General features: G+C 42.6%; 3 protein-coding genes across 5 annotated transcripts in view; 2 read left to right on the top strand and 1 right to left on the bottom strand.

Moving 5' to 3' along the window:
* The first annotated feature begins 9,741 nt into the window (after positions 1-9,741).
* Positions 9,742-55,795, top strand: LOC112120568 (non-specific lipid-transfer protein). Of its 3 annotated transcripts, XM_026651713.1 has the most exons (17): positions 9,753-9,786; positions 9,924-10,062; positions 10,670-10,727; positions 11,716-11,787; positions 14,296-14,427; positions 16,253-16,317; positions 18,495-18,621; positions 19,615-19,678; positions 19,954-20,040; positions 20,643-20,793; positions 22,061-22,208; positions 27,895-28,002; positions 40,677-40,830; positions 44,096-44,189; positions 48,664-48,793; positions 51,477-51,556; positions 54,909-55,795. In XM_026651713.1, exons 2-17 carry the CDS (start codon positions 10,021-10,023, stop codon positions 55,002-55,004), a joined length of 1,608 nt encoding a protein of 535 aa, XP_026507498.1. In that variant the 5' UTR covers positions 9,753-9,786; positions 9,924-10,020; the 3' UTR covers positions 55,005-55,795. The 3 variants fall into 3 exon arrangements, with proteins under 3 accessions (XP_026507500.1, XP_026507498.1, XP_026507499.1); XM_026651715.1 differs by lacking the exon at positions 9,924-10,062 and having other exon boundaries at positions 9,742-9,786; XM_026651714.1 differs by lacking the exon at positions 9,753-9,786 and having other exon boundaries at positions 9,849-10,062; positions 44,099-44,189.
* An 8,436-nt stretch (positions 55,796-64,231) lies between these two features.
* LOC112120567 (podocan) lies at positions 64,232-100,724 on the top strand. Its single transcript, XM_029911582.1, is given in 12 exon segments — positions 64,232-64,266; positions 64,268-64,335; positions 70,542-70,804; positions 73,437-73,530; positions 75,089-75,153; positions 81,894-82,003; positions 84,963-85,119; positions 87,267-87,382; positions 89,220-89,877; positions 92,495-92,643; positions 98,177-98,370; positions 100,208-100,724. Coding segments are annotated over 11 exon segments (1,881 nt in total). The 3' UTR covers positions 98,343-98,370; positions 100,208-100,724.
* A 17,772-nt stretch (positions 100,725-118,496) lies between these two features.
* Positions 118,497-130,625, bottom strand: part of LOC112120554 (excitatory amino acid transporter 5) — a 97,848-nt gene continuing 85,719 nt past the window's right edge. The window contains exons 8-11 of the mRNA XM_024219677.2: positions 130,406-130,600; positions 125,254-125,388; positions 121,883-121,982; positions 118,497-118,884 (exon numbers count right to left, since the gene is read on the bottom strand). Coding sequence (XP_024075445.2) covers positions 118,648-118,884; positions 121,883-121,982; positions 125,254-125,388; positions 130,406-130,600 — 667 coding nt within the window. The 3' untranslated portion in view covers positions 118,497-118,647. The remainder of the gene's footprint in view (positions 118,885-121,882; positions 121,983-125,253; positions 125,389-130,405; positions 130,601-130,625) is intronic.

The raw sequence follows: 130,625 nt of genomic DNA, 5'->3' as shown, positions 1-130,625 counted from the left end.
GGACGAATGGTAACCCTAGTGTGTGTGTGGTATTGTTGTTGCATATATAAAACAAAGCCCCGAACATCCGGACGGTCCGATAATCTGGGCACAGGATGTTTCCCTTCCCCCATCCCTGAATGCTCTGAGGGGATGAGATTTGGGGCCAGCTCCCTGTTGCAGCAAACGGCTTCGACTCCTCTCATGCTTTAACCTCACGCCTGTCTCCCAGAATGGTTTTAGGCATGACTCTTCTGCCCCCTGCCTCCAAACTGTCCTGGTTAATAGTTGTCCCTCCTCCCCCAAAGTTGGAGCCAAGCACATTCCTCTCTTTTTGAGTTAGGGGAGCATGTAAGAGAGGAATGCATTTTTCTGGATTTGGCAAAATCCAAAGACTTTCTTTGGGGAGCCGATCACTGAAATGGCTCCACTTGCCCTTGTTAGAGATCCATTCACAAGTGGCTAGTCCTCAGGAATAGACCATCCAATGCATTTTTGGAAGAAGTGCTTTAAAACTTGTTAGTTTGCATGTTTAGTAAAATATATAATCTTTTCCAATTAAGCTACTGCTTGTGGCACTGTAGAGATGTGGAACTTCATAGTGCACCAGTGAAATATTTTCTGTATCTACTGTAATTGAATGTAAAACCTAATTGCAGACCTCCATTGTTCCAGAGGTTTGGACTTTTGTCTACACTTAAACCTCTACAGCGGCACCACTGTAACACTTCAGTGTAGACCAGGGATCGGCAACCTTTGGCATGCGGCTCACCAGGGTAAGCACCCTGGCGGGCCGGGCTGGTTTGTTTACCTGCCACGTCCGCAGGTTCGGCCGATCGCGGCTCCCACTGGCCGTGGTTCACTGCTCCAGGCCAATGGGGGCGGCGGAAAGCGGCGTGGGCCGAGGGATGGGCTGGCCGTTGCTTCCCACAGCCCCCATTGGCCTGGAGCAGCGAACTGCGGCCAGTGGGAGCCGCATTTGGCCGAACCTGCAGACGTGGCAGGTAAACCGGCCCGGCCCGCCAGGGTGCTTACGTGCTTTGGCGTGCCAAAGGTTGCTGATCCCTGGTGTAGACACTACCCATGAGTGGAGGTAATTTGCCAAGGGTGATGGGGAGGGGCTGGGGAAGGCAATGGCGGGGCTAGGGGTAATGGGGAGGGGTGCCGGATGAGGCAGTGGCGGTGCCAGGGTGCCATTTTCCCTAAGGCTAAGCCTGGCAGGGCCAGCCTTAAAGGTGAGTGCTGTGGGCGACCTCCCAGAGTGCCATAGTCAGGGGGGCTCTGTGGTCAAGAGGTGTTGCTGGAGGATGCCTTGGCAGTCACCAGGACGTTGACCGTCTCACCCCTGACAGGCGTAGCTATGCTGATGTAAGTTCCCATTGTATACCACCACTGGATTCCATGTGTTCTAAGCCTCCCCAGTCTGACTGGAGCCCAAGCACTGCCTTGGGGCCCCTGGGTACACTCATGAGAGTGAAGATCTGGCACCTCCTCCTGAGAGCTTAGACCACACAGCTCCTTGCCCAGTCCCTGGAACCAGTGCCCTTTATCCTCCTGCTGTAGCATTTGGCGATGCCTGGGAGGGGCAAGAAGGGTCACATTCCCCTCCCCAGACGCCTGGGGGGGGGCCACATTCAGCAGGGAACTGCAGCGGTGAAAGGAGCAGAACGTGGGGCCGCTGGTGGTCCCACGCCAGCAGCTCCTCCGGCGTGGCTGTACCCCCCCCAGCCCTTCCATACAGCTGCATCTCCTGTCTGGGGTCTGTACAGCCCTGCTGGAGGACAGGACTGGGCTGGGGGCGGTACAGCTGCGCCGGAGGAGATGCTGGTGTGAGGCTGCCCGGTAGCCCCACGTTCTCCTTTCGCTGCTGCTGCAGTTCCCGGCAGCAGGAGGACAGAGCCTTCTCCCCCTTCCCCGTGGGATAGGGAGGGGACAGGGAAAGCGTGCCCCCCCCCCCAGGCTGGGGGCAGGGTGGAGTCGTGGGGGGGTCATGTTCCACCCCCCTTTAGCTGGTGCCCCCCTTTGTGTCCCTCCCATGAGTCGCCCAGCCCTTCACCTCAGTTTTCCCCTTTTTTTCCTAAATAAACCAAATGAGTATTTTACAAGTTCAATAGCAACATCCCTCCTTAGGATCCGGTTTATTAACTTTTAAAGTTCAAAAAGAAACACAAAAGTCTTCCCTTCATCTTTAAGCTGGGCAGAACCCCTAAACTCCCCTAGTATCTCAGGGTCTCCATCCCTTCCTAGGTGTAGGATGATCATACATCCCGTTTTGGCTGGGACAGTCCCTTTTTTAAGCCCTGGTCTGGACAGCCTTTTTGGCAAAACTGGGCATTTGTCCCGTTTGCTCTTGCCAGTTGCAAATTGCTCTGAAAGACTCGCAGCCTTAATTATGACACTGGCAGACGAGGTGCCAGCTCATGCCAAGACCTCAGGCCTCACTGAACACTTACAAATGCATAGCTAGAAACTAATCTTGCTTACCTGTGTGTTAGCATTATCAAAATAAATGTCAGATGTTGAATTGTTAAGCATGTGTTCAGTGTTTTTAAAATGCTTGTAGGATGTTGCATGTATTGTTCTCACTCAGCTATACCCCATGTTATAAATTGATAGCAAGCATTTGCATTGTAAAGTAAACCTCTGTGGCTGTGTATATCATCAAACAGGGAAAAAGCCTCGTGTAATTCAAATGATGGTTTCCCCCCCCCCCCCAGCAGCAGCATCGGCGTCCCCCCCCGCCGCCCCCCTGGAGGAGCAGCATCGGTGGGACCCTGGGGCCCCCTCCCCCCCCCCGGGGCCCCGCCCTTTGGGGGCGATCCCCCCCCCCCCCCCCCAGCAGCTAAGATTTAGTTAGTGGTATTTTTAGTAAAAGTCATGGACAGGCCATGGGCCGTGACTTTTTGTTTATTGCCCGTGACCTGTCCATGACTTTTACTAAAAATACCCATGACTAAATCATAGCCTTAGTCATAATTTCATTGTGTGATCCCTGGTTCTTGTTTTATTTGAAAGGGTAAATAACAGTTCTCAATTTACTTTCTCCACACCATCCATGATTTTACAGACTGCTATTATATCCCCCCTCAGTCATCTCTGATCTAAAATGAACAGTCCCAGTCTTTTTAATCTTTCCTCATATGGAAATTGTGCCAAACCCCGAACCATTTTTGTTGCCCTTCTCTGTAGATTTTCCATTTCAAATACTGTATATCTCTTTGAGATGGGGCGACCAGAACCACATGCAGTATTCAAGGTGTAGGTGTGCCATGGATTTATATAGTGGCATTATATTTTCTGTCTTATTTTCTATTCTTTTCCTAATGGTTCCTAAACTTCTGTTAGCTTTTTGACTGCCGTTGCATACAGAACAGATGTTTTCAGGGAACTATCCACAATGACACAAGATCTCTTTCTTGAGAGGTTCTAAATTAGCTGTTACCAATCATTTTGTATGTAGAATTGGGATTATTTTTCCAATATGCATTAATTTGCATTTAACACTGAATTTCATCTGCCATTTTGTTGCCCAATCACCCAGTTTTATGAGATCCCTTAACTCTTCACAGTTTGCTTAGGTCTTAATTATCTTGAGTAGTTTTGTATCATCTGCAAATTTTGCCACTTCACCGTTTGCCCCCCTTTCCAGATCATTTATGAATATGTTGAACACCATCGTCCCAGTACAAATCCTTGGGGGAGCCCGCTATTTACCACTTTCCATTGACCATTTATTTCTACCCTTTGTTTTTACTTTTGCTTAAGAGCCTTTGATGAGGGATCTTATCAAAGACTTTCTGAAAGTCCAAGTACACTTTCATCCATTGGATCACCCTTGTCCACATATTTGTTGACACCCTCCAAGAATTCTAGTAGGTCGGTGAAGCATGATTTCCCTTTACAAAAGCCATGTTTGCTCAACCCCAACATAGTTTCAACCAATTTGCCTGGTACTAAAGTTAGGTTTACTGGTCTGTAATTGCAGGATTGCCTCTGGAGCATTTTTTTTTTAAATCAGCATCACATTAGCTGTCATCTGGTACAGAAGCTGAATTAAAAGACATACCAATTAGTAGTTCTGCAATTTCATATTTGAGTTCCTTCAGAACTTCTCGGTGAATATCATCTGGTCCTAGTGACTTATTTCTGTTTAATTTATCAATTTGTTCAAAAACCTCCTCTATTGACGCCTCAGTCTGGGACAGTTCGTCAGATCTGTTACCTAAAAAGAATGGCTCAGGTGTGGGAATCTCCCTCACGTGAAGACCAATGCAAAGAATTCATCTACCTTCTCTGCATGGCCTTGTCTTCTTTTAGCACCTCCATTGTCCAGTGGCCACACTGATTGTTTGGCAGTCTTCCTGCTCCTGATACTTAAACGTTTGCTGTTAGTTTTTGTGTCTTTTGCTAGTTGCTCTTCAAATTCTTTTTTGGCCTGCCTAATTATACTTTAACACATGATTGCCAGAGTTTATGCTCCTTTCTATTTTCCTCAGTAGGATGTGACTTCCAATTTTTAAAGGATACCTATTTTCCCCAATCACCTTTTTTACTCTACTGTTTAGCCATGGTATTGTTTTGTTCCTCTTACTTTTTTTTTTTATTTGGAGTACACATTTAGTTTGAGCCTGTATTATGGTGTTTTTAAATACTCTCCATACCATTTGCAAGCATTTCACTCTTGTGACTGTTCCTTTTAATTTCCATGTAACTAGCTTCCTCATTTTTGTGTAGTTCCCCTTTTTGAAGTTAAATGCTACTATGATCGGTTACTTTGGTATTTCCCCCCAACAAAGATGTTTAAATTTAATTACATTATGGTCCCTACTATAGCAGTTCAGCTATATTCACCTCTTCGGCTAGATTCTGTGTTCCACTCGGGACTAAGTCAGGAATTGCCTCTCCCCTTGTAAGTTCTAGAATTAGCTGCTCCAAGAAAGTCATTAACGGTGTCTAGACATTTTATCTCTGTATTCTGTCCTGAGGTGACATGTACCCAGCCAATATAGGGATAGCTGAAATCCCCATTATTGGGTTTTTGTTTTTGTAGCCTCTCTAATCTCCATGAGCTTTTCACAGTCACAGTCGCCATCCTGGTCACATGTTTAGTAGTCTATTCCTACTGCTATACTCTGATTATTCAAGCAGGGAATTTCTATCCATAGAGATTCTACAATAAAGTTTGATTTCTTTCATACACAGTACTACTCCCCCACTAGTGACCTACTCTGTGATTCCCATATATTTTGTTAAATCCTGTTCATTAAACGCAAATGAGCTATTGTGTGAGATCAAGGATCAAAGACTTTAAGTGCATTCATTTATTAAGTGCGTCTTTGGTGTGAGGTCTAGAATACCAGTTGATCTGGGGTAAGTGAGTGGTCTCTTGGGACTGGAAGCAATCTGAATATTTTGTGATTTTTTTGGGGGGGATGGGTGGGGGGGTGTAAGTGACCATTTATCACAAAGTCTAGCTTGCCTGGGTGGCACGACAGACTGGAGAGGCTAAGAGGACTGTCTGTGATTCCATGGTAAGACTGTTATAGTGATCCAGAAGTTCACATTTGTTACTGGATTGGCGGAGTCTAATTATAGAACATACCGCCTGCTTGGGATGTCTGCCCTGTTTTTGACACTCAGTCATGAGCCATTCCATACAGCATAACAGAAATTAATAGGTAGCAGGTATAAAACAAACAGAAGGAAGTACTTCTTTCCACACAGTCAACCGATGGAACTTGTTGCCAGAGGATGTTGTGAAGGCCAAAAGTATAATTGGTCTAAAAAAAGAACTGGAAAAGTTCATGGAGGATAGCTCCATCAGTGGCTATTAGCCAAGATGGTTAGGGTTGCAACCCCATGCTCTGGGTGTCCCTAAACCTCTCACTGCCAGAAGCAGGGACTGGTCAATTGGATGGTTTGCTTGATAATTGCCCTGTTCTGTGCATTTCTTCTGAAGCATCTGGCACCGGCCACTGTCGAAAGACAGGATACTGGGCTAGGTGGACCATTGGTCTGACCCAGTAGAGCCATTCTTATAATAAATAACTTCATAATATCAACTAGAATTCATAAGTCATACATAGGTTCTCCAAAGCATCTAAGGGGCCTTTATTCCCCCCCCCCTCCCCCACCCAGGCCCTCTGCCCCAACGTATCACTTATTTCAACAACCATTCTTGAAACGTAGTTTTAGGAGAGTGGTGGACTCTTTACTGTCTATCTAATCCCTTTCTTGTTCAATGCACATAGATGAATTCTTATTTGTTAACCATTATTTCTGTTAAACTAATTCAAGAACATATGTTTTAAATATGTAGCGTAAATGCATAATTTATGGCTAGCTCTTCAGCATTAGCCAAGTTTGCAGTCTGTTGAGAAGTCCTGCATGAGGACAGTTTGGCAGTGGAAGACAATACACCTCTACCCCGATATAAAGCGACCCAATATAACACAAATTCGGATATAACGCGGTAAAGCAGCGCTCGGGGGGGGCCGGACTGCACGCTCCAGCGGATGAAAGCAAGTTCGATATAACATGGTTTCATCTATAACGTGGTAAGATTTTTTGGCTCCCGAGGACAGCGTTATATTGGGGTAGAGGTGTGTTAAATGTTGGATGCTTAATATTAAGATTTCAAATACCTCAATAAATTTAATTCCAGTGCACCTTATAGGCATAGGTGCCAACTTTCTCCAGCGCCGGTGGGTGCCCGTGCCCCCACCCCTGGCCCCGCCCTGACTCCACCCCATCCCTACCCCATCTCCAAAGTCCCCTCCCTAACTCCACCCCTCCCTGCCCCTATTAGATCCCTTCCCCAAATCCCCGCCCTGGCCCCGCCTCTTCCCCCAGCGCGCCGCATTCCCCCTCCCTCCCTGCCCCACGAATCAGCTGTTTCGTGGTGCAAGCGCTGGGAGGGAGGGGCGGGAAGCAGGATGCGGAGGTGAGCTGGAGCGGGGGGGCGGAGCTACGGGGAGCTGCCTGTGGGTGCTGAGCACCCACCAATTTTTTTCCGTGGGTGCTCCAGCCCCAGAGCACCCACGGAGTCAGCACCTATGCTTATAAGTATCTTTTACTGTATTTAATCATTCAGCTGCTAGTTCACTGTATATTTCTTATTTATAATAAACTTGCCCTGGTGGAGAAGGACTTATTTCCAACAGCAGTAAGACATTTTTATGCTTTTAGTAAAATGAACATATGTTTCAGTTGCTAATTTGAACTGATGTGGAGATTGTAATAAGGCATTTTATAAATAAAAAATAAACTCAAAGTCTAGGTAGAGAACTTAGAAAAATAAAGGATAATATGTCTTTTGTTTAAAAAAAAGAAAAAGAAAAAAAGCCTGAGAAGAGAAAGGGGCCTTGTGCTATGCCTTAAAAATCACCAGACTTGGGCTTCGTTAGAATAGTGGGGAAAGCAAATTCTAGAGTTGAAGGTCTTCTGCTGAGAATACCCTATTGCTGTCTCCTTAAATCTTTGACTCTAGAGGGTATCTGCTTGAGGAGAGAGAAGGAAGAAATGACGTATGACAGTTGGTCTGTCACATAGCCAGGACCCAAGTCATACAGGATTTGGTAGATCAAAATCATTATCTTCTTGACAATTTGGCTGTATTTCTAATAAAATTGTCTTAAGTCAGGTAAATACTATGTGAGCATATTCTTTGCACAGCTTTACTAGTTTTGACATAAATATCCTCTTCTAGTTTTTATCCTCTTTTAAGCAGACTGTTAATCATGTTGAGTGGGCCAAAGAATATAGTTTTTGGACTGCAGTGAGAGCAAGATGAGGCCCCATGTGGTGTGCTCAAACAAAGGACTAGGAAAAGTTGTGTAGCTTGTCAGAAACCATGCCTAAAAGTCTCATTAGCTTTTTGTTTCGGACCCTTTCAGTATCATATAGTTGCACACTATTTGGCCTCATGGGAATATTTCTGTTGTCAATCTTTAACATGTTTGGCCAGTAGATAAACATTTAATGTACCTATTATGACCATTTTCATAGATCATTTGTCATTAATTTGTCAAAAAATATAATAATGTCTTTGACTTAGTATAGGTCTGTATGTATCTACATTGAACTACACACTTCATTTTGTTTTGTGAGCATCATCTTGGTTGTAAGACTAAACTGTGCCCTGTTCTCTTTTTGCCCCCATCTTTGGCTGACATTCTGAGAGGCCTTGACAAAGGGTGAACAGTGCAGAGTAATCAAGGGACCTTAACTCTGGCAGTACAGTAGATATGGTAAAGAGGATGGCTGAGCTGCAAGAAAACAGTGCTCCTCAGTTGTCTGGTAGGTGGTGTTGAAGCAATGGGAAACCCTTAGCAGAAAAGAAGGAATAAAGACAAAAACTGTTAGAAGTTGCTCACTAAGCTAAGGGGAAGCCTTTTGATGCTGGACCTGAACAGCTCAAGGGAACTTGGTGCAGGCGTCAGAGATCCATGATCAGGAAGAGAAGATTGAATCAGAGGAATAGGGTCCAGGAAAGTGGATCTAGGACCCCTGAAGATACTGACCAAAATCCAACAAATGCTTAGGAATGATGGTGATTCCAGGGGATTGTCCACACTACAGAGCCTTTGCTGGCATGGCTATGCAGGCAGAGATCCCTAGTGGAGACATAACATATGCCGGCAAAACAAATTCTGCCAGCATAGCTACGCCACCACCTAGACGACATTACCTATACTGAATAAATTACTCTTTCATCAGCATAGTTGCATCTACATCAAGGGTTTTGCTGCCATAGCTGTGTCAGCAAGGGGGTGTGATTTTTTTTTTCACACTCCTAGCTGATATAGCTATGCTGGCAAAACTTTGTCATGTAGACCAAGCCTGAGAGAGGGAATTGCATACAGGTGTTCATTTTTGCCTAGACCTGTGTCTCTCATGTGATTTGTCTATGAGTAAAGTATGATTTGTTTAGAAATTCCTCTGCAGAATCTGTGTTACGTGCTTTAACTGTCACATGGTCTTGGAGCTTATGACAGCTGGACTACAGAGTCCCTTTCCTTAGAAGTGGTACCAGATAGTCTGTGCCCAAGAAGTATACCTGAGAGGCCAAAGCTAGACACTGTGGCTGAATTCTGCCCACACACGGAGTTGCTTAAAAGCACGTGGATTCAGTATGTAGATCCAAACACAACTTCATGGTGAGCATCTGGAAGAGAGAGTTTAGCCAAGACTGTGACAACCTCAATTAAAACATCAATAGGGTCTGAGAAATTGCTAATATAGTAGTGTAGGTAGAGAAAGATCTTTTGAATAAGGGATGTTATTAAACACAGAACACTCTAAAGTACAAGATTGTACATGGATCCATTCCCTTTCACTGAATCTTTCTGGCCTTCACTACAAGGGTATTGGTATATGTTGTTAAAAAGAGGTTTTGGAAAATAGAGATAATGAATGTGAAGGGCTGGGATTGGGGCTATAAAGGTGAGCATATGCAGATGTAGAATCACATTTTCATATTGATAATAGTGAACACAGATATTTTAAAAAACATTGGGAAGGGGATAATGGATTTCACTTTTTTTTTAAGCAATTATGTTTCAGTTAATGATCTAAACATGGAAATAAAATCTTTTGTTGACATATTTTATCACTATTTATTAAACATTTGTATGTAGCACATTCATGTTTGTCTCTTTATATAGAGAGAATAAAAGTACAGTCCCTGTTGCAAGAATGAAGGCTAGACATGACTTGACACCTAGGTTATGATGCATAGTGAGATGACATCAGGTATGGGAAGGGAGGCTTACACAAAATAACACTGAACTTGCTTGCTTTTGTAAGGTACATATATATTTGCACGTAGCCATAAAATTGTGTAAAAGGACAAAACCTTTGTCAAAACTTAGTGATGGTTATAAGTACTGTATTAATCAGTAAGAATGAAATTCATTCCGTCTGCGCCTCTCTCCTATTCACAGATCTGTCTTAACACAGAACCAAGAACGCCCTGGCCAGTCTCTCCTTTCTGGCCAGTTCAGGGCCAGCACAGAGCACAGCCTTGGTTCTCGGGAGGAGATGAGCCTCGCCTGCATAGTCTCTGTTCATGCTATACCAGGGGTGTGCAAACTTTTCCAGTCACGCCTCCCCTGCCTTACCATTAATGGAATCTGTCTGCGCCTCCCCCTCCCATTAATGCAGAGCCAAGTCTTCCTCAGCAGAGGAGCTTGGCCCGAAGGCAGAGCTGGGGGAGGAACTGGGGATTGGGCGGAGCTGGTCTGGGGGCGGAGAGGGAATGAGGGCAGAGCTGGGCTAGAAGCATGGTGCTCCCTCCCTGTCCTCCATGGGGGCTGGCCCAGGCCTGGAGGCAGAGCAGGACTGGGGGCTGAATGGGGCTGGGAGAGGAGCGAGACTGGGGGCGAAGCGTGGCTGGAAGTGTGGTGCTTCCTCCCTGTCCCTTCCCCATGGGGGCTGGCTTGGGCCTCACTGCATGCCCCCCCAAAAGTTCCTCTACAGCCCCATAGGGGTATGCCCCACAGTTTGGGGAACACTGTGCTATACACTGTGTAGTTTCTGTGGAACAATGACTTTGCATGAGCCCTCTGCAAGAGGGATTTCACCCCGGGTGTTCAGATATCAAAACATAATTTACTCATATGACACTTGAATGTAGCAATTTGAGCAAAATATCTATATTAAGTTGAAATCTTGTTTTTCTTCCTGCCAGTTTGAAAAGCCTGGTGTGCGGGAAGATTGGGATTACCCTGACATGGCTAAGGAGGCAGGTAATTAATGGCCAAGATGATTTTTCGTTTTAACATTTTTTTTCTGAATTGTATTATGAGAAAGGGTAAAATATACAAGAACAGGGAAGCAACCAATGAACATTCAAGACAGCAAATTTAAAACCGATGAAAAGAAATACTTTTTTACATAGCGCATAATTGACCTGTGGAACTCGCTGCCACACAGAATCAGAGCCAAGAACATAGGATTCAAAAATTAATTAGGTATTTAAATAAACAATATCCTATGTAGTTGCACTAGCTAAAATTAATGTACATAAGTGATATCAACTTTCATGCATAGGCATACCAGCTGATCACTTAACAGCCAGGAGGAAGAAGCTTCTGTTGTTAAAACTATGTACTAACGAAATTTTAACTATGTGGCCCGAGAAAATGTTGGGCATACATCACAGGGCTCAAATATTTATTATATTCCAGCATTATCATCTTATCTTTAGACCTTATGCAGCCATTTTGACACTTTCATTGAAATAATTACGTATTAGACAAGATTTTCTTGTCTTAAATATACTAGTCTTCTACAGATTCCTGATATAACAATGAGTCGGTTAAGATACATTGTTTCCTCTTTCAAACACAGTGGGCCTTTAAGTTTGTTTCTGTAGTGCATGCGTAATACTATTTTTGTATATTGTTTACATAGATGCATACTATAATGTGCCTTTTTATTCAGAGGGATGAAGAATTTAAATTTTTGCAGAAATCAGAGCTACATTCAATAAAAAATGAATTAGACTTCTATGGTAGAGGATGAAAAGCTAAGTTTTGTATGTTCCTCTAGACTGCAGAAATCTGTAAGAGTATTTAAGTCTGTCCCGTGAGAATAAATAATAGATTTGCCCTTGATTTAATTTCTTTAATTGCCTCTCTCTAACTTTTGTTTGGATCATTTTCTCAAAAAATATTTTATTCACTTTTTTAAAAGTTTTGACTGCTGGATTTAAAAAAAAAAACCTCTCTCTAGGTCAGAAGGCTTTAGCTGATGCAGGTGTTCCTTACTCAGCAGTGGAGCAGGCATGTGTGGGCTACGTTTACGGTAAGTTATGTTACCTGTTTAGGGTGTGAGTTTGCAAACACCCACTTACTTAACTTTATGCATATGAGGAGTCTCATCAGTGAGAATGAAATTTGTCCATTCCTGTACAAAACCTAACATCCACTCCTCCTTCCCCATTCCTGGATCTGCCTTAACACAGAGCCATGCTTAAAACTATGCACCTGTATAAGTCTTTGCAAGATTAGGGCCTCAGATTTTTCATGAACACAGATTCAAGCCTTAGTGACCTGTAGAGTGTCCAGTTATTTTAATCATTGGTAGGTATAGATTTCAAGGCAACGTGGTACACGTGCGAATATCCTAAGTAGCTCCCATTACAGGATCAGGCCCCTACAGTGTTACCTTTTGTGTTTGATCATCTCCGGCACCTTATGTGAGTTGTACACAGTCTATACATTCTTATAATTGTTATGGTAATGTCATTCATTGCAGTAGTTTAAATGACTGTATAGTTTTGCCAGCTGGTGCCACCTCTGGAGCTTGAGAAGTTATGCTAACCTTGCCTGCAAAGCTAGAACATCACCTTTTTAGAGATCAAGTCGTTGTCTCAGGAGGCATTTCTGTTGTTCTTTCTTCCTTATCTTTTCTGTATTTTTTTCTTCACAGTACTTAGATACATTTATAAATGTTCTTTTTTGCAGAGCACGTTTGGCCAAAATCCTGAGCTAGTTATAGAAAAAAGATTAATTATTATTTGGGCAAAGTCAGTCCTCTTTCAAGTAAATTATGGAAAGGAAATGGTATAAGAGGGAAGTTCAACAGGAAGGTTAAAATTCTGAGAATTCTTTTCTTAAATCACCCAATTTTGAGTAGACAGCACAACAGACAATGATGTAACTATGTAATTAAACTACTTCTAGCAGTAACACTACCACTAAGAAGCCAGACAACATGGCAAAGCTCTCTTTAAAACAAATTAGGCCAAGAAGAGTGAATGTCAAAATACAGTCTTTCAGGGTCATTTCAAAGAGAAGGATACAGGTCAGTGAAGAGCATTTCTGTGACTTTTTTTATAGTCCTGTAAATAAGTGGCATTTTATTGATGAAATAAAGAAGAAATAAAACTAAGGTGATTAAGTTTCTTTGAGGATTTATGTTATATTTTTGTAATCATTAGAAAGTAGCCAAGAACTTTCTTAAAACGAGTAGTTAAAGATTAAATAGAAATATTGCTCAACCTCCTACGTTGAAAAATTATTAATCATATAAATTAACAAAGAATTTTGCTACAAATGCTTAGAAATCAAGTACCGCATATACTCGTTCATAAGCCAAATATTTTTGGTAAAAAAGTGACGCATCAAAGAGCGGGGGTCGGCTTATAAATGGGTCTACACAAAATTTGATGATTTTAAACTCTCTGGAATCATTTAATTAAGTATTTAATACATTGTCATTTTGATTACCTGGAGCGTTCACAGGCACGCAGCTCCCATTGGCTGGGAACGGCAAACTGCGGACTGGGAGCTGAGGGGCTCCGTGCCTGTGAATGCTCCAGGTAAACCAAACGCCCAGGCCCGCTAGCGGCTTACCGTAACGGGCCAGGAGCCAAAGTTTTCCAACCCCTGAAATATAGTCAACTTATGAAAGGGTCATAGAGTTTTTGCTATTTTTACCTAACCATCTTGGGGGGTTGGCTTATAAACAAATGGGCTAATGAATGAGTATAGACAGTAGTTTGAGTAGTTTGTTTTGCCATTTAAGAGCAAAATGGGCATTTTGGGGTCAAGTGAATATTCACACATTTACAGCTGGAATTGAAGAAAAGGAAATATACTCCCTAGATAATCACTTTTCAGAATTTTAACCAGCCAGGAAAAGGCAAAGGTAAGCTTGAATCTGAGGAGTTAATTTCTTAGGGTGAAGGAGAGAACTGTATTTATTGTCTAGAAAGACATTTGGTAATAAATACTGCCATATTGGTATGTGCCTAAACACGTAATAGGCAAGCACATGGTCCGTCTAGCTTATTTTAATAGCAACTAATTTCAAATTTCATTTTATTTTAATACAATACTCTTGCCAGAAAATTCAATCTGGCACACCACTTTAACCACCTGTCTTCCAGTAAATGTGTTTGTGATTGACCAGATACGAGCAGAAGAAAATCTGCTGGGATATTTAGGGAAATGGAGTCCATGCCCTTTGAACACAGCTCAGGTTGACTCTTAACCCCTCGTGATGCTTCGTATGTGTCTGGGAAACTAATTCCCCTAGTGTCATGAGTGTATGTATCTGGAACAGGTATTATATTGTAGACTGTTATTTGTACAACCTGGCAATAGTGACTGGACCGCTTTATAACAAGGTTAAGTGCTATCTTAGCTTACCTGTTGCTATCGGTTGAGTTGGAAAATTGTGCTCTTCAAAGATTTTAGAAGTGTCTTTTCAAGAATCAAAGTATAGCATTACCCTTATGTTGTTAGAATTTTTGCTACTATATGACTACTCTCCACTTTCTTTTAAATGTTTCATCTTTGTCTAAAGGTGACTCAACATGTGGTCAACGGGCTATCTACCACAGTTTGGGATTAACTGGCATTCCTATCATTAATGTTAACAACAACTGTTCCACTGGATCCACTGCTTTGTTCATGGCCCGGCAAGTGATCCAGGGAGGTAAGCTATGTTTGTTTAGAATTAATTAGCAGTGATGTAATATATGTGTGTGTGTGTGTGTGTGTGTGTGTGTGTGTGTATATATATATATATATATATATATATATATATATATATAATTCATTAATTTTGTGAATCGCACTCTGAAACAAATGGGGATGAAAGGGAATAGTATGTTCTCCAAATTTCATAAATTACATTTATTCAGTTTCCATAAGCAGAGCTACATAAATTCTCTGCCTGCCTCCTCAGACTGGGAAGGGTGATGGGTATCATCTATTGATCAATTTTGTCATGCTCTGTGTGTGTGATCCCTCCATATGGAGTAGATTGCAGGATAGTAGCCTAATACAGTAAGCAACATTGGTTTAAGTAATCTAAAATTGTTTATGAATGTACTTTCATTTTTAAAAGTAAAACTTAATGGAAGTGCCAGCATTCAATTTTTTGTTATTCTGCATTTTCTTTACAAAATATTGACAATTTCTGTTGGAATTATTATTTGAAATTATTAATATAGGAGGCCACCGGATACTAATTTAACCATAAATTCCTTTATTAAATCCAGAGGCCAAATGGTATTTTATACAATTGTTCTAAACATGCCTAACAGCCTAAAGATAAGCAGTCACTACACCCATTACAGGAACAAAGTATTCATAAGCATGTGAGCAGTATACTTACAAATAGGCCAGACCCAGCGCACATCATCTCATCCTGGCGTGCTTTAGCATGATCAGTTAAGGTCTAACAAAGAATCTTCAGATTCCTGGCTCTTTTTATATCCTTCAGTTATCTTACTAGCTTTAGCAAAACACAGTTTGAAGCAGTTTATCCTTGCTGCTTTCCTCCCTCCAAGGCCTTTCTTTCTTATCTTCTCCCCCTGCCTTGCTTACCAGCAGAACAGTGAGAAGGTGTGTGCTTGTTTCTTTTAAGACAGTTTTTCTTTGTCTATTGCAGCTCTTTATTTTATTAGTTATCTTTTGAACTATACTTCCTTCCCACACTACAAGTAATAAGTAATACTGCACTGAAAATTCTCTTAGTTAAAAGGTGATCTTGGGAAGGAAAGCGCCTTTTTTGGTGTATAATGACTTTTTTTTTTTTTTTCTGCTTGTGTTTTATGCTTGAAATATCAGGTTTTGATTTTCAGTTTTACTGGAAGGACTTTTTGGAGAACTGAAACTAGTGGGATTATGGCATCATGAGAGATTGAAACCTTGAACCACTGAGAGCAGAAGGGAGTTCTAGTCAGACTGTTTAAATTTTGTTTGGTTTTGTATTGTGTTAACTTTAAATAACTCAAACTCTTGACTAACACTTTAGGGAAAAACTCTTTGTGAAAGATTCTATATCTACTCCTTTTCAACTGAAGGGTGAGGGAGTTTACACTCTATTTCTCTAGTTCTTCAGGGAGTTTTATAGCACACAAAAAAAGGGGAGAGGAGGACACATGATATTTGTGTTATTTCTATATTTAAAAATATTAACCGTGATTTCCTCTAAACAATTGTATTTCAGTTTTGTGGCTGAGGTGAGAACACCTGGCAATGCTAAGAAATTGATCTTTCAGAATTAAAATAATTATATGGTTTGAAATAAAGAAATCTGATCTTCTAAGGTACATTTCCTATTTGACATCAATAATTTGTGTAACCTCAATACCATTTTCATTCAAACTTGGCTCAAATTCAGAAGTGAAGAAAAAGAAGGAAAATGTACCAATTTTTGTATTTTTTTTTTTTTTTTTTGGAAATTTCATATTTATCGTACATGATCTTTAGACGTTTAGTCATATTTCAAATAACGAAAGCTTTATTTTAAGGTTTGGCAAATTGTGCTTTGGCTCTTGGCTTTGAGAAGATGGAAAGGGGGTCCCTTGAAGCTAAAGTAAGTGTCTTTAAAATATTTGCACTTTTTTTGAATGTAATCCAGGAGTACAAATGTTTAAAATGTATAAAAGACTTCCAAATCCCCATGTACACATCAATTTGTTTAAGATATCATCAGACAGATTGCTTACGGTAAATTATCTACATTTCCATCAAAACAGTTAAGGTACCTTTCACAACCATTTATTGGGAAATATAAATGTACAATGTGCAAATCTTGTATCCACAGATAAGAGATTAATTTCCCAGTAAATTTATCACTATCGGAAGACTAATGTTCAATAGTTCCTAACACCTGCGGTATGTGACCTAGATGAGTGGCTCTCAACCTTTCCAGACTACTGTACCCTTTTCAGGAGTCTGATTTGTCTTGCGTACCCTCAAGTTTCACCTCACTTAAAAACTACTTGCTTACAAAATCAGACATAAAAATACGAAAGTGCCACAGCACACTATTACTGAAAAATTGCTTACTTTCTCATTTTTACCATGTAATTATAAAATAAGTCAATTGGAATATACCATATATACTCGTTCATAAGCCAAATTTTTTTAGTAAAAAAGGGAAGCACCAGAGACGGGGGTCGGCTTATGAACGGGTATAGAGAGGGAGAGGTGGGACACAGCCCCTCCCCCCAACAGAGGGAGCAAGGAGAGGCAGCACAGCCAGCAGAGCCAGAAGGGAAGAGGCGGGGCCAGAGTCTCTCCGCTTCTGGCCACGCTGCTCTCCCCCCAGCCTCCGAAGCAGCTGTAGCTCCGGGGCTGGCAGGCTGCTGCCGTGCCGCTTGGCCCCGACCCCCAGAGCAGGCTGTGGCCACGCCGCCCGGCCTGCCAGAGCACGCTGCAGATGTGCCGCCCGGCCCAGCCCGCTGGAACATGCTGCAGCCATGTCGCCTGGTCCGGCCCGCCCGAGCATCTCCAGCCAGGCCAGAGACATCCTCCCCTGGCCCTCCCCAGATAAGGTGGGATGGGATGGGGAGAGTGTGGGGGTTCCGGGCTAGGGGTAGGGTCATGTAGGGGGTGGTCACAAGGGTTGCTCCTCTGACTCCCAGCTTCTCCCCCCGAAAAAATTTCCCCATCAGTTGCTGTCCCGGCCTGTCGGGGTAAGCAGCTGGCGTGCCGGGACACTTTGTTTACTTAGGTTTACCTCTGTGCCTGCGGACGCTCAAGGTAAACAAACCATCTCGGCCCACCAGCGGCTTATCCTGATGGCCCGGGAGCCAAAGTTTGCTGAACCCTGAATTATAGGGTCAGCTTATGAACGGGTTATAAAACTTTTTCCATTCTTACTTCTCCAACTTGTGGGGAGAGGGGGGGGTCGGCTTATAAACGAACTGGCTTATGATCGAGTATATACGGTAAATCTTGTACTTGCATTTCAGTGTATAGTATATAGAGCAGTGTAAACAAGGGATTGTCTGTATGAAATTTTAGTTTGTACTGACTTCACTAGTGCTTTTTAAGTAGCCTGTTGTAAAACTAGGAAAATATCTAGATGAGGTGATCTATCCCCTGGAAGACCTCAGCATACCACCAGGGTTACACATACCCCTGATTAAGAACCACTGACCTAAACCAGTGTTTCTCAATGACCTATCTGTGGACTGGCGCCAGTCCCTGAGATCTCTCTGATACAGTTTAGGAAGGCAGCAAGCTGTTCCCTGGTATCAAAAAGGTTGAGAAACACCGACCTAGTCTATATTAAAAACAAAATTGAGGGGAGGTGCAGAAAATTACAAATGGTAATACTGAGGTACAGAGTGGTTAAAGTGATTTTCCTAAAATTGCACTGCAAGTTGGGGGTGGGGGTGGCGGGGAGGAGGAGAAAGAGAAGCCAAGTCTTCTGACTCCTAGTCCCATGCTGAATCCAATAGACCCAAAATGCCCTCTGGGCTTTTTTTAAGGGCTTCAATAGATCCTTTTCTCTCCCCACCTCCCATAATGCAGTTGCTGACTGTCTTCTGCTTCTCTGTCCTTTCTACCAAGTAGGCAAGTTATTGAAATTTCAAAATATCCTACCTAGGCAGAGTGCTGTCCACCTGAGCTGTTAAAAGAGATATTCTCTTTTTCTCAAAGTCCATTATATTTTTGCAGGAATACTGTAGTTTATAAAGGAAATGGATAATTCACCTTAAACTTGCCAGTTGCTTAATTTACAACTATTTTTATTTTTAGTTCCCAGACAGGACAAATCCAATAGATAAACATATGGAAGTGATGATAAACAAATATGGCTTGTCTGCAGCTCCAGGAGCACCACAGTTGTTTGGAAATGCTGGAAAAGAACATATGGAAAAATATGGTACTGTTCAAACTTGTGAGGAAAAATCCTATTGCAGAATAAAGTATTAAAAGAAAAGTGAAAAATTTGTTTGGGTGCTTAGTTATAAACCGTTATTTCATGACTTCCTTTTCACCAGGTACAGTAACTTGCCATACCCAACATCCACAACTAATAGTGTTTGGGAAATGGGAATCTTGATCAAGGGATATTTTTAGAAAAGTAGATTCATGAGGCAGAGTTAAGCTTGTGGTGTATACTCTATGCTGTACAGTAGTTGTGGTAGTAGTAAGGTTTGTGCCTGTATAGGGTATGTACTGTAAGGAGGCTTAACTTTTAATTTATTTGCTTTTGTGGTTTTGTGCTTGGTATGGATGTGTTTAGCAACATTAACAGTTTTATGACTACTTTTGTGTATTAGTCATATCTCAATTTACATTCTCAGAGTACCACCGTTGCAATTCCTTCAGCTCTCACCAACCAAAGGAATAGCAGTGCCGTAATGGCTTCCAAAACTTAGTCTCTTATTTGGCAGCACATATTCCTGCCAGACGAACTATTGGACATCTCGTATTTAAAATTTATTTCAGATGATTTATGGAAATAATTTAGAAGACAAAAGTTTCAGTGTAATTAAATTGCTGTGAAGTGGACAAATAGTAATATATGAACATATCTCTGTTCAAATTTGGCTAAAATTGATAGCTGTTAGCCTCTTTTGTATTTTCTGTGTGTCTGATAATGACAGTACAGTGCATTAGATATCTAAATTGGACATTTTATCAGCTGGAATTCAGCCAGTTTTAAATAATCTCTCATCTAGTAATTGAAACATTTACTGACCCAAACCCAGCTGTATTGCAAAGAATCCTTAATATAATGGATCTGTTATAACAGAGATTTTAGAGCTAGTGCCATAAGAATTTGAACTGAATACAGCATTCCTATCACTTGTTAATAAGTCTGTGAGAAAATATTACAGCCTCTCAGTATAACTTGACTTTTTTCTTTCAGGGACAAAACAAGAACACTTTGCAAAAATTGCATGGAAGAATCATAGCCATTCAACTAACAACCCGTGAGTGCAATATTGTACTTTGGTAATGAAAATATAGCAAGAAAACCAAATTTGAAAGAAATCATGTATTGCACAACAGTAAAACTCAAAAAAGTATAAAATAGACAAGACACTTTCCATTATATACAATGAGAACAATACTCCAATATAAATTCTCTATTCATTGCCTTACGCTTTGTAAAATTACAGTATGAAAGCAATACAGTGGGTGTAGCTATGATTAATATGTCTTCTTCCTGAGATTATGCTAAAATAAGATGTGTGTTTTTTCCTAGGTTTTCCCAGTTCCAAAAGAAGTACAGTTTAGATGAAGTGTTGCAGTCTCGCAAAATTTATGATTTTTTGACTCTTTTACAGTGCTGGTAAGAACAGGACTTTGATACTGTGTAGAAATAAATGCTGAAGCACTTTATATTAAAAAATATTTTAATTTGCCACTGGATTATAAGCTGTAGACTTTTTTCAAATGCTGTACCATCTATCTTCAGAGTATTAGATGCATTTTATAAATTAAAATTTAAATAAATAAAACAAAGTTCAGCCCATTTTGCTCTAACTTTAACTAGATAATTCTTATACTATAACTCACTAGACAAAAGTATACCTCATTTTCCCGTTTTCAAACAGTGCATTTCTGCTGCTGTTTAACAAGGTTTTTTCTTCACTGCTGCCTTTTCTGTCCACCAATGAAAGAAATTTTCCAAAGTCAGCACCATTTCTAATAGAAATTTGAGCAATATCCTCTTTTAATTGAAGAAAGCTGTTTCAATAAAAGATTTTGCTAGAAGAGTTCAGCCAACTTTTTGATGGAAAGGTCAAGGTGATGTCAGCAAACCACTTTGGAATAGTTTATGGATCTAATTTGGTTACATATCAATGACTACTGCCACGAATAGCACTCTTTTTCTGGAAAACCATTGTTAATTGTGTGCAATGAGTAAATCATTCTTTTACGTTCAATTAGCCCAACATCTGATGGAGCTGCAGCTGTGGTTTTAGCTAATGAGGAGTTTGTGAGAAAACATGGATTGGAGTCAAAAGCAGTGGAAATTGTGGCCCAAGAGATGGTCACTGATCTTGCAAGTACATTTGAGGAGAATAGTTGTATTAAGGCGGTAGGTTTAAATTTTTCTTTTCCCCTGCTCCCCACTTCTTATGCACATTGATTCTAATACTACTACAGATGTTTCCATGATAAAAATATCCAGATAGCACATGCATTGTACTTCACTATGAAGTAAAAATAAACTATATACTGTACACTTCAAAAAAAATCTTCTAGGATAAAAGATACATCCGTGGAGTAATGCTAAGAAAACAATTTTGATTTGTACGTATATAGGTATTAAGCGTAGGATTGTAAAAAGTTTAGTGTTACGCTGCACTTTTCAAATTGTTTAGAACATCAAATTAAGGAGAGAACCTAAAAATTGTGAGACAGATGCAGCAATCATTGAATAATCTGTTTGTGACTTGAACCCATGTATCTAGTTTTCCTTCTCTTCTACAGAAGGGTTATGAACCTGAAAACCACGTAACCATCAATGTGTGGTGGTTGTCATTCATAGGTATAATTGCTAGTTTGCTTAACTTAAACCCAAAAGTAGGCCTAAACTGCAAAGTTTGGATGCAGAGCCAAGTTTTCTCAAAAGTTAGGGGTTATTTGCATCTATAGTTCTAGTATGAGTCAGTCTATTGTAATTAAGGACCAAATTCTGTCCTTTGTTGCATAGGTTAATGGAGCTGTGACAGTTTTCACCATCTGGGAATCTACCACATAATATTCAACCTCACTGATGTCAGTGGGGTTGCACAGGGGTAATTGAGGGCCAAATTTGGCCCAGTAGGTGCAAATCAAATTAATGCATTCCAGAAAGTCTGATTTAAAAAATATTGAATATTAGCATTAAAGTCAAAGATTTGGCTGAAGATATTGAAGATTAGCATTAAAGGCTGGCAGCAGAGGTACAGATTACTAGCTAAATAGAGATTTGAGGCTAAACTTTCAACTGACATAAGCATTTGCAATTCTTCTGACATCTATGGAATTGCCCCCAATTATACCAGCAGCATATCTTGCCCTTAATGACTAAATAATTTTGGCTGAGTATATTTTTACATGTAGGGAGAAGGAGTGGAGGAAGAACACAGAGGAGCCATCACTTAGACTGTTCCTACAATAAAGTTTAGAATCTCAGATTTCTTGCTGCAAAATTATGCCACATAATGGAAATCTAAGACTGCAGTACGAGGCACATTAATATTAGAATAGATTACCGTCACTTATAGGCCAGCTCACTTATAGCACATGTTCCGGTCACAACTAGCAGATGAGCATAGTCTAAAGTCTTGAACTGTGTAACTCACAATTTGTTGTTGTAGGTTGGCTATGATATGAGTAAAGAAGCTGCGAAAAGATGTTTTTCCAAAGCAGGTCTGAAACCTACAGATGTGGATGTGATTGAACTCCATGATTGTTTCTCATCTAATGAGCTCATTACTTATGAAGCTTTAGGACTTTGTCGGGAAGGTAATAACATTAATGAAGAATTTTAGTTTATTAAAATGAACAACATTAAACATGTCTTGTAACTTTGGTGTTTGTAACAAATGTTATTACTGCTTCATTGCATGAATCTGTCCTGTATGGTAAGAGCATTATTCTGTAACTTCATAAGAGTGAAGAAAAGCAAAATATTAATAAGTCATAAATAAACATATTGTAAAAACTGTAATTGGACAAATGACTCCATGTGGTAGTCTAAATGAATATCAAAAGGCAAATTAATGCATCACAGATACATGGTGCAAAAAATCATGTGGTTAGCAAGTTGCAGGGGGAGAGTTCTCTTAAAAGGAAGGGTGTGTGTGCGGGGGGGAGTTGACTCACTTTCCTCCCTCTTATTTGTGTCTCTGCTTCAGGTCCCCCTCTTTTCAGCTGCTCAAGCTCTTGTTCCCTGTTCCTAGACTTGTATTCATTTATCCTAGATTTTGCTCTGCTTCCTTCCAGCTACTGCTGTGGCCAGTTGATCTTGCTACTTCTCAACCTTCTTAACACCATTGGTGCTTCCCTGCTGCTTCCAGTGGCAGTTAGGTTGCTATGACCTAATTTTCTGGCTAGTGTGAGTAAACACAGGTTTTTTTTCAATTTTTCTTTCACACTTAATTCCCAGATGCACTTAGTCAACATTTATAGTTTTAAAAAATCCACCAACACTTAAGAAAGGTATATTGAATTGGAAAATTTGGGGGCTAAAAAAATTAGAAATCTCCTAAAAGGTGTCTCCTATTCTAATATCTTAGTTTTCCATAAGTTTGCTGACTATGCATTAACATTTTGTATTTAAGGTAAGACCTTAAATTTTAATGTTGTAGTGTTTTTTTTTACTTAAGGGGTTTGAACAAGAAGCATCAAATATAGATTTAAACCAATCATACTGCAAAGTTATGTGGCTTTATTTGAAATTTAAAGATAGTTTTGCTGATCAATTGTTTCAGAAGTATTCACAGAGAATAAAGGAGGGACTCAGTCTCAGATATGATTTTTTTTTTTCTTGATTCCAAATACAATACATCCAGAAGCCTTTGAATAGGTCCCACACAAAGGCTCTTAAGCAAAGTAAGCAATCACAGCAGAAACAGGGGGAAGGTCCTCTCATTGGGTCAAAAACTGGTTAAAAGACAGGAAACAAAGGGTAGGAATAAATGGTCAGTTTTCACAGTGGAGAGGGGTAAATAGCAGTCTCCCTAAAGATCTATATTGTAACTAGTGCTGTTCAACATATTCATAAGTGATCTGTAAAAAGGGGTAAACAGTGAGGTGACAGTTTGCAGATGATACAAAACGACTCAAGATAGTTAAGTCCAAAGCAGACTGCGAAGAGTTACAAAGGGATCTCACTAAACTGGGTGACTAGGCAACAAAATGGCAGATGAAATTCAGTGTTGATAAATGCAAAGTAATAAACATCAGAAAACATAATTCAAACTATACATACAAAATGTTGGGTTCTAAATTAGCTGTTTACGTTCAAGAAAGAGATCTTGGAGTCCACAATGATAGTTCTCTGAAAACATCGGCTCAATGTGCAGCTGCAATCAAAAAAGCTAACAGGAAGAAAAATTAGGAAAAAATAAAAAAATAAGAATGAAATTATCAAAATGCCACTATATATATCCGTGATACGCCCACACCTTGAATGCTATGTGCAGTTCTGGTCACCCCATCTCAAAAAAGATATATTAGAATTGGAAAATTTACAGAAAAGGGCAACAAAAATGATTAGGGGTATAGCACAGCTTTCATATGAGGAGAGATTAAGAAGACTGGGATTGCTCATTTTAGAAAAGAGACAACTAAGGGGGATATACAATCATGAATCATGTGGAGAAAGTGAATAGGGAAGTGATATTTACCCCTTTACATGACACAAGTGTGACGCTGGCAGACCAGGTGCCAGCTCATGCCAAGGCCCCTATTCCTCACTGAACACCTACAAATGCATAGTTTGAAACCAGTCTTGTTTACCTGTGTGTTAGCATTATCAAAATAGATATTAGATTTATAACAATGTGCTTAGTGTTTAGACTTTATGGAATGCTTATAGGATGCTGCATGTATATCAGTATCCCATGTCATAAAGTGATGTTACAGCGCAAACATTTAAACTATAAAAATGTTTGACTGTAAATTCCCCACAGTCACGGGAGAAGCATTGCCTAGTGTGAAATATTAGTTTACCCCAAAAAGTATCATCTCCTGCCCATCAGGAAGAACTAGTGCATTCAAATGAACCATTGTTGAACAAAGACTTTGTTGATTGCTCCCCCTAGTCACCTATATGCAGGAGTGCTCGTCCCATCAGCTTGGATTCTGGGGTGAGTGTGGATAAAAATCTCTGACAAGGAGAAACTGTCTCTTTATGCTGTTTGAACTCTGAGGGGAAAAGATTCCTAGACATAAGCAAGAGATTTCCCAAGCTTCTTGGCTTGGGTTAGCCCCAAAGGACATAAAAACTTGCCTATTATAGAAGCTTCTATTACCTTTTGAATTTAAGATTGTACCACATTTGTGTGTGTATGCTTACCTGCTTTAATCTTGTAAATAACTATAATTTCTTTTCTTAGTCAATAAATCTTTAGTTAGTTTATTATAGGATTGGCTACAGGTGTTGTCCTTGGTTTGAGATCTGAGTACAATTTACCTAGGGTAAGTGACTGGTCCTTTGGGACTGGGTGTAACCTGAATATTATTGTGATTTTTTTTGGTATGAAGTGACCATCTATCACATAGTCCAGCTTGCCTGGGTGGCAAGATGAACTGGAATGCCCAAGGGGACTGCCAGTGATTCCATGGTAAGATTGTTATAGTGCTTTAGGAGTTCACACTTATTACTGGGTTGGTGAAATCTAATTATAGAACATACAGCTAGTTTGGGGTTTCTGCTCTGCTTTTGACAGTCTGTTCTGAGTTTGGCACTCAGTCTTGAGCCACTCCAGACAGCATGACAACAACAATCAGGGGTCACCCAATGAAATTAATAGGCAACAGCTTTAAAACAAGTGTAAGGAAGTACTTCTTCATGCAACGCACAGTCAACCTGTGGAACTCATTGCCATAGGATGTTGTGAAGGCCAAAAATATAACTGTGTTTTAAAAAAAGAATAAGATAAGTTTACGGAGGATATGTCCATCACAGACTATTAGCTAAGATAGTCAGGATCACAACTCCATGCTCTGGATGTTCCTAAACCTCTGATTGCCAGAAGCTGTGACTGGACAATAGGGGATGGATCATTCGATGATTGTTCTGTTCATTCTCTCTGAAGTAGCTGGCATTGGCCACTGTCGGAAGACAGGATACTGGGATTGATGGACTGTTGGTCTGCCCCAGTATAGCTTTTCTAATGTTCTAATGTTCAAAATATATTGAAGTATTACATTTCAGATTTTAAAAAGTTCAGCTTTTAAACTTATTATTGATTTTTTCAAAAATTGAATTAAAAAGTTGAGAACATCCTCTGTGAATCATTTTCTGAAAAATAGCATGATTTTACTTAAACACCACTAGGTGGTGTATAGTCTTATTTATGAACAGGCAAGCTGAGATTGAGGATTCAACAGAAATGCCTGCAAGACTAGACTCAAGATTTTTAACTGAACGAAGCTTTAAAAAGATCTCTTCCTCTGTCCTTTTCTTCTTACTATCCCTTCCCTTTCTCTGACCTGTTCCTCTATACCACATTATTATTTGCTGGGTCTCTGTGGCACCAGGAGCAGCAAAAATGGTTGCAGTCATTTTCTATTTATTTAGATATGTACACTCAATAGTAAAAAGAAGCACCCACTCTTTGTTCTACATGTGTCATGGTGCACCTAGAAAATGCAATACACTGCTCCTGTTACTCCCATTTGGTCAATTATTAACTTATAACTCAGTAGCATATTTTATATGGCATTTTTTCCTTGTGTTCTAATCAATTTCACTCTTCAGTCAATGTCATGAGAATGTTTTTTTAACTTCTTATACCCTGAGAGCTCTTCAGTGGGAAAATTGCTCAATCCAAATGCACAAGATTATTTGTTCACCCCTATGAATCAAAATCTGGTACTTCATGTGGTTTGTGTTGTTTGAATACTGAAACTGTTAAGTAAGAATGTATGTATTTAAAAGTATTGAGTCTGCAGCATGCCAACAACTGCCATTAATATTACTGCTTTTAGAGTTGTAGCCATATTGGTCCCAGGATATGAGAGATACAGTGGAGGAGGTAGTATCTTTTATTGGATCAACTTCTATTGGTGACAGAGACAAGCTGTTGAGCTACGCAGACCTCTTCTTCAGGTCGTGTTCTTGAAAGCTTCTCTCTTCACTCTTGGGGGAATTTTGTGCCAAAAAATGAAAAATTCTGCTCGCAGTATTCAAATTCTGCAAATTTTATTTGTCAAAATAACACTGTATAATCACACCAGTTTCAATTATTTTGGTAATTTATTTCAAAATATCTGTCAGCAAGTATGTCTGTAACAATACAGACACACACAAAAATTCCCCCAGGAGCAGAGATTTAAAGAAACCGCTATGACAACTCAGTTCCTGCTTCTCTGACCCCTCCGCCACAGAGCCCAGCCAGGGGGCCAGAGACTCACCCCCCCCCTTCCCCTCAAAGTCCAGCCATGGGCCCCCCAACCCAGACACTCACACCCCCTTTCTCCCAGAGCCCAGCTATGCCCCCTCCCCAGCTAGGGTTGCCAATTTTGGTTGGATATATTCCTGGAGGTTTCATCACATGACATAATATTTAATTGAAGATTAATCTTTAATTCTTGGAGACTCCAGGACAATCCTGGAGGGTTGGTAACCCTACCCCCAGCCCATACACTCATACCTCCCTCCCCTCCAGAGCCCAGCCGTGGGGCCCTCCCTGGCTCAGACACTCATACCCCCTTTCCCCCAGAGCCCATCTGCGGGGCCCCCCCAGCCCGGACACCCCCCACAGAGGCCAGCTGCGCCCCCTGGCCCAGACACTCTCAGATCCTACCCTTCTAGAACCCAAGGATCCAGAAGCAGAAACAGCCTGATGTTGGGTCCCAGGCTTACAGTTTCCTGCATGCCACCTCTTTTCTTCCAGGCGTCCTGGGAACTGCAGCTGCTGGGAACCGTCCAGTTCCCTCCCCCTCTCTCTGGCCTTGTTTTCTATTTAGGAGCTGGACTCTGCTGGGTCCAGCAGCCCTAGTGGCGGCCAACATCTCTGCAGCCCATTTCTATGGGGGGAAAAAGGAAATTCTGCGTGCCCAACATTAATTTCTGCAAAATTCTGCATTGCGCAGTGGTGCAGAATTCCCCCAGGAGCATTTCTTTCACTAACAGAAATTGGTCCAATAAAAGATATTCCCTCACCCACCTTGTGTCTCATTAATATTACTGCAAGTTGTGATTTCCTGTGAAAAACATAACAGTATTTGTAATGACTAACTGCTCCTTTTCAGGTACATTTGCTCTTTTCATTATAATTTTACCAATTATTAATTTAATTATTGTATAAACTGAAAAGCTTATATAGTGTTCTAAAATATATATTTAGTGGGCAATGGAAGCAAATGACTCAAAACATATGCAATAATATCCAGAAGTAACAGTAAGGTTTAAAAATGTACCATAAGGTGACTTTTTTTTTTTACAGTTATTTTCCCCTTTTCAATTACTATTTTATAGGAAGAGCTGGGGAGCTGATTGATAGAGGAGACAATACTTATGGTGGAAAATGGGTGATAAACCCCAGTGGTGGTTTGATTTCTAAAGGACACCCATTGGGTGCCACAGGTAAGGCACATACAGAATTTATATTTCTAATGATTTTGAGGTCTGCATGTGGAAACTGACAGTTTCTCCATCAGGTTCTGAAGGTATCGGTGATTATGAATGGTGAAATAATTGTGCAGAAGGAGTGCTGGGGTCTGAGAATATAATGTGTCTGTCTAATGACTTCCAATATGTAAGAAGTTATTTTGCTATTGGTTGTTTTTTTCACTTACAAAGGTCAAAATACTCTCTTGACTTTATGCAGTTTACTCTTAATGTTTGCCACCTTTGAGCTATGAATATGAATTTTGTATTTGTCATATACATTTCATTGGTTAACTAAATGAATAGTTCAAATAATAGAGGATGATATGTGACATAACTTTTGCTTAATTAGTGATTTTTTTTAAAAGGACTGGGCTAGAATTTTTTTCTTAATTAAAATAAAATCCATTTTCACTTGACTTAAAATGTCTAAGTAGCTAGATGTACAGAGGTATTTTGCACAGACCTAATTAATCTGTCCGGAGAGAGCAAACATGTTCAAGAGAAAGTTCATATTGTTGACAAAGCATACGGAGTTAAGATATAATTTTTTTTCTTTCGAGACTTGAGTACTTACTAATTTTTCTTTAAGTTTCAATAGACTATACTAAGAATACATTTTTGTACTTTGCAGAGAGTACTTGAATATACAGTTTACACTGAGATATAAACATATATTTTTCTGTTTTAGAGACTACTCCAATCAAAATCAAGCTATTAGTTTTAAAATGTTGTAGTTTTATTTTATATACAAAGTCTGTCTCCAGCTGCCTATTCAGAGAAAGGGATTCAAAGTAGTTGAGGTGAATATTATCTTCTGCATTATATAATGTGTCCGCTGAAGACTTTTATGTTTATGCAGTAATTTAAAGCTGAACCTTCAACCAACTTTCTCATGCATTCCTTTGAAACTTCCAGTTTTGTACTTCAGCAGTCTTTCTCAGAAGCTAAATACCTGTGGTTTTAGAAGTGCCATTTTAGCAAGACATATCCCAACTTCTTTTTTCAATAATAATTTTAGTTTAAGACCATCTGTAATTTCTCTCTGGATTGCCACAATTTAATGGGTTTCATTAGATGTTTTCCATATGTATATAGGAAAGTATACTGCATTTAACATAAAAAAATGTGATTATAGCGTACCCATGTGTTTACCATAATATACGTTTATTCATAAATGCTGCAACACTTCTTTGAAGAGCTATTCAGTTATAATCTAAATGTAAGATGCTTAAAATGTAAATCTTAAACCAGTTTCTGTGGTGTTATATGATGAAGGGTCAGGCTGGCATTGAACTTTGTACTTAGCTTTTTACTGATTGTGAACTTTGTAAACTTCATTTTTCTTTTGACCTGCATATATTTGGATCTATTTGGGACAATCCGTACCTTAAACACCAGCTAACACTTCATGGAGTACTTGAAGTATTGTTTCAATTCAATTGAAAAAGAATTATGATTTCTTCTTCGAGTGCTTGCTCATATCCATTCCAGTTAGGTGTGCGCGCGCCGCGTGCACGATCGTCGGAAGATTTTTGCCCTAGCAACCCCGGTGGGTCGGCTGTGGAGCCCCCTGGAGTGGCGCCGTTATGGCGCTGGATATATACCCCAGCCGACCCAGCGCCCCCTCAGTTCCTTCTTACCGCCCCTGACGGTCGTTGGAACTGTGGAGCGCGGCTTAGCTGATCTCCACTCTCCCTAGCTTTCTCATTTTCATTAGTGTAGATAGTTGTATATAGTTGTTATAGTTCTTTAGATAGTTAATTGTTAGTTTTTTGTTTAGTTGTAAATAGTTAGCGGGGGTTTAGGGGGTTGTCTCCCCCCTTTTCCCCCCGGCGCACAGCCGGGCTCATGCCCAAGGCTCCTGGCTTTAAGCCGTGCGCGTCCTGCGGGAAGCACATGCCAACAAGCGACCCGCATAGCTCCTGCTTGAAGTGCCTTGGGGAGGCCCATCCCGCAGATAAGTGCCCTATCTGCAAGGCCTTCAAGCCGAGGACGAGGAAGGAGCGAGATTTCAGGCTCCGACAGCTCCTGATGGAGGCGGCTCTGAGTCCGGACCCTCCTTCGGTGCGCAGCGTCCCGGCACCGAGCACTTTGATGCACAGCACCCCGGCACCGAGCGCCTCCGTGCGCAGCGCCCCGGCGGCTCCGACCGGTGCGACGGATAAACCACGGCACCGACCGACGTCGGCACCGCGCCCGCCTCAGGGGCCTCGGCGCCGATCGCTGTCTCCGGGCCACAAGAAGGTCCGCAAGACCCAGGACAAGGCTGCGCCGAAGACGCCGGCTCCCTCGGTGCCGGGGGTAGAGCCGCGTCCGCCGTTGGACCGCCCACAACAGGCGGCCCCACCGTTGACTCCGGCACCGAGGCCGTCGAGTCCGGTGCGGACTGTTTCCCCACCTAGGCTGGTGGTGGAACCTTGTCTCCCGTCCACCCCGGAGACATTTGCAACGGCACGGGACCTGATTGCCTTCACCGAACCGGGGCCGTCACACCTCCTGGCACCGGCTGCTCCGCGACAGCTGCAGTCCAGGGGCAAGCCTGCCCTGCTGCGCCCGCCGTCTCCAGCTCCAGACTTGCGGCACCGTTCGAGGTCCAGGAGCACGTCCCGACGCCGCTCGGAGTCCCGGCGCCGAATGTCACCTCGGCACCGGTCGTACTCGCGGCACCGATCACCTTCACGACGCCGTTCCAGATCCCGGCACCGTCGTGACGACCGGCACCGCTCGGGCGCAAGGCGGAGCTCCCGGCACCGGTATGAGCGCCGCTCAGGCTCGAGAGGCCGCTCCCGGTACCGGGCCTCCTCGAGATCTTCGTCCCGCTCCAGATCGGGCTCTCGGCACCGAAGAGACTACCGGCACCGATCCCGATCTAGATCTCTGCACCGTTCCCCGGCACCGGGCAGGGACAGATCGCCCTACGACCGGCACCGATCGGCACCGTACCATCCGGTGCCGGTGTCAGTGCGCTCGGCACCGCCGTGGCCATCGAGGTCGGCGTCCCATTCCTCGGAGGCGTAGGCCACCCACCTGCAGGAGACAGCGGAGGACCCTACGCAAGCTCCTGCGCATTGGTCCTTCTGGACGCCGTGGGCCTACCATCAGGCGCAAGGCGCCCCTCCTTCTGCGTCCCGCTCGGCACGCTCCGAGCCCAGGGTCCCGGAGGCCACCATCTCCCGCCCCCCACCAGGTGGTATGGAGGCGCCGGTGCCCACTCCGGTGGAGGCCCTGGTCCCAGGGGCTGCTGACGTTCACCTTCAGGAACAACTGGAGCAGGAACCACCCTTGGACCCCTTGCCACCTGGGGGATCTTCCTCCTCCTCCCCCGATGAGGCGGTAGCGGGCACATCCGCCATGGGTCCGCCTCCTATTGACCTGCGAGCGCACCAGGACCTCTTGCGAAGGGTGGCGCGCAATATGGACCTCCAAATGGAGGAGATCGTGGAGGTTCACGACCCCATTGTAAATATCCTGTCAGCGGACGCTCCCTCTCGCGTGGCGTTACCGTTGATCCCGACCATTCAAGCCAATGCCACCACCATCTGGCAAACCCCGGCCTCGATTCCACCCACGGCCAGAGGAGTGGAGCGGAAGTACTTTGTCCCCTCCAAAGACCATGAATATCTGTATACCCATCCTCAGCCGTGCTCACTGGTGGTATCATCGGTGAATGCACGGGAGCGCCATGGCCAGCAGGCCGCTGCGCCCAAGTCGAAGGACGCTAAGCGCTTCGACTTGTTCGGACGCAAGGTCTACTCTGCGGGGGGGCTCCAACTCCGAGCGGCCAACCAGCAGGCGCTCCTGAGCCGCTACTCCTTCAACTCCTGGTCCTCGATGGGGAAATTCAAGGAGCTGGTTCCCCAGGAATCGAGGGAGGAGTTTGGGGCTTTGGTAGAGGAGGGTATGCGGGTGGCGCGCACCTCCTTACAAGCCTCGCTTGATATTGCGGACTCGGCAGCTAGGACCCTGGCTTCGGGGATAGCCATGCGGCGACTCTCCTGGCTCCAGGTGTCTGGCTTGCCACCAGAGCTGCAGCAGACGCTACAAGATCTGCCGTTTGAGGGCCACGGACTCTTTTCAGAGAAGACTGACGCGAGGCTCCAAAACCTCAAGGACTCGCGGACAATGATGCGCTCCCTGGGGATGCATGTCCCGGGGCCTCAGCGCAGACCCTTCCGGCCGCCGCCACAGAGATTTTACCCTCCCCCGCCTCGTCCTAGACAGGACTTTGCCAGGCGGCGGGGTCGAGGGGGCAGGCGGAGGTCGACCGGCCCTCAACCTGGTCAAAACCAGGGACAGCCTAGGCCACCTTCAGGGCCTAGGCAAAACTTTTGAAGGTGCGGTCGAGGACGGCACCTCGGCCTGTATCCAGGATCCGACTCCCCCCTTCCGGGATCGCCTCTCCCGCTTCCACCGTGCTTGGTCCCTTATAACCTCGGACCGCTGGGTCCTTCGCACGGTGGAGAGGGGATACGCCCTCCAATTTTCCTCGCCCTCCCACTCCCCCTCCCCGTCCCTCTTCAGGGACCCCTCTCACGAGCAACTCCTTACACAGGAGGTTTTTGGGCTCCTTGCTTTGGGGGCCATAGAGGAGGTTCCATCGGAGCTAAGGGGCAGGGGGTTTTACTCCCGCTACTTCCTGATCCCCAAGTCAAAAGGGGGTCTACGGCCCATCTTAGACTTGCGCGGACTCAACAAATTCATAGTAAAGTTGAAGTTCCGCATGGTTTCATTGGGGACCATCATCCCTTCACTGGATCCTGGAGACTGGTTCGCCGCCCTCGACATGAAGGACGCTTATTTTCACATAGCGATCTATCCGCCTCACAGGCGCTTCCTGCGATTTGTAGTAGGCGCAATGCACTACCAATTTGCAGTCCTTCCCTTCGGCTTGTCTTCGGCTCCCAGAGTGTTCACAAAGTGTCTGGCAGTCGTCGCGGCCTTCCTTCGTCGACAAGGGATACAGCTGTTCCCGTACTTGGACGACTGGCTGGTACGCGGCCGCACCAGGGACCAAGTGCAGGCTCATGTCCGCATGGTGACACACACTTTCCACGAGTTGGGCATTCTACTCAACAGAGAAAAGTCCACCCTGGTACCAACTCAGAGGATAGAGTTTATCGGAGCAGTCCTGGACTCCAGACGCGCCCAAGCTATCCTCCCCGACAGCCGCTTTCAGACCATCCTAAGCGTCATTCAAGGACTCAGGACTTTTCCAATCACCACCTTAAGAACTTGCCTTGCCCTATTGGGCCACATGGCCTCGTGCACGTACGTGACCAGGCACGCCAGGCTACGACTTCGCCCACTGCAGGCTTGGCTGTCATCGGTCTACCGTCCTCATCGAGATGACCTGAATATGGTGGTCACGGTTCCGGCCTCGGTCCGGGCCTCCCTCACCTGGTGGACGGATCGTACGGTGGTCTGTGCAGGGGTACCCTTTCACGACCCACAACCCTCCCTCCACCTAGTCACGGATGCTTCATCTCTAGGTTGGGGCGCTCACCTCGGAGAGCACCATACCCAGGGCCTCTGGTCCGTGGCCCAACTAGCCCTCCACATCAACGTCAGAGAGCTGATGGCGGTGCGCCTAGCTTGCCAAGCGTTCCTCAACTTCCTACAGGGCCGTTGCGTGTTGGTTCTCACCGACAACACCACGGCAATGTTCTACATCAACAAGCAAGGCGGAGCCCACTCATCTCTCCTATGTCAAGAGGCCATTCGCCTGTGGGACTTCTGCATCGCCCACTCGATACATCTTACGGCATCCTTCCTTCCTGGAGTCCAGAATACGCTGGCGGACCGTCTCAGCAGGTCCTTCCAGACACACGAGTGGTCAATTCGCCCGGACGTCATCTATTCCGTCTTCCAGAGGTGGGGATTTCCCCAGGTCGACCTCTTCGCATCTCGGGCCAACAGGAAGTGCCAGGTATTCTGCTCCCTGCACGGACGAGCCCCGGGCTCTCGGTCAGACGCCTTCCTTCTAACATGGAAGGACCACCTGTTCTACGCCTTCCCTCCATTTCCGCTGGTCCACAGGGTACTGCTCAAGATCCGCAGGGATCATGCACGGGTGATTCTAGTCGCCCCCGCCTGGCCGAGGCAACACTGGTACTCCACACTGCTGGATCTTTCAGTACGAACGCCGATCACGCTTCCCTTGAGTCCGGATCTCATCTCTCAGGACCACGGCCGGTTGTGTCACCCCGACCTACAGTCCCTCCACCTCACGGCGTGGATGCTCCATGGTTGAGTCGGACAGAGCGGCAGTGCTCGCAGGCCGTCCAGCAGGTTCTGCTGGGAAGTCGAAAGCCCTCTACGCGAACCACTTATCTATCCAAGTGGAAGCGGTTCTCCTGTTGGTGTGAGCAACGAGCTACTTCTCCCTTGCAGGCACCTATCCCCTGCATACTGGAATACCTCCTGTCCTTAAGACAGCAAGGCTTGGCGACATCCTCAATCAAGGTTCACCTCGCCGCTATTTCCGCTTTCCACCCAGGAGAACTCACGTCCTCGGTCTTCTCTAACCCGATGGTAGTTAGATTCCTCAAGGGCTTAGACCGGCTGTACCCACAGCAACGACAGCCGGTTCCGACGTGGGACTCAACCTCGTGCTCTCCAGGCTCACAGGGCCTCCGTTTGAACCATTGGCGACCTGCTCACTCCTGTACTTATCCTGGAAGACAGCCTTCCTCGTGGCCATCACCTCAGCACGACGCGTCTTGGAACTCAGGGCGCTGACATCCGAGCCCCCTTACACGGTGTTCCACAAGGATAAGGTGCAGCTTCGCCCTCACCCTGCCTTTCTTCCAAAAGTGGTCTCACCTTTTCACGTTAATCAGGACATATTCCTTCCAGTCTTCCATCCGAAGCCGCACGCTACTCGTCAAGACCAGCGTTTGCATTCCTTAGACGTTCGCAGGGCCCTGGCTTTCTATATCGACCGTACAAAGCCATTTAGGAAGACAACGCAACTCTTCGTTGCAGTGGCCGACCGGATGAAAGGATCACCGGTCTCTTCACAGTGCCTGTCCTCTTGGATTACGTCCTGCATTCGTGCTTGCTACGACCTGGCCGGTGTACCAAAGCCACACCTCATTGCTCATTCCACGAGGGCCCAGGCCTCCTCGACTGCCTTCCTGGCTCAAGTACCGATCCAGGACATTTGTAGAGCTGCAGTGTGGTCATCGGTCCACACATTTGCTACTCACTATGCGCTGGTGCAACAATCCAGAGACGATGCTGCTTTCGGGTCAGCGGTTCTACACACAGCAATGTGTCACTCCGACCCCGCCTCCTAGGTGGGGGCTTGGGAGTCACCTAACTGGAATGGATATGAGCAAGCACTCGAAGAAGAAGAAAAGACGGTTACTCACCGTTGTAACTGTTGTTCTTCGAGATGTGTTGCTCATATCCATTCCAAACCCGCCCCCCTTCCCCACTGTCGGAGTAGCCGGCAAGAAGGAACTGAGGGGGCGCTGGGTCGGCTGGGGTATATATCCAGCGCCATAACGGCGCCACTCCAGGGGGCTCCACAGCCGACTCACCGGGGTTGCTAGGGCAAAAATCTTCTGACGATCGTGCACGCGGCGCGCGCACACCTAACTGGAATGGATATGAGCAACACATCTCGAAGAACAACAGTTACAACAGTGAGTAACCGTCTTTTTTATAAGCAAATCATCCACCACCACTGTTAAAAGTGTGGAGAACCCATCAGATTTTTGATAGAGCCTTGAAATCCTATATTGGGTAATTTTGCTTCTCACTGAGCCAGTTGGTCATTTCTGGGAAAAAACTCTAAAGGCTTTTTAGAAATTATGTGTGTATTCTCTGCTGATTTGCTATTTAATATAGTATGTTTTAACTTTCAGCAATATTGTTAACTGAGAACTTTTCTAATACTGATTTTGGATGTGCCAGCTTAGATGATTAGGTGTTATGTTTTTCTTCGAGCGATGATCCCTATGTGGATTCCAAACATGGGTATGCATACGCCGGAGTCAGAACGGTTCATGGTAGTATCCGTTGACCTGCACGTGCGTCGTGCATTGACCGCGTGGCGTGTCTGAGGCTTTAAGAGGCTATGCGGGTTGATGCTGCTCCAGTTTCTTCTTACCGCTGGATGGCCAGAGTCAGAACCCCTCTTCCTCGTTGCTCTTAGCTTACCAAGAGAGATGTTCTTTGATCGTTGTCTGTAGATAGTTTTTACTAGTTGTATATGGTTGTCCATTTGTTAGCTAGGTTTTCTTTGTTGGACTTCTCCCCTTGCGGGGCTCCTCCCCAACCCAGGGACTATGCCCCGGCAAGCCAGTTTTAAATACTGTGCTTCATGCCCACGGTCCTTTTCTGTGAGTGACGAGCACCAACATTGTCTGTACTGCTTGGGCGAAGCTCACGTTGCCGCCCGCTGCTTCATTTGCCACCCTTTCCCGGATTGGCCTCAAGAGGCCAGAGAACTTTGCCTTTGCAAGTTCTGTATGGAGGAGGTAATGTGACCATGTGCACAACCGGATCCAGGACCAACAGATCCATCAGAGTGGCGCTTCATACAGGTGGTGAGCTCCTCCCTGGGCCTTTCCCAGCCGGCTCCAGAGGCACTACCACTACTGCCCAAGACCCACCATGCTCATAAGAGGCACAGCTATGGACATAAGGGCGGCTCCCCGACGGGGACTGTCTCTAAACACATCATTGCTTCCCTGAGCTGTGCCAGGTCAGGTGAGAAGTCACACATCAACTCGGATGCTCCAGCGACAAAAAATCCCACTCAGAGCATAAGTCCAAGCACCGCGCTCCATCGGCCCTGCCACTGGCCGCAGTGACTGGCCTGCTGCCGTCACTTCCGGCTCCGTCCACTCCACTGGGATGTCTGGACTTGCATGCCCAGTCTTACATACACTGGGGCGCTTGTCTCCTCTCATGCCAACAGCTGAATTGATGTTGCCATATGCCAGCTCCCGTCCACACTCAGGCATATTGTTGCTCCCAGAATACCGGCTCCCACGGATGAGCCCTTCTCCTTCAGCATCCTGCTCTGCTCTTGGACCATCTGGCTTCATCTCATCCCACACTGATGGTTCCGACGACTCTGCCTCTACTGGATCTGTCTTTGGCCTCGGAGTGGTCCTCCAAGCCGGACTCTGCCTTCTTGCCTGCCCAGTCATACAGCCTGGACCCCTGGCGCCACCCATATCAACCAATGTACGCCCCACTGGTCAACCCATGGTTCCATTACTTGCAAGCACTGCTGATGCCAGGCAACCCCTGTGCCTGACCCTACTGAGCTGCTTGGGACCCCGACAGCAATCGTGGGGGGACAACCATGCCTTCATCACCGGCTGTCCCCAATGCACACCGTCCCTCCCTCTGTCTATGAGAAGCCCCAGGACTTTCCGGCACCGGCAGCACCATTGGACCCTCTTCACGGTGGGGTGTTCACACTACCAATTCCAGGTCCTTCTCTTTGGGATTGCACTGCCCCCCTCGTCTTTACGAAGGTTTTCGCCATCGTGGCGGCCTACATGTGTCGCCTGGGTCACTCCATGTTTTCCTACCTGGACGATTGGCTCCTCGTGGCTCCATCCCAGGCCTGCCTCCTTATCACTGTCCGCACCCTTCATATCCTCCTAGACGCCTTGGGGATTTGCATCAATGAGGAGAAATCGGTCCTTACCCCTACCTGCATGTTCATTTTCATAGGGGCTCGTCTGGACTCTGTCGCGGCCCACACCTTTTTTCCCCCTTGGACTGCTTCACCGCCCTCACTGTTCTCATCTCGCAGCTCCACCGTTGTCCATGCACACGAGTCCGTCAGTGCCCCCTCTCTCTTGGACCAAATGGCTGCCTGCACCTCTGTCACGCTACATGCCTGCCTCCATATGCATTGCCTCCAGCTGTGGCTCCACTGCATCTATGATCCTCAGTCAGACAGCCTAGGCAAACTGATCTTGCTTCCTCCCTCTGTCCTCACCTCGCTCATGTGGTGTTGCAACCTGTCCACAGTCTTATCCAGCATCCCTTTCATTCCCCCACAGCCCATACCACTCTCACCACAGATGCCTTGCTCGTTGGCTGGGGTGCTCATCTGGACAGCCACGTGGCTCAGGGCCTCTGGTCCCCCAGGGAGGCGCAGATGCACATCAACATCCTGGAGCTCTGTGCCGTCTGCCTCACCTGCCGAGTTTTCCTGCCCTTCCTCCGCTCATGGCATGTTCAGCTGTTAAGAACATAAGAACAGCCATACTGGGTCAGACCAAAGATCCATCTAGCCCAGTATCCTGTCTTCCAACAATGGCCAATGCCATGTGTCCCAGAGGGAATGAACAGAACAGGGTAATCATCAAGTGGTCCATCCCCTGTCACCCATTTCCAGCTCTTGGCAAACAGAGGCTAGGGACACCATCCCTGCCCATCCTGGCTAATAGCCATTGATGGACCTATCCTCCATGAATTTATCTAGTTCTTTTTTGAACCCTGTTATAGTCTTGGCCTTCACAACATCCTCTGGCAAGGAGTTCCACAGGTTGACTGTGCATTGTGTGAAAAAATACTTTCTTTTCTTTGTTTTAAACCTACTGCCTATTATCCAGATCCAAATACATCATGGCCCTGTATGCCAGCATACTTTCCTGTAAAAACAAAGCACTACTTGAGCAGTATGGCTTTTTTTTTTTTTTTACTTTAAAAAAATACAACCCCTAACTTGTTCAGGAGTCTTTGTGATCAGTTTTTTATTTCTGTAAGAAATACTTAACAAATGGTTTTGAATTCAGCTTGTTACTGCCAGCCTTTGAAGTATTTCATTATTACTATTATTTATTTATTTATTCCTACAGCAGAATTGAAAGAAGTACTTCTTTCCTCTAATTCCTAAAAGTGTCAAGAATGTTCTGCTAATGCAGTCTTTTGACAGACTTTTAGCAGAAGGATTTATAGTACTGCCATCAAGGTGTGAAAAATAGAACTACTTAAAAATTCGTTATATGGTTTTCAGAACTTAGTCTCTTTTTAAAGACTAAACACTGTCACGCAGCTGTTTTTGTAATAAAGCCTTCATTAAAGAATTGGAATTTTCTTGAAGGGACCCTCACGTTGGTAGGCCAGAATTTGACATTCTGAGTAATGACTTCATCTGGAAGGTATTACCATAAAATGGTTAAAGAATAAGGAAACTAATCTTCCATACAGTGGACATTTGAAGGGGATGAAAGTGAAAAATGCATCACTTTGAGTCACAAACTCATATGTTTATAGAGTATGCGTGCACAGATGTAAATGCTATGTATTTTTCTTTTTCCTAAAACTGTGAAAATATTAGTTTTCTAAAACCAAAGATTGCTTAAGAGAGACAGCCTGAAGCCCAAAGTCAGGTATAAGAGTACTAAAATATGCCAGTATTGCAGCTCCAAAGTCAGGATAAAGCTAACTCTGCGGGGTGTTTATTTCACTGGAGAAATTGCACAATTTCTGTCCTGTCTTTCAAGGAAGATGAAAGTACAGACAAATACAGTGATTGTGGGCTTTTTAAAATAAACTTAGGCAAATTAGTCAAAAAATTTAGGTACCCCGACGTATCAACAAATAGGGCTCAATCCAAGGCCCATTGAAATCAATGGAAGAATTCCCACTGATTTTAATGGACCTTCGATCCAAGGCCATATTCTGCTTCACTGTTTTACTTCTATAGTTAGTTTTTTTAATTGCTGAAAAGATCTTTACAAATTTCAATAGGGAGGCAAAAATTATTAAATATTTTTAAAGGAATTAAAAAAAAAGTTCATGCCTATAGAACAATTGAAAGGAGGGTGCTTTATCAAAAAAATTAAAGTTGACGGTGTTCTTTAAGCTAAAACTTTCCAGAAGCACCACTCTCTGAGTATTGGTCAATTTTTAGTCTTGCCCAGGTTCATAGTGTCCTTCTTGTTTGCTTGTTCTTTTTAAAACTACAGTCAGAATTATCAAATGGTAAGTTTTGTATTGTGCAGAAATAATTCTCTATTAAGTGTTATATCAATGATAAGAAATGTTTGTCTAAGCAATCTTATTACAGTATTACATTTTGACGTGTACTAAAACTTCATGAAACAAATATTTTCAAAATAGATTGAAACACTGTCATATTATCCCATATTTTAGCTATATAAGAGCTAAATAATATTATTACCTAAGTCATGGTCAGTATTGGATTTGACATAAAAGAAAACAGCATTTTTAAGATTGTTCATTTTTAAATCAGTATAACTTTCTAGCCCTAAGCACTCCTAGTTTTTGTATTCCTTTCAGTTGATGTATGCAGTGTAGTTGTAGCTGTGTCGGTCCCAGGATATTATTAATATCTTTTATGGACCAGCTTCTGTTGGTGAGAGAGACAAGCTTTCGAGCCACACAGACCTGAAAAAGAGCTCTGTGTGGCTCGAAAACTTCTCTCCAACAGAAGTTGGTCCAATAAAAGATATTACCTCACCATTTAAGCTTCTGTTTTTTTTTTTTAAAAAAAAGCTTTTTTCTTAGGATTTTGGCAACTGGAGTTCTTTACATTTCAGTTTGCTGAAGAGGTAGCATGATATAAAACATTATTGTATTTGTTGCTTGCTCTTTCAATAGTTGGAATGTTTTAAGATCTGCCTTCTCTGTGTTTGATTTTTTAGGTCTGGCTCAGTGTGCTGAACTCTGCTGGCAGCTAAGAGGGGAAGCTGGGAAGAGACAAGTTCCTGGTGCAAAGGTTGCTCTGCAACATAACATAGGCCTTGGTGGTGCTGTAGTTGTAACATTATACAGAATGGGTTTTCCTGAAGCTGTAAGGTGAGCTTTTATCTATTTGTGTTTATATAAATGTCATCAGAGAAGAGGTAGCATAGTTCTTTACTTTGGAAGACAGAGATTTTCTGTTTGAGTGCAGCATAAAGTAGGATGTAATGTTTAAATAGTGTGGTAGATCCAGTTTGGTAGTGCTGAAATGAAAATGTGCATATAATTGGCTTATTTTGCACATGCAATACAGTTTTCTCAGTACCCTACTAAATAGACTGCTTGGATTATGTTTGTTCCCTCACAGCAGGGAAAAATGCAGTTCCTGAATGCACAACTCTTTCTCAATGCTTATGTGCAGCTATTTTTCCTGCAGTCTATTTCAACTTTTTTAGTGGTTTTGGTGTTGGTCATGATGGCTTCTTCCCCCCCCTCCCCCCCCCAATTGTGTTCTAATAAGTATCTGTCTCCATGTCCAAAATTCTAAATAAATTTAAGGAAAAGGGATATGAAAAACTAGCACTGATACTTTGATATGATTCTTGTAAAACTGCAGACATTTTAAGACTGCAATTAAATTGCCATAAAGCGGCATGAAAGCTACAACCTTCATACCTTTAGTACTTCAAAATGCTCCAGTTTGAATGCACAGGTCACTGACCGTTCCTAGATAGTGTAGTCAGTAGTCATAGATTCCTTTATTTGTTTAGATGTACAAATAATAGTTATTTTGGATAAGAAATACGAAATAAAACAGTAGCTTCATGCCTTTTCTGTTCAAGAGCAGTTATTTTTTGTAGTAGAAAAATCTTAGTTTCACAGAGAACATGTGAGTGGGATTTTGTTTTTTAAACTAGCAAGCGCCTGATATTTTTCTTTGGGGTTCTTATTTAATGGAGTTTTGCCATTGTCTTCAGTGGGGTCAGGATTTCCAGTCCTACTAGCAACAGAGATGCCTGTTTCAAAATCTGTGCAGTGTAAGGTTTGTTACTACTTATTGGAAATTTGTTTACTATTGGGAAGGGTTTAATAATCCCTATCACAGATTTTGATAGTGATGTGAATATTTGATGGCTTTGGTGATGACAACAGATGTGGAATATTTGCATAGGAATTGGGGTTGGTGTTTCTGCTTGTACAAATATTTTTGCAATAATATTTGTTTAAAAAGAGTATTGTAGGCATAAACCCCCCCTAGTTTAGGAACAAGTGTATGTATACGTGTTCTTACAGCAGAACGATAATTGGGATTATAGGCGTATGAGGGAGTTTCCATACAAAGAGAGATTATAGGATATAGAATTTCATAATTCAGACAGGCAAAAGTAAGAGAAGATACGCTACAGATATATAAATGAATGAAAGGTATATGGAAGTCCATTTGAGTTTTCATATTTTTCTGGTCCCATAGTAAAAGGATAAGGGGGTGGTAAACATTAAACAGGTAATTAATCTGAGGAACTCTGTCATGGGATTATCTAGGCCAAGAATTTGGTAAGATTAAAAATGGTAAATCTATATGAATAAAAATATCTTCTATAGTAGCTGTAAGGGTCATCAGGTTTTCATTGGTGAACTATCAGGTGTGGTCATAGAGAAATTCCCTTGTTGTATAATATGCATATTTAAGTGGCATTGCAGAAGTTTTATACCTTCCTGTGGCTCATCCAGTTTTGGTCAGGGTTGTAGAATGCCATACCATTGTAAATGCATAATTGGTCCATTCCTGTAAAGCAATTCCAAACTGTTTTTATTTTCAAAACTTTATATATGTTGTAGTTTTAAATTATTAATATGAACAGGAGTTGTACCAAAATATGCCAGTCCATAAAAATAAAAGGATTTGGGAACCATCGTGAATAGTTCAGTCTTTCCTTTATATAGCTTGTACCTTTAATTTTGAGACTCTGGGAATAGGTAATCAGCAGACAATGGTCTTCTGCTCAGGGTGTAGCTTCAAAAGACTGGATTTTTGCATAATCAGAGATGGGGAATTTGCGTTCAGGTTCCTATAGAGATTTCCCAGGCAAACTGCTTGACTGTTTGTCCCAAAGGTCCATTTTTGTCTGGCCCACTTTCAATATAGCCCTTTGAAGTTCATAACTCTTTCCAGGTTTCACATCACCTCTCCCCCCTAAAGAGGTTACATACAATCCTGGCCCACAATAATACATAACCTTTGCATTTAATATAATGGACTCCAAAGATACTTAAACTTAATTCAGTTAGGGCCATTTCCTGCAATATACGTGAAAAAAACTATCTGCCACAATTATTTACTTTCTTGCGCCCCCTTTTTTTGGTCTTTCTAAATTGTAAGCTCTTTGGAGCAAGGACAGTCTTTGCATTGTCTCTACATTGCTAGCATATCCTGAGTTACTGACAATAGTGCTCTCCTTTGTGTGGGAGGAAAGGTTTTGCATACTCAGCTGATTGTGTTCCTCCTAAATAACTGCAATTAGAAATTATTACTACAACCCATTTATTTGACTTTTCTTTGACATAGTTATCATCTTACAAAAATTTGGTTGGGGGAACTGCTCGTGAGATTTTTTTTCTTTTTTCCTGAAGATAACTTTCAAAGTATAGAAATTAAAATCTAGACAGCTATCAATTGCTGCCTTCTTATTAATGTTGTTTTTCCAAAAGGCTTTGCCTGTAAAAGACCTCTAATAGAAGAATTGTACTAGACATATGTCAGATGTTGGCATTAAAAAAGTTAGGCTCCTCTGTTCACATCATTTAGCTATGCAATTGTAGTGTGATATGTTAACATTGGGTAACAAAGGGAAAGCTATTGCATTTCATGGTCATAAAGATCTTAATAAATTTTATTTCATGCTGGTGCAATCTTGGTTTAAGTCATCAGAGCTAGATGTACTGTATTCAGTTGCTCTAGTAATTAAAAGTTACTCTGGGTATACATCCAGGTAAATGAGAGCAGAACTTGGTGCCTTTATATGTAGCTCTAAATGAGATGGATTTGTATGTAATAGAGGGTTATTTGTTAGGTTCTTCACATGATTCTAAGGTCTTGTGTTTACTGCAGAGTTAACTTGCATTATAGCTTGAATCCCATCTCTTCCCCCCCCCCCCCCCCCCCCCCACTTCGCTGGCTGGCCTGTCCGGGTATAGGCTACAGCTTGAGTTTGCATAACTCATCAGCTGCTAACATAATCACTCTGTGCAGTTTGACTGTTACTTTGTAGTGTGGCTGCTCTCATTTGAGCCAGGCTAACTTGAATGTAGATAACTTGAGTTTTCTTTGCAGTGACAGACAGCCTAAGTGATTTAAATGAGTGGTTTCCTTTCATTTCAGCAGCCAGCGCATCCAGGCTATTCCCACCAGAGCAACTGTTGATGGATTTAAGGCCCATCTTGTTTTCAAAGAGATTGAAAAGAAACTTGAAGAGGTAAATCCCTTTATTTCTTTTTTTAAAGTCTTTATAATGGGAGACTTAACTTTTTATTTGTTATGCTTTGGCTTCAGAGATAAGGTTCATCATCTAGCTTTAATTCACACCTCAAGTGCCTCACTGCATGCAAAGACTTGAAAAATGTACTTGTCCAGAGAGAGATCTGTTCAGTGTAAGGAGCATCAACTTTTGCAGAATCCATGCATGTTTTTAAAATGAAAGATGTGACCCCTTCTTAAGTCTACTAAGAGGATCACTATGTGTGTTCAGGGAGAAAATTGGTTGTTGCTGTTGACAGTTGGGTGTCTGTGTGTGAATGATTTGCCACTCCACACTTTGGAGCGGGAAGCACTGTGTAGATGGTAACTGTGACAGATATTGCAATCCTATGCAGTATTTTTGGGGACCATTGTACTAAATTTATGGATGAATTATGTATGATTGTGTTCTGCTCTCTGGAGGTGGGTTATCACAGTTCTTCCTGGAACTAAAAACTGTGGGAGGTAATAACCTGGGATATGTAAACAACTCCAAAGCACCACCTTCTGGGGTGTTTGCATATACTTGTTCAAACTGGGTTTTCCAGAGACTCTTTTGGTATAAAAAGCTGAACTGATACAGATCCTTCTTACTGATCCAGCAAATGGACAGGACCTTCTCTCCAAGGGGGCACCAACCCTTGTGGAAAGGTTGGAAAGACTGTCTTATTAGGGCCCCATCAGACTGATGGGTGACTTCTGGTAAGGTTTTAGCATTCGTGTAGGAACTCTTATTGTTTTTTACATGTTTTTTTTTTAATGCTTTTTTGGTCCTATTGTTTGCTGAGAAAGTTCTGTGTGGTCACTGGTAAAAACCCTGTCATTGTTTTCAGAGAGAAAGCACAGCCCAGGTGCTGGCCTTTAGACAGATGGCTTTCTGGGGATATTACAGTGTGACACAGGGCCGGGCAGCCTTAAAACCCCCATGCGTAAGAGTGGGACAAGAGTTCCTGCCCAGAGACAGGTGATGGCTAGAGATCTGAGACCTCACTGGGCAGTATTCCTGGAGTGGACCACAGAGAGGGAATGCAGATGCACTTATCCCAAACTGACAATAACCACACGGATAAAGGGCTCTGTGTGCTGGGTGGGAAGCTCACCAATACTGATTTGGGTGGAGTGAGTGTGGGGAGCTTCTGCCACCTCTACAGAGGATTTTGGGGCTGAGAGAGGCTGCTGTTACTATGCCTGCAAAATTTCAACCCATCCTCCCTCCACCTCTGACAGGTTGCTGGGAGAGGAGCTACTCATTATAGGCTCGATCCTACAAGGTGATGAGCACACTGGCCCAGTCTATCAAAGCACTTGAGCATGTGCTTAACTTTAAGCGTATAAGTAGTCCAGTTCTCTTCATTAGTAATATAAAGTTTGAAACTGATGTGATTTGTTGTGAATTTGCTAGGCTATGCTTCTGGTACACAGAAGGTGAAGTGAGTTACAAAAACACTTTGATTACTCTAGAATATCAAACTGATCTTTGTTCTTAAAACAATTTGCTCCCAGTTGCGGGCAGGTGCTAGTAGTTCACTGGGTTCTTCTAATATGACCTCTCCATTACTGGAGGTTTGCAACTTTGGTAGCCCATTCTGTATGGTCCTCTGCTAATCTCTTTGTGGGTGAATCGTCTTTGTGATCCGCCCAAGATACCACATCATCCATCTAAATTCTTCTTTTTCTGCCTCACGTTCTTCTGTCATCAACTTTCCCTTCCAGTGCCTGTAAACATGCATCGCACTCTCAACCACTTAAAATGTGGCCTGAAATAAAAACTTTCTTGTCAGAAAATCTAACTTTTGCTGAGTGCCAATCATTTCCAGTATTTTTAGTTAGTTATGTGGTTTATATATGATATTTTCTGAATTCTTCTGTAACACCATAATTTGAAGGATTGAATCTTTGTTATTAAGAATTTTTGTTATTAATTCTTTGACTGTCCATGATTCACAGTTGTGATTTAACACAGACCAAATACAAGTTTTTATGAGTTGGAATTTAATCTTCAGATTCATGTCCCTTCTCATCAGATGTTTATTCTTCCAGAATGTCTTTTGCTCTAGCTGTACTGGTGCTGACTTCAGTATCCAATCTTCCATCTTCTGTAATGATGCTTCCTAAGTAGCAATAATTTCTCACTTTCTGTATAGTTGTGCTGTTCACTGGAATCTTGCATGTTTTCCTAGGATCCTTGATACGCCCATAATTTTTGTCTTGTCCATATTGAACTCTGGGCCATATTCTTTGCCATATTTATATATAATCTTCACTAACTTCATCAGACCGTCTTCTGAATCAGCCAACAATACTGTCATCTGCTTAGCGAATGTTATTCACCCATTTTCCATTCATGTTAAAACCTTCTATTTCTTCAATTAATTTAATCAAATACTTGCCATGAATGTTGTATAATGTCACTGACTTTATTCAACCTTGTCTCACATCTTTCTTAACCTCTATTAGGTTTTCCATTTTCATCTCCCAATATAATTGCCTTCTAATGCCATTCATTACTCGGAGTTTGTACCCATCAGTCCCTACAGATCTTACTATATTGAGAAATTTGTAGTGGTTCCCTCAAAGGCTTTTTAGAAGTCAATGAAACACAAGTATGCTGTTTCCCCATTTCTATTGATCTTTCTAAGATGAGCTTCATATTCATAATGCTGTTTATGGTGCCCTATTCATGTTTGATTCCATATTGTTGTTCACTTTCTTCCTTATCAATCTTTCCTTGTATTTGGTCTTGAACAACTCACAAAAGTGTCTTAGAGGCATGCGATACTAGTCTGATTGCTTTATAGTATTTACAATCCATAGTGGTGTTCTTTTTTGGGATTTTGATACACAGTGAAGTTGTAAAGTCATTCATACTCTTCATTACCTATGCCAGGGCTTTCAACCCTTCATCCCCTATGTTTTTTTTAACAATTCAGCTGGTATTTCATCACATCCTAGTGCTTTTCCATTCAGAAGCGTTTTTATTGCTGCCATGATTTCGTCATCAGTTGTTGGTGGGCTTCCCTGATTGATCTCTAGTTGAGGTTTTTCAGGCCTGTCATCATAGTTCCTTGATATATTTTTGCCATAACTCATTCTTGTCCTTTAGATATTGAGATATTGTCCAGTTTTGTCCTTTAGGGTCGTATCGATCACTTTTGTTTAATTAAAGTCTCTTATGTTTTTGATATATCTCACTTTGTTCTCCTTATCCACTTGTTCAATTTCTTTGTATTTCTCTTTCAAACTTTGCTAATCTGTTGCATTTATGTGTTACTTTATTTAGTCTTTGATTTTCCTCCTTTTCTGTTGTTGATCTTTGTGTATTGTGCTCACCTAGTTACTGTTAATAATTTTCAGCTTTTATTTGGTGTTTGCTGCTTTCTATCTTGATATAATGAAAGAATGGTAATGTCGTGGAAAAACGACCACGCGTTGTGTTTGGATCAGAACAAGCCTGAGGTTTCCTTTATTGAATACAAGCATGCAGGGGGTGACAGCTATCGGAGCTGCCCCCCTGATTCAAGGAACACACAAGCTTTTAAAGCTTAAAATCGCAAACAAATTACACATACTTTCGTCTTAATTACCTTATTTGGAATACAGGTCAAAAGCAAAAAGAATAATCATATTCCCTTATTCGGCCTTTCCTGTTGTTGTTATTCACAGTCTGGTTCTTTTGCGGTTTGACTTTAACAGTACTATTGCGGTTATATATTTCTTAAGCTTGGCTATTGCAAATTGTTCTGTTTGGGGACTTTTCCATTCCACCTCTTCATGCCCCTTATACACAGAAAGCCATTGTTCCATTTTGGGGACTTTCCATTCGGCCCTGAAAAAACGGAAACATGCTCGGCCAATACTTTAGGCCTACTAGCTTGACCAGAGTTTTAAGGCCCCCTTTAGATTTTCCTCCACAGTAACATGGCCTTTTTCCAAGCTTAAAGCAAAAATTATAATAGGGCAAGCCTATAATTTCCAAGCAAGTATTAATATTTACCTGTTTTTATAATATATTTGATCTTTGCTTTTAAACTTATATTTGTAAATGGCAGTTATTTGAGACCTTGGAATTATTTGTTCTTTTTGTTTTTAGTAGACTTTTATCAGTATGTTGGGAGGTGGTAACTCCGAAAAATGGGGAATGATTACATTAATTAAAGCAATTATATATTACCATTGGTCTCAAAATTAACAGATATTCAACTTCCAAAGAGTATGTATTTATGTACAATATCTATAGTATATAAATTCAGGTTTGCGTGTGTTAAATTAAGCTTAGCAGAATGAATTGAATAGAGCTTTAATAAGTTGAAAGATTCATCTATTGCTACTTGGTGTAAACATCTGTTAAAACAAATTATTTTAATTGTGCCAAAGCTGATGGAATGAAGTGATTCACTTGTCCATCAAATGTAACTTATGCATAATCATTACAGGAAGGAGAACATTTTGTCAAGAAAATTGGTGGTATCTTTGCCTTCAAAGTAAAAGATGGTCCTGATGGTAAAGAAGCAACCTGGATAGTAGATGTGAAAAATGGTAAAGGCTCTGTAGATATTAATTCAGGTCAGTGCTGTTATCTCTACAGTATGTCTTTTGGTATAACCCATATTGTCAGAATGAAAGGGAACCATCAGGTCCTTGAAGGTTACATACAAAATATGAACTTCTTTAGTTAAACAAGAACTACATTATTTTTAATATCCCCACCTCATCATTGACAAATGAAGTTAAATTTTAATCCTCATTGTTTGGATATGGCTAAGATTAAGTGCTGTTCCTCTTCTTCTCCTTCTGTCCTCATGTTTCCTATGACACTTTTTTAAGACTTCCCAGTTAGATAAGCAGCATTTGAGGAGATTATAACATACATGACTCTTGGAAGGACCAATGCCAGAATAAACAAAACTGGGTAGCTACTACACCAATGGATATCCTAGAAATGCCTGAATGGACAGATAGAAGATTGTTCTTGAAATTTGGGGGGCAGGCTTAATTGCAGCTGCAAATTGGAGCATGCCTGGCCCATGTCCAGAATTGCTGCACCCACTGATTACAAGATAAATCAACATTGGCTGCATGGGTAAGGGTACAAAACTTGGTGGGGGAAATTATATATAATGGTATTACAGAAAGAGTGGAAGTATTTGACATTCTCCTCTCCACTGCTGTGGAGTAAAAATATCTCAAACTTGTTCACTGAATGTACTTCAGAGAATTGGATGGTTCATGTCTTTTTTGTAATTTTGTCCTTGGACATAAATCTGCAGCTGAGTTAACAGAATTTAAATAAGGTATTGTTAGTTTAAGGAGAAGATGTTTTCAGTCGTTATTCTTTCTGTTATGAATGCATTAAAGAACAATGCTATATATAGATACTGGCCTATCTTTTGTCATAATTAAAATCCACTCAAAGTCAGTGAAAACTCGTTGTGGTTACAGATACAGATGAAATAGATGATAACATTTTCAACTGGTTTATGGTTAAGGTGATCTTGAAATCTCCTGGGGTTGCACTAACTCAGCAGCTGTGGCTGTGAGCTTTTTGTTAAGAAATGTACAAAGGAAAACAGAACACGCACGCCTCCTCTTGAAAAGCTCTGGGCAGGAAATGCCTCAACTTGGAGTTTGTGTAGGAACTGCCTCAGGAGAAAATAAACATCTAATCCAAGTTAAAGTTTTTATTTCTGCTTAGAAATTAAGTTCACAATACAAATCAAAAGGGTGAAAAATATGAATCTAACTCCTGGAGTTAACTTTTAACTAATCACATAAGGATCTGTTTCTCAGTGAATGGGGAATTAAATAATGTTTCCCAAACCTAATACGAAATAATACTTCTTAGTTTTCAGGACCTTTCACAAATATTAAAATCCCCTATGTAGTTCCAAGAGCAGAACAGGAAGTGACATTTCCCTTCCCTGCAAATGAGCATCAAGCTGGTTCTGGGGGGACTATGTAGAGTAGATAATGTCATGCCCATTGAAGGTGAAGTTCTGTGCTGCATTTCTAAAGGTACATCTACACTGTGATAAAAGACCCGTGGCACTGCCGCTGCTGGCTCAGGTCAGCTGACTTGGGCTTGAGCTGCAGGGCTATAAAATTGCTATGTTGATACTCTGGCTAGAGCGTGGGCTCTGGATCCTCCTCCCTCGCAGCATTTCAAAGTCTGGCTCCAGCCAGAACCCAAACGTCTATACTGCAATTTTATAGTCCCACAGCCCATGCCCTGTGAGTCCGAGTCAGCTGACCTGAGCCAGCTGCAGGTCTTTGATTCCAATGTAGACATACCCTCAGAGGTATAAACACAAAACTCGCAAACCAGGAGAAGGGGAGGCCTTAAGAGGCTCCTGATCCTAGGCAGCTCTGGGGGCTGTGGTGGCCCCTAGGATCACTGTTGCACTGCATGCTGGACCCTACATCTGATGTTTCCCTCTCACATTTGGCACACCCCCTGTAGTTGGGCATGTGAAGAGGTCCTCATAAGACAGTTTTATAGTTGTTTTTCTGTAGTGCCAGCAATAGGGAAATCCCAACCAGCCAGGACTTCTAGAGGCCATTTATGTCTGATCCTTTCCCCAGCATAAACGGGCTAAAGTATGGTTGAGGATCTCTCCCTCATCTCAGTTGAGATTAACAATTGTGATGGATTATTGCTGTGGACTCGAATCCTTTTGGAACTGGATTGTGATCACAGACTCACTTTACAGGACCCAAACAGTCCTCAGATATTAGCAACTTCCAGTTGCCAGTGACCTGGGTTTGATTTGTACTAGCAGTCTAGAGAGAGATTTTAAATCTTATTGCTATACTCCAGCCCACCTAATCCCAGTGCCCTTTATTATTAATGGGCTTATTTTTGTAGCAAATGCTTTAATACTTAGATTTAAATACTGTCTGACTATATAGGCTATATTGTAAAGCCCTGTCTGGAACTCCTGCTGATCCTTCTGTAACAGGGTTTCTCAATCAAGTTCCCTCTGACACCCTACAAATATTTGTTAGTGATTATGCAGTACCTATGCTGCTATACCTGCTAATGAGGCTCACTCATATTTTATCCCTTCCTTCCAACTTCTGCTGAGCTCTGTTAATAAGCAGCATGTGACCCTATAGACCATGACTTCTTTTAATATCATTCCACTACTCTACATTCGCAGGAGCTTTAATGTGACTCATGCCTGAGAGTGCTCTGTCTCTCTCAACTGGAAGCTAAACAGTCAAACTCTGTGTCTGTTATGTGTTACAGATAAGAAAGCAGACTGTATAATTACAATGGCTGATTCTGACTTGTTGGCTTTAATGACGGGCAAAATAAATCCACAGACAGTAAGTAAAATGAAGATTAAATGAAAAGATGAACATCTAGAATTGTTTTTATTTTACATAGGCTATGAAGCAACACCTTTATTTTTTTCTGGATTGTTTTGGCTAAGTGATCAATACTTTTTTATGCAATAATATTTTTTGAACATCTATTAGCTCTAAAGGATAGCAAATATAGGTTTTTACACTAATGTACTTCCAGTGTACTTGGCAGAATGTTTACCTGGCAATCAGTAAGTGCAATGAATAAATTTCCTGTTTGGAATTGCTTCATTATTCAGCCTTATGATGACAAGGCTACATGCTGAAGAAATGAATAGCAGAAAGTACACTAGTCACAGAACACCTAAGTACTGAACAGTCTAAAACAAGGCAGTTACTGTGCCACAATTCTAAGATTCTGTAGGTGCTTTAGTCATATATTGCTTCTAAAAATGTTACTCTCATTCTTGAAACTGTTTATTAAATTCCTGCTGTTTTGTAACTGCACTACTGGGACATTTAGAAAATTATGAAAGTGCCACTCACAGTTCCATAGTTAAGGGTGAATTGAGCATTTTTGCACTTAAACCAGAGATTCAACCAGTTTGTTGTGTACAAAGAATACAGCATATCCTCACCAAAATCACAGCATTCACTCTTTGAATACAGACTACAATTTTGTGAGACTTTACAAGCAAATATATTAATTAGTTTACAAGCAAATTTTATTACTTTAAAATGAGTCCTTTGAGTAATTTAGCACCTGATGTTGGACCTTATCTTTGTCCTGAATAATCTTAATAATGGAATAACACAGATGTTTTACACTTTTCTGATATTTAAAAACTCACTGAAATCTTGTGCAGGCTATTTTTGAAGACAATTTTAGGATTAATGGTCATTTTTCCCCCTGTTCTTCATAAGTGGTAGTTTCTCCTTTAGCATGGAGATGAAGAATTTTGTTCTTCTGCATAGAATTTTACATAGAACTGGTCTCTTTCAAAATGGCTGTCATCTCCCATTATTTTCAATAGGATGGAAGACATTGGCTGTTCTCAGATGGTCATTTTTATAAGGGATTGTTTCCCATAGTGTTCCTCTCTGCCTTCTGATAGTATAGGGGGCTTCACTTATTGGAAACAAGTGGTAGCAGTGGTCAGTTTGACTGAGGGTGGCAGCTAATGCTCTGTCCCATTGAAAACCATGGGAGAGGATGGCCATTGAGAAAGAGGGTGATTCTTGAGTCTCTCCGATTTTTATTAATCAGCCTCTGTGACAGATAAACTTTCATTTTTGAAATAAAGGCAAAAAAGACCATTAATCCTAAATAATTGTTTTGAAAAGCTACACATTATACTGGATGTACTCACCAGATAGGCCAGGAGGGGAAATTTGAGGTCTGAAGGTTGCAGGAGAAGAGGAGGGGGAAATTAGTATCTGTATGCAGGGGATTGTGGGGTGCACAAAGGAGGGAGAAACTGGTGTTGTGTACAGGGAGATAGAGGCAGGCACAAGCAGCAGGGAGAATTTGGGCAAGAAGAGAGAGAAAGAAACAGAGGTACACGCTGTGGCTGTTTTGTGCTGCTCTGGTGATGCAAAGCAGCTGTAAAAAAAACAAACCAACCCTCTCCCCCCCCCCCCAAAAAAAAAACCAGTTGAATTGGGCAGTATGCTCTTGCTGATTTGCTGTGCTTCAGCGTGGCATAAAGCCATCAGAACATACTGATGAATCTGGCCTAAAAGTTTAAATTTATTTTTAATTTTAAGTTGATACTTTATATTTTCAAATCATCAGAAATATCTCAGGGTAACGTTCTCTTTGGGATTCTTGCTTGTGGTTCATATATAACGCTTTTTGTCTGGGAGTTCCCTTGAGTTTTATTATTAAAATTACTCAAGGAATTCCCAGACTAACAGTGTGATAAAATGGAGTTAAGGTTGAATTTACCCACCACTAATTTAGGGTAAAATACATTATAGGGATTTTCTAATTATCCCAAATAACAAATGTTGCAAACCCAGGAATTCAGATTTAACCTTAAACTTAAATATCCAAATATGTGAAAGTACAGAAATCCAAACAACCTTAACTGTCCTGTACTGATACAATATGGGGGTGAGAGAAAAAAATCTCTTTACAAATCTGTTTAATCTGATCAGGCACCACATAACCCTAAAGTGCCTTTATCAGAATCATATAGTTACTGTGTTGTGTCACTACAGAAAAGTTAATGTTGTTTGGGGACAGTAGTGCCAATAATGCTCAATCTGGGAAGGCTTTTCAGCTGATGTTAAGCATGTTCCACTGTGAGCTCCAGTGTGTAGCCTATGAATCACTTATGAGGAGGCTTCATGGCATACAGAAAGGATGCAGTCTGAAATGAAAAAAAGTAGTAGTTAGCCATCCCATTCAATTTGGGAATGTCTGGCATTCCTCATCACCAGCCCCCTCCAACATATATGATGATGGCTTAATGAAATTTATGAAAATTAACTTCTCTCTTTGCACTGTATACTTGCTATGCAAAGCTGAGAATATCACAAACAAACAACAACCCCAAAACGTTTTTTGTCAAGCTTGGTAAGATATTTAGATAGAATATTGAAATCCTAATTTTTCCAAATACACTTTTGTTTTCCAATATTTCTATGTAATTTGTCTGAAGTAACCATTAACTCTGTTTTGTGGTCTGTCACTGAAATTTCAGGGGTTCTGACATGCTTTTGTGGAGTCCAAGTCCTTCCTTATGTAGGAAAAGAGACTTCTGACATTTAATATACTTAACTGCTTAGATACCACAATTACGTAGCACTATATATAAACTTCAGGAAGTTCCATCAGGCCCTGATCCTGAAAAGATTTACATATGCGCTTAACTTTACGTATGTGAATCATCTCATTGATTTTATTGGGACTGCTCACATGCATAAATTTCTCCAGGATTGGGACCTAATTCTCAAAAGCCCATATTCTAGATATTCTGTTCATTCTTCACAGACAGTTGGGGTTGGCGATTTCCATTATAATCACATTTTGGATTCAGTATTTAAAAGGTACAAAATGTAATGCAGCATTTTCACATGGGGAATTGTTATATGCCTGCTTCTCTACAATTTTTTCCCCTTTCCTTGATTCTTTAACTGAGTCTACATGTAAGTGCCGCAGAGGTGATTGTGTTTAGTCTATAAAGAAATTACAGCCCATGCTACAAAGTCTTTATATATTCTGTATTGCCATACTGTTTAAAACCTCTGAATATTAAGGATAAACTTTGGATGAAGTGGTGCACTAAGGACAAGACATTGTCACCTGAAAGGATTAGAAGCATCAAAACCAAAGGACAAAATAATATTCTTCATTTCCTCTTTGCAGGCTTTCTTTCAAGGTAAATTGAAGATTTCTGGGAACATGGGCATGGCTATGAAGCTTCAGAGCCTACAGCTTCAGCCAGGCAAAGCTAAACTTTGAATTCATTTGACTGCACTTCACACACAAGACTTGATATCTATATTTGTCAAAATCCAGAGTGGAACTAGACATTGAAAGTAACAGTAGTACGGGTTTTTCTAAATTTGGGTAATCAAATCCATCTTTCCTAAACTTAATAGAACGTTAATAGAGATTTAAGTACTGTCTTGCTGAACTCCATATATCTGTCTAGTGCAAAGTGAATGTAGTAATTGTGACTTTAGACTAAACTGAGGCATTCATGGTTATAAACAGTATAATGCAAGGAATTATATAAACAAAATTTGGTGTTAACCAGCCTGAATTTTTTTTTAAAAGCCTTACGTATTTTTAATGAGAGAGGTCACTTTGCTGTCATTGAACTTAAATCTAACAAATTGGTTCTTTAATTTAAAATTATTTTATGAGAGGAATCTCTACAGCCACATAACTCTTTTTAAACTCTTAGGAATCTGCTTTTAAAATATTTTCCATACTACTGCTTTGGAAATTAAAAAAAAAACCTCTAGAAGTAAATAAAAACATTCAAAATTAGTGGTCAGACCAAGATTTGCTTTGAGATTCACAGCATTAATTGTAACACCTCATCACCTTGAAATAAGATTGAGAGGAAAATCAGATAGCATCTGCTTTGGTTAAATACTTATTGATAAAATGTTCCTAGAGCTGATAATTCTTTTAAGTTCTTACCGAATACTGTAAAAAATTCTTATTCCTTTTTATTCGGTTTTGGAGAAATAATGTATTCTGGTCAAATGTTTAATAGAAAATTAAATATGCTTTTCCTATTCTGTGTGGCTTTTTTGTCAGATTTTATTATACAAATTGATTTTCATGATGCATACTGGGAGGACTATTGGGGCCAGTTTTTCTATGGACCACCACCAAGTGGGTGACAGAGTAGTCTGTTATCTACTGCAGGATTCATTGTAGAGAACCCAGTGTCTGGGGAAGAATATCTCACATAATGTTCTGATTTTATATATTTGTTGGCTAAACTAAACAAGCAAAAAGCATAAAATACATATAAACAAATCAAAGCCCTGGCTGGGGTGATTTAGTTGGGGTTGGTCCTGCTTTGACTACCAGGGGGTTGGACTAGATGACCTCCTGAGGTCTCTTCCAACCCTAATCTTCTATGATTCTATGAAATTAAAATAAAATGAATTAACATCAAATCTTTGAATTAATCTAAGTATCCGTTTGATTAAATCATACCAAATAAACCTAAAATTCTTAAAAAGCTTTACCTAATCACTTGGAAGACAGTCTTAGCTATCAGCCCCAAAATAATAGGACATTGTCAATTTCAATGCCAACTGATATATTTGTCATAGCAACAGGAAGGGTCAAATCACTCCCAGGTTGAAATTTTCTGATGCCCAATGTGGCATTCCCTGCCCAAATGACAGATGATTAGGCAACAGTCTTTCCCATCTCCTCTAAAACAGTTACAAAAATTTAGATGAAAATAAGTTTCAGGATTTAAGCATATGACCCTGAAACCCTGAAATATGTGCGATCCTTTAGATAGCAATGCTAACCTGGGGCAGTTTTAGGTGTTTGAGGAAATATTCTATGGATTCTATCCACATGCCCACTACCAGCCATCTTCTGGAGTTTAAAAAAAAAAAAAACCCAAACCCCAAGTACAAGCATGTTAAGATAGAGGTATCCCTATACTAGTAAAAAATGGGAAAAGAATACAAAACCAAAAAGGCTGATATTCAGGGTGGTTTTCATTCAGCTTCATGAGGCTGGTATGTGGTTGAAAAGATTAGCTGGTGGGTTTGTTAGCTCAGCTATTAAATGTCAACAGAGTTGCTGACTGGCTAGAGGTCACTTGGTTGTAGCTGCTGTATCTCAGACATTGCTGTCTGCCTGCCCCCTTTGGTCAGTCATTGTGGCAGCATATGGCAAGAGGCCAGCAGCGATCGCCAGAAGCAGTGGTTTCTTCTTTACTTTCATTTTTTTGAAGATTGTGGTCTGACTGGTTCTTACCCTTTGGAGCTACTCAAGAAATTCTTGGCAAATCCAAATGAGCGACTTCCCTTCAGAAAACACTGCCATTATCCAATGGGGTTTGGATAGATCTCCTTTATGCAAACAAATAACCGCCCAATGCTACTAATTTCAAGCACAGAAAGTTTATAGATCAAAAACATACCCATGAACCTGCTGACTGGGTATTTTGACACATTTGACAGTCATGGGCCCATCTGCAGACGATATCTCAACCATCCTAAAACAATCCTTACTTGAAAATAATCCAAACTAGCAAAAACTGGAACTGAAGTCAGAGAAAGCAATCTCTTGCATTTAATCATGCACTTATTCTTAAGACTAAGTGACTGTTCCTGTTCTACAAAACTTCCCTTTTACATTTTGGTACTCAGCAGATGAACTCTGAACAGCATTTTTGACACACAGTTTCAGTGAAAGATTAGATTTGAACTCTTTCAGAGCAAAAAGTCTTTTAAAATTTCAATTTGGTACTCCAGTTTTCAAGGCCTCTATCTGCCGCATAATGTTTGCTCCTGATATATAGGAACTGCAGACGAAGTATTTACTGAACCCTTTAGAATGATAAAGGAAATGGATTTAATTGGTATACGCACAAGATACAGAACATTGTAATAATGACACATTCTAATTGTACCTAAATTAAAATAATGCAGGCTATATTGTTGCATAAACATAAACAGAACTCCACTCTGGAATCCTCGGAGCGTTCAGCTCAAAACTGAAGCCACAATATGATCCAGTGAAACAAAATCACAACATTGGGGATCTTGCCAGTTTCTTCCATTGGTATATTCATTGTCATGTTATAATAGTACCTTACATCACCACTGTACTTCTGAATACATTAAGAAAAGAGAGTTACGTTTTACGGTATGCTCAATCTAATGGTTTCTGAAACAGCAATTAAAATGGTTTGGTCCTGGCTATGCTTGCAGTTAACCTTGGTTTCCAGAGCTGGTTCAGCTGCCCCTTTCACCAGTGGGTCAACTTCCTAGTGTAAACAAGGTAGGTAATGAACTGATATAGATCACAGCAATTGTTAACAATCAAGGATTGGGACAGAAACACTCACTTGCAAATGGAGATGATGTAAATAGCATAATATGGATATAAAAGGAAAGCCTGCTTGTCATGCAGAGTTTGGTTCACTTTTATCAAGTATGCTGGAAAGGGATGCAGGGGAAGAAATGTTTGCCACCGAGTTGAAGAGCATCCAGATCTAAGACCTGAATTTGCAGAGAAATCCTAGGTTTTACACAAGGCCCTGGTCTTTCAGTTGGAATGTTGATTTTTCTCCAGCGCTTCAGAACAGCAGCCAAAGGGCAGAAATACCTTGGAATTGTCACACTACTGTCTCAATCCTTCTGCTGTTCTCCCTCCTCATCTCCTTGTCATAACTTGTATTAAAGGAGGAAAATCCTTCACTCTTTCTCCACTACTATACTACTGGATGTAATGCATATAAGATACACATTTCCTTAATGTCTCTTTTATTGGGCTTCTTCTAAAAGCCCTCAGGCTTGGAGAAATTAAGTAGCCCAAGATGTGCTCTTAGCAGCACATCATATGCCAGCACCACTGTACAGTCATAGTTAAGGCTGTGTTCAGTTTTGCAGTTAAAATGGAAGTTCAAGCTTGTTTGGTGGGAAAAACAGTGCATCTGCCCCAAACTTTCGGCATATAATCTCTTGAGTATAGCTTGAATTTTCTGAACAATTTCAAGAAAATCGTTTAACTTCTTCCCCAAATACGAATGAGTGTTTTTCCAGAATAGAGAGTAGGAGTGAATGCTGGGGGAAGTTTGGCTCTCAATGTTGGTGGTGGTCTTGGGAAGGCGATATTGACGAGTTGGCATCCTAACAGGGGCAGAGTTAAAGTTGTGCAGTGTTGGCATTGTTATAAAGGTCATTCTGGTAGTGAGATGTGTGTCTTTGGGTTGAGGAATGAAAGATATATTGTGTTGGATGATTTAACTTTGTTTTCTTGGTTTTGTGTTAGGTGTGTTGTGTATAGAGAAACCTTAACTCTCACAACAGTGTTTTTGTGTACTGTATTAGAAACAGGCAAACACCATCAGGATTCCCCCGTTGTGCAATGTTCTTACCTTTTATAGCCACAACAATCTGATCACATGGGATGTTTACCCCCATCTTATCCTAATAGAAAACAATCTGTTCAAGTGTTAGTGAGAGGTGAAAACCAGTAAGTTCCCTGCTTATGCGTGGTAGAATGAAATTCCTTCATGACCCCAAATTTGGTGGTGATTTAAACTCTGCTCGTGCCCAAGAATCACTTGCTTCATACACTGGTGATGGGGAATGGGGGCAAGTCCTTCTTTGATGTAACCTAAACTTGGTTTGCATGTGTCTTTCATTTCCAGACTGTCCATGTGTTTCTCATATGTTGCATAAAATAAATAGATCATTACCGAAGCCTTTGTCACCTCTCTAAGAACCTATACATGCAAGAAGATTCCCTGTTTGCCTCCATAACCTTGTCTTCTCCAAACAACGTAGGCTTAAGCTCTTCACCATCTCATAACTAAGATCCTCCAGGCCTTTTGATCATCTGTTTTCCTGATCTCCAGAATGTGTGTATCTCTACATTGACAGAGTGCTCCAAACTGGATGAAGTGGTGGAACTCTGGCAAGCTGCTATTTCAAGTACCTTATCATCTTTTTGTGTTAGCCTGATTCCTTTCCCCCATCTCTCTGATCCTCCCTTGCAGGCAGTGAAGTATTGCACTGGAAATGTTTGACTACTAGCTTCTTCTATATAGTGAAAATAACTTTTGGTATAAAGGGCCTTAAAAAAAACCCAACACTTCTCCTTCAGGCTTAGTAGTTTCAGGTTCCCAGCTTATATGAGCAGAAATTTCAGCTTCAGCAATTAAACCTTATAAAGTTTCCCCTTTGTTTGTGGGCGTCCATGAATAATCTTTTTCTTTTTGAAATATGTCAGTATTTTTATCAACTGAAATTAAGTTGTTGATCATTTAACACTGGTAAAGAAACACTGTCAGAGTTGGCAGACCTAATCTTTTCATCTTTATATCTGTTTGCAAAGTCCATGTAATTTTTATATATGAATTTTTGTATTAAAAATGTGCAAAACACATGTTTCAGTACATGTAGAAAATCAAATCCATGTCTCCAAGGCTGAGCTGATGAGCAGAGCTGTGTCTAACTCAGCAGATTTGGCTTGCAGGAATTTGTTACTATTTCACTCTTGGTTCAGAGCTCCTGATTTTTTTGTTTTGTTTTCTGTCTCCTTGAATTTTGGATTTGAACCTAGCTGTTTTGCCCGATTTGAAGACAAAGCTAAGCACCATGGAGTTCTGATAGATCCACCTAAAACCATAGGCCTAACTGCTCAAAAGTGATTAGTGATTTTGGGTGCCCAACTTGAGACACTTAAAGGGGAGATGATTTTCAGAGTGTAGGAGCTCAACACTTTCTGAAAATTAGGCCACTTTAAGGTGTCTCAATTTGGGCACTTAAAATCACTAATCATCTTTGAAATGTAGGCCATACATTCGGTGCAGGACCACAAACTCTTGATAATGCCTCTCCCAAATCAGGCACATTTGCTAGAGCACTCTCCATAGCTGAATGAGTGTGCATGAACAACAGGTCTGGGATATTTAGGGAAAGAGGTTTTGGCTTCAAGTTTCTACAGTTTTATAAGTTGTCAGGCAGGGCTGGCCCTATGATTAGCATGGCCACATGGGAAGGATGGCATGCAGGTCCATTTTGAGGTGGGGACAGGATTGGACAGATGGATGGATCGTATTTTGTTATACTAATGGGAGTATGTGCTCATTTTTATAGGGAAGATGGAAGGGTTTGGTGAATCGTGGAGGGAGGTCAGGTTGCGTGCCACTAGTGGAGAGTATGGATGAAGAGGCTTAGTCAGTTAGCAGGAGGAGGAGGAAGGAAGGTTTATGGCAACTGGGTATGTGTGTGTTGAAGCCAACCATCCACTCTTTGGGGCCGTGTCAGGCTGTGGTTCTCAACCAGGGGTACACATACCTCTGGGGGTATGCAGAAGTCTTCCGGGGGGGGTACATCAACTCATCTAGAGATTTGCTTAGTTTTAGAACAGGCTATATAAAATGCATTAGCAAAGTCAGTACAAACTAAAATTTCATACTGACGACTTGTTTATACTGCTCTATATACTATACACTGAAATGTAAGTACAATATTTATATTCCAATTGATTTATTTTATAATTGTATGGTAAAAATGAGAAAGTAAGCAATTTTTCAGTAATAGTGCGCCATGACACTTTTGTGTTTTTACATCTGATTTTATAAGCAAGTAGTCTTTAAGTGAGGTGAAAGATAAATCAGACTCCTGAAAAGGATACAGTAGTCTGGAAAGGTAGAGAGCCACTAGTGTAAGGCATATTGCAGACTGCTGGGAGGAAAAGTTCTTGGTGGCAAATAATCAACACAAGCATGAGGCTGTGTGTGACCATCCTCTTGACACATACCCACTTCATAGCTGATCATTTTAGATTGTAAACTTCCTGGAGCAGGGACTTTCTCTCCTCTGATTTATATGGTGCCGAGCTGATATCAGCTCACAATAAATGGAGACTAATAATGCCCAGGACTAGACTGGCAGATAAAAGGCAGGGGAAAAAATCTCTTTAATTATGAAAAATCAATACTTGAGGGAAGCAAACCACATGTAGAGGACAAATGCTGAAGAGCAACTCAGTGTGGTATGGAACCAGTTCTTAGAGTACTTAAAACAAAAACCAGGTGCACCACTTGCAGGAGTGACACCATGGACCATATTGTGCTGTATATTTTTAAGCAGAATTTCCCACCAACTTCAACACGTAGTTCTGCTTAAAAACAGATGACCAAATATGGCCCTTTAAGTGGGGTCACAAACCCGGAGGTGGTGGTTATTTTTATATAGGTACAGAAATATCAATGCTACATCAAATTAATCCGGATTTGTAAGATACATAATAGAGCAAAGTACAAAATACACTTTGTATCAACTGTATATGGTCAGTTAAAAGCCATACACAGTTTTATTGTTAGGAAACATGAAAAAATGTATGTCCTCCAAGAAAATTAGGGGTCTGAACTAAAGTCACTAAAATCAGTGGAAAGAGGCTAGTGGGTTTAGGACTAGGCCGTATAGTTTATATCTTGGATTTCAATACCTGCCTCAGTACTGAATCACATTGGATACCAACGTTTTCAATCTTTAAGAGAGTATATATGGCAATTTACCTGAAAGATGCTTTTTATAAAAGGTTTGTCTTGGCGTCTCTTCAGGAGTATCAATGTTTCTGTAACAAGCCCAGGTTGACAAGGACGGACGCAAAGGATAAGAGAAAGCAAAGGTAAGCAACTGTTTGCAACGTTTTAGACTCTATTAAAAGTAAACTTAATCTAACTAATCCCTCTATGACTCGCTCCTTCCATGCTGCCCACGAGTGAGTCAATAATCCCATGATATATAATCACTTGTAACTGAACGATCAGAATGTGCACCTCTGAAATGAGCTGCCAGGTTATCCCATTGCTCGTACCCTTTGTTGTCCTCACCCCAACCATCTCTTCCCTGATGTACTCATCATGTCAGTCTACATTTATATTGCCCTTCTCCTAAAGAGTTTACAGCCGGTGAGATTATGTGCTGAGCCTCTAACAGGTACAGGCCAGGGGGAGGAGGGCTATGATGGCTTTAAAGCCACCTTTGTGCCTTCCTGATCCAGGGCTGCTCCGGGGATTGGAGAGGCCCTGGCCTAAATTACACAGCCCTGAGGGCCTGCCTAAATTATGGCAGCCTCCTAGGGTGGCCCTATGCACCATAGCCTTGGCAGTCTGGGTTCTCCACAGTACTGTGTGCTGCAGCTTGGCCCAATGTGAACTCTGTGCCAGAGCTTCCAATAGGGTCCTTCACAGCACCTGTGCCGGGAGAGGCCTCCTCTGGCTGGAACAGGGGCTTTTAGGGCCCCTTTTCGCTGCTCATGCCCTTTTAGCCTGGCCAGTGCAGAGGTGGAGATCTCACACCATGTATCTCTCACGTGCTAGGCACTTTGCAGAAACACTTTTGGGTTCTGTAAATATATGGAGTACAGCAACTGTCACTTTAAATAGCTAGACGTCCTGTCAAAACCAGACTGCTTAAGGACCTATTTCTGCAGATCCCAGTGACCTGCAGAAGGGATTGTATCACAATTTAAATTTTGGTACTTAAGCTTTTCAAGCTAAAAATATTCCTTCTTGCAGGTGTTAACTGCTAATGTTATCAACTGGGTATGGCACTCTTAGAGGTGGGGCATTACACTAAATGAGTTTGGCTGGAAATATTTTCTGCATGTTTTCCTTAGGCTTAGATTGTGAGCTCGTTGGGGGCAGGCACAGCTTCCTTTATATGTCTGCATAGGGGATCTGATCTAACTGATGGCTACGATCACATACTAAGGGTTACATAAGTATACTGGAGTCATGCCCTTCAGTTTGGATTAATAGTCACTGTAGCAAACTCAGACTTGGCATGATTAAAGGGCTGGTTTGGGAGGGGTTTGTCTAGCAGATTCTCATAATGGAAATGCAAAGGGACCGGGGGCTGAGCACATAGGAAAGAGGCCAGATGGAGTGTGCTAGAAGAGGATAAGCAAGTGCAGAAAGCAACAGTTTGGGAGTATCTTGAATCATGATTAATTTAAAACGAAGCACAAGCCTCGGGAAAAATACCATTCCCAAGAGGGAGCAAGTCCTGTCCCCTCTCACTTAATGTCTTTTTTTCTAAAATGATTAATGAGTTGGGCTGCCCTGGGCCTCCTGCTTCTCCTCTCTTCATAATCTGATTTTCAGAGGCACATGTTACTCTGAGCGAAACAGCACCAGACCCCTCCATAATTGTCTTCTGCTCCCTGAAAACAGATTGCTGCTTTGGGTTGCCTTTGTTGTGTGTGGTCCAGGGGTGGGGGGGTCACACAATGGGGACTATGGCGGAGAGGAGGGTGGGAAGTGCAGAATAAATCCTAAATCTCTGAATCATTTTAAAACACAGCAGCCAAAAAATTTTTTTTTTTTTTTAAATAAAAACACACACTTCCCACACTGACTTTTGGGAACCTGCTCATGGTCTGGGTTGGATCAGTTCCAGTTGATTATACAAGCCTGGAAGAAGAGGGGACAAAACAACTGAATTGGTGTTAACTAAATGTTCAGCTGGAGTCTGAAAGGAAGAATCTTTTTCTGGAGCACAGCAAGGACCAGGAAGGCCTTTTTCCGAGCAGGGAGATCTTGCCTGCAGATTTCTTACAGGTACAGTACAGGGCACAGCAGGCCATTCATGCAACAGAGTGTTTTCTTTACAGTATGCCACCTCTTACTGGAATAACCCACTCCTAGTGTCAAAAACCCATCACATTGCCTGGAAATGCTACTGCACTCAGAGCTAATTATGTGATAAAGAGCCGCTCATCTTCCTCCTGCAAAGTGGAGAGTGAACAGGAAATGCAATGATCCTGCCCAAAACAGATTGTTGGGGGGAGGGGGAGGAGGTGAGTGAAATGCTGGGGTGTGGGGAGTGGAGTGGAGGGGAGGAAGATGGACTGGGGTAGAAGGAAGGATTTTTGGTTTGTCTCAGATTCTGGAACTCTATCCTGAGGTTTCTGGGATTTTGCAGGCTTTCTCTAGTCCCTGAAGATCTGCTGATGGGGTGAAAACCAAGGAGAGCTAGAGAGGAAAAGATGGGGCTGGATGAAATTAACAAATTCTTCCCAACAGCAGGGTGGGTGGGAGATCCAGAATTTGGCATGCTCCGTAAATAAATAAATCAATAAATACATTTGCACTGACAATGCAAATCTCATGCAGTGAAATGTTAAGCATGTACAGCCTCTGCTTCCCTTCCATCAGTTCTTTAAATTGCTCCTCTTTTTGGCATCTCTTGCTGGTCTCGCAAAGTGTGCTGACGAGAGACTGGAGGTTGTTCCTTGCCCAAGTCTTTATGTTCAGACTACAGCTGCTTCCCCCCTTATCTCTGCTCACATTTTCCCATATGGTAAGTTTGGAAAATTCCTCTCCGATTTCACTGCAAAGGACAGGAAATTCTCTTTGGGAGACGGTTGCCTATTTCTCGCTCTAGTTTTGCTGCTCACATCTGGAAAGGATCTGACTTGGGAAAGGGAAAATATCTTTCTGAGCTCTGTGTGTGTAACTGACATGGCATGAACTAAGGGGAGTCTTTGGGGGCAAGAGAAACGCTTTTCTCCCTTCCGTTGATCTCTGTCAACAACGGTGAGTTGTTTTAGCACTTTCTTTTGTTACAGTCTGGTACACTGAGAGCATTGAACAAGCCTGCCTTGTAGCTACAGCCTTTAGAAAAGACATGTAATGAAAATAACAAATACACACGACCTGCTGATCTTAAAAACCAATGAAGATCATGTTTTTTAAAATTGAGACTGTCTTGTAAGGCTGAACGTGGAGAGCTGTAGACATGATGGTAAAATATAGAGAACAGGCTTATGCTGTTTGTTCAGATCATCTTCCTTACTGTACAGTGTATACTGACTCTGCAACTTCCCTTGCTGCTTGAGACTGATTGCTGAAGCACTGGGCTGCTGGTACTGCAGTGGATGATGGTAGCTGCAATGTGATGGAGTAATTTTTGGTTCTATATGGGACAGTGTGCAATGAAATCAGAAGGTGCAGCCACAACCCCGAAGAAACCCTGTACTGACTTCCAATACAATTGCAATTTTGTTCTGAGGCACAGGGCCTGATCCCAAGTTCACTGAGGTCTTTCCATTGACTTCACTGGGCTTTGGATCAGGCCCTTAGTAAACGAATGGGTTTTGGATTATGCTCTTAGTGATCTTAACAGAGTTAGTCTCTTCAAGCTTTCTTTGAACTAAGAGAAATCAAAATCCATGCCCATATTTACTTTCTGAACTCTGGAAGCAAGCAGATGTTCCTTATCCAAAGTGTCACTCTGTGGCACCATAGCAACTATCACTTCAAAGGCATTGTAGCAGAAAAGGACATATTGATGACAGCAGTGGGAGACTTCCTCTCACCTATTAGAACATGATGTCAGATTTTACACTCATCTCGCTTTAGTCAACCGCTGTCTATGTAAAAGTGTCAAAAAGCACTCGTTTTAGTCCAAAAACGGTCAGCTCAACTATAGCCCGGTTGTAAGTTGGTTCTACTACATTGACTTCAATGTAGTTACACCAGGGCTGCCTCTGGTTGATGTTTAAAATATTTTAATTAGTCCTTTTTGTCATCAACTATAAGAACAAATCAATATAGGATTTAAAAAACCCAGAAATTGTAGTTTTCTAGCTTTTCAATACATTCAAAAGACATCAGTCAAGATTCGGGAACAAAGATGGATTGCAGTAAGCCAATTAGCTGTGTCAGGTTTCTGAGGTCAGGTCTGGTACTAAATACTCTAGAGTTCTACCTGCCGCACTGCGCTACATTTTGATCTCACAAGTGGACATCTAGAGTAACTCCATTCAAATCCACGAATTTACTTGCCAGTTATATTGGTGTAAATCTCAACAGAAAGCTGGCCCAGTTACATCTGGAGTGTCTAAAGTTTTGTAAAAACAAAGACCTACCCGGGAATTAAACACCTGGGGCTGGCCTGTGTGTGTGTTGCTTCATGCTTGGGCTACGGGGCTGTAAAATTCTGACGTAGACACATAGGCTCTGGCTGGAGCTCAGAGTCTAGGGCCCTGTAAGGGAGGAGGTGCCCAGAGCTCAGGCTCCAGCCTGAGCCCAAAGGCCTACGCTTCAATTCCACAGCCCCAGAACTTGAGCCCCACAAGCTCAAGTCAGCTGAACTGGGGCCAGCCGCAGAGCTGCAGGTGTTTCATTGCAGTGTAGATAGATCTTTAGACAGCTGACCCGGGCCAGCCACGGGTGTTTAATTGCAACAGAGACAAACCCAATGCGTCTGAGGGCCAGATTCTCACTTGCTTGAAAACAGCTGGTTCTCCCAGTTCACACCATCTGAAAACCTGGCTCTGAGAGATTCTTGTTTCTGAACTCAAAAGAGAAGCATTGATTGTCAGAGCTGAATGGAGTAATTATGTCGTATTAAGGGCAACAACCCATCATGTTTGGATCTTGAAGGAGCAGTATCCAGACGAGCTAGCTGTCCCAGAAAGGCTGTTCCATGACCTCTCCTGTTTGGAACTGGGTGGAGCATGCAGTAGACCCTAGATCACATTGTCTCCAATGCTGAATCCTCTGCAGGATTAAAAAAAGAAGAAAGGATAAAATAAAAGCCACTACCAGCTCTTACGGCAAATCATCATCTATGAAACCTGAGAGGTGCTAAGAATGAAACAGAGGGAGCTGGGCCTGGGCCAGCTGGCTGATTCGGCAGATATTTAACTTCTGTTTAGATTATTCTAACCTGCAGCCAGAAAGATAGCGGTTGAATAATAGCCAAGGCTCTAAGGTTCAGATAAATGTTGCTGTCCAAAATCAATAGACGGTCCAGACCATATTTTACTGCAGTAGCTCAAGATTTCATTACTGTTCAATGCATATAAAACAGACCTAGTGGAGGCCCATCCTGACAGCATGAGTCACTATTTTCCAGCACACCTTGTTTACATTAACCAGGGTAGTGTGTAATGATGGGAATTTATTTCCATATGCAAAACTCTGTGGAACATTATGATCAACAGTTGCATAAGAAGAACATTGCATAACCTCATACATAAATCACTCCAAGCACCTGGCGTTTCTCAGTTTGAGAAAAGGAATAACTTACTTCAGTAGCCAGGGCTAGTTCAGCTGAGGCTGCTATGCCTGCAGCCACAGGGGGCCTGGGGTCTCCATTCTTGAGACAAGTTGAAACAATAATGCAGTGGTTCTCAAACTGTAGTGGGTATGGCACTGCCCAGTCACATGGTCTTTATTCCTCTCCTTGTTTCCAGCTCCTAAATTGCTTTAAAAGAAACTGAAAATACATAAAGGGAGAGTAAGAATGGGCTAGTGGTTAGGGTGCTAGTCTGGGGCTGGGGAGCTCAAGGCTCAAGTCCCAGCTTTGCCACAAACTTCTGTGTAACCTTGTGCAAGTCTCTCTGTGCCTTAATTCCCCCTATGGGGATAATACCAGGGCTCTAGCTCATTGGGGCACTGTAAGGATAAAAAGAATAAAGACCGTGAGGTACTCAGATACTATGGTTATGTGGGTCATACAGAGAAAATGATGGGGTCTAAATTAGTGTTACCACTCAAGAAAGAGATCTTGGAGTCGTGGATAGTTGTCTGAAAACGTCCACTCAATGTGCAGCGGCAGTCAAAAAAGCTAACAGAATGCTGGGAATCATTAAGAAAGGGATAGATAAGAAGACAGAAAATATCATATTGCCTCTATATAAATCCATTGTACGCCCACATCTTGAATACTGTGTGCAGATGTGGTCTCCCCATCTCAAAAAAGATATATTGGAATTGGAAAAGGTTCAGTAGAGGGCCACAAAACTGATTAGGGGCATGGAACAGCTTCCGTATGAGGAGAGATTAATAAGATTTGGACTCTTCAGCTTGGAAAAGACAACTAAGGGGGGGATATGATAGAGGTCTATAAAATCATGACTGGTGTGGAGAAAGTAAATAAGGAAGTGTTATTTACTCCTTCTCATAACACAAGAACCAGGGGTCACCAAGTGAAATTAATAGGCAGCAGGTTTAAAACAAACAAAAGGAAGTACTTCTTCACACAACGCACAGTCAACCTGTGGAACTCTGCCAGAGGATGCTGTGAAGGCCAAGACTATAACAGGGTTAAACAAAGAACTAGATAAATTCATGGAGGATACGTCCATCAATGGCTATTAGCCAGGATGGGCACGGATGGTGTCCCTAGCCTCTGTTTGCCAGAATTTGGGAATGGGCAACAGGGGATGGATCACTTGATGATTACCTGTTCTGTTCATTCTCTCTGGGGCACCTGGCATTGGCCACTGTCGGAAGACAGGATACTGGGCTAGATGGATCTTTGGTCTGACCCAGTATGTACCTTAGCTGGACAGATGAAATGCTTTCCTAATGTTCCATATGACAACTAGTACAATCATCACAGGGATAATATGTGATCACCAATAGGAGGGGACAGTGGGTCAGTATCTCTGAAGAGTTCTCTGTTGAATCACCAGCGCCACTGCTCTGTAAGTGAGATTGCTGTGCTACGCGTAAATAGTTAATGAAGTCCAGCAGGTGGGGCTCAAGAATATGTAGCATACTTCTGAGTTCTGCAGGACCAATAAAATGCCGTGTTGTGCACTGCATAGGGCTTCCTCTTTAGATGGAGCTCTTAATAACCACCCTCTGCGCCCCTGGTCCTTTAGCCTCTTTTATACACTTACTGCAGAATTCCTACTTTACCCAGATACTTCTGTGTGCTTAAAAGGGCAGATCTGCTAGGCTCTGTGGCAAACCATTATGAGGGACAAATTAAACGTGAACTGTCGTAATGCCATCTAGCAATAATCCAGACAGGTGGAGGGTTTCCACAGCTGGGTTGGCTAATTGAAATATGCTGCAGTCTTGCCAATCTCAGTTTCCACTGGGCCTGGAGTCAGTCCGGTAATGATGTGAGAAACTCGAGTCCATTCCTGAATTTTAGCTTTGCCTGGAGGGGGGAACCTCCTTCGGATTGGCTGCTTTCCTTGCTTCGCTGGCTCCTGGGGAAGGGCAGCCAATCCAGGGCAGATGCAGGCTGAGTTCTCTCTACCTCTCTTCCTTGCAACCTGACACCCTTCTCAATAGGAGAGTGGGGGAGAAAGGAAGCAGAAAGAGCTCAGGGCTGCTCTGCTCCCTCCCTCTCTTCCTGTGAGCAAAGGGACGGCTCCTCCCCTCCCCTTCCCTCCCAGGCTGGGAAGGGACAATGGAGGGTAAAAAACTCCTGGAGCTGTTCCCAGCCCTAGCCTGGCAAGGGGAAGAGGGAATCCTGCTGCAGGTCCTTGCCAGGCCTGGGTGAGGGAGGTGAAAGAGTCCAGGAGCTGCAGAAGGGGCAGAAGTGAAGCTGGAGGGGCAGTGCTGATGGGGAGTTGAGGGGGCAGAATTAGTTGCTGGGCAGGGGGACAGGCCGATGTTGGGGTGAGAGCTCCTGCAATGGGAGCCCAAATCACTTGAACCAATTTAGGAGTGAAAAGAAAAGAGAAAAGCACAATATAAACTTTATAAAAAAAAAAAATCTCATGATTTTTTGCCAATCGCTTTATTGTTGGGAGGCTGACTCAGGATTTTTGACTCTGTGGGGTTGACAACACTGATGCTGAGAAGTTAGTTTGGTTGCCCGCACAGCAATTAGACCCATACTGCTATTTGGTGTGATTTTTACTGTTTAAATCGCCTGCTACGTGGCAGTCAACCCCACATGATTAGGTCCTTTACCTTCCACTTGCAGTTTGTGTTGGGCTTTAAAACAGAAATAGTACTTAGCCTGCAAAAATACTAACTCCCAACTTACCGTGATGTTTGTTTGGTTTCAGTGGAAATGCTTCCAAGCAGCAGATCCCTGCTGGTGCTGTGGCTTTTGGTATTTAGCTACAAAATGATCCATGGTCACAATGATGAAGACAATGAGTTTCTGGAAAATTCATCCGAATTACTGAATCCAGACCCTAATTTCCTGGCTCCAGACTGCCCTAGAGACTGCACCTGCACCCAGGAAGGAGTTGTGGATTGTGGAGGGATCGATCTGAAAGAATTTCCCATAGATTTACCAGAGTCAACAAACCACCTTTCCTTGCAGGTAAAATAAAACACAACAGGATTGTTCACCAAAACAGCAGGCCTGATTCAGCGCTGTCCCATGGCTCCTTTGAATAGCACCAGTGCAGGGGGCCTATCCACCTGACTCAGAGCTGGGGTGTGCTGGGACTGGCTGAGGGTAGAGAAGATGGGTGGCAGGACATCCCTACCCTCAGTTGTTTCTCACTGCCATAAAGCCCAGGTGGTCTAAGACAGTGGGGAGCACAAGGTAGAGCAGCCCTGATGGCTAGTCTGGGGCCACCTGGTGCCCTGGCTGCCCACCGACTAGCCCCCAGAAGATTCCCTACCCCTAGCTCCAAAGGCTGCTTGCATCTCTGGCTCTGATTTTCCCTCGCTCTCCTTTCTGTTTCTTCTTTCACCCTCCTGGCTCAGAGGTCAGCGATCTGATCAGCAGAAAGATTCTGTGCCTGACAAATATTAATTACATTGAACTTTATATTCCTTTATTTTAAAATGTTTTTTTCCTCTCAGACGGGTATGGGAGAACTTTAACTCTGGTATTAGTCCTCCCTGAGATCTGGTTGTGTAAGGGAAGCAAATGATCAGAGTTGAGACCTTCCTTGTGGCTCAGAGGTGAATTTTTCCTCAAATAAGAGCCTTCAGTGTATAACCTTTCTTAATTCTGCTCTCCCTTTGGAAAACCTGGGCTTAATTCTTCCCTGGTGTAACTGCAGCAGCTGCCAGGAAGTTTCCTGGTATCACTTATTAATTGAAATATCCTAATCAGGATCCACTGGCCCAGATGCATTCCTCTATCCCCAGTGCCAAACATCCCCCAGACTCCCATCTATACAGAAACATGGGAAGTTAAATGGTCATAATGAGCAAAATCACCCAAACAAGAAGAACTTACAAGGGCTGAAAAGAGCCATCTTGCAACCTCATTGGGAATCCTCAGGGAGGAAATTCCATAGATGAGGCCCTTGCACTCAGCTGGTGCTGACCTCATCCAGGCCAAGTTCAGCAAGATGATCCTGGTGGGTTGTTTTTAAATAGAAGGCTGTAGGCATAAGTTCACTTCCCTAAATGGTTATGTTTATTGAGGCTGAGTGGTGGTTGTTCAGGGCAAGCATGTGTGTGTGTGAGGATATATGTTCTAAACTTCTTAGGCCTTGTCTACATGGGAAAGTGTTACCAACATAACCCTCTGTGTGGACTCTCATTCTGGAGGGTGGCCTTTTTTTTTTTAGTTTATCTTAAACCTCTTCCCAAGTGACACAAACTAAATGTAATAAAGGCCCTCGAGCTGATGTTAGTGCTCTCCTGGGGGATTATACTACTGTAACTATACTGGTTTAAATTAATGCCTTAAGTTATACAAGTCTAATTTTCCCATGTAGACAGGTCCTTAGAAGAATCAACTAACAATGTGCTGTCAGTAGCTTCATTTGCAAAGCAGGGTTCTTTGTAGAAGTTTAGTAAGTTTCAATTTAATTAAAGGCATATTTTCCCTCCCTTTGATCTATTGTCTGAGGCCTCTGGTAGAGCAGGGCAGTTGTGTTCAAGACAAGATAATTAATGTTGGTGTTTATCAAGTCTCACTGAAAGTCCTTAAAATTAAGCCATTCCAGTTCCTTGCTTGCTATTCTTTTTTACTGGAGTACGTGAGCCAGATTGTGCTCTTAATTAAAACAGTGTGAATCCCAAATAACTCCACAGTCAATGCAGTGACTTGCAGATTGCCACTTGAATAGAATGTGTCCTGTGGTCCCTAATTAGTGTCTTTTTGGTATTTATCACATTTGATAAATTGATAGAGTGCACAGTTTTGCAATGGAAAATTCAGAGTTGTCAATCAATGCACAGCTGTAGTCAGAAAAGTTGTAATGTAAAATGACACCTTATTTCTCAACAGATCTGCTCCAGGTGTGTTTCAGTTAGAGCTATTTTACTGTCAAAACAAAAGTTTAACTCCTGTTAGCCCACTAGATGGGAGACTGGACAGGATTCCATGCTGTAAGCTCTTTGGCGAAGAGGCTGTAATTTTCTGTATATAGCTCTTAGCCCCTGACCTGGTTGAAGCCTCTAGATGCTACCATAATATACATGTTTAATACTAATATGAACACTATTCAGCCTTGTGCACTATCAAAGAATTGTTAACTAAAGTCTGATGGCAGATTCTTTATTAGCGGTGGCATGTCTGAAATAGAACCCAGCTTGACTTTCAGATCTCATGATGAGTTTGCAGTTAGAAAAAAATCTTTCATTCTACCAATCACGTTTGATTTAATAAAATAAAATCACTGACAGAAAATAAACCTGGGACCCCACTATACCAGTCTTATATAGTCCTTTTTCAAAGTAAAGCTGTGCTTTAATTACCTGCCAGCTGTACAGAGGGTTTGCCTCTGGCTGAGGACATTATAGGCTTTACTAGAACCTGTTCCTCATAAAATACAGGACCTGGATATTTTTAGGGATAATCCCAAGCTGCAGAACTTGGCTTTGCAAGATTTCAAACTCTGCTAACTTTGAGTTTGTCAGATTTGGGATCTGAGTTTGGGGCCAGGGGTCTATTTTTGACATTCAGATCCAAACTTTCCAAAAGTTCAGAGCTAGGGTCCTTCTCTGATTACTTAGCTGATGATTCCTATTCTCCCTTTCCTTAGAATAACCAGATAGAAGAAATCTTTCCAGAAGAGCTTGCACGTCTTTACAGACTAGAAACGCTCAATTTACAGAACAACAGGCTCACTTCGAAAGGTAAGCTGGAAAAGCCAAGCATCAGAGTATCGAGAGCCACTGACAAGCTCTGCAACATGAGTTTATGCAACAAGCCAGTCAGTGGTCACAGATGGAAGGCGTGAGGAATGGTATGTGTGCTCAAATGTTAAATGATTAGAATGGTTGGCTAATCAGCGTCACTCCTTTGGCCAGCACAGAAGACGCGGAGGCACTTCATCATCTGAAAAATAATGCTCAGTGCATAAAAATGCAGTCCTCCTTGTACCAAATGAAGAGACATGGCAGCTATATTGCGTACTGTGGCATAGCGCACGCTTGTCCAGGAAACTCCCTCCAGTCCCTCTAGAGCACATCAGAGCAATCCAAATTGGATCCAGAAATATCTGCATGCTGAACAAATTCCCTATGACAGAGCCTGCATCTTAATTCACTCCTTCAGTTCAATTCAGTTAATTTGATGTCTAAATTACTCAAAACCTTTGGAACCAAACCATAAGCATTAAAAATAACACCACTCCCACCCTTTCTGTCAACCCACTTTGATTGCTTCAGGCAAGTTTTGCTGGATACATCAAGCACTTGCTATGGGGGGAGGGATAGCTCAGTGGTTTAAGCATTGGCCTGCTATACCCAGGGTTGTGAGTTCAATCCTTGAGGGGGCCATTTAGGGATGGGGCAAAAATCTGTCTGGGGCTTGGTCCTGCTTTGAGCAGGGGGTTGGCCTAGATGACCTCCTGAGGTCCCTCCCAACCCTGCTTTCTATGATTCTATAGAACATTGCTATTTAATTAATAAGGAAAAGGCCAGATTCTGAAAGAGGAAGAAAATAGAGGCTGGGGATGAGCCACATGATAATAAAGGGGGAAGGTGTGTGATTCAGAAATGGTACTACTGTCAACACGCTCAGGTGTGACCCTGTCTGTGAGATGCACCCTACTACTCATATGGATAACAGGAGCAGCCTCCTATTTCAGGGGGTACAAGTAGACTTGATTGGAAGCACAGGACCATTGTACAGCAAAACAAAAAGTATAGATTCAGGACCTGGTCTTGTTCCCTTTTCAGTTAAGAGAAACTTCTTCCATTAACTTCAGTGGGCGCATGATTGAGCCGTAAGTTTCAAATATGCTTTGATTTAGACTATGTCCTTATGAGAAGAATTTTCTACAAGTTCATAAAAAGAAATTAACCAAAAGATGTAGCAGGGGAGGGGAGGGAAGAAAATCCACATCTGATTCCTGTCCTTTCTTCCCAGGCAGCATGGATGCTCTGTGCAGTTAGTAATATATATCTCATAACAAGCGACCTTAAATCTGGTGCACTCTTTTACATCTTCTGATCATCACGCGAATTACTACAGGCTAAACAATGTGCTTTGTTCAGCTAGAGCTTTTTATGAATTTCTATAGCCTTTATAATTATAGAAAATGAAACAACAACAAAAAGCATGAGTCAGGTTGTTTCTGAAAAATATTTAAAACTTACATTATAGATACCCTTGGGGGGGGTGGGAAAGCCCCTCTAGCATTCTCATTCACAAAGGGTGTTGACTGTAAATCATTCCTGTTGTTTGAAGGGCTTCCAGAGGAGGCATTTGAACAGCTGGAGAACCTGAATTACCTGTACCTTGCAAACAATAAGGTAAGAGGGGGAAATGGTTTTTGGAGATGCCTTCTGATGTTATTCATAAAGTTAAACGATAATGATGATTTAAAAAATACATTTATGTTCTCCAGGCCTGTAATGTTGTGCTGAGGTGTGTAATTCCAATGGGGGCTCATCTAAGGCTATCTACAATTAAAACTTCCATCATGCTGCAAAACTGTTAACACAGAAGGGCTATTTATGGAGTTGCTAATAAGGTGTTGTGTGAAGATGTTCGTTTGAAGAGTGCATCAATAGATAAGAGAGAGGTAGAAATTAATCATTCAAAATAGAGCTCTCACCTGTGCACACAGAGTCTAGCGCCATCTGGAATCTGTGGGCACTTTTGTGCACAATTGCCTCAGTGCAGGTGATTTAAATCCATTACTTCACGTTTATACAGGCAAAAGAGTTTTCACGCACAAGCTCATTTGACCACGTTTGGTGTTGTGTGGTGTTTGAACACGTAACGTCTAGAACCTGCACTCACTGGGGACCTGATCCAAAGCCCACTAAGTCAAGAGAGAGACTCCCACTGACTTCAAGATGACATTCAATAATGACAAGTTCAAAGTACTACATCTCATTTAGAAGGGAAAATCAAATGCGCAAATATAAACTGGGGAATTACTGACTAGGCAGTAACACTGTATGACTCCGATGTAAGACACAGGAGGTAATCATTATGCTCTACTTGGCACTGGTGAGGCCACAGCTGGAGTACTGTCTCCAGTTTTGGGTGCCACTTAAAAAAAAAATGTCAATAAACTGGAGACTGTCCAGAGAAGTGCAACAAAAATGATAAAAGATTTAGAAAACCTGACCTATGAGGAAAGGTTAAAAAAACTGGGAGTGTTTAGTCTTGAGAAAAGGAGACTAAGGGAGGCCCTGAAAAATGTCTTCAAATATGTTAATTGATCACTGTCCTCTTTGCAACTGCCCTTGTTTTCCAGGTCCACTATAGGACAAGCAATAATAGGTTTAATCTGCAGCTAGGGAGTTTAAAGTTCAATATTAGGAAAAACTTTCTAACTATAAGGATAGTTAAGTATGGAATAGGCTTCAAAAGGAGGTTGTGGAATCCCCATCATTGGAGATTTTAAAGAACAGGTTAGATAAACACCCGTCAGTTATGGTCTAGCTATACTTAGTTCAACCCCATGCACTGAGGCAGGACCAAGTGACCTCTTGAAGTCCCTTCCAGCTCTGCGTTCTATGAGTCTATGGGCTTTGGATCAGGCCCTATTTGATGGACTTTTTCACCTGCACACAGAAATGATAGTGCACATAAATTGTGAGTGCAGGTATACAAAGCTGCACACACACTAGAAGAGGCTGGGTTAAGCCTCATTGGAAAAACAGGTCCTAACAGTTTGATGTGTGACTCTCATAATGAACAGTCAGGAACTGAAAATGCCACAACATTCTCCATGGAGCCCATTCCCATCATGTCTACAGGAGCTATACACATGCATAGTAGAGACAACTGCCTGCCAAATGTGGGTTCTGTGGATTAGGAGAACTGTGGAAAGAGTGGAAGTAGATGTTAGAGAGGAGCTAGTGCTACTGAGGTTTTGGGACATGATGAAAGTGTAACCCCCTTCCCCCCCCCCCCCAACGTATTGTGTGCTGTGTGTCCCACACTAGTGTCTGGTCCACATAAGAGACTAAGTGCCTACTGTTGCTAGCAGCTAATCAAGTTACCTCTTTAGCTCAAATGGTTGAAGCGCATACTTCTAGTGGTTAAGGTTCCAGGTCCCTGCTGATGACCCATGGTAGGAGTCACAACAGATACCCCAAGCCTTGATGAAAAGGTTATGCTATCTCAACAGGGATGGAAATGCCCTCTCTGATATCACCTTACTCCTGCTTGGTTCTGCAGTGGAATAATATTTTTAATGAACCCCCACAATTACTTGCTATGGAAGGAAATGTGATGCCACAGAAAAGTATGGCTTAAAGCACCAGGCACAGGTCAGTGGGGAAAGCTCAGCTGTGCAAGCAGGGAGCCCCTTTCAGACAGAAAAAAATGTAATTCTCTATCTGTTTAACCACACTTTTATTTTTTTAATGTCTGTGATCCTTTGGCCTTTAGATTATACACCAAGTGGCCAGATTTTGGTCTAAGTGTCCTGCCAGGACAAATCCATAATAACTTCATGGATTTCCCCTGGTGTGCCTGAGCTCAGAATTTGCTCCTTAGTACAGCTATATCACATTCTCTACTTTTTCAAGCCACATTTCCATGTAATGGTCTTGGCAGCAAGTAGATCCATAAAAGAGAAGAACAAGCCAGGCTGTGACTAATATTCCAGAACTTTGCAGTCCAACTTTTCCCTGTGTGACAAAACAAAGTGTTTGGCTTTTCCTGACACTGTTGCAGAGAGAGACACACATCCAAGATAAAAATGCAAACATCAGCAAATTGTCAGAAGCAGTTACAGTGAGAAGTTGTGGACCCACAAAAATAACACGTCTTCAGAAATCACGAGCCAGGACAAACCAGATTGGCTTTGTTATGCATCCATGCTGCAAAGGGAAGTGCTACAGCTCAGGCAACTGTGGTGTTTGGAGGAGGGCAGGGGTTTGCTGGTAGTTTACTCCTCTCATTTTATGGAAGGAGGCTTGTCTTGATGTTTTAGTTAGTGGCAGTTCTGATTACTTCGCAGACAGGTAAATTGGCAGGGTGGTTTTTTTAATTAGCATAACTAGGCTAATACATAACCCTGCTGTATTGCAGGTGTATCAGTCACCATAAGTAAATAACTTATATTGTCGCTTCTTGTTTAAATTCCGCAAGAACACCCCCCAGAAGCCTTGGTCACACAGCCTATGGGGAGCCACAGCATGCCTCATTTTTAACAAAAACCTCACCTGCTGAAATGGAGGGCAGGGCACTGAGCTGCTGTATTGATTACTTTACATTATCAGCCCTTTGGGTCAGGGAGTCTTGAGATTTCTCAATATTCCCGTAGTGATATGGGATTCACTGGATCCAAGGCTTTTCTGTTTGTGTCAGGGTCTGCAGCAGGCAAGGAGAAAATAGCTTTTATGGCAGCACTGTAATTGGTTAATCTACCAGTTAGCCATGGAGGAAAGAAACCTGCAATATGGAGATGGGCGGGGGAGGGCAGGAACAAGGCTGCAGAGAAAATCGCATTAGTTGAAGTCACTAGATTGCTGTTAGACAATAATGATGGGAGAGTTCCCAGCCACTGAATCTACTTTAACTCTAACAACTATGAAAACCCAGCATAAATTCTCCAAAGAGCCAACTAATGAAAATCATCATTCAGTACTATAGGTATTACCCTAGAATAGTGCATTCAGTACACCATCCATCCTGTGTACTGCATTAGAAGCAGCACAGGTTTGGAAAATTCATCATTCTCTGCAGGAGCAGATACAGCAAATAGCTCTCAAGACAAACTTGCTATTGTCAGATAATTGAGGTCCCTGCAGGGAGTGTCTTTCCCCCACCCCCCTAGTTGGCAATACCTCAAATGCAAAACACACACTTGGACTGAACATTTGTTAGACCTGTCATGGCAGGTGAGAGAAAGGACAGTGATGTTCCCTCAGCTGGTCACATTACCATTTCTAGTAAGAGAATGGGATTTCCCTTCGGAGATGTGTTCTGTAATTTTCAACAGGCTTCTACCCACCTGAGGTGGATGAAAGTATAACTTGCCAAACATCAGAGTAACTGGTTTATAGGCTTTTGAGAGCAGCCATGTTTTTCTGATGTCTGCCTCATATCAAGAGGATGGAAGGCAGAGGGGTGATGAGAAGGTAAATCTGATATTGACACTTCTGTGCAATGGAGTTCCTGGAAACCTACACAAAGATCCTGGTGCTCTTCAACCATCTCTTCACACACACACACACACACACACACACACACCCCCCAGTTCATCCAGTTATAAAAGCCAATGAGTGAAAGTTCTAACACTGGGACAGTTGTTGTGTCAGTTCTATCATTATTGTACCCCTTCCTTCAGCTCCTGCTACCTAGCTGTGAAACAGATTAAGAAAGGGCTGTCTGCTTCTCTCTGCTAAATCTGAGCATGCCTTCTTACATCTGAAATCTGCCTGGCCAGCAGCAGCTGTCCAATCCCAGATAGTTGGTGCGAACTGGTCCTGGAAGAGGAAGAGATGCCGAGAAAAGGATCTGAGCAGCTTGAATCAATCAATCTCTTTCTTTCTCCTCTCTATTTTCTTTCTCTGTGGTTTTCAGTGATTCTGTTGTTTCTCTGAGTGTCGCACAGGGCTGTTGTGTGTTTCATATATCTGCTTTGGCCCAGGTGACAATGCAGACAGGAAAGCTTGAACCTGGATGGAAGTGATTAATTGCATCTATGAGTGATTTCCTGTGTCTGATTTCTGTGTATTATGCCATGGTAGAGAATGTTGCCTTATGACACGTTTCCAGAGCTTCTTGACCAGGCTTGTTAGCATTAATCCACTCCCATGAGATTACATCTCCCAGGTCAGCAAGTACAGCATGTACCCATGAGTACATCTAAAGCTAAAGGCAATGTGGTATCAGTGCTGGTCTTGGTAAAATGCCTCTAATTTCTACCCATTATTTCTGGTGCTGAGTAAGCTTCACAGGGGATAATTGATTTGGGGAAATGGCTCTTGTTGCTTGATTTGGGTCCATCAGACATTTTCAGGCAGCCTAAGGAGGGAATTACTGACACAGGAGAGAAAGAGACAAATAAACGAAACAAACTTATTTTCGGTTTAAAAATAAAAGTCTGAGTTACATGTCTGGTGAACTACAAGGTGATAGAAACACTACTCTGCCAAGTGCATGCTTGACATACCAGCAGAAAGAGAAGCTTGATACTCTTCAGCTATTCATTTATTTAAGAAGTTAGGCCAAGCTATTCCCCATTAAAATCTCTGTTCTTCCCCAAGGTGATAATAATAATGAAGTGTTAATAATAATAATAATAATAATAATAGGAGTAATGACTTAAAAAAGAATTACTGACATTCCTTCATGTGCAGTCTCATTGTGTCTTGCCTGCTCTATAGGCCTGACTCTCCCTTCACTGACATCACTTAAATCATGAGTAGGACCATTGAAGTTCATGGAGTAACACTGTTGTAAAACTTATGTGAGAGGAGGATTTATAGATTCAAAGTATTTAAGGCCAGAAGAGACCATTATAATCAGGTAGTCTGACCTCCTGCATAATGCAGGCCGTAGAATTTCACCACGTGATGTCTGTATCTAGTCCACAACTTCTAGTTGTATTCTCCGGAACATATCTTTTTAGAAAGAAGTCCAATCTTGATTAAAGGTGACAGAGAATCTGTCACACTCCAGGTAAATTGTTCTAATGATTAATTACCTTCACTTAAAAAATGTGCACCTGATTTCTGATCTGAATTGTTTAGCTTCAGCTTCCAGCCATTGGATCTTGTTATACCTTTGTCAGCTAGATTAAAGAGCCCTCTACTATCAGAAATATTTTCATCATACAAGTACTTACAGACTGTGATGAAGTCACCTCTTAGCCTTCTCTTGGATAAACTAAGATAGATTGAGGTACTTCAGTCTCTCCTTGTAAAACAGGTTATCTAGACCTGGAATCATTCTTGTAGCTCTTTCCTGAACCCTTTCCAATTTGTCAATATCCTTTTAAAAAATTAACTGGCCCAGTATTCCAGTAATTATCTCTCTAATGATGCATACAGTACTGAAAACATCTTCCTATTTTTACTAGTTATTCCCCTGCTTATACATCCAAAGATTGCATTTGTTCTCTTAACCACAGCACTGCTCTAGGCGATCGTGTCTTGAGTTATCTTGTCACCTTGAACCCTACGTTATTTTGAGTTGCTGCTTTCCAAAATACAGACCTCCACCCTAAAAGTGTGACCTGTATTATTGGTTCCTAATTGTATGACCTTGACTTTAGCTATTATTCAGTAAAGTCATTTTACCACATGATCCAGATCACTCAGTAGAACTGACTTGTCCTAATATTTTACCACTCCACCAATTTTTGTCATCTGCAAACGTTACCAGCAACGTTTTTTTCCAGATAATTGATAAAGATATTGAATAGCGCTGGGCCAAGAAGAGACTCAAGCCCTGTATCTGTCTTGTTTGGATTATAAGATCTTTGGGACAAGAACACTGTATTGTGTTTCCAATACACTGTCTGTGTTTAACAAATAAGATGTAACTCTTAATACACATCAGATATTTGCTTTTGTGCCAATATTATATTCTGCTGTGTTGTTTGGAAAAAAACACCCCTGATAACCTGCATCCTGTTTTGAAGAGATTGTCAAACATGCATGGGACTTTGGAACTAAAGTGTGGAGTAACCACCCACGTGAGTTACTTTCACATGAGACTCTGGCAGTGAGGGCATTATGCTGCTTTTTTTAAATTTTGGCATAGTATTTCACCGGAATTATGACCATAACATGAAATGTATTTACTCTCTGAACCCTTGATTTCTTCCAATCAAAACAAAACCCATCCAAACATTCTGAAGCAAAAGTCTAGCTCCTTCCTGTAGAGATTATTTAGTAAGGACAGAAATCCTCACTGTTTTTAATGAGACCACGTGGACTCTGTCATTTACTGTTGCTTCTTCAAAGTAAATAGCCTGCAAATATTCTGTTGCTAACCCAATACTGGTGGTTAAAGCATTCATTGCATCTAACTGGCTTCCTCTCTCTCCCCCACCCCCCCAATATTTGTTTTTCAGCTAACTCTGGCCCCGAAATTCCTACCAAATACCTTGATCAGTGCAGATTTTGCAGCCAATTCCATCACAAAGATTTATGGGCTTACGTTCGGACAGAAGCCAAACCTGAGGTAAGGGATCGAGAAGTGAAAGGAGGAGTATGTTCTGTCACTGCTTAGTGCAAATGGGTTGGTGGGAAGAACTGATTATTTAGATTGTTTACCAAAACCATTTTTGGCCCGCAGATAACTTTTGGAGGAGGCGGATTGTTTGTTACCGAGGGGACCGAAACCACTCTCGGATGAATGCATTCTAGTGGCTTTTGTTGGACATCACACAAATATACACACAACATTTTTAATAAACACGTCTTCTAAATCTTGTTTGTGTTTATCTGTTATGAGTGGCAAGGAGCAACACTGATTAATCAAATCAGTGACTAACTGGTCAAATATTCCCAACTCCATTTTAGTTCCTTCAATGAAAGGCTGCAATCAAGCTGAGACTGTAATGCTGTTGCTAATGATGCAACAGTATTGGATTCAACAGTACTTACCAACCCCCATCAGTACTTCAACCTTGGGTGGCTGATTCTCTAGGCGCCACCGCTATTCTTTAGCGATGATTTTCTAGGCTGGACCCCAGTGCAGTGCCACAGACCACCCTCATTTCACAAGCCTGCTGTGAAATGTGGTCTGCTCCACAGAAGTTTTACCTAATCTATCGATACAGACTCCATTACTGCAGTAACCATTGCAAGAGCATCCCGAGCTCCACTGCTGGTTACAACGTGCACATTTGAATTGTAAGTGCCTAGCACTGGCTGGCACAGTTGAGCCCGCAGGGTCTAATCCTGCAATATGCGGGGAGCCCTCAATTTCCATTGACTTCAGGGGGAGTTGCGTTAGCTCAGTACCTTCTCGGCTCCGTTACAGTCACCTGAAAAGGTTGGGTCAGTCACTCATCTTGAGTGATATTTCATCATGACTGCACCTGAGCTTATGCATGTGTCTTCCTTCCAACCTGAATGACAGAAGCTGCTGAGTTCCTGTATCACATTAAGTAGTTGGGCTCTTTCTGAAGTGAGTTTCACAAGTTCTCCCATAGCAACCATTGTTTAATACAGAATAGCAGCCTGTTGTTTCCTGAGCTGGACGGATACAAGATCTTAACTCAGAAATTCAGTTGCTGTACTTTTCCCCCCGCCCCAGTAAAGTATGTACTTTCAGGCTCTGCTGACTTGGAACGAGAGGTTTTTAGAAAGGCAAATATTTGTCAGTTAAAAGCATAGCTGACCATACAGAGTGAATCATATCCTTCCCTGTGGTTCTCTGCTCGTGGAGCTGTTGTGTTTCTATGTTGAGTCCAAAAAATCCCCCCAGATCATCTCCACAATCACAACAAAATCCTAAAACAAGTTAGAAAATGCAGCCTTTTCAATCCCCGCTTTGGAAGTGGTTCCCTCTCATACTGTTAATCTGCCACCAGGACTTTAGCCACAGTGCCTCCTGCAGCACATGCAGAAACAACGGGACTATAGAAGTGGGAGTCGCCACCCATTGTTTATGACAGTGGGTTTTTGTAAAAACAAAGGGAAGACGGTTTGGACTTGATTCTCCTCCGACTTGCATAGGTGTAAATCGGGAGTGGCTCCATTGACATCACTGTCATTGCACAGCTATAAAAACTGTTTAAGAAAGGAGGTTAAGGCTCTCTTTCCTTTTCCCCTCGCTCTGAGATAGAACTGTTTCCCCTTATCTGATAAGGACTTCCTGGGAGGAATTTACCTAGGGATGGGGCTAACTGGTGCAGAGGGAAATAAACATATTTCCCCAAACCTTCACCTTAAGTTTAAAAGTCTTACAGACTGGTTAAGCCTATTCTTTTATCTGCATAGTGGTCTCTGCACTCCTGAGTTCTAGAAGCAAAAATTCTGAAATAGCAACATAGACGCTATTCTTGTATTATTTCCCACCTTCGTGGAAGCAGAAAGAATGGAAATCTCCCGAGATGACCAATCCTCAAGAGATTTATAGCCCAACTTTGCAAACTCAAGGTTGGGATGTGCTTTAAACCAGGGGTTCTCAACCTTTTTCTGTCTGAGGCCACTGTCCAACATGTTATAAAAACTCCACGGCCCAGCTGTGCCACAACAACTGTTTTTCTGCATATAATAGCCAGGGCCCGCGTTAGAGGGTAGCAAGCAGGGCCGTTGTGTGGAGCCCCACACCACAGGGGGCACTGTGAAGCTAAGTTGCTCAAGCTTTAACTTCAGCCCCAGGTGGTGGGGCTTGGTGCCCGGAGCTGCAGCCCTGTGTGGCAAGACTTCAGCTTTCTGCCTTGGGCCCCAGCGAGTCTAACACCAGCTATGCTTGGCAGACCCCCTGAAACCTGCTCGTGGCCCCCCCAGGGGGCCCTGAACCCCTGGTTGAGAACCACTGGTTTAGATTAGAACCCAAACTTTGGGTATGTCTCTGAACTAAATCCAAACTCTAAACGTTTCTGAGGTTTGCCTATCGCTCCAATAGCTTCTCTTTGCCTTGTGGCCAAACAGTGAGCTGGGCTCAAGCTGCTAAATTCAGATCCAGATTTCAAACATACCCAAGTCTTGCCATGTACAGATTCCAGGCTTTCATAGAATATCAGGGTTGGACGGGACCTCAGGAGGTCATCTAGTCCAACCCCCTGCTCAAAGCAGGACCAATCCCCAGACAGATTTTTACGCCAGTTCCCTAAACGGCCCCTCAAGGATTGAACTCACAACCCTGGGTTTAGCAGGCCAATGCTCAAATCACTGAGCTATCCCTACTTTGTCTCAGCCTGTTAAAGATGTGGGCGATTCATAAAATACAGATCCAGATCCAGGTTTGGATTTTGAACATTCCACCACTCAGAGACTGCTTGGGGCCAGTATTGTGGTTTGGGCACATCTGTTTTATACTTGGCAGAATAAGTGATACATTAAAAAATGAACATATGTATCTTAAGACAAGGAAGAAGATAGACTGAGGTGTAGATTTCAGAAGCCTGTATTGGGTAAGAGAGGAAAGCAGACCATACTGCCTAATTCAGTCTTTTTCTTTCTGGTAGATCTGTATATCTTCACAACAATAAACTTTCAGATGCTGGGTTACCTGATAATATATTCAATGGCTCTAATAACGTGGAGATATTGATCATGTCCAGCAATTTCCTGAAGTATGTTCCGAAGAACCTGCCTCCAGCACTATATAAACTACACTTAAAGGTAATGGAACCAACTTTATGTATTCTCTTACATCTGGGATGCAGTTCTGTGTGTGTCTGAGATTTAAGCTGCCGAGGCAGGCCCATTGTTAGATTGTGCCTGCTAGGTTTGGGCTGAACTAAAAGCAAGCCAGAGAGTAGCCAATCTCCCCTGTACATACAAGTTTACTGGCATGAGAAGTGATGGCTGTTTTGCAGCGCAACAAGCTGTTTGCCTAGATCAAAATTCCTTTTTTTCTCTTTCCAAGGGAATTTATTGCTGGTGGCTGGCTGGCAGCCTTGCATGTCTCAATCCTGAGTGTAGCCAAACACCAGGCAGTCCTTGGACAGAGAGAGTGCACATTTTGTCATGCTGTCCTCATGTGTTGGAATCACACAGAGGGCAGATAAGGGATGAGATGAGAGGGCAGATAAGTTTCTAAGGCCATTCGGTCTTTGTCCTCTTTGCTGAGCCCGCCATGTGTGATGGTATTTTTTTCTGACATAGCTGCTTATCCACTGTCTTTGCTCACCAGATTATTTCACATAGGCTGTATCACCTTCAAGTAGCAATGACTTTTGGTCTCTACTGAACTGGCAACTGGAATATTTGGACCAGTAATTTTCCATGGCTGCAGCTAACCCTGGCAGAGGCATTGGTGGACGTTGTAGTGTAGCTGTGCTCTGGTATTATCTCCGTGTCATCTAATCGTGATTAAAATCACATGTCGCCCATTTGCACTAGAGCTCTCACCATAGCTAACATGGAGGAGCTGCGATGGTGGAGAATTCTGGATCCAGTTGTGCTTAGTGCTGACAATCCCTGGGAGATGAAGAGGGCCTTTAGCCTATTATCATCTCCCTAAGCTATGCAGTCCTTTGTTGCCTGCCCTGCTTTCCTCTCCTTTGAAGGTTTCACCGTTGACTCTCATGCAACACTTTTTAGGAACTAAGGTCTCCAGTTTAGAGAAAGGTAAAAACAAAGGGCCTAATCTTCTGAATTGCTGGACTCCTGCAAGATGTTGAGTGCTCGCTAATCCCATTGACTTTAATGGGACATGTGGGTACTCAGCCCCGTGCACAATCAAGACACAGAGTTTGCCCAGTACTGGACTTTAACTGTCTTTCCTCAGTCAGCTGTGAGAATGGCAGTCTTGGGCCCTGTGGGGGAAAAGAGGAGGACTGGAGAGGGAAATATGAGCTTTGTTTCCAAAAAGCGTCATATGAGCTTTGTTTCCAAAAAGCGTCATCTGCTGGTAGCGACACATGAACCTATTGTTTTGACCAGCCAATGGGAGAGCAACAATAAATGAGGGATAGCCGCTGGGAGTTGAAAGGGGAGAGACAGGGTTAGTTTTGATGTGACACAATCATGTTGTCTCTTTCCTCTCTCTGATCACTTCGACACTGGTGTAGTCCCATTGATTGAGATGTTGTATAAGACATGAAGCTGTCCCAGCGTCCGGTGCATTCTTCATATACTTGAACTGTTTTGCATCTGCTAAATTCAACATTAGTGCCTTTATATATTCTAAAAGTGTGGGGGCCCACTTATAATTCCTGCTTGTAAATGAAATGCACCAACGAACACAACATTTTTAATGTTGGCTCAGGCAACAGCAAAGGTTTATCTTTTGCTGCCTGTTGGCCACTCAGAAGCCACATTAAGGGGAGAAGGTAGCTTTCTGGAATCTAACTCTTAGGAACTGTACTTTTTGGTAGATAAGGAATATTGTTAGGATTGTAGAATTGGTTGGTCCACTTTATAGTGGAATCTGGTTTGCTGAGTCTAGATTCTTTGGCCAGGGTTGATTGATATGTGCATAGATTTCTTGGGGGGAAGGAATAGGAACCTGTACAGTAAGTAGGGCCTGTTAATGGGCCAAATCCTGCAATTCTCTTACCCTGTCTTCAGTCAAAACGCTTGGGGAATCGTGCTAGAAGAGTGAGTGAGAAAGGACTGCAGGATTTGGCCTACTGTTTGGATATATTTCTCTCACAGCCTGATAACAGCCCCATGTAATATATCATATGCTAGTCCTACTGATTTTTCATTGCTTCTTATGCCCATGGACATGAGGCCTATGATGCTAGCTGCTCAGAGTTGTGCCTGATGATTCTCTAGACTCGGATATTCTCAGACTAATAATGTGCTTTCTGTGTCTATAGAACAACAAACTGGAAAAGATTCCCAAAGGAGCCTTCAATGAACTTGCGGGCCTTCGAGAGCTGTATTTGCAGAACAACTACTTGACTAATGAAGGGATGGACAATGAAACCTTCTGGTGAGACTCTGCTCTTTAAATTTGGCTATTTTTTCTTTACATGTACAAGAAGGTACAAGGTTTCTATTATAAAATGTGCCATTTTATTTACTGGGTCTATATGAAAAGGCCTAGATTCCGGTGCTGCCACCCAAATGCAAACATATTGGTGAACCGTTTGAACTGGTATCAGACAGTGTCTTTAAACAAAGGACACCAATGATCCTAGCTCCCTGGTAGCTACTGGCCCAATCATGCAAAATCCCAGGTGCCTATTGGGAGAGGCCTAGAGTCATGCTGAAGTCAGTAAAAGTTTAGGGCTCCACTCCTGTTGAAACCAAAGTGAGATCACTCAGCACTTTTCACGATCAGATCCAAGTGCAGTTTTCTGGACATTAAGGCTAGATCTTCAGCTCTGCTGATTCTCCTTTGTGCTGCTCTCACAGTGCAAAACGGACTTGAAAACTGCCCTAATTCTGCAGTTCAGGATTACCCTGGCCTGGGGCTACCCCAGTGTAGGAGGAAAGCTGGAGAATGCTGTGCTTTGACACTTCCCAGAACTAAAATGGCCCCTAAGGGTTTTGTACAAGCTGGTGCAATTTAAAATAGCCTTTTGGCTTCTCTGTGCTGTGCCATGGGTAAACTGAGACTCTTGGGATCCGTGTGTCAGAAAGCTACCTTTGCCTTCCCAGTTGTGTGGAGCACTTGACTGGCTGTACCTGAGGATCTGACTCGCAGTACCTGTCCTGCACACAACTTGCTATGTGCTCTATGAACCTGTCAGATTATGAAGAAAGGAAAATGCAACAACCCCTTTATTCTTCCCGCTACTATTTAGCATCCTCACAATTGCATAGTAATTTATCTGTGGGTTTGCTATTTTTATCTCCAGAATAATGTTGTGTGTAACATTTCTGATAAGGGTTGGATGAGCACAGCACAATCACTCCGGCTAAGCCACAGATCACCTTTCGCAGTGGGGATGGGGTTTGATCTTTTCCACTCAGTGGTCAATGAAGGTTGCACTACATAAATCCATATTTCCTGGGTAGAGTACACTGTTTGACTTGAGAAGCTATCCAGTTCCAGAAACGTCTGCCTTGAAACACTGAGCTGGGAAATAATACCACTTATCTGCCTCCAGTTGGTATAAGTGGCTAGACTGAAGATTTGCTTTAGTTACAACGGAGTCCTTAGAATCTAGTTTGAATAGTTTACACAAAGCAGATCTGGCCTTGAATCACTTCCATAATACTAGGAGGTCACGAGAAGTTCATAATCTTGGCATAGGCCTCTGAGCTTATGTTTCCCCCTTTGGTGAGAACAACTCAGCATCATCTCAAAGTCAAAACTTGTGTTTTTAGTGTGAAAAATACCCTTTTATTTGAAATGAGAGACAGGAGTTAGTGTCGATTGTGATGTAGTCATTTTAAACTGACAGCAGAACTTTTAAATGTTAATGGTCTTTCTACTGCATCTCTACCGGTCTTTCTGGTGGCATGCAATAACTTTGATCATTCGGCTGTAGTATTTTGTATGTGGTGTTAACAGAGAGAACTACGAAGCTGAAAGGCACATCTCAGCTCCCTGGCAGATGCTTATGGAATCCAGCCAGCTCTCCTGCAAGTGTAGCTGGTGCTTGATGGCACTGGATATCCCCTAGTGGCCAGTGAGGAACTACATATTCTGCTGTCCCGACCAGGGATACAACATCAAGGACAGTAAGGGAAGTAGCAGGGTAGCCATGATGGGGGGGGAGAAAGTCTTTTAAAAAGGGGGTAAATCCCCCAGGGAAACAGATTATTGTTTCACTTGGCAGTAGGTAAATAGAGAATGTTTTCTTTCCTGCTTTTCCAAGGAAACTATCCAGCCTTGAATATCTAGATTTGTCCAGCAATAACCTTTCACAAATCCCGAGTGGCTTACCTCGAAACATCGTCCTTCTTCACCTGGAGAAGAATGCAATTAAGACGATTGGCAGGGACGTCTTGATCCAAATTAGAAACCTTGAGTACCTTCTACTTCACAACAACAAATTAAAAGCCCGAGGGATCCACCCGCTAGCCTTCCAGGGCTTGAAGAAGCTGCATACTGTCCACTTGTACAACAATATGCTGGAAAGGATTCCCAGCGGGCTACCGCGGCGAGTGAAGACACTTATGATCCTTCACAACCAGATCTCTGAGATTAACAGGAATGACTTTGCTACCACTTACTTACTGGAGGAGCTAAACTTAAGTTACAATAAGATCACCAGTCCTCATATCCATCGGGAGGCCTTCCGCAAGCTGAGACTGCTAAAGTCCTTGGATCTTTCTGGGAACAACCTCCACACGCTGCCCTTTGGCTTTCCAAAGAACTTGCAGATTCTGAAACTGAAGGAGAACGACATAAGCACCATTCCAAGAAGAGCCCTGGCAGGAATGACAAAGCTGCAGGAGCTCTACCTGAACAATAATAAACTGAAAGTCAATTCCATTCACAGGGCAGCATGGCAGGAACTCAGCAGTCTCCAGGTAGAAACACCACCTTCTCTATTGTATTGATAATATGGATGTCCCTTCCTTATTTGCTTGGTCCAATTCAGTGGGCATTAGTGGTAGATTCAGATTGGTCCTTATTTTCTAGGCCTGCACATTAAGTGCAGGACAGTATAGAAAGGGGACATTATCTGATTTTAAAAGACTTGTGGCAGAGTTGTCCTCCTAAATAGAAAGACAGCTGCCATTGTACTGTTATCAGAGGAAACATAAGGATTTCTTTGGTCCTGGACTCTGAAGCTGTGTTATATTTTCAACTAGATATTAATGACTCATGCAGCTAAAATTCCATATGCCGCCATACAAATGCCACTCCCCACCCGCAAGGGTTTTAAATAAGCTTTATTGTGTAGAGTTCTGAAGGGAGGGACGTTGGGAGGCAAGGAGTGCATAAATAAAACAAGCTGTTAATGCACAAAACATTCATAGCAGCTTACAGTCAGACAAGCCAAGCTGTAAGATTTAGCAGCTCAGCTGGGTAAGGCACCTGGATAGCAGTTAGGAGGCCTGGATTCAATCAACTGCCTGTCCTTTGGTTAATTGTCAGGGACAGTTGAATAGAAACATAAGGCAGGCAGGAACAATCACATTTGTGCTATGCAAAATGATCTTGCAGTTGTCAGTAGCTGAAGGATTTGTCTGCATTTCCTTTTAGGCAAGAGCCCCATTCCCTGCATTAAAAGGTATTGCCCTTGTCATATGGCAACCATCCATTGTACCTACATTAGTGCACTGTAAGGAGGGAGCTTTTGTATCTGAAAGCACTGCAGGGATAAGAGATGCAGAGCATATGTGATGCTGGTTATCAGCATAAGGGCTTCAGACATGCCAAGAATTTTGATTTGTACAGCAGTTCATCTCATGTTAGTTCTGCTCTTGAAGTCTATGGAGAAAATGGTGCATCAGATTTCAGGTGGTATAAATTGGCATAACTCCATTGAAATTAATGGAGCAATGTCAATTTATACTAGGTGAGGCTCTGGCCCATGATTTTTATCATACCTTTTTAATTTTCTTGTCAACTTGGTGCTTTTAATGAAGGCAGATAAACTAAAGTGTGACTCACTGTATGTTTGTATTTCAAAGCTGGTTCGTTCAAAGATGGAATTTAGTTTCGAAGGATGATGTTACCAGTCAAGATTACAGATGGTGGGATTGTTTCACTGTACTACTAAAGACATTTATCCATCCTAACCCATCTGTTTTCAAACCAAACCAAATGCTCTTAAGTTCTTGGAAGCTTTAATTATTAAGAAGACATAAGCTTCTGTTATCTAGGGGTCTGATTCACTACTACATAACTCTGGTTTTAGGCCACTGTCACACCACTGAAATTAGTGTCAAGCCAGAGTAATGCAGAACCCCTTGAGTCCAGCTGTACCCTACTACATTGTAAACTCTGTTCAAGAAAAATGACATTACTATAACAGGCCCATTTTTTTTCTTCAAGTAGCCTCTAAGGACACTGCTTAAGGTTGCATTTGGCACGTTGCATTTTTTGAGTGGCTTTATTACTTAGTTATTTCTCTTACAGAATACAGTAATTTATACTTCATTAAGGGGTTGACCTTGCAGTTCTTACATGAGTAGTCCTATTGTGGTAGGTTTGACAAATTGTAGCTGAGTAAGGCCCCGATCCTGCAAATACTTATCCACATGCTTTGCACATGTGACTATTCCCACTGAAGTCAATGAAACTACCTGCATGTGCAAAGTTAAGCATTTGCATAAATGTTTGCAAGTTGGGGGCCTAAATCCAGAATGAATGTACTGAAGTCACTGGAATTCCAGATTTGCAGTAATGTGTAACAGAGCAGTGGCCAGATATTATGGCGATTGGTGCTACACAAATATATCTTAGATAGGGAGTTGGAGAAATATTCGGCCCATTTCTTTCTGTAAGACTACACATGTGAGTAAGGGTTGTGGCATCAGGCCCTAGCTAATAGCTAACACATTGGTCTGAAAAGTAACTTTGAAAGTGACATTTGAAAAGTAACTTTAATCAATGAAGTGTTTGAGAGAATATCATCCAAGGAGTTCTATGCATAATTGAAACCCAGTATCTTTTTCATTCATTTACAAACAGGCCTGGACTAACACATGAGGATAGGGATAGAGAAATGTAGGTGCCCTTAAAGAAAGCAGCATGATCTTTGATGTGATACTGCTAGATTAAATAGCATTATGGGAGGACAGGAGCCCCTACAGCTTTGGCTGGCCAGAATCCTCCTGGCCACATTGATCTTGACGTGAAACGAGGTTTGAAAAGATAAAAATCCCTCCACCTTGAACTGAACCTGAACCTTTTTACAGGGTTGAAAATGCTCAGTTTCTCTCACACAAACACACACCAAAAAAAGAGCCTTTTCTCAGGTGATTTCCTACTCAGATATTCAGACCCAGTAATCCGGGATAGGTATTGCACATGTACCTAACTTCTGGATGGTTCCCCATAGTGATAGTTACCAATACCCATCCTTTTGAGATTCACACATCATGATCTGGTTCACCAGTAATGAAATATGCTTGGTGCTGCTGCTGTCTACACTCATCTCTTCAGTTAACCCCTGACTTTGACTCTTCCTTTCAGCTATTAGATATGGGTGGCAATCAGCTGATCTCTATTCCATCGGACCTGCCAGGATCCCTAGAATATCTATATCTCCAGAACAACAAAATCACCATGGTATCAGAGAATGCCTTTGAATCCACACCCAACATAAAGGGAATTTTCCTCAGGTAAGGGCACTTTCTACGTTGAGTCTGCACACAGGATGTTCTGCTTTTTTTCTGTTTTGTGATTGCTTGCTTCGGGGGTGGGAGGAAGGGGAGGCATTTAAAATCCTAGCTTCTCCTATGAGCAACTTGATCGTACTGTAATCCAGGGTGCAGCTAGGTTTATATGCAATGAGAGGTCATGTGTGCACCGCATACACTCACTCGGCTTTGAGTGCTGCATCCTTTTAAATTTCAGTGTTGATAACAATGGGTCAGGCAGACGGATTAGAGAGACTGTAGGATGTCAATGTACGTGTTTGTCATGTGCCCAGATATAGCCAGGAACTAAAAGTTTGGAAGGTCTAATTTTAACTCAGTCAGCCTTGCCACTGATTTTCAGTCCTGAATTTCTATAGTATAGCAAATAGAAGCTTGTTAGTGGTTTGGGGGCATGCATGACTATAGCTTTGCACAATGTGTGTGTGTGTTACATTGGTAGTTTTGTGGGGAAGGGGTGAGCCCATGATATGATTATGATGCTTGTATGATCATGGGTGGCATAGGGCGATTGGCCTGGCCCTCTTAGAGGGAGAGGGATCCAGTGAACCTGGACTGATTACCTGCTGCCCGGTTGAACTTAAGGGGAGATATCTTGGCCTTATAAAGTGGGAGACAGCTGTGGGTTTGGCAGATTCCTGCAGACACTGCAGGGATTACAAAGGCTCCTGCAGGGCCCTATGTGAGCAATGGGAAAACACGAGTGGGGAAGGTCTGTGGAGAAGGCCATACTCCAGGTATGGGGTGCTGAGAGAGCAGGAAGACGGAGACCCACAGGGAGAAGGGACTATGTGACCAGCTTAGCACTGGGGTAAAAGAAATAAACTGTAAAGAGAGGACAGACCCTCAGAGAGGAGGGGCTGGGCCCAGCTGAAACTGGGATGAAGACTTTGTAGGTGTGAGTTCTATTTTGAATGACTTTGTGCAGCACTTAATGAATTGGATCCCAGAAGGAGAATGTTCTGAATATATGGACCATGTGGACTTTTAAAGGGGCCCTGAGCGAAGGGGAAATTGAGGCAGACTTTTGCAGAGTGGCCACCAGGAGGCAACTTGGGAGTGGCTGACAGTTTGACAATTGATCTCTGTAGTATTGCAGACTGATCGTTCTAGTCCTGATGTTGTGTAATAATTGATTTTCAATAACCATTTGAAAGTGCCCTGCAGATCTTTTGGGAAGGAGCATTTTCAATCCTGTGCCAAAAAACTGAATCTGATTTCTATTATATGGTGGTGTAGCTATGTTGGTCCCAGATTATTAGAGAAACAAGATGGATGAGGAAATATCTTTTATTGGACCAACTTCTGTTGGTGACAGAGACAAGTTTTCAAGCTTACACAGAGCTCTTCTTCAGCCCAGATCTGAGGCAGAGCTCTGTGTAGCTTGAAAGTTTGTGTCTCATACCGAAGAAGTGGGCTGTAGCCCACGAAAGCTTATGCTCTAATAAATTTGTTAGTCTCTAAGGTGCCACAAGTACTCCTGTTCTTTATACCAACTAGGGTTGCTACCTTTCCAATGGCAGGTAACCGGACCCCTGAGGCCCCACCCCCTGCTCCCCCCCCCCCCCCCCCAAACCCCCCCCCCCTCCCCCCCCGGATTGTCCCCCCCCCCCCCCTTCCCTTCCCCTCTGGGGCTGGGATGAGAGCTGCTGCAGCCTGACAAGAAGCCCGCCTACAGGTACAAGGTGGCCCTGGCTGAGCAGGGGCTAGTGTCAGTTAATGACCCCACGCCTCCTCCCTCCCCGCGGTAACTGGACTTTTGGTGTCTGGTCAGTACATCTGACTGGACACTGCCAGGTCCCCTTTTCGACCAGACTTTCCGGTCAAAAACTGGGCACCTGGCAACCCTATCACCAACAGAAGATGGTCCAGTAAAAGTTATTACCTCATCCACCGTGCCTCTCCGATTTCTAATATCTCCCATGAGTCTAAAGAATCTACAGTGCAGAGGAAACACATAATACCATACATTTGTTCAGCTCCTGGCTCCAGTCATTATCGTTGCTACAGAGGTGGGGAGGAGACCCCGAAACCAGCATGCCATGCTTGCTGAAGACAAGATCTCTTACCATTGGTAACAATCAGCAATATTACAGCAAATCTTTTCAACGTGGCCGTTAGTGCACTTTGTGCGAAACATGCGGTGCCACTTTCTCAAGTGTGCTATGGCCACTTTACACAGTTCAGGCGGCACAAATGGTCCAGATCACACACAAGTGACAGGGCCATGCAGACATATCCCCCACTACCATTGTCCTGCACTGAACAGAACTTGCCTGCAGAAGAGTGACCTGGAATGTAGGGATAGAAACCCAAAGTTTTTCAAACTAGTTCATGGCCTTATATTCAGAATTTCAAGTTTAATTAAGGACAGAGACTAGAACTGGGTGAAACTTTCAAAATGAAAAGTGAAACTCATCCAGGAACTTGGGCCAAGTTCACTCACTTCTATAAACTTTTCAATCAGTAAGTTTCATACTTGCCTGGGACAATTGATTGTGTTTCCTGAGCTCTGTTCAAATTCAAAACTCATGAGCATGAAAAGCTCTACAAACCAAGAGGTCTCAGTTTCCCACGGCACTGACAGAGACTTAATATTTTCCCATCCTTTTGGCTCAGGAAAAGATTGCTTCTTTGCTTTGTAAACCACTGCAAACCTTTAGATACTGATGTCTATCCAGGATGCAATTTAGATTAAATAGCATTGAACTAAAAACTCCACCAGACGAGGAGTTTGTTTTTTAACTATGTACTTGGTAGGTGTAATGGGCCACATACTCATCTCATCTATACTCAGCATAAATCCAAACTGTGGTGACTAACTTAAATGGAGTTACTCAGGATTTACACCAGTGCAAGTGAAATCAGTTTTTGGGCCAGTAAATGTATGTATTTTTATTATTCTGAGAGACTGACGTTAGCAATACTGCTCAGACAGGATTTATAAAACCCCTAGATGGTATGGAATATTTGATTAATCTGATATTTTATCCCTGCAGTAATGTGTTCAAAAGCCTGGGATATGCATGGCATAGTGAGCTTTATACGGTCTGATCTTATTCCTTTATATGCAATTAAATTGCTTTGTGTAACCTACAGATCTGAATAATTCCTTCCTGGATAATTTTATTTGCTTACTATGCAATAATTTAAAAGCCTGCTGTCTGTGAATCCAGCTGCTCAGGGTTCTGAGAATTTAGTGAGAACTTGGATGCAGCTCAAAAACCAAATTTATATAAAAGTGTGTGTATATAAAACAAATACACTAAAATGTCTTGCGATAGTATTTAGTAGAAGGCCTTGTCAGCCTAAGATATATTTGTCAACAAGAAGCCGTTAGTCATCATACCATTGTAAAACAATAGCATGTGCATCTGGGAATATTTAAGAGAATACAACAGTGACCACATTCAAGAGTGATGGGCCACAAAATAGACATGAAGGAGCCTTAAAAATACATATTGTATGTTTACATTGTTTACAGATTAACAATTGTTGCACTTTGTTGTGTTTCTGCAGGGAGCCTTTGATTCAATATTTAAGGGGGGGAAATCTAAAACTATCAACAGATGTCATTGAGTCTCATAGACAAGCACACTATACTTTGAGAGAGACATAGTAGGTGAGATAGTATCTTTTATTGGACCATTTCTGTTGGTGGAAAGTACAAGCTTTCAAGCTTCATAGAGCTCTTCTTCAGGTTTGGGGAAGGAAACCAGAGTGTCTGAGCTAAATACAAATTGGGATGGATTGTTAAGCACAAGAGTTTACTCACCCTGTAGGAGATCACTTAAAATGAACTGGGCAATTTAGGGTTAGGCAGTGTTGTGTGTTACAAATTGTTGTAATGAGCCATAAAACCAGTGTTTCCGAGTCCGTGGTGTTTAGTGTCCAGCAGAGTTATGAATCTAAGTTGCCAGGCTCATCTTTTGAAGCTGTTGTGCAGGTTTCCTTTGGAGGACGAGTACTGAGAGGTCAGATACAAGAGTGATCGCTTTGTGAAAAGTGTTCGTCCACAGGTGACATGGTATTTTTGTCTGCGTGAGTTCATTTGAGAGTGTAGTGATTGTCTGGTTTCATCCACATAGTTAATGTTGGGGCATTTGATGCACTGGATAATGCACACAGCCACATGTTGTGATAGGTGTGTGTAAGACAGATGAATCTTGAAAGGTATGTTGTGTGGGATTTTGATCATTGTAGCAGAGGAGATATGTCTGCAGGTTTTGCATCTGTTGTTCTGGCAGGGTCTGGTGCTCTGGCAGGGTCTGGTGCCACTTCAGTTTGGTGTGTCCTGGTCTGTGGGGAACTTGCTTCTGCACAACATCTTCAAAAGCAAGCCTGGGAACTTAAATTCATAACTCTGCTTGATGTGAAAAACTATGGACTCAGAGACACTGGTTTTATGGCTCATTACAACTATCTGTAAAACACCCCACTGCCTTCTAACCTTCAGTTGCCCATTTCGTTTTATGTGGTCTCCTATAGCAGTGTTTCTCAACGACCAATCTGTGGTCTGGCGCCAGTCCCTGAGATCTCCCTCACACAGTGTAGGAAGGCAGCAAGCCAGTCCCTGGAATCAAAAAGGTTCAGAAAGATTATCTCACCTACCTTGTCTCTCTCATATTCCGGGACCAACACAACTACAACAACACTGCAAACACACTATACTTTGAAACTTAGGACATGCAGCTGGTACCATTTCCCTATGGGAAGGAAAGTACTGGGTGCTGGGATAAAGAATACGTAGGGGAGACTTTCCAATACTGTGATTTTTCTCTGCTGTGTATAGCTGTAGAGGTTAGGGGCAGGGTAATAGATGAAATCTGGAACAACTGTTTCTCTGACAGCCAGATCAGTTGGAATCCCAGTGAGCAGTTACTCTGCGTATCACTCACATTTTCAGGGTTTCCCTGCTGTAAAAGTCCTTTGTCAACTCCGCTACAGTTAAAAATAATCAGGGTATATAAATAACTAGGCTGTTCACAGATCATTACGTTCCATCTCTTCCTCTACCCATCCAGAAGGGCCAAGTCCTCTGGTTTTACTCAGTCCTCAGTCAGAAGTCTCAGTTTAATCAATGGGAGTTTGTCTGAGTAAAGTCCACTTATGGACTTCAGGATTTGGCCCTTGCATTTTGCCATCCAGGCTGTTGAACCTGAGACTTTTAAAAAATGTCCACCTTTAAAAGGCCCTGCTCTCAGAAGTGTCATCTTAGAGTCAGGGCAATCAGCATTTGCACTTTGAACAATGCTGCTTTTTTAGGCTGGAACAGTACTTCTTGGAGTGATATGTGTGCCAGGATGAAGTTATGGCAAGTTTGTACCCAGGCTACCTTCTAATCTCCAAACACTCCTGTGTTGGTAGGAGGTGTACTGTACTTACAATATATAATCTCTGTAGATGCTAACATAAAGGCAAAGTTCAAAATTAGAATGTACCACACTGCAGAGAACCATTATTTTAAACACAGTGGTCACACTTTTTTGTTTTGAAGGTATAATAAGATAGCAGTTGGAGCAGTGAAGGAAAGTACATTCCAAAGCCTAAAGCATTTACAGGTGCTGGATATTGAAGGAAACTTTGAATTCAGTGATACTTCAAAGAACAGGGATAATTCAGAAGAGGAGGAGGAGGAAGAAGAGGAGGAAGAATCAAGATAACTATGAACAGACTCAAGCACATCATGTGGTAGGTAACCATCCTACTATATCTACTCAAGGGTCCAATCCTGAAACCCTTACGTAAGTAATCTTAATTCACAAGAGTTGTGCAATTGAAGTAAATGGAATTACTCATCCTGGGTAAGAGTTGGGGTATTGGACTCAAAGGCCCATCCTAAAATATAATGGGACAGAGATGGCAGAGTCAAAGCTGGTTGGAAAATTTCTCTTAAAAAATCATTGTGTATCTGGTGTTTATCAAAAATACTGGACAGACTCTAGCAGCCTCTGATTATCCACACAGCAGGTACAGCAGTGGAAGCAGGAGCAGTTGCCTTTCCAATTTGCCCCCATGATATGTCTCAGGTATGGCCTGGAGGAATGGCCTCTTGGGATGACAAAGTCTCCATGCCCACTTGCAACCCACATTGATACCAGTGTGGCTCTTTGATCCACTCAAGTAGCTGGACTGCATTTAGAGGCTTCTGTCTGCTAATGCCTGTGAGCTAATGGTCCTGGTCCTGTAGCTCGAGGCTTATGTTTTTAGATCCAGATATAATGACCCATCCATAGGGTCACTGTTACATATTCACATCCAAACCATCGCCACCCCTTCCAAGGCTGAAACAAGAGTCCCAGTTGTAGTGGGGGTGGTATTTGTATAGTCAGCACTGTCCATTGTGGGCTGTACTGAAACCATTACGGGTGGATAGCTCACTGGTTTGAGCATTGGCCTGCTAAACCCAGGGTTGTGAGTTCAGTTCTTGAGGGGGAAAAAAAATCAGTGCTTGGTCCTGCCTAGTGAAGGCAGGGGGCTGGACTTGATGACCTTTCAGGGTCTCTTCCAGCTCTATGAGATAGGTATATCTCCATATATTTTTTATATTTTATTTCACATAGGTTCAATGAAGAGCCTCCAGATCATGACAAGTCCAGGTCACTACCGACCTGGGCTGATTTTGAGCTGGTGACCTAGAGATGAAGAGCTCTGTATCTCATTACCAATCTGATTAGCCAATTAATCCCTCTATTTGAACTTTTTTCTCTCTTCTATTGTTCACGATAAGGTGGAGGAGCAGCAGTGTTTGGAGACCATTGATTATTTAAAAGTATAATGGGGTTCAAAAAAGAATTAGATAAGTTCATGTAGGACAGATCCCTTAATGGCGATGGTCAGGGATGCAACCTCAAGTTCTAGGTCTCTCTAAACCTCTTACTGTCAGAAGCTGGGACTGGACGACAGGTGATGGATCTCTTGATAATTGCCCTGTTCAGTCCCTCTGAAGCATCTGGCACCGGTCCCTGTCAGAAGATGGGATACTGGGCTAGATGGAGCATTGGTCTGACCCAATATGGCCATTTTTATGTTGTTCTTATTGTTTGCTGTGCAGTGCACTACTCTTAAAAAAAGACTTTTATAGGTGGGAAGGTGGCAGGGGTCAAGGTACATACTAGCCTTTTGCCACTGGAGACCCAAGCTCAAATTTGGATTTGGTTAGATGTGAAAACAAATGTGGTCTCCACCTTGGTAAATGTTTTCATCTTAGAGTATGGAACAATTCAGTACTGGGGATTGTCTACTTGAGATACCAGCGTTGGAACAGGGCAGGAGCTACTGGGAAAGCCAAATATTAGACCCATGCCTGTGCTATCCATAAAAGTACAAGAGAACTTGTGGTCAAACTAATCTCCTAGGAAAATAGTTTACACTTAATAACTCAAGGTACATTTAACCTTCTAAGAAGTACATCTCTGCTTTGGGCTGGGACACATCTGACTTCTGTCAGCATGCATTAAGCTTACTGTGTTTTGAATCACAAGCTCCAAAGTTATGTAACTCTTTTTGCCTTCCTTATGTTTTGCAGGAAAACATATGGAAAATGACATATATTCCTGTATCTATATATAGATATACTGAGCGCACTTAGCGAAACGTGCGGTGAATTACACCCAGACTATTTGTTGTGGCACTGGGCCAGGCTTGATGAAGATAGCCTGTTAGAGTGCCTTAATCTGGGAGAGACCCTGAATGCCATCCCAAAGCTTCCAATTCATCTTATTCAAGACTCTGGATCATAAGGAATTGCTCTGGAACTCACAAAAGCTGGCTTTTGTTTCTTCTATTTCTCTTCCCCTGCCATTTCCATCTATAATAACAATATGGGACTGTTTTGAACACATGCCTTCAGATGCTGTTTTTGTCACTCCATTTTAAATGAACCATATATACGTTTTGTCTCTTTTCTCTCACCCCGAACAGATTGATAGTTGATCAAGAGGGATGGGTATTTACAGTAGCTTCATTTGTGGAGCAGTATATGAGGCATCTTCATCACCAAACAGCAATAAGAACAACCAGACTGGATTAATCCATTCCTCTGTTAGTACAATATGTATATTTGGATGAGAAAAGCAAATTAAGGCTGGATCCCATAGTAACTTATCCCTACTATCAAAGCCTGCAGTATATGCCCGTGTTAGAAAGGTTTTAAAAACAAATCAACAACTCTTGTACATATATAAAAAAGAAATGCATTTTTACATTATAGTCCTTGTCAAAGTTTCTGCCGTGCTGCTTTTTGTCCATTAGCATTTGTACAAATATCCCTGAATCGTGACCAGGTGAATGGACCAAATAATATTTAGGAGCTGTACAGCAGCACACATTCTCAACTAGATGCATATTGTATAGCATACATACTTAAGGGCCTGATCCTGTGACCACCAAAGCCAGTGAGAGTCGTGGGTACTCAGAACCTCTCATAAGCAGACCCTAAGATGTCATTAAGGACAGCTAGGGGAGGGGGTTTCTCATCAGAGTGCTAGACTGGGACCCAACCCTTGCAGGACCTTGGGCCCTTAAAACTGCTCTCACTTTTAAGACCCCTCCTGTAATATCCTGAGTGCCCTCAGTTCCTATTGAAATCATGGAACAGACCTGAAAAAATAAGAATCAAAGCTTAAGGGCTGTGAGGTTCTAATCGGCTTGTAATGTCCTTCATCTGAGCTATCTAATCAGTGCAAGGAAGTTGTTGATGCAGTGAGGGTTTCTGGTTGAGCACATGTTGTTTGCAGAATGTGCTCCTAGGATTTATTTGCAGGTGTTGTGTTGGCTTGTTTCTACACCAGCTGTTTTCCCTACTGGAGAAGGTCTAGTTATACATTCTCCCTTTTGATTTCTCTAACACATGAGTTATTCCACGGCCTTGCCAGTTCTCAATGGGGACAAGTCACAGAAGGGAAAAAAAAAAAACCAAAAAATTACTTCCAGAACAAAGAAAAAACAAAAATCAAACATTAAATGTGAACAAGAAATACAAACATGAGCTTTAAGTATGTGTTTGTGGCAAAAAAAACAACTGCCAACTGATTTCTGGAATAGATTTCCACGTAGCGATGTATATGGATCACTCTGAATAATGGCTCACTCAGACTGTCACCCCACAAAACAGATCAACTTACAGCACCCCCAAACTACTGAGAATATTTCTGAGGTAACATACAGATATCAGAGTTGCCATGAGACCGTAGGCAGCACCCTCTAAAGATGTAAGCAGAGTAACAAGAGAAAACATGGTTTAAAAAGCTGAATATATTTTACAAAGTTGTCTCAAACCTACAACCCCTCTCTTTGCAGCCCTGGCCGATATTTAAGTTACCTTACGTAGAAGTGACAATGCTCTTCAGAATCCTCAAACAGTTGAAAGTTTCTCTCTACCCATTACTATTGGAATGCAATGGTGGTAAAGATGGGGTCCATCTAACAACTTATTTCTCCCCACCACCACCAAAAACAGACAGTCACCTGATTTTTTTCCAGGGAGTCACTGAGCACCTTTTGATTCCCATTAAACTTTCCATTTCATTTGAGTGCTCCTGGGAAGGGGCTGAGTGCCCTCATCTGCCTCTGAAATCAGTAAGAATTGAGGATATTCAACACTTTCCAGGATTGGGCCCCCTAGGGCAAGTATTAGCATTTGCTAAGGAAGGCCTAACTTCAGTCTGAGGGCCAGAGTCTGCTTTCTTTTACAACAGTGTAAATCTGGAATAACTTGACTGAAATAAAAAAACAAAACTGCTCTGGCTTTATACCAGCATAACTAAGACCACAATCTGCTTTTAGGCTTAAAGAAGCCACTGTCTCCTCAATAAAAATACAACCCAAAAAACGTATTTTGTCCATCGCAAGCTAAACTACTTTGCTGCTCAAAAAAGAACTATAGGTCTGATTCCTCATTTCATATATCATTTCTGCCTGTGCAAAATAGACATAAAATTCTATCAAACCAAAATAGTAGGGTTTGCAACTCAGTTTGCACAGATCTAAATGACTCTACAAACGAGGAGGGAGTGGGAGGCAGATCCCTGGCTCTATTCCAGCTAAGTGTGCTCTACCCTGCCAACTCAGAAGGGCTAGAAAGCCAGGATTACCAGCCAGCTGGGGATTCCCTGGTTGGTGTAGAGCCAGCATATTTGTCCCAGTTGGAAGGATGTGGCTGGGGCAGGGGGTACGGTTGGAGTCCTTTTGCATTATAGAGAGCCCCAGCTGGTGCAAAGACCTATTGAAGGATTTGTCCCAGGGTCTTAACCAGCCCCTGAAGCTCTAAATATCAAGGGACCCAAAGATCAGGGCCTCTGTTTTTTCCCTGTGACAAAAATGAGGACAGCTTGGAAATCAGCCTATCTGCTTAACTTACAATACTGCACCAATAAAAGAGACCAACATAACCACCATGGGGTATGACGTTGTCTTCTCCTGTGAGTTGCTCAGGCTTTGAGAAGAAAGAACTGATGTTTCTTGAAGTTGATATGCATGTTGTTGGTAGTGAAACGCACAGATCTGGAACATCTGTCCTAGAAGCATTTTACTGAGCTTGCATTTCAACGCACAATATGTTTGCATGGCCTGTATGAGTGTGTATACAAATGAAGGCCTCAATTTAATTTTTTTCTTAAAACCCATTTTCCATACTATGGAGACAATGCACAAGTCTGAAAGAAAAGATTTTTCTGAGCTTGGACAAAATTCTTCACTGCAGCAACTGCGCAAATAATTTTGACGGGATCTGGTTCATATAGTGAAGATGCAAATAAAATTGCACAGCACAAGGCCATGCACACACCAGTCAGTTCCGTGGTATTGTAAATGTGTAATGGTTTGCAATACCACCAGCTCACCAACCGTTATAGTAAACTTTTTTGAGAGAGACTGTACAAATACCCCAAAAATCAAGTGCTATAGGCTCTTAAACCAAAATCTTTGAAAAAGTAAAGCAGTGTTAGGAGAAATATATTGTTTAAGGTGAGATTTTTGAAAATGCTTCAGAGTTAGGTGCTTTTTAAAATCCCTCCCTAAAATACTCCTTGCATTTTAGAACACTGTACTAACCTTGACCAATTTTGAAACCCACCCTAGACACAACTCTCTATTTCAGTACAGTTATGGATTGAGACCCTTGTAGTTGCTGGGCGTGTAATACTGGAAATGACTTAGTTTGTGTTAGGTTTCCTATCCTATTACCAATCCCCTTTCTGCTCCCTGGTTGGTGCTATAAGAGTAGCGAGTGAAAGTTAATGTCTGAGCCTGCGTTAGCCTAGGTGAAATGAGTTAGTGGACTTTGGTCCAGTGCTGTGTTGCAGTCGGCCCTATGTAGAATCTCTCTAGCTATCTATTGAAGTTCTTACAGTGGCACCAAGCCAGTGTAAGTACCTGTAAGGCAAAGGGTTGAATGGGCATTGAAACTAACCCTCAGACAACTGGAGTTAGCCCTCCAATTCAGAGTGAGGGAAGCTTGCACTGTCATTACCTTTTTGTGGATTTAGAAGAACATTGTCATGGATGTTAGCCCCAAAAAACCTGACTTACCTAATTATCCCATTGGTAAGTTCTCACCAGCAAGACTCAATCTTTTATCACTTTCCTTCAAACTGAAACCTTCGGAGGGATTCTGATTCTGCCTGACACTGCAACTATTGAAGAGGAACAAGGTTAGTGGTTTATTGTGAGATTTAAAACAAACAAGTGAGTGTGTGTATGTCCCTCTTTCCTTATGGGATGCAGAGCCCCATTCTCCCAGAGAAACTTCTATATACTGCTTTGCCAAGTGTCTAACAACTTCTCATTAACGACGGGAGAACAGACTCATTCTTGCCATCGGAGTATGAGCCAAAGACAACATCTCACATATAATAGGTAGAGAGGGAAATGTCCTGTTGGGCTAGCCAGCCCTAATCCAGTTAGGGCAGGATTCATCCCTACAGTATATTTTCTAAAATTTTGTCTAGTCTATTATTTATATTACAGAAGTGCCTACAGGCCACAATTGCAGTTAGGGCCCCATTGTGCTACCCATTCTACAGATTCATAGGGCTAGATCCACAAAGGGGCCTTAGGCTTTGCAGTGCCTAAACTAGGCAATGGGAAATGTTAAGGAGAGGGGTGGAGCCTAAAACCTGCCCAACAAAAGGAGTTAGGTGCCTAATGGGAGGCACCGTCCTCTTCTTGGGATCCACTGCTGCCCAACCTCTCTTGTTGTTAGGTGCCTAAGTCAGGTCAGTCATTTCAAACAAAGAAGAGCCCTTAAACCCAGTAGTCACAGCAATCAGGCCGTGGGAGACCCACTCCGATGCAGAGTAAGAACTTGAACCCAGTTCTCTCTCTTCCCAGGTAAGTGCCTAGCATCTGGGTGATTGGGGTGGGTGTCTGTGTCTCTCCTGAGAAAGCTTTATATAAAATACTTAACCCCAGGGCTGTAGAATCCTTCTCATGCTCTTGGTCACTGGCCTAATAAATATTTAAGTATTTTATACAAAGTGGAACAGTTTCAACGGAAGACATTGAGTGTGGTCCTACCAGATCTGTACCTAGAGGTGAGCTAGGCAGGGAATCAGCTAGTTTGAAGATCTAGCTGGGGCTGGCATAAGCTAGACACCAGGTGTCAGAACTGAGGTGACTTTGCACATGCCTGCTATCAGAAATGTAGGTGCCATGGGGACTTTACTGACAGAAACTTAGGTGCCTAGGGGATTTACATGCCCAAAGGGTTTGGTGGCAACTGAGTGGGGGGTTTGGATTTAGGTGCCTAAAGTGGCAGTTAAGCATCTAAATCCCTTTGTGGATCTAGCCTCGTCAGCAGTTCCTGCACTTAAAAATTGACAATCTACAAACCACAGGCGCTTCCTCTTCCTAGCAATCATCAGTACTGTCCCGATCTCCAAGTCCCTTGCACCCCCCATGCTCCACAGTCCAGATCTCAGCTCTGTTCTTCCTGCAACTGCTGCCACTACACACCCCTTTACTGCCAACCAACCTGCCCTCCTACCCCTCTTGTCTCAGATCTGATACTGTCCATTGCCCCCACCCACTCCTGACTCAGTTCAGCCCCCCCCTTTAAATCTCCCCCACTCTCCCATTTCAGCTTTGCCTCCTCACTTCCCCACTCCTGGCTCAGCTCCATCACCACCCACATCAATGCAACCACTCCCAATTCCGCTCCTCCTCTCCACATGCTCCCATTCCTGTCTCAGATCCGCCTCCCATCTTCCCGCTCTGCACCCCACATCCTCTTCCTGCCAGTCCCCTCACTGTCTTTAACCAATAGTGTGCTGCCCCCACTCTCACTCCCCCCGCATTGCTCTTACACCCAGCTCCCAATGCACTGACTCCTCTATTCCTGGTGTTCCCCCCCCCCCATGTTCAAACCCCACCACCGCTCTCCAGCGCGGCTCCCCTGTCCTCCTGCTGGACCCCATAACTCACCCTTGGAGACTTCAGGGCCTGAAGTGGGGGGGGGCAGTGGTGATTCCACCCTCCCATCCCCACCATAAGCTGCTTCTGGGAGTGGATGTGCCCCTCATCTTCCCCCAGTCTATAGGGAGGTGTCTGCAGAGGCAGAGCAGCCTCATGTCGAGGCCCAGGCCTGCCTACTCCCTACAGACAGGGAGGCCCTGTGAGGAAGGATCCTGCCATATAAGATATGGCCCCACCCCCTAGAGGTGCAGCTTTCCTGTGAGACAGAGCTCTGACAGACAACCCCATTCACACTGGGGGATGTGGCTTCTCTAGGCCCAGCCGATTAGGCACAGACTGGAGCTGTGTGGGGCCCAGGCTCTGAAAGGCGTGGGGGCAAAACAGCCCTGTCCAGAAGATGGGGCCTCCTCATGGACTGAGGGGGCACCCTGAAGATCTCCCTTGGAAGAGGGGGGGCAGGGGCCTGCTGAAGAGAAAAGCCCAGTCAGGCAGCCCCAGACGCTGCCCTGCCTGAAGACTGCACACAGTGAGTGCTGTGGGGAATGCCCAGGAGACCGGGGAAGAGGAGCTGGGCTGTGTAGGGCGAGGGAGGTTCAGAGTTGGTTAAGGGGATGTGTTGGTGGGGTGTGAGAGCTGCTGCAGTGGCTCCTTCTCTGCCACAAACTGCTCCAGCTGCCCTTCTCCCCGTCCCCAAGCATGATGGTGGGGGAATGCGGCTGGAGCAGCTAGTAAAACGCAGGCACAAACACAGCTCCTGCATCCACTCCTGTGGGTCACAGGCACCTCTAACGACTGCTGGAGGTCACCTCTTGGTGCAGGGAGGTTGGTGCATCATTAGAGAGAAAGTCCACCTGGCGAGTCTGGCCCCACAGAGAATGGGAGCATGTGACACCTGAATTACAATGCCCAGGAGGCACCACAGTGCTATTTCAGAATTGAAATATTTTGGGGTTTGGCTATTCCCTTTTGGTTAAAAAAAATCAGTTTTCCAAAGAAAGCAGACACTTCTTTGGTGAAAATTTTGTTTTAATTGAAAATCCAATTTTCTATGGGGAGGAAAAAAGAACATCAAAAAGTTTGGATGGAAAAATGTTGACCAGTCCTGTCCCTTACCCATCACGGGGCCTGTCAAAAGAACCTTCCTTTTCACAAGGGAGTTCTATGGCAAGCCCTTAAATGAATAAGTGGGGATCATTTCTGTGGGAGCCCTTCCTCCTGGCCCTCCAGGGACATAGCTGGGGGAAGCGGGGGGGAGAGTGAAGTTCTCCCCTTCCCTCCCCCCCTGCGCAATCAGGCAGCAGTGCCGGGGGAAGGAACTGCAAGCCCTCCTTTCCTGGGGAAGAACAGCAGCTGGGAGAGCCTGGAGACTCTTTCCCCCAGGCCCCAATGCAAATACCCCCAGACGCCCATTAGGAGGGTGCAGGGGGAAGTGGTTTGGGGCCAACAGGAGAACCCTGTAGCACCCCCAGACACCTGAGGAGCTGGGCTGTCACGCCAACTCCTGAGGTGTGTTTAGGACAAGTCCCATCTCCCTGCCCCCTTGCAGGCAGGAGAGAGGGGGCTTGTTCCCTAAGCTGCCTCAGGAGGTGGGGTTGCTGCATTAGTAATAAAGCTCCTTGCAGACACAGCTGGACTGGAAGCTGTGTTTGTCACGCTATCAGCTGCCCTTTCTATGATCCATAGGGTCAGGGCCAGCTCTACTGTTTTTGCCGCCCCAAGCAGCGCGCCGAATTGCCTCCGCAGACGGCGGGGGCAGTCCGTGTGCCGTTAGGGCGGCATGCGCATTTCCGCGGCGGCGGCAATTTGGCAGCAGCTTCTGTCTTCAGCCGGAAGATAGAAGCCGCCGAATTGCCGCCGCGGGCAGCTAAACACAGAAGCTGCTGCTGAATTGCCGCCGCCGTGGAAACGCACGTGCCGCCCTAACGGCACACGGACTGCCCCCGCTGTCCCCGGCGGCAATTCGGTGTGCTGCTTGGGGCGGCAAAAACACACGGACTGCCGCCCCTTGCAGATTGCCGCCCCAAGCACCTGCTTGGAATGCTGGTGCCTGGAGCCGGCCTTGCATTGGGTGCTTGAGTGAAGACAGAGGTGACAGTTGGAAGCTGAAAGGTTGTGAGGAACTTGGCTCTCAACCCCACTGCACCTGTAGCAGCAGATGTATGGTAGGGAGCTATGCACCTGAGAGTCCTGCAGTTCTCCGCTGCGTGCCTGCTGCCCTGGTCCATAGCAGAGCTGAGAGTGCAGGACTCTGAGGAACGCAGCTCCCAATGGACCCAGCCCCATTCTGCTTGAAGCTGTGCTCGCCTGGGGACTCTGTATTAGCACGCTGGTTTTTTGTTTTTGTTTTGGTCTGGGAATAGCTGCTTTATAAGTGCGAGCACACTCAAATAAGTTTAGAGAACTTGAGTTTGAGACTTCATGAAATGCAGGCTGCTTTATTCATGCGGTTTCTCTCCCGAATAGGACTCATTTTATGGAAGCCATTGCAATATAACAAAGCAATTACTAGTGTAAGCAACAGTGAGTGAATTCCCTACAGAAGCCTTGCATTCTGCGTTTTTATTAAGGAAAATATTAGTGTTATATTGCAACTCTGATTCATCGTCATGCATTTATGAAGTCAGCCAGCTGGAGTTGTATATGGAGGGAGTGGATATTGAATGTATCGTACAATCAATCAGTCGTACAAAGTGTTTCCACTAAAAAAAAATCTTCAAATGCAATTTGAATGTCCAAGAACATTAAACAGACCAACACCAAATTCTGTGTCTAAAATGTCCTCATTCTAAATGCTTTTAAAACAGATGCTAAGGTTTTCAAATTGTTTTATACAACGGATGGAAATACCAAAATCTATTTGTAGTGTGAGATTATGGCAATGTCAAGGATGTTGCTTTGAATCGGTAAATGAGACTAAATTTGCAATAGTCTCTCAGCCACAGATGAAGGAATTAGTATGTCTCGTGCTTGAGTCACCCTGGGTGTGGTAGCATGCTATATTGACAACCTGGCAACCTTAGAAAAAAACCTGTGGGTAGGTCTTCACTGCAGAATTAACTCAGGCTCTTACTTGGGTGTTGTCCCTAATCCCACTCCTATCCGCACGCAAAACTCTCTCATCGAGTTTAGTGGTACTTTCAACCTGGGCTAGAAGGCTCATCTGGGTTTGTGGGCTAAAAGTTATTTGAAGCTTTCACTGAGGCTGTTAGCCCACCTACTTTGCAGTATATGCTAAATCACTTGAGTGCTGATAGTCCTCCAATGCCTTCCCACAATTCTTGCTGTGTACCAAGAAGGACAAACAAGTTCTCCCACAGTTCTCTTAAAAAGAATCATAGAGCAGGTCAGTTTACTGCAGCACAATGGGATATGCCCACAGTTAGTGACACACGCAGGTGAGTGCAACACCAGTGAGGACCCTTTAACTCTGGTATGGCTTTGCAGTGTGGCTATTTGCACCTGGACTGTTTGCACTTACACTCATGTACTAATCACCTGAGTGAAAACATACCTGAGAAATTGCGTTCTGAATCTTCTAATGTGTAAATAATGACAACTTGAACTGTACCCAACCAGAATTATGGATCCAATCCCCTGCCCCAAGTTTTGGGACAGTTAGCATTTGGCTGTCAGCTTTGTAAATAGGGCCTTTCTCCACTAATACGCATTTGTGTGCTTCATTCAGTTTATTTATTATCTACATGTCATGATTAATTTGATGTAGATATAGTCATTCCTGTATAAAAACCTGAGTGGGGGGCAAGGTCCATTTTAAAACAATGTATTCCTGCTGAGTAAATTATTGATCAACTGCAAACTAGGCAAATCTCTGCATTTTGAGTTTAACTGTGTTTTCAAGAAATAAAGCCACCAAAGATTAAAAACACTTGACATATTTAAATGGAACAGAAGATTGGCAGATTAGGGCTCAAAATGTCTAGTTTGACTTGGTTCTGTGTAATTTCCACATGTTTTTAATAGCCTAGTAGTAAAAACCAATAAAACCACTAGAACCAGTGAAATCATAATGAAACATTTCAACATTGGTATTTTTTTCTTTTTGTTTTTGCTTTTTCTTCTAGCTCTTACAGTGTTTGTGGTAGATGCAATGTGAGATATCAATGGAACATAAAACATTTTTAAATCTGCTTCCCTTGCTTTTTCCATCTTATTAAAATACCCTTCTCTGGGAAAAAATGCTAAAGATGTAATGTCCCTGCAAGCAGGGTCTGAATGAACTCTCCCCTGACTGCTATTTGGGGTGGGAGAGACTTCAAGAGCAAACTGTATTTACATGAACACACCTACTCTGCATAGGTATCTAGCAGACAGGAGCTGTGTAGCTGCAAGTGATCAGCTTTGGCTGGTGTTGGGTTACAAATCACTTTAGTACTGAATGCAGGGGTAGTGAAATGTTGCTATCAATGTTATCTTCATTGTATGATTAAAGGGGAGTAGAACTGTGCTGAGCTTGTCCCGATTGAGGGGTCACCCTCAGCTGAAATGAACTTGCTAAGCCAGATTCCTGTGAGAGTAAGAGGGGTGGGGACAGGTGTTCCAGCCAGGAGATGTGGACTCTCCCTCCGGGTCCCTGCTCTGGTTTAACCTGTTCCGCTGTTTAAAGATAGAGCTAAATAGGCTTCATTAGGAGCCTTTTGTTATTTTAAGTACTCAATAAGAGCTGAAATCACTTGTGGTGGGGCAGTGTTTCTGCTCAGACTGCTGAGACTGACCTACAGAGGTCATAGCAGAGGGGCAGGTGGCAGCAGAAGGTGACTGATGGGCGACCAGGATGGGGAAATTGAGACACAGAGAGACTAAGGTTTAGATTCACAAAGGGGACACAGGCATTGCAATGCTCAGGGTTGCAGTGCCTAAATCCTAGATGCCCTGCTGCCCAGTGGAATTCACAGACCTGAGATCGGAGCCCAGGTGCCCCATGCATTGTAGGGGGAGAGTTAGGTGCCTAAAAAGGGATTCTCAGAAGCCAGCGAACTGAGCAGGGAGCCATCTAAATTAGCCAGGAGAAAAATGGAGAGGAAAGGAGAGGAACTTAAGTACATTTGAGGATCTGGGCCATAAGTGGCTAACATTGATCTGAGTCTTAGGCACTTCACTGACAGGCTTGGGTAGAGTCGCTGCTTGGGATTGTTAGCTGTGAACCCTCGCCTGGATTAAGGTGCCTAAGTCAAGTCAGTCCATCACTAACTCAATATAAAATCCTAGTGGAGACAAGGCCCTGTAGTTTTTACCTTAATGTAACTAGTGGAGGCCAACCCTATACCCACCACCTAGGGTTGACCTTGACTAGCTACAGCAAGGTTAAAAACTATCCATGCCTCATCTCCATTAGAATTTTAACTAGGTTGCCAGGCATCCAGTTTTCGACCAGAATGTCCGGTCAAAAAGGGACCCTGGCAGCTCTGGTCGACACCACCAACCAGGCCATTAAAAGTCTGGTCAGCGGCGCAACGGGGGAACAGGGTTAAGGCAGGTTCTTGCCTGCCCTAGCTCTGCGCAGGTCCCGGAAGCGGCCTCCAGATCCCTGCAGCCCCTAGGCGCATGGGCAGCCAGGGAGGCTCCGTGCGCTGCCCCCGCCCCCAGCGTCAGCTCTGCAGCTCCCCTTGGCTGGGAACCATGACCAATGGGAGCTGCAGAGGCAGCACCTGTGGGTGTGAGAGCAGCGCATGGAGCCTCCCTGGCCACCCATGCACCTAGGGGCTGCAGGGACCTGGTGCCCGCTTCCTGGGAGCTGCGGTAAGTGTCACCAGGACCCCTAACCCTTTCCCGTGCCTCAGCCTGGAGTCCCCTCCTGCACCCCAAACCCCTCATCCCCAGCCCCACCCCAGACCCCGTACCCCCCAGCCCAGAGCCCATACCTCAACCTCCTGCCCCAGCCCGGAGCCATGTCCTGCACCCCAAACCCCTCATCCCTGGCCCCACCCCAGAGCCCACACCTCCAGCTGGAGCTGCTCAACTTTAAACACAATTAACCATATTGTGTGTTAACTATGTCCAACAATAAGAAGAAGCTTTATATCAAGTGTACTGTTAGTGAGTCAGAGGAACACAGTCAGATTCTGTTACAACTGTGGTGTTAGGAGCACAAGACCCATGTGTAACGATGCTGGTTCTGGCGGGACCCAACTGAGAGTGCCAATTCGGGACAAATTGTTTAAAGCAGGGCAGTTACAGCCCAAGGCTGGGGTTTCTACGCACACCAAGACAAACCAAGCCAGCCAAACAGAGACGACTTTGGTCTCACCCCACTGGCCAACCACAAATCACACAAGCAATTCCCTCAGACACTCCAGTTTCCCAGTATCACCACCAGTGCCACTCGTTATGGGGATGAATGGTTATGAAAACTAATGCCCCAGTAAAAGAAAAAAGGTTCTCTCGATCCCAAAGGACCAAGCCCCAGACCCAGGTCAATCTACAAATCAGATCTTACCCACAAATCATGCTGTTGCTAACCCTTTAGAATCTAAAATCTAAAGGTTTATTTATAAAAGGAAAAAGATATAGATGAGAGCTAGAATTGGTTAAATGTAATCAATTACATACAGTAATGGCAAAATTCTTGGTTCAGGCTTGTATAGCAGTGATAGAATAAACTGCAGGTTCAGATCAAGTCTCTGGAGTACATCCCCCGCTGGGTCCTTTGTGTAGAACTTCCATTTGTAGCAAAGTTCCTTCAGAGGTATGAAGTAGGATTGAAGACAAGATGGAGATGAGGCATTGGCCTTTTATAGTCTTTTCCAGATGTAAGAACACCTCTTTGTCCTTACTGTGGAAAATTACAGCAAAATGGAGCCTGGAGTCACATGGGTACGTCCCTGCATACTTTGCTGAGTTACAAGGCGTATCTCAATGGGTCAATTGTATAGCTGATGGTCTTTAATGGGCCATCAAGCAGGCTAGGCAGAGCTGAAACCAACTTGTCTGGGATGGCACCCAGAAGAATAGCAGAAGTTTGAAATACAGACAGTATAGAGCCAATATTCATAACTTCAACTACAAAAATGATACACATATACAGATAGCATAATCATAACCAGCAAACCATAACCTTGTCTTGGACACCTTATTTGACCCCCCTTATACAATGTTTGGTGCCACTACAGGACCTTAGTTGCAACCATGTTCTATACGGTCCCAGTTCAAGTCAATAACGTGACACCATGACTTTGGAAAGAGTGCACAAAAGTATCTCAGAGATGCTAGAGGATCTACCGGACTGCCAACAATCAATGGCAAGAGTGATCAAGTGCCTTAAAACTGCCTATTTCCAAACCCAGGATGATAACTGCACCTCAGGGAACTCCCTTTCTATGTTCCTCTTCTACAAGGAATTCAGTTGGGTCCTGGGAAATTTGCCAAGCCCAGAGCCCAGAATGCTGCATGACAATGTCCTCAGTGGAGAAAGAAACTTCATCATTGCAATCCATAAGCTGTGAGCTGCAGTTCGTTAACTGTTTTCATAAAACTCCTAACCAAATAAATAAAAAACCTTCTTATGCAAAAGTCCTTTACTGTATGTGGAAATACGCGAACAGTTTTTATCAACAACTTAAGCTGACCCAGGCCCTGAAGCTGAAGCATGGGATAACTACATTATGTCACTCCCCCTCCTCCATGTCACCCTGCAAAACCAATATGTGGGAGCACAGACCATCCCTGATTTCCCTTGTGCAAGTGGAGCCTGCCCCAGTAATGATAGATGGTCTTTCTGGTTGTGTGTTCCATGCCAGCAATGCAGCAGTATGAGTCTACTCCTGGGAAAATGGATCACCTTTGGCCTTGCAGATGTTGTGCAGTGCACAGCTGGCCACGATAGTATGGATAGCACTGACAACACTGGCATCCAAATGGTCCTGAAGGCACGGCTAGCTAGATATCACTCTACCAAATGCACATTCCACCACCATCCAACAGCTACTGAGCATGTAGTCAAACCTTCTTTTGCCAGGGCGTCTGAGATCAGGGTGCGGTTTCATAAGCCATGGAAGGAGGGGATACGTGAGGTCCCCTAGAATAACAGTGGGGGCAGAGACTCCATTTATAACAATGTCATTTGGAAGGAAAAATGTCCCAGCCTGTCCGTGAAGGTAAAGTCCCAATCTCCAGAAAACCCTGGCATCATGCACCTTGCTAGCACATCCCATGTTGGTGACCATGAATCTGCCCCAATGGTCGATCAGGACCTGCATACTGATGAAGTAGTACCCTTTCCAGTTTATGTACTTATGTGCTCCTTGGGAGGGCAAACTATGGGCACACGAGTCTCATTGATAGACCCACCACAATCGACTTGCCAACACCAAACTTATTAGCCAGAGAACTGTAGCAATCTGGGGTAGCCAGCTTCCAGATGGCTACAGCGACCTGCTTCTGGACCAGCATGGGCTCCCCTCATGCCTGTGTCCTGTTGCTGGAGGGTCAGGGCAAACTGTTTGGATGGCTCCAGGAATGTCTGCTTCTTTATGCAAAAGTACTGGAGTCACTGCTGGACATCTCAGGTCTGAATGAGAATGTGATCCCACCAGTCTGTGCATTTGGTCCTGCTCCAACAGCACCAGGCTCTACATGGGGTATCTATGGCTATGACAACAGGCATGAGCAGCATCAGCTGGTTTGCAGATGCCATGTCTGTACCCTCTTCCAAGAGGGACCTTTCATGCTGCCAAAAAGTCCACCAGCATCTCACAAATGCACTGCCTGATTCCTGAAATAGGAGTGCAAGCACAAGCAGGAGACGTTCTTCCACCGGCACTGGATCCATGTTGCTAGTTCCGGTTGCAGGGAAATAGCTAAACTGGATGGGCCAATGGGCTAACAGCATTTCCAGGCTGTGCCACAGGATGACCAGACAAGTTCTCCCATAGTACACCATGAACCAAGCCCGAGTGCCGCCACAGCTAGCATGGGCACTAAGAACCCTGGGAGATGTCCCCAGAAGCCACAGTGTCTAACTCGTGTCTGCGTAATGCAGTATGGAGGTGTCAGCACAGCTATGAGGCTTGCATAGCAATGCAGTATGGACGCTCAAGCGTAAGCTTGGAAAGAATGAGTCTGCAGGCATGGGTCATGCAGATCTGGGTTTACTATGTAGGGCAGACATACTTCTAGAGGTCCCATTTGAGTGATGCACTGGACAAACATAAAGAAAAGATAATCCTGGTCCCAAAGAACTTACGTACAATCAAAGTATAAAATTAGAGACTACGAGTGAATACAACAAACAGACAAGGTAACAGTGAGTTATGATCGCTGTAATAGGCAGTAGTCACAGCACACATACAGAAGGCATGCGCCACAGTGATGGCTGAGGTTTTTAATGGCACCATTGACATAATATGAACTAAACATTTAATATTCTCAAAGCAAAGTCTAAGCTATTTATCAATGGGGTATAGATGCACAATATGACTAAAAGAGCATTCATTTTAAAGTACATTTCTTTCCTTCCTATAAAAATGTTCCATTTTGCCATTTCATACCTAAGACTTTCCCATGCCCCACCTACTGAAAGATGGTGAGAGAGGGTAAACCATTATGTAGGTTAAAGATATTCATTAGATAAGCAAGACTCACTGAGGACCACTGGCTTTTTCCTCTGAGTGAGGAAGCTTTTCTTTTTGAGAGGTGTATTTTGTGGAAATTATACAATTTTCTAATGCTAGGATTGATTTGGGTCTCTTGAGGCCTCACTACACTCTGAACTCATGGAGGCATTCAGGGTAAGATCTTAACATTTGATGTGACTGTTCCAGGAAAGAAAAAGATGGATCTCCTGCACAGAGAAAAGTTAGATGAAGGTCATATAAAATCAACCAGCAGCAGTGCAGTAATGTTCGGTCTCCTTTGTGTGCCTGATATTGATGCCCCATCTTTCAAAGCCCTATGACCACCAAGAGGACATCTAGTCTTGAGTCTTGTTTCCACTTTTGTGTTGGTAATTTTAACAAAGGAGGGTTTAAAACAATATTTTTAAAATTGGGGAGCTGAATTCGCAACTGTAGGATCCTAATTAGGACATCTTTTTTGGAAACTTGCATCAGGCACCTAGCTGCCTTAATGATGGGAGCCATATAGTGGTGTGGAGTGATATACCATGTGTATAGTCCAAGAGCTATCCTGACGTCACAGGGTAAGAAACTACACCTAGATATTATGATGCATGGTGTCCTATATATACCTAGAAGATAGATTAGGAAAGAAGGCACAGGGCAGGCAGTGGGGGTTTGCAGTCCTTCATAGATCTTACCATTTGACTAAGGACTTTGTCTACATGGTGTGTCAGTGGACACTAGCTGGGGTATAAAGTCTACTGTGCATCAGCATATCATGCACTAACCAGCCTGCATGGACCCTGCTGGTGTGCACTAAAAGTTCCCTCGTGCACTTAATTTGAAGTTTGAAATGGCAGCGTCCACATGGGCCAATTAGTACACACGAGCTGGAGTATAAATTCCAGTGCAGGCCAGCGTGTCTCGCGCACTAACGCACTGTGTAGACAAGGCCAAAAAGTAGCATGTGGCTTTGCTGGCTGGTACCCTGATGGCACTTTTTAGCTGGCACTCCAGGGCACCTTGGAATCAAGGTGTGTGGGCAGACTTGTCTAAGAAGTAGGTACCATATGACTGAACTATTCATTACAAACATTGGGTCTGCCTGGCCCCTTTGGCAGTCACTTCCACCTGTACCAAGTAGGTGTAAAAAGCTACCAGTTCAGAATGATAGGATTTTGCAGCCACTTGCACAGATATAAATGACTACACAAGGAGCAAGGCAGTGGAGAATCAAACTGGAAGGTTGTTACAATTTAGCGTCATTTTTGGTTTAGTGAACCATTCCTCAATTGATCCTGATTTCTGCAAATGTATTCATAATACATAGGCATTCTCTGATAAGTTTGGATGAATCAGTTCTATTCTAGGGCTTGTTCAGGAATTGTTTGCTTTGCATATTTGAAACTACTCTTTAATTATTTGTGAAGTGGAGTTCTGTGCCCCTGCCGATTACTGGGGGGAGGGGCATGCCCTTGCTTCCCCCTGCCCCTTGTGCATGCCCCTGCTTTTGGCAAGTGCTGAAAAAATTGCCCTCTCTGAATAGACTGTTTAAATTCAGAATTTTTCCCATAGAAGACATCTCAACATTCAGCAATATTTTATAGCACCAGCTAAAGATTTTTAGGAACTGATGTGGCAGGCATAACAATAACAAAATACACAGGTATTTGGCAGGAAATAGTTTGTGATCTTTGTACCTACCTGGTTCTGTATCCTTCCAGAAATCCTTTCCCCCCCAAGACCTACCTAACAAAACATGAAAGTTTGAATGTTCTGAGCACGTCATGCCACCCCCCCATCCCAGCTTTGAACAGAGAAGTAAGAATACATTCATTCTAGAAGTGCACAGATAGCCTATTTTCACAATGTCAGGTTTATTTTAAAATGTTCTTCATTGCAAACATTGATAACACACCCAGCAGAATTTATTGTAACCAAAGATTCAGTAATGGCTAAAAAAAGAGACAACATTCAGTGTAGTCCAACCCATGGTATAATGAAAAATAAAAAGCCAGTTTCCACAGCAAACTCCCTACAAAACCCAAATATTACTCATCTGCATTGGATTCCAGTCTGTGTTTAGTCTGCCCTTGGAATGAAGCATATTCGTCAAGAGCTTTGAGAATTGAGCTTATACATATACAGTGAAACAGTCTATAAATGAAAAGAGAACAGTGAACACTCTTTAGCACCAGTGCTTATGTGTTAGGGCTTGCATGGTTCTGCCATTGCAGGTATATTGTACTGATTCTACTGCAGAGATAGATTTTTAAAAAATTCTGTGTGGATCTGGCACTTAGAAGGCAAACCGTCCTTTGCAAGAATCTAGACATCTTTGAACCATATATTGCAGTTTGATGCCTATCTTTGAAGTGTGTGTAACAGAATAGCTTTTTAAATGTGTTTTCTTGCAAAGATAAATATTTTGCTTTGCTTTCAGTTTGCGGCATTATTAGTTACAAAAGATTTGCCTCTTGAGATCAGTGCAATTTTCTTAGTGCTATTCTAAAACTAAGCGTAAACTCTTTGTTTAAGGAGTAGAAGAGAAGACAAAATTAGTACACTCTCAGTACGTTTTGTAAATTCGTTTCTGGCAGCAATACATCTACATAAATACCATGTTCATAATTAGTGAGATGCAAAAAAAGGCTTTTGTCAGAAATAATTAAAAAGGGGTTAAATAAAAAAAAAGCAAAAAAGGAGTGTCAGATACTATACTGGAATCAAATCAGTTTGCCCAGGGAGAACCAAAGTTGTCCATTGGTTAATTTCCCAGTATTAAAATCATCCCCCTAAAGAAGCCCCCTATCTCTTTCAAGCCTTGTATCTTTTCTCATCACAGCTAGTCTCCTAGCTCCAGTACAAGCATGCTGACCATAACTCCACATTTTTTTCCATATAAGACAGAGTCCTCCCTCCAGCTGTGAGGTAGTGATTGGGTACCAGGTCACTGGGTATCAGATACCATCAAACGTAGCAATTACACATTTGTTTCCAGTTCATTGATTTCAATAGCGCAGTGGTCTTTACTGTTGGATTTCTTTGTGTGGTTCTCCGCTGGGTTTAGTTCTTGCTCCACTTGTATAGGTATGTGGTGCTGAAACGCTTTCACTGTTTCTGGTCCATGAGACTCACTCATGTTCTTCACACAACCATTTCTCTGGTAAGCCATGATTTGATGAATGCTGATGGGTTTAGTTTCACAGATCAATGGCACCTGTGTGGGAAACAGCAAGATGCTGCATATTATCACTGCTAAACACAGGCAATGAATCCCATCCTAATGATGCAGATAGGCACCTAGTGCAATTGGCAAAAAATGCCTATGCAGGTTGGACACCTAATTCCCAGTGAAAGTCAATGGGAGTTAGGTGCCTAACCTGCATAGGCACTTTTCCCCAACCCTCCCCTAGTTGCCTATTTGCATCTTTAGGCACCTAAATACTTTAGTAAATCTGGCCCTTGGTCCATCAGCAGAACTGTTGTTATCACTGGAAGTTCAACCATTCTTCAAGGCAGTATATGTCCCTTTGCTTAGAAAAGGGATGAATGGCTAAGTGAATGGCTATTTATATTCACCCTGGGCCCGATTTTTAAAGATATTTAGGCACCTAAAGATGCAGATAGATGTCTAATGGGATTTTCAGAAGCTCTACCAGCATCTTTAGGTGTCTAAATATCTTTAAAAATCTGTCTCTCCCTATTCCTTCCTGCATGAACGAGAGACAGCTAAGAAACTTAAATGTAAACAAATACAAAGAAGAAAAAAGGAAAAACTACTTATGAAACATATAATCAACCGGCAATCAGTGTTCATTGTCATAGGATTTGATCAATGCAAATAATTTAGTAAGATCCTCAAAAGAGATGAGTAGGGAAAACGCCCACAGTTAGACTACCAAGTTACAAGAGTTACAAACCCTAATGTGTCTGGGCCAGATGGAGTCATGTACAATACTGCATTATCATGGGGCTCCTCCTTATTGTCTACTGATGCTATGAGGGCTTTTGTCTTTCTCTGAAGTATAATGTAGAGGCTACTGCTGAGCCAAGACACCAGATTGAATAGACCATTGGTCTATCTATGCTTTGGTACCTCCTTGCCTCCCTGTTACCAACCTACTAGACCTCTGAGCTAACATAAGTTTTTCCCTCTGTGCTGTTTCAAAGGAAAAGAGGATTTTATTGATTGATTTCACAAGTAATGTGCTGAAATATCCTTAAAATAGAAACCAAGATGGTCTGATGGGGAAAACAATACGCAAATATTGGCAGAGGGAGGAGGTGGGCTTGCAGCTGAGACAACCTGCCCTTTGGGTATATATGACTAACTACACTAAATGTGCAGCCAAAACATAAAGACGACTAATGGTATGTTTTAAGATGGTTATTGAGTGCCAAGTAGAAAATAAATCTCCCTGCAAACAAGTTTACAATCCTTCAGGGGAATTGGGTTATATATTTGAATGGAATACGATGCTCCAGGACAGAGTTTTAAGAACCTTCCTCCAAAGGAAAATAATAGTACTAAATACTGTAATAAAATGTCAGGAGTCCTGTATTCGTCAGAAGGTGAGACTAGATGATCATAATGTTTGTTTCTGGCCTTATAATGGATTAAATATGTTTCTGTTAGTCTGTATGCTTCAAAAAGGCTCCTAGTTTAGCCAAGGTTTTAAGGGCTCCATCCTGTGATCAATGGGAGTTGAGGGTGCTCAGCACCTCTCAGTAGAAGACCCTAGCTAACAAAACATGAAAGTCTGAATGTTCTGAGCACACTGTATCAAGCCGTGACAATGGGATTCTCCAGAAAGATTAGGCAGTAAAATGGGAGAAATGATCAATAATAATTTACTATTCTTATTTGTATTATTTAGTTAAGCTCTGCATGAGCTGGATGCTATGCAAGACCTAGAAAAACACACAGTCCTGCCCCATGAAGAGCGAGAGAGAACCACTCAGTTACAAGCTGTCCTGGCTGAGCAGAGGAAGTTTATTGGGGGCACTCCAATTAACAGACGTGATTGGGAACTAACACTTAGGTGGACTAGTAGCAGTAGGGCTGGTAGAAGAAATCTGATTTAGAAAGGGATTTGAATGAACAGGGGTCACCTTTTGGACCAGGAGTGGGCGTTCCAGGTGTAAGGAGAGGCATGGAAGAAAACACCAAGAGAAGAGTGGGAGAAGGAAACAAAGGGAGTAGAGCACAGGGACTGTGAGAAGAAGTAAGAGGAAAGAAAAGCAGAGATGTAAGCAGGGGCTTGTATGTGATGTAGGAGGGGTGAAGATGCCAGTGGAGGGATTTTAGAAGGGAGTAACATGTTCGCAGTGTTGGAGGGAGGAAGATTATTTTAGCAGTGGGTGTTGTGAGCAGTTCTACCATATTCACTGTGATCATGAACATACTCTTCATTTGCCCTTTTCTGCACATGCACAAAGATGGTTGCCATCTTGCTTCTGGTCATAATTTCACAATCTGATTTTTTGTGCCAGAGTGGCTTTTTGCATGATCTGATTTTTATTTTTTTTTTAAAAAGCATTGTCCCAAAACTTCACAAGAAAACAAAATGTTGGGAGTTGTGAACTAATCCAAAATGGAAAGAGAAATGTCATGGATAAAATTTCATGGAAAAAACTTCTGACTTTTGTAGAGCTCTATTTACACCCCTGGCCCCATTTAATTCTTATATACGTATTCCTGAGGGTCCTACATGTGGCACATGGCATTTTGTGCAATGCGCTATAGAGCCCACAACATAGTGTTCTGGGTTTTCTAGTGGTACAGTATTCAAACAAATACCTTGCACTGTAGGGTCATACTCTTGGGAATGACTTTAAAAAGCCATGACTCTGACACTACCTGCTTAGTTAGGTGATGGTGCACAGTGATGAAATCCAACTGCTATCCTATATTTGGAGATACTTCCTTTCCCCACCTCCAGAGTTTAAAATATCATCCCTCATTAAAGGGCAACAATCAATTGTTTAAACTCCATAATGTATCTTCTGTACTTTCCTAAAAAAAAGGTAAATCCTTTACACGAATGCTACAAATATTACCTACTTTTGCATTTTGATCCATAGCCTAATTTTGTTCTTTCCATTAATATAAATTTAATCCAGAATAAATGAATGTGAGAAGTTGATGTTTAAAATATTTTTATACTGACAAGGAGTTCATTGCTCCAGACTGACTCATTTTGTCTTGTTCTTACCTCATCACCATCCTTGGTGAACTCCTTTCTGCAGACATGAGCCATGATTCCAGCAGCGAGGGCATCTCCCAAGACATTGATCATTGTTCTAAATCTGTCTCTGACAAACAAAACAGTGGTGTTAGGTGACAGGTGCTCCATCTTGGAAATAGTCATACCTGCAACAGGTACATACTGATTAAACATTTTAAATATTTAGAAAAAATCAACTCAAGTATAAGCATTGCTGTTTTCTCCACAATCTGTGAGCTATTTGCCTCTATTAATAGTATTGTATTTGAGTATTTAGATATTAAAAATTCAGAATATTGTCTGATTTGGGGACTGATCCTGCAAAATGCCAAGTTCCTCAACTCAAGTGAGTTGAGGGCAATCAATATCTTGCAGGTCCCTGATAAATGAAGAATCACAGCACCCAGAATGCTGGATAAGGAGATCACTGTGTGTAGTACAGTCTGCAATTTGCCTCTTACTCTCTTCCAGAACAACATACCCAAATAACAATGCTTTCCTAGCAATATCAAACTAACGGGAAACAGTCAACTCATATCACACTCCTGTCTGAATACACCTTACCTGCTATTGTTACAAGTAACACTTAAGACTAGGACAGAAAGAAATGAGAGAGAATATTTTCAGTTTATTGACTCTGTGCATTTGACAGCATCTTGTGTATAATAGATTTCACGATTCTCATATCCTGGGATCAATTTCAGTGTTCTCCCTGTTTAGTCAGTTAATCAATCTGTTTCTCCCTGTTTGTACAGGTCTCTCACACAGCAATGCTAAGAAAAAAATATTTTTTAAAAATGGATTGTAAAACCACAAATATTGATGGGACTCACTGACAAGGGTAGTATCTGAAACTACTTTTAATACATTATTTCCAAGTGACAATACACCTCTACCCTGATATAACGCGACCCGATATAACACGAATTCGGATATAACGCGGTAAAGCAGTGCTCCGGGGGGTGGGGGAGCTGCGCACTCCGGTGGATCAAAGCAAGTTCGATATAACGTGGTTTCACCTATAACATGGTAAGATTTTTTGGCTCCCGAGGACAGTGTTATATCGGGGTAGAGGTGTATTTCAAGTTAGAGAGACAAGGTAGGTGTGGTAATACTTCTCCCACCTTGTCTCGTTTATATCCTGGGACCAATATGGCTACAACTACACTGCATGTATTTCAAACTAACCGTATCCTTTTGTGAGTGAAAGACATTGAAAACTGTATCATATTGGTAACTTAATTTATGAATTTGTATAATAAAACTGAGATTCAGAATCATTCAGATGTTTGGCTTATAAAAGTGAATGAAGGTCCACTATCATACTACTCAGATTTCAAAGCATATAGAACACAGTGGATTTAAACTCTATGGGCCAGACTTTTCATACACTTTATGCATGCTTAATTTGTATGCCTAATTTGCAAGCCTAATTAGATGCACCTGCATGCAGTTATCCAAATTACATCTACAATTACAGTAACTACACATGAAAATTGCATGTCCACTGCACTTGAAAATCTGGACCTAGATGTGTCTATCCCTCTTAGCCTTAACTTACTGCTTTTGACTCTGCTTTGATGAAGAGCTTCACAAGTAAAAGTAAAATGCAAAAATATAGTTACAGCAGGTTTTTGCAGGAGGTGCTATTACAGTCTTACAAGTTTTTTCTTAGCTTGTGAACAAGTTTTGACTCTTGGAAAGACATGTTGGATCGTTAGTTTTGGATTCTGCCTAGAGGCACTTTGAGTAAGAAGAAGCTATTTTGGGGTCTGATAAGAGGGTATATGTAATCAGATACAAAACTTGTACTCAGCATTTTAACAAAGTAGGTAAGAAGTGTGTGGGGGGGTTTTCTTGGGCACTGGATAAAATTATTAAATTCACGTACCCACTAAGGTTACCTAAATGAGTTGTTGTACAAGTAGTACAACTAATGCATTGTAATGGAGATTTCAGTACTATCAGATCACTTAAGCAACCTTTATGTTTTTCTACCCCCAAATGTAATGATGAAAATATTTGTAAAGCTAACCACAATATAAACAGATCAGTTCACTTTGCATCTATAGGTTTATGAAACTGCCAAGCACTAGTCCAAGAAATGTAAGTATGCCCTTCTCACTCAAGGTGACCTGCAAAGGAAAAAAAAATTGGGCATGCACCCGTCTTTGATTTTTGTATAGTGTAGAAAGAGCCTGAAGTGGTTTTTTGTTGTTGTTTGTTTTAAATTTCTGCTGGTTTTACACTAGAAATTCAAGTCTTGTCTAGGCTGAATGGCTCTGATGACTGGATAAATAGTGAAATGGTGACTTTACAAGTATTGAGGCAGAACTGAGTAATTGAGAGGGGAAGAGCTTTTTAGTCAGAATGTTTAAACACCTTGTTTTTGTTGAGCTTTATTAACAATTAAAGAATGGCTTTGTTATAGATTCAACACCCTTGCCCTTTAAAGGTTAGAGGTCACAGTAAACATTCCTGAAACCTCCCAGAAGTTCTCCAGCAAAACCAAGAAAGGCCAGATTTGACATTCCTGATATTTTTGAAAGTAAAAAATAAGTGTAAAAAAATACTAAACCTTCAGGCTGTCTAAGCGTCATACAGAAACAAAAAAGGGCACAAGCCCAACTTTTTTTCCCTAATACTTCATAAAGTACTTTCAGTGTTGTAAGTTTAAATAAAATACAATGAATTTGTAATTGCACTTTTGTAGCATCTTGTGCAATGGATCTTTATTGTATTAAGAGGAATCATGAAGAAATGTTAAATTGTAGGACTTATTTAGAATAAAAGAAAAGCTGCTATTGTAAATAGAGAGAGGGTATTATATCTACTGGTATTATATTTATATAATCAGAACTGTTCAACTATGGCCTCATCTACACTGCAAAATGTTATCATGTCTGAGCATGAATGCCAACAGTTGAGTTAACTGATAAAATACTGAACTATTTAGATTATCTCTGTAGACCTGGCCTGTGCATTATCAGAGTTGAGAACTGAACTGCTCGTAATCTAGATACCAAAAACTTGAACAGTTTTGAATAATGAAGGATATGAAAGTTGAAATCTGCTCATGGACAATTCACAAAGAAAGAGCTGAAATTCAAAACAAATGACTGTATTTGTTATTAATTCAGCTAGCTCTGGCCATAGACTCTCTACTGCTAATGAAGAGTCTCCGTTAGTTTAGGTGCTTTCTCGAGTTCTATCCCTGCTGTCTCTGTGAAGTTCCCAGTGATTATGATGTGCAGAAGTGACAGCTGTGACGCCCTAAGCGTCTATGGATTGACATGCAGAGTACAGAAAAACAACTTGATTTGCAGATGGAAGGAAGGTTCAGACACTAAGTTACTTACAATGCCCAGTCAACTGCAATAATTAAAGTGATGTCATCGGTAGGCAGCCCAACTGATGTCAGAACAATGACCATAGTCACGAGGCCAGCTTGTGGGATCCCTGCAGCACCGATGCTGGCAGCTGTTGCTGTGATACTTGAAACAAGAAGAGGAACAATAAGATTTAACAGCCATATCACATGGCTGGAAATAACACACAGTAACAACGTATCTCTACCTGACTGTTTCTGGACCCGAATCACTCACACACAAACCACTGCAACAGGAGTTTATGAACTGTGATTAGAAATCAGCCAGATGGCTAGAATGGGGCACATTAGCCTGCTACACTTTCATCTTTTATCCCTACAGCCAAGTAGGTGAGCTCCAGTGGTCAGATTCTGCGCTGCACCTCTAAGTCATAGCATAGAACTTCTGACCTAAGGGAAGGGAGGGCTGCTAAGGTGGCTTTAAGCTACTTTTGCACCTTCCTGATTCTAGGCCGCTTTGCAGCCTTCAATGTAATTTGAAGAGTTGTGGGGGCCTGTCTCAGTGATGTCAGCCTGTTCCCAGAATCTCTTCAGTGCTGCATACTACAGACTTGCAGTTGATATACACCCACCCTCAGTGTAAACCCTATGGCAAGGAACGAACCTAATAGATGTTGTCTGTAGGTCCTGCACCAAGGGAACCCTCTCTGGCCAATCTTTTTATGCTGTTCTAGCCCTTCTAGACAGCATATATGGGCTGGAGTAGGGGTGAGGCTCTCATCCTAGATCCTGGCTTCATCTATTTGGGTCTAAGTATGAAGCAAGCAGGAATGATTTCATCCTCCTCTTATGTTTCTGGAAAATAGAAACCAGTCACTACTCCTGTTTGATTCTCATATTTTTCAGCCAGGCAGGAAGAGGGCAGGGGGACCTGGCAGACTTAAATTCCATCCTCTGGAAAAGAGAGGATAGTTTTGTGATTAAGAAACTAGGCTGGACCTCAAGACATCTGGATTCAATGTGTCTCTGCCACAGACTTCCCATGTGGCCTTGGGCAAGTCACTTAGTTTCTATATCTCTCAGTTCCTCTAATATTTCCTGTCTCCCATCCTTTGCCTGCCTCATCTACTTAGTCTGTAAGATCCTCAGAACAAGGACTGCCGCTCACTACGTCTTTGTACAGTATTTAGCAGGAGTGTCAGTCTCCAATCTTGGCTGGGGACTCTAGGCTCTATCACAATACAAATATTGAATGAATGAACTGAAAACTTCATTTTAATTTGACACTGAGTATTGAACCAAATGTCTGACTTCAAATAAGAAATGGGACTGAGTCAGAGTGTTTGGATCATGATCTAGGTGAGACAAAGCTTAGGTGTTTTCAGATTGAGGGTACCATTTTGAGTTCCTCTTCCCCATGTTCAGTGGGTGGGAGTCTCAGATCCAGGATTCTAGTTTGAGACCATCTCTGATACAAATATTAGTTTCCATGCAGACTTAAGCTCCCTACTACATATTTGTTCGGTGTTATATTTAATTAGTACTGTTTTGGAAAATGGATTCCCTTTTCCAGGAGCATAAATGATTGGGTATGTTCTTGGAAAGAGACAGATGGGAGGAAGAGAGCTAGGCCAGCTACTAGAAAAAGACAAAACATAAATATAAAGACAGTAAGTGGGTGACTTACTAAAGGAAATAGTAAGTAATAACCATCTGCGTTGATACAGTACCTGTCATCCCATGATTTCAAAATTCTTTACAAACATTAGTTAATTAAGCCTCAAACTATTATTATCCCTATTTTTCCAATGAGGAAACTGAGGTACAGAGATGTTAATTGACTTACTCAAACCCACACAATGAATCAATGGCACTAGGAGTCTTAGCTTTCCCACAATACATAAATAAATTCCTTATGTGGGCAGAGAGAGAGTGAAAATTGAGATTTATAAGCCATTTGAAAAAAATTAAAGCTTGTATGGCATTTGGATACCATGGTGGTGTGCCTAGCCTAAATAGAAAGGAATGTGATCTCAATGTACAAAATGGAAATGAAATTCAGTGGTGAATGTTACAGGTTCCCTGGACAGCTGATCAGGACACCAAACTATTTCAGAATAGAACCTCTGTGACTGGGTTGCCAACCAGGATTTAGACCTGCTCCTGCTCCCATTAAAGTCAGTGGTAAAACTACCAGTGACTTAACTGGAAGCAAGTATAGGGCCCTTAATTAGTAAGATCAGGGAATTCTGCTGTTGCTCATGCTATTTTTCAGGCCAACTTCACACAGTCAGCCACTAAACAGTGGCCCCAAATAGAGATGTTTGTTGGCATAATTACATTAAAAGGAAATTGGCAAGGCTAGGAGAGTGTCTTTAGTTCTTTCACTTCTACAGAGATGGCCTCAACAAGCCCCTGCAATCTTAGCCCCAGATCTCAATCCAGGATTGCAGCTCAACCCTATCTTCATAATAGGCCGAGTCAAATAAATAAATAAATAAATAATCAAACCAGAACATCCTGAAATTTGGGAATGTTCAGGGTGGATCCAGATTTCAAATCTCCCAGCGCGGGAGCATCTAAATCTAGAGAGTGTTTGTCCCATCATAGACCAATGATGTTTAGATTCAGTGGTGGAATGCAAGCTTAGATTTTGGTGTGGGGCCCGTCACTGTTAACGATCTGTTTTCTCCCTCTCTTTCCTTCCATTTTACCCTTGATTTCCCCCCTCTCTTTGATTTGTTTTTTAATCTTCCTATGTCCCTTTCCTCCTACTCTGGCTTTACTTATATCCCCTTATTTATTGGCATGAAGCCTGTGCTTGGCACATAAGCAGACATGGTTCTGCTCCGAGGAGTTTACAACATACATTCTTTCCATCTCCCATCATCCTTCTTGTTCTCTAATCTTCCAAATCACCCTTCCCATCTGCCTCTTCCATTTGGATGATTTTTATAACATACCACTTGTTTTTATCTTTGTTCTGGACCCATCTCTAATTAAAGTGTAACTGAATTATAGATCACAAAGGCTAAGGGTATGTCTACACAGCAGCTGGGAAGTGTGATTCCCAGCTTGGATAGACTTACATGTGCTAGTTCTGCATGAGCCGGTGTGCTAAAAATAGCAATGTGGCCTCGGCATCATGACAGGCAGCTTGGGCTAGCCACCCAAATATGTACTCAGGAGGGTGGCCAAGATTGCACTCAGGTGACTAGGCTAAGCCCCCTCCCATGACATTGCAGCCACGCACTATTTTTAGCATACGCTAGTTTGAGCAGAGCTAGCACATGTGTGGCTACTTGGGCTGTGAAATGTTTCTCCCAGCTGAGTAGACATATCCATAGTCCTGCACGTGACCATTCTCACTTTTAGTACAGGGCGAGAAGGCAACAGCTCATATGGGCCAGATTGATGTCTTTTTCTAATTTGACCAAACTTTCCCATTAATTCATAAGCAGACCCCAGTTATAGGAAGAAGCTAATTGAAAAAACTCTCTTGCTGTTGTCATTCAGGTCTTATACACACTAGAACTGAAGATGTGCAGGCCACAACAGTGTAAACATGCCCAGATATGATGGTGATGAGGTCAGAGGGTAGATGGTAGGTAGGTAGATTTCTAATGTGGTCAGGCATTACTCATTATATGAATGTTTTTCTAATCATTCATTCCTTGCTGGAAACCTGCAGGTTTCACTCCTGAGGCATTCTTTGGCAGGCAGTGAAATTATTCTGGCAATAGTTAACTGGTTGGAATTTTTTTTTCTATTTAGGATTGGTTATGCTATTTTCAAGAAGAAGGTATTAAATTATAAAATAAATTGATGGAGATATCCTGTTTCCTAGAACTAGAAGGGACCTTGAAATGCCTTCCCTAGCAGGACCAAGTACTGATTTTGCCCCAGATCCCTAAGTGGCCCCCTCAAGGATTGAACTCACAACCCTGGGTTTAATAGGCCAATACTCAAACCACTGAGCTATCCCTCCCCTGTGTTTAAAATATAGAATCTATAGTTAGTGCTCTCTAGCCAGTGAGAACTTGCTTGTTATTAAATTTGCTTTTACAAGCAGCAGTGGAAGTAATTTTTAAAACCTGAGCTACATAATGATTTAGAGGAAAACTACACACAGTGTATGTTATTTCTTTTCCTATTATATTTCCTGTCTCAAGTAGCCTTCCACCCAAGCTGTTCAGCACTTCCTGAATGTTTGCCACCTCTCTTTCAGAAGGAAGGGATAATTAATTATTCCAGTTTTAGCTTAAGGCTGACAAAACCCCAATGAGAAAAAATAGGACTTTTTTTTTTTTTATAAAACACACACAGAAAATATGTGGAGTGAGACTTTGTGCTGCACCCCTAAGAGGCTCAGCACAGAATTTACAGGCCAGGGGTTGAGGAAACTATGATGGCTTTAAACCACCTTTGTGCGTTTCGCATGCTGGGGGCTGAAGAGGCCCATTCTGTAACTTAAATAGCCCTGGGGGTGTAAATTACAGCAGCCTCCTTGGGGTTGCCCTATGGGCCATGCAGTGGAATCTCTCTGCCATGCTTCATTCCTGTTGTGCCTGGCATCCCCCTTTTTTATGGAGACCTCTGAGGGGTCCTTGGGAAGCAACCTTACAGCTGTCTTCCGTACTGCCTGCGCTTGATGAATCCTCCCCTGGTCCGCTGTGCTACTTAGGGTTGCTGATTGCTGCACTGGCCCTCCTGTGGTGTAAAGGCCCGAGCGCTTTGCTGAGGAGCTTACCATTTAAGTTTACAATGTTGAAAGTTATTTGTGGAGGGAAGGAGCCGGTGTGTTCTTAACATCCCCATCCTATGCACTGGAAGTGCATCCCCAACAGCACAGGGATTTGGAGGGGTTCGTTTTTTATAGGATTCAAGGGGGGAAAATTAAACACTGTGAGCAACAAAGTTGTAATCCTAAGTGAATGAGCTACAACTGGCCTAAAAGCGAAGGATTTTAAAAAAGCCAGTTTAACCAATTGAAATGCGATATATTTCTCTGTTCACGTCTGTTTTGATAGTGCTAATAAGATTTCCCTCCACACTGGCCCTGATCTTACAGGAAGCTTTGAACTGAACATTGCAGAGGCAGTAATGTGCTTGATACACAAATGAGAGAACATCACAGATTTAATGAGTCAAATGGAAAGGTTGCTGGGTTTTGGGGTTTATACCTTATAGTAATAATCTGTCCAAAATCCAGCTCATAATTGTTTACTTGAGCAATAAAGATTGCTGCCACCGCTTCATATAGGGCAGTTCCGTCCATATTGATCGTGGCCCCAACAGGCAGCACAAATCTGGCAATCCTTCTGTCAACATGGTTATTCTCCAACAAGCACTTGAAAGTTATAGGCAATGTGGCTGAGCTGCAAAACATCCAAAACAAAAACC

This window comes from Terrapene carolina, unplaced genomic scaffold, assembly GCF_002925995.2.
Source record: "Terrapene carolina triunguis isolate 2854851 unplaced genomic scaffold, T_m_triunguis-2.0 Scaffold102, whole genome shotgun sequence".
NCBI classification, from domain to species: Eukaryota; Metazoa; Chordata; order Testudines; family Emydidae; genus Terrapene; species Terrapene triunguis.
This window is presented reverse-complemented; position numbering and strand designations above follow the sequence as displayed.

Bases quoted from the DNA above. Each gene is read 5' to 3' on its own strand.
- LOC112120568 (XM_026651713.1), top strand. From the start codon at position 10,021: ATGAGCCTCGCCTGCATAGTCTCTGTTCATGCTATACCAGGG. The intron at 44,190-48,663 runs GTAAATCCCTTT...TAATCATTACAG, and splicing joins TTGAAAAGAAACTTGAAGAG to GAAGGAGAACATTTTGTCAA. The intron at 48,794-51,476 runs GTCAGTGCTGTT...TATGTGTTACAG, and splicing joins CTCTGTAGATATTAATTCAG to ATAAGAAAGCAGACTGTATA.